Raw genomic sequence first — 115,676 nt, forward strand, 5'->3', positions numbered from 1 at the left:
GGGATTACTTAAGAAAACCTAGAAACACAAGTCTCACTGGCCAGGAGGAGAGAAGACTTCCCGCCCAGGGCGTTACCTCTAGATTCTCTGAAGCCCCCGAGGCTGGGAGAGCCCGAGGTTCACCTGGCTCCCGACGAATGCTCTGCCCCAAAGCTTCCCCCGGCCCCTTCCCTTCCAAGAACCAGGCCTCCCCTACTGCGGCTGATCTTTCCTTCCCACGTCCCCAGAGCCTCCAGACCCATCCCGTATATTTCTTCCTGTGCCCTTTAGTTTTCCTTCCGACTCTCCTCTGATCTTCTCTTGACCTCCCGGGACCGACACCGAGATAAATCTGTCCGCCTCTTGGCGGGGGAGCTGGGTTCCTTTCCAGATCTGGCCTGACACTTCCCCTTAGCTCAGCAGGGCCGAGGCGGCGGCTTCTGTCTGGCCTGGGACTGGGCAGAGAGGCAGTGAAGGAGCTCTAGTTGCTGGGAGGTCTTGCCATATAGACTTTGGAGAAGGCGAGAAGACCCGATTCTGGTCTCCTCCGTGAGGAGTGGTGTGTGTGTATCCTGTCTCAGTGGTTCTCCAGCCTGGCCGTAAGATAGAAGCACCTTCTGGCGCCTTTTTGTTTTTGTTTTTGTTTTAAAAAGGCCTGGTTTTCCACCCCAGAGAGTCTGATTGTACCGTCATGGGAAGAACCCAGACATCCATCATTTAAAACTGCCCAGGTGACTTTAAGGTGTGACTATCAGTGAAGACAGCTCTCCTAGCGGCATGTTTCAGAGATTCGTAGGCTGAGTGTCAGCTCCGGCAGCCTTTTGGCTGGGCTTGCCTTGGACAAATCATAGCCTGTCTGAGCCTCATGAGTTTTCACCTCTGGCGGGGGGAGTTAGTAAGGACCTACCCTGAAGATGGTGAGGGATCTGCCCAAGCCCGGCATTTGCGATGCTGGGCACATAGTTAGCGCCCAACTGTGAGCACTGACTGCTTCTCTTTCTTATCATTGTACTACCAGTGATGCTTTGCCCTAGCCCTCCTGTTCCTTTTTCATGCCCAGCCACTCTCGCGCGAGTTAGACGATCAGATTTCTAACACTTGTGTCTGAGAGGGGATGTACTAAAGGAGAAAAGTGCAGGGTTAAAATTCTCACAAAATGACTCAGTAGCAAAGTTGTCTCCAGGGCCCCCAGCCCCATGTCCTCTCCCTCTGCCCTCAGGCTTTAGACAGGAGTTGAGGCCGGTGGAGGTCCACGTACCGAATACGAAGCACTTCAGCACCGAAGGACCAAGCATGCCTCTCCAAGGAGCATGGAGAAAGAATTCTTCTGGACACTTTTCCTTTAATAAGTGGCTTCCGTGCCATTATACAGTAAGACTTTCCGTAGCTCTCCTGCCAGAGTCTGTTCCATTGGTCTCTAGATGGTTTAGTCTCTACACCTGTGTGGGCTTTGCCTCTGGGTGGACGCTGAGACCCCTCCCGCTTCCTTACTTTGGCTGTGATTCAGGGGCTCATGCTGGGTAGCGTGGTGGGGGAGGAGTGACTTCCTCCGGGCAAGGTAGCTCTGCAAAGACTCCATCCCCTTCCTCCAGTATCACAAGCGTGTTTCGCTGGGCACAGCAGAAATGTCAGCAGAGGAGAGAAAGGTCGGCGAAAGCTCATCACCATTCCAGGAGAAAAAGCTCACGACATGCTTTTCAATGATGAAAAGAGCGATGTGTCTCTCTCAAAATATTTGAGACGCAGGGATAGGCAGCGGTGCTCCAGAGCAGCTGAAACTGAGGCCCAGAGAGAGGCTCAGAGGGCCAAGTGACAGCTAATGGGAGACACCCCTGCGTCACAGCCGTTGTGATGGAATTCTAGCTTTATTTATTTTTTTTTAAGTTTACATATTTATTTTGAGAGAGAGGGTGGGGGAGAGAGAGAGAGAGCATGAGCGGGAGAGGGGCAGAGATTGAGGAGAGAGAGAATCCCAAGCAGGCTCCCGACTGTCAGCACAGAGCCGGACTCGGGGCTCGATCTCACAGAGCTGTGAGCTCATGACCTGAGCCGAAGTCAAGAGTCAGAGGCTTACCCGACTGAGCCACCCAGGCGCCCCAGCTCTGACAGAATTCTAACCCAGAGGGTATTGGGTTGCCTTTCCATAGAGACCAGGCTCTCCATGAAGGCAGAAAACAATGCTTTCAAATATGAACCCTAAATGGATTAAGCTAAATGGATATGAGCCCTAATGGATTCAGAAACTTTCAGTTTCTGAAAGTTAAGCTATTTTAAGAAGCAGTACATTATCCCGAAGACTTTTTAAATGCTATGACAGCACCTGCATGTCCTATGCATTGAATCACTTCGTAATTCAACAAACACGAGTCGTCTTAGTGAGTATCTGTGTCTTCTGTTTTGCCACAAATACATCGCAGGGGCAGACCTTGCAACGGCAGGCATGGATTTAACTATGTGTCCTGGAGGGGCGCCTGGGTGGCGCAGTCGGTTGAGCGTCCGACTTCAGCCAGGTCACGATCTCGCGGTCCGTGAGTTCGAGCCCCGCGTCGGGCTCTGGGCTGATGGCTCAGAGCCTGGAGCCTGTTTCCGATTCTGTGTCTCCCTCTCTCTCTGCCCCTCCCCCGTTCATGCTCTGTCTCTCTCTCTGTCCCAAAAATAAATAAACGTTGAAAAAAAAAATTAACTATGTGTCCTGGAGAACTGAATGACCAGTTCACCACATAAAAAAGCTCTAATGCAAAATTAAAAACTATCATAGCTTGACATTAATCATTAACAATTATAAAAAATTATTATGACTTCAGAATTAATTTTTATTGTTTCCATTAAAGTTTATTTAACAATGGCTAATTATTTCTGCTGAGCCAACCTGGCAATACAGTTAGTGAAATAAAATATGTCGAGTGCACAGTGTCAGACATTTAAATACGTACACCAGAGGGGCATCTGGCTGGCTCAGTCAGAAGAGCACGCAACTCTTGATCGTGGGGTCATGGGTTCAAGCTCCACATGGGGTATACAGATTACTAAAAAAAAGAGCAAAACGAAAAAAACAACCAATAATAATAAACTTTCAAAAAGTACATGAATAAATATATAGACAAGAAACGATGGTTTTCATTTTATCATGGGAAAATTATTATTTTTCCAAAAGATAGAGAAAGCATTTTGGGAAGACTTAGTTTTTACAAAAGAGGAATAAATATGGTACTAATCTAAGGGCTAGTCTGATAGTCTAGGAATCACAGTATCCATGATTTCAAATCTAGATGTTCACTGGGTTTTGCCATTTCCTTTTTTTTTTAATATTTATATATTTACTTAGAGAGAGAGAGAGAGAGAGCATGATCAGGGGAGGGGCAGAGAGAGAGAGAGAGAGGGAGACAGAGGATCTGAAGCAGGCTCCAGGCTCTGTACTGACAGCAGAGAGCCTGATGCGAGGCTCGAACTCACGAACTACGAGATCATGACCCGGGCTGAAGTCGGATGATTCACCGACTGAGCCACCCAGGCGCCCGACTTTGCCATTTCTTGAATGATCGATCCTATCAGCGGCAGCTACTACAACTATTATTGTAAGTATTATTAGTAGTATGGTCCCATTTGTCGCTGGCATCATTTATTTCTGCTTGCACAGGATCCCAGCCTCAGGCCCTGGATACTGTCTAGATTTTCCTTTGGATAATTACCCCTCCTCATTGGATTTGGTCTCGGATGGGATGTGAAAGTGTCAACCCTCCTTTGGAGGGTGACTCCATGTTAATGGAGCTGATTCATCCTGACAGCAACACCTGGAAGATAGCGTCATTAGTTCCTGGGACTTACCTGGGCGCTCTCCTGACTCCTGCTTCCTGGTTCCTTCCAAAGCTTGACCAGTCAACCTGTCCATTGACTCCCTCTACTGTCTCCAGACCACTCATCACATGTTCTGTTCTTTTTCCCCAGAGGTGATTTGTTTTGCTTGGTGATCAACTCTTACGTAATATGCGGGAAGTATTATTAGTAAAAGCAGCTCTGATCGTCACTGCCTTCGTTCTCAAACTCATAGTAGCAATAACTACCTTTTACTTCCCATGTACTATGTTCTGGACACTCTTCTTTTTTGTTTTTAATGTTTATTTATTTTTGAGAGACACAGAGACAGAATGCGAGTGGGTTAGGGGCAGAGAGAGAGACACAGAAGCAGAAGCAGGCTCCAGGCTCCGAGCTGTCAGCACAGAGCCCGACGCGGGGCTCGAACTCACGAGCTGTGAGATCATGACCTGAGCCCAAGTTGGACGCTCAACCGACTGAGCCACCCAGGCACCCCAGGACACCCTTCTAAGTAGTATTCCATTGTACCCTCATGACAACCCTGGGACGTAGCAGATACACACCATTGTCACCCCCTTTTGCGGACAAGGAAACTGGTTTGAAGAGGTCTAGCAATTTGCCCATAGCCAGCAAATGATGCTAGCAAATGTGGTGTCCCCAGCTGTGGCACAGACACCCTCGATCCCTAGGCTGCTTTGCTCTGAAATGACTCAGACAAGTGCCTGGCAACGTGCGAATCCCTTTATTTATATCAGTCACCTCTTGAATTTTTGCAGAACCAATCATGTCTCAGTATGAGTTCTGTGTGCAGTTCTACAGGTGAGGAAACAGGGGCTCAGGTGGGTTAAATGCTTTGTGCAAGGTCACTCAGCTACTCACATTCCAGAGCAAAGCCATGGAGCAGAAAGGTCTGAGCCTGTCGGCAGAAGGATGAAGGAAAGGGCCAGGTCTGTCCAGACTTAACCTCACTCAATGTGAGCAGAACAAAAGAACCTTTAAAAATGCGGAGAACTGGGCTGCCTTTGCAGAAATCCCCGGAGGTTTCAGCGGAAAGGGAAAACTTCCTCGTACTGAGATAACTTTGAAACCCTCACATCTAGGCCAGTTTTTTTTTTTTTTCTTTCTTTGTTTCTTTGTTTCTTTTTTTTTCTGTCTCCTTTCTTCTTTGAGAATTCCAGACCTGATTAGATCATGCTCTGGACTGAGTCAGCCAAGGGCCATGGTTTCAATCACTGTGATCCTGATGACCTTACAAGAACATCTTAAAAGGATAAATCTATTTGTTTCACACTGAGATAATGGAAAATAAAGCAACCCCCGCTCCTCTCCAGGAGACCTTCCTTGCCAAGTTGGTTTTCATAACATACTCTTACAGTTGATTTATCTCCTCTGAAAAATGAGATTCAAAAACGAAAAAATAAAGAAGCCCTTAGTAGTGCTTGTGCCAAAAACAATGGCAAAAGCCAAGACCGGCTTCACAGAGCCTGTTACCAGAATTGGCAGGTTGATGTGCTTCCAGACATGGGAACAAAGACCCCAAATTCCATGGAGTCTGGGGAAACTTTCAGCGGCTGTATTTCCAGGGGAGTGAGTGAGGTGGAAAGCACTGTGTGGCTGCTGTTTGGCCCCCACCCTCGGCACCAAATCCCAAGGGAATTTTGGCCCTCACCCCAAACTCCTAGGGCAAGTGGGGTTGGCAATTTGAAATTTGTACCCAGGAGGTAGATAGGGTCATCTTGAGAGGATTATCTGGCTGGGGTGATTTTCCAGGGGATGCTGATGGGGGCGGTGTGGGAGGTACTCAGGGTGATGGTGGAAGGACAAGCGATTTCCGTCTGTCCTGCCTTTTGTAGCAGTTATTTCTAGGGGAACACGACTTTTCACAAGCGCGAAAGGATGAGAATGCCATTGACTTACCGTCTCTTTTTGGTAAAATGGGGGTAGTCTGGCACCTAACTCAGCCAAATGGGAGGCTTACATGAGGCGACAATGCATGCATCGTGCCTGGCATAAGGTGAGGGCCCGGGAAACGGTAGGTTCTTACTGTTACCCCCTCCCAGCTGCTTTTGAGCTGAATCACTCTGCGGTCCCACGTATGGCCACTGGTCTGCCTTCAGGCGGCTATGGCCTACTTAGATCACCTCCACATCTCCTCCTGTACTCATACCCTATTGCCCAAGGCCATTCCCCCCACTTTATAGGTGGATAAAGAAACTGATTCCCCCGGAAGGTTGTGCGACTTATTCAAAGTCACACAATTAGTAAATCTAACTCTACTGTTACCAGCTGTCTGTTGCCGCATAACAAATTACCCCAAACGTAGCCTCTTAAAGCAATAAGCATGTAGGATCTGACACGTTGTCTGAGGCTTAGGGATCCGGGAGCAGCTTAGGTGTGTGGTTCTGGCTCAGGGCCTCCCACGGGGTTGCAGTCATGGCATCGACCGGGCCTGCAGTCAACCAAAGGCTTGGTTGGCCTGGGGAATCTGCCTGCAACTCACTTACATGGCTGTTGGCCAGAGGCCTCCTAGTGCCTTGGCACGTGAGGTTCCCCACACGGCGGCTCGTGACTTCCCCCAGAGCAAGTGATCCAAGAGAGAATGCGGACGGAAGCACAGTGGAACCTAATCTCAGAGGTGATGTAACATCACTCCTCCTGTGTGCTGTTGGTCACACGGACCAAGGCAGGTGTGCAGTAAGAGGGGACTCTGTGTGCATGGGTGCAACTTCCAGGGGGTGGAGGCAGTGGACACCATGTTGGAAACGGGCTACCACCTACCCCTGGCTACTACACACGACAAGGACAAAAGTCCTTCACGTGACCCACAGCGATCTGTGTCCCTCCCCAGCCTCACTCATTGCCCCCTGGGTTCCAGTTCACACTGGCCTCATTCCTCACGTATCCCACGTTCCTGCCCAGCCTGCCTTTGTGTGGTGCTCTTTCCACCTAGACCACTGCTGTGTCACTCTGTCGCAGCAGTTCCTCTCTGACCTTTAAAGCTCAGCCCTGCCGGCGTGCCTCCAAGAAGTCCTCCCAGATGCCCCAGCCTAGGTCTGCTCTTCCGGTCGCATGCACTGTGTTGGCAATAATCGAGTCACGAATCGGCTCACTAATTAATTGATAGTACCAGAGCATGTGGTCTGACGGGCAGGGAGCACAGACCATAAAGTCAGGCCTGCGTTCCAGTTTCTTCACTCAGAATCCTGGGTCCATAACCTTGATAACCACCTAAGATTTTTGTTTAATGTTTATTTAATTTTGAGAGACAGAGAGAGAGCGTGAGGGAGGGAGGGGGAGAGAGAGGGGGAGACACAGAATCCAAAGCAGGCTCCAGGCTCTGAGCCGTCAGCGCAGAGCCTGATGTGGGGCTCGCACCCACAGACTGCGAGCTCATGACCTGAGCAGAAGTCGGACGCTTAACTGACTGAGCCACCCGGGCGCCCCTTCATAACCGCCTTTTAACGCCTATTCCTAGCAGGAGAAAAATAGCTATTTTGTACCTTGTCCTTCTACAAGGCTCTTTTCATTAGTTCTAAAACTAGGATCATGCTTATTTTCCAGACTGAGCATCTAGCCTGTAGGTTTGCTTCCAGACCCCCTACGTTAACCACAAGAAAGCACTTTCTTACAGGATGATCTTTTATTTCCTTACTAATTTGATTCGTACTTGTCAGCAAGTACCCAGTTTTAAAAGTCACCAGCGCCATTGTTTGTCACAGGTTTTCTTTGGAGATCAAGTCCTGCTTGTAGAATACATTTGGGGGAGAAGAGAATTCTGTTTTTATTTTTTTATTTAAAACATTTTTTTCTAATGTTTATTTATTTTTGAGACAGAGAGAGACAGAGCACAAATGGGGGAGGGCCAGAGAGAGAGGGAGACACAGAATCTGAAGCAGTCTCCAGGCTCCGAGCTGTCAGCACAGAGCCCGACGTGGGGCTCGAACTCACAGAGCGGGAGATCATGACCTGAGCCGGAGTCGGAAACTCAACCGACTGAACCACCCAGGCGCCCTGAGAATTCTCTGTTTTTAGCCAGTCTTGCAATTTGGCCCACTGGACAGGCCACTTGGAGCAGAGCATTTAGTCCTTTTCTCTTAGGACATGCACACTCAGCACGCACGGTCACACGCACATCTACTTACACTCTCCCTGACCACTCAAACTCACAAACTCACACAGTCTCCCACACACACTCATGTACTCACATACTCACATACGCCCATACCCACATATACACCCACCCACACGTACACACCCCACACCCACACACTCAGTTTTAGTCACACTCGCATGTGCTCACACACCCACGCTCACGCACAGTCTTACCCGCTCACACACACACACACACACACACACACAGACACACACACTCCTTTGATTTATTTGCTGGGATGATACAGTGGAAATTACAGAATCAGCGATATATACTTACGTGTGCATTTGGGGGCAGAGCGGGGATGTCTCGACTGAGCCTAAAATGGGATTCAAACATGCCTGTGGATGTGGTGGGGAGATTACCACGAGCTGATTTGCAGAAAGGCTCTCCCACCCCTCACTGGGAGGAAAAGGGGCTGGATGGGAGGACCCCACGTAGTCAGACGCTATGTCTGGGTCTTGTAGAAGGGAAGCTTGCAAGGAAAAGAACGAGGAACTGTTCGTACAATAGATCCTGTGACCCTTCGGGGCACAAGCAGGGCCTTTTGGAGGTCTAGGTGACCCCATGTAATTCTCAGTGGGGGAGGGGCCGATCACCTCCCTGCAGAGAGGACCAGAACTTGCTGGCACCTGGAGGGGCCCGGCAGCTGTGGAAATAGTGGCAGGTGGCATCCTTGTGCGGACGTTGGCATTGAACTAGCAGCAGCCGCGGCTCAGAGGTGACGCTGTGTGCGCTCAGGGGGCTTGTGATGCAGGCAGTGTACATGAGTGGGGCGGGAGAAGGGAAAGGCCCAGCGGCTGCCACGGGAGGCGTGGTGTCTGTGGTCACCACTTGCCGTGTGAACCCCCGGGAGATACCTCCAGGGGCGCCAGGGTACGAGTGATCTCACGGGCCGATGTCCTTCCTCTGGGGTCCTGTGGAACAAAGAGCCGGGGATGTGGCGGAACAGCTATAATCGGTAGCCTGTTCCCGGGCACAGAGCAGACAGACTTCAGAAACTCAAATCGTGCAGAATAAACCACTGAAGCTGGAGGCCAAAAGAGACCTAGAGGTCATGTAGTCCCACCCAGCCCTCACTAACCGATGAGGAAGCAGAGCCCAGAAGACAGGCACGTGGTCCAGGGGCGGACAGCTACGATGGAGATCTGGGTTCGAGCCTCATGGCGTCTTGTTGCCTGAGGGAGTGTGGGGAGCTTGGTTTATCACTGTTACTTCCTCAAGAGTGTTGACGCTTGGAGGGATGGGCTGATGCCAGAGGGCAAGCAGGCCCCTAGGTTGGGTGGCTCTGTGTCGCGTGACTGGAGGGACAGAAGAAAGCCAGGACACTTGAAACATCTCCCCTGACGGCATGCCCTGGACTCAGGAATGCCCCCTCTCCTCAAGGTCATCCTTTGGTCTAAAGGCTTGTGCTTACTCGAGGAAGCGGGCCCTGGCAGGCAGCTTGGGAGAAGGGTCAGAGAAAGGAGCGGAAGGTCCGCAGCCGCAGCAGAAATGGCAGGTCTGGGAAGGCCAGGGAGGGGAGGTCCACGGGGACACCCAGAAAGGCGACCAGATGCTAAAATGGCAACATTGGGGTGGAAGTGGAAGACAGGGACCAAACGGGCCATTTCCGGTGCCCCTTCAGGCAGGACTCCCTGAGTTTCAAAGGGCCTGATATACATCAACCATGTGCTGACAAATCCCCTTTGCCTGGATAAGTGATGTCCCAGTCCGGCCTCACGCTTAGGTTCCTGAGCCTTGTTCCGCTGCACAGAAAGAGAGAGAGAGAGGAGAGGAGAGGAGGGGGAGGGGAGGGGAGGGGAGGGGAGGGAAGGAGAGGGGGAATCAGAAGGAGAGAAAGGGAGAAGAGAGATGGAGAGTGAGGGAGGAGGAGAGCAGAGGAAGGGGAGATAGACAGAGAGACACAGAGAAAGAGCAGGCATAAGCCATAAAATTGCTTCCAGGGTGTAAGGAACCACAGACACCCACTTTCAAGACCTTTGGGGGCCCCTGTTTCACAGCCTCCAGCTGCCTGGCTGCGGCTGGGGCTCTCACCTGACTCCCATTAGAGCTCCTTGCCTCTGGAAACCGGCATGATTTATGGGTCCCTCTGGGCCCGTGGTCAGACAGCCACCCCTCACCCGTCGCGTCCCGGCTGACCCTGAGTCGCCCTTCTTGTTGCACGTGGTCTAGCAGGTGGATTTGAATTTCTAATGACTGCAGACACCTGTGTTTCCCTGAGGCGCTTGCCCTGGTGATGGAGACCAGACCCCGGCCTTACCCGGGAGGAAGAGCGCAGCGCAGGAAACATGAGCGGCAGACCTGTCGGAGGCATGAAATATCGCGGAAAGCGTGGACCCTGTTCGGGTTCATTAACTGTTTACATTTCCCCGGCTGCATTCCACTGGTCACCTGCCCAGAAACACAATTGGAAACACAAACCTTAAATGAGATCAGATTTTCCAATGAAATATGATAAGAAAAAAACCAAAAAAAGGATCTGGAGCCAAATCACAGGTAAATGGGCCCAGTCCACCAGAGGGCCATTGTCGAGGAGCTCCGTGTAAATGCAGCCCCGGTCCAGTCTGACTTACGGTTATCCTGCGGCTCCCGGAGGCCTGCTCTGAAGGAGAAGGGGTAAAGCAGGTTTGCAGAGCCCAAGGGAGGCACCTATGGACTTGGATTTATTGTGAATCCCCACCGGCTCCCTCCCAACCTCTTAACTTCTTTGGAGAATAGTATGCTGCCCCTGATCACAACTCTGTTGCAGCGGATAGAAACTCAGGATTGAAAGTTTAAGTAAGATCCGTCGTCCGGCCAGCAGTGCAGAGGGAAGAGAAGACCTCGTTACAAGTCCTAAATTCTTCAAGATACGGCAGGATCCATGCTGTGCACCTCCAACCTGCTGAGCAAAGAGCAGCCCCTTTGTTCTGGGAAGCGTGGTTTGAAAACCACCTCTGTCAGGTCCGGCTAAGTCTGTGGTGCCAGCTTTCAAGGGTCAGCAGTGCCCCGATGCTGCTGCTTAAAGGGGAAAAGTGGTCCCTGCTGAATACTTCATGACTCTCCTTTAGAGCCTATTGAGAGAACTTTTTCCTCTATCAGAAGGATAGAGGAAAAAGTCCTCCGTACTCCTCAAACTTACTCCTTACTCCTCAAACTGTAGTACATAGACCGGCATCATTGGGATTATTGGCATGATTTATGTCCTTGTTAGAAATGCAAATTCTCAGGTCCCTGTCCCACTCCTACCGGATCGGAATAGCCCCATATCAGGGGCTTAGGGTAAGGTCCCTCTGGACATCCAGAGGTGGCAGTAGTCAGGTTGGCTTTGGTAAGAAGCAGTCCAGGCTGTTGTGTTGTATAACCTTGGTCCCTGCTACAGTGGTCATTCTGTTGATGTGCCTATCCTGCTAGGCGTGGGTGGCTGATGACAAATACTGGTTAATGTCAACTGGCTGAGTCATTTTTGTCTGCGTGGATATTCCAGGCCTATTCCATGCTGGATTCTTTCTTGTCCGCCATGATGACATTTTCTGGTCGTCTTTGGTGCCTGGCCACCCACATGCGTCTGTTCCAGACCTGCTTGGGTCCAGTCCTTTCCTCTCGGGCTCCTCATCAGCCAGAGAAGCCATTTGCCAGGGTCTGTGAGTCTATAAATGTTCTCACTTCAGGCTCCTTCTCCCATGCAAAGCAGATGACTAGGTGCGCCACTCAGAGCTCCCCGCAAGGGGAAGATTTTCCCTCGGTTCCTTTGTTCAAGTCCACTCTGCAGTGACTCTGCTCTAGCCACCGTTCATTTTCAGCTTGTACTCACATTCCGAGATGTCCCATCTCTAAACTAAGCTTGGAGATTTTCTCCTTTAGCTACGTGAATTGGGAGCCCCCCCCCCCCCCGCCCCTTAACCATCTGGCTCTAGGTCAAATACCTCATATCCCCCTGGCCTCGGCAACACGCTTGGATCTGTTCCTCCAAAAGCAAATGCTGTAGATCAAGTGGCCTTGGTCCAGAACCCCAGGGGCCTATGTTGTGATTCTCCCACTAGGGCTTGAGGTAAGACCTCTGCTGCGTGCGTTTGTTTGTTTTTGTTTTTGTTTTTGTTTTTCCAGCAGTGATACCTCCAACACCAGATGGCCTGCTAGATCATATGCTCCAAATGGCAGAGCTGCTTGTACTGTGGCCCCTTCCTTGCTCCGGGCCCCATGCAAAGCTGGCTACCTTTCAGATTTCCTGGCCCACCGACTGGAGTAGTTTCCTGGATGTGGAATGTGCCCCCTCTAGAGCCCAACCCAAAGAAGGCTGACAGACATCGTACTTCATTCCTGATGGTAGGGGATGAAAAATGCACCAATTTGTCTTGCACGTTGGACAGTATTTCTCAGCATGCCCCTGATCTCTGGACCCCTGAAAATTTTACTTTTGTAGGGCTTCTCTCCCACCATCTGAAGTGAGTTGCTTCACCCAGGCCTCCATTGTGCTAGCCTTCTCTTACTCTCTCTGCTCTGTCATGAATGTGATGGATCAGTGTGATAATTCTGCAGGATGTCCAGAGGGTCCAGACTTCTTCTGCCTATGTTGTGATAGCAAGAAATTAGCATAAACCTAGACGGTCCTAAAATGCATACTATTGTCCATTTCACGTGAATGTAAATTTTTTCTGATTCTCTTTTCTGATCGAGCTGGAAAAGAACTCATTGGCTGCATACCATTTACCCGAGTCTGTGTTCATCTGCTCTAGTAAAGATCCCATGACTGTCAAGACAACCATTGTTGGAACTACTTCTTGGTTGAATGTGTAACAGTCTATAGTCATTCTATAGGCTCCATCTGCTTCTTCAGGGACCTGACTGGTGAATTACTTTGAGATATGAAGATATGAAAAAGGTTGCTGCTACAGCATCATTAAGTTCTTTAGGGCTGTTGCCAATCTCTACCGTCTCTCCCGGAATGTGATACGGTTTTTGATTCACTGTCTTGGGGAGGTGAAGGTAGTTTCAGAGGCTTTTACTCTGCTTTTCTATTATGATGGGCATGATCCCATGTTGGAGTTTCATGGCTGCATATGGCAATCCCAATTATATATTTGGAGACCAGGAAAATGATCACTGGATGGGTCCATGGACCTACTGGACCCACTGTGAGCTAGATTTTGGCCAGGATTCAATTTATTAACTTGTCTCCATATACCCCAGACAGATGGCAATGATGACATTTTGGGTCTCCAGGTATTGAGGTCATCTCAGACTGTGTCCAATAATCCTCAAAACGTATGGGTATTTCCCTTTCCTCAGTTCATAGCCATCTGAGTAAATGATCATATGTCTTATTAGAGAATGGTCAAGAGAATCATTACAGTATCTATTTGCCATGGTGTTACTGGTATACTTTCTTTTAGGGAACCATCTACCTCTGTAGCCAATAGGTTCTTGGGTTTGAAAACTGGCTCAGGGGGTGCCTGGGTGGCTCAGTCAATTGAACATCCAACTTTGGCTCAGGTCATGATCTCGCGGTTTGTGAGTTTGAGCCGTGCGTCGGGCTCTGTGCCGACAGCTGGGAGCCTGGAGCTTGCTTTGAATTCTGTGTCTCACTCTCTCTGCCCCTCCCCTGCTCACACTCTATCTTTCTCTCAAAAATACATGTTTTTTGTTTTTTGTTTTTTTTTTTAAAAAGAACACTGTCTCAGGTCGAGAAATTGAGCAACGTTCATGACTTCCTATTGGGGTGACCCTCAGCTTCCTGCTTATCCAGTCTTGCTTCTTTGATTGTGTATAATAAGTAGCACCCTCCTTATGTGCCTATTTTGTTCCTAGGGATACCGTGTTCTACTAACCATCTCCACAGCTTCTTGTGGGTCAGGCTGCCTTGGGTTCCTTTCTAATTTTATTGGCTGTGATGGTAATTTGAGGGCCCCCTCATTTCTGGCAATTAAACACCACCACCTGGACTCTGTTGCTTTGAGTCCTCCTCATTCTCACTGCTATTAATAAGCCAGGTTCTGTGACATATTTCCAACAGTCAACCCTAACCTGTAGAAGAAAACCACCACTGAATGTCTTAGTGATGCCAAGACCTGTCCCATCAGTACATCCCCGATGGCCTTGGGGAATAGTGTGTTCTCTTAGTCCTTCCACTGAACACAATCTCTGATGGGGCTTTTCTCCTCGTGTAATATATCTGATCCAATATGCCTCCTTTCCTGGGCCATTTAATCCCACTGTCTTCTATGGCATCTCAGGCATTACCACTTTGGTGTGCCCACACCCAAGGGTTCTTGCCAGGGCATTAAATCCCATGGCCTTGAAGAGTACTCCCAAGTAAGTGAACTTGTGCTTCTCTTTTCCTGTGTTCTGTGCTCCTCCATGAGGGACCCTCGCAATCCAATCCAATGGGTACTTCTGTTGCTACAGGCTAACCAATTCTTACAGATCCACTGGGATTTGTCCTTTTGTTTCTTTATCAGACCCATCACTTCCTGAACTGGAATTTAAACCTAGCTATTGACCTGGCAGTGAGGACATGTCTCGGGGCAAAGTCTTGAGGAAGACACCTGTTGTCTTGCAGTGGCCAGGCCTATGCTATATCTTCCCACAGAAGGGAGTTCTAGCCCTTCTAGGGACTACAGATCCATCCATCTCTGTAGGCCTGGAAGATTCAGGGGGAGTCAGTGTAACCTCAGTCTTTGGGAGCATCCATCTAGATGACTCAATCTTATGTTTAGGAGTTCACGTTTTTCCAGCCAGGGCCCTGATTTTAGCATAGTAGATCTGCTTTGATTAACCATCCAGCTCTCTTTGAAGCTTGGTGGCAAAAAATATCAGAACCTGAGTTTGCTCCTCAGCTGTGTCCATTCTCCTGCAGGAGCTACCTAAGAGGACCATTGTCTTTCACGAATAATTTTTAAGTCTGTTAATTGCCCTTAGTTTCTCGTGATCCCTCTGTAGGCATCCATTCAGCTTAGTAATCAGCTGTTTCCATTGTCCTTAAATGTGTTAATCCTCCATGATCAGAGGCCCGAATCATCATGTCAGCCAAGACTTTCCCCTCCCCCAGGATGTTCTTTTAAGTAACCACCTGTGAACTTTTTAGCAATTGGATTGTCATCCAGTTGTCATGCCAGGAAGTATCTCTGCCCCCAACACCATTTGGGATGGAGTCTTCTTTGCCAGCTGTGTGGTGAGTGAGGCGGAACCCACACCCGACCTTACCACCTCTTTTTTTTTTTTCGGTCATTCCTGGTACCAGTTGCGTTGGTGGGTTCTCTAAGAAACAGACACCAAGCAGAATTAGAAGTGCGAGACAAATTGTTGGTGGTGAGGCCTGTGAAAAACAAATGGGAGAGGGGAGCAGAGTAGGCAGGGAGTGCTCTGCCGGTCTGACGCTAAAAGGCGAGGGGAAACAAAGGAAGATTGAGGAAGATACAGCTGATTTGGGGAGGGCCTGGATTAGAGCCTCAGACTGACACAGCTCTCTTTAGCCAGTCCAGTCGGGGCCCTAGTGTGAATATCACCTAAAGAGAACTCCTGCATTGGGTAGAAATGCCAGCTCCCGTACCCTCATGGACCAGAGGCCACCTGGGCATAGCACGGCCTCAATTCAAAGGCTGGAATTAGGGGCGGGTCCACACATACCCCCAAGTTGTAGACAAGAATCAGTATGTGTATATTTTGCTAGGACCTATAGCTTGTCGCTAAATTCTCAAAGGATTTTCGATGCCCAGATGGTAATGTGATATTGTTATCAAGCTTCACTTGGTCATACCAACATTTTCTCCTGGTCTCTTTCATGCCCCCTCTTGTTAAAAGGGTTGGGCGTGTGCTTGTGTACCTGCTACCCTGGCTTTCTCTGTGTTCCGCACACAGGCGAGGCTCATTCCCACCCAGGGCCTTGGCACTAGCTGCCCTCTCTGCCGGGCACGCCCTTGCCTCAGATGCTCCCATGGCACTTTCCTTCGGGCTCGAAGTGTCACCTTCTCAGGAAGGCTTGTCCTGATTCCTTCCGCAGTCACGCCGTGGCGTACTTCTCTGCTTTGTTTCTAGCATGGCAACTCTCACCCTCTGATCTCCTTCGCTGCTTATATGCCTTTGCCCCATTGTGTGGAAGCTCCGTGAAGCAGGAATCATTCTGTCTTGCTCACCAAGCTGTCCCTGGTACCTAGAATGTGCCTGACACATAGGAGAGACTCCAAATGTTTCCCTAGACTGAAGAGTAAGTGCCTGCCTGCTCTGTCAGAAAATATTTTCCTATGTCCCCCTTTTATATCTCCCTATTGCACCTTCTTTATAGCACTATAAAATAGAGATCTACTTATCAACAATTCAAACATATCAAAAATTTTCAGAAAATAACAGGTACCCATGGGTTCTCCTCAAAAGTTAAACCGATATTTACATTTTGCTCCCAATTGCTTCAGATTTGTCTTTCGCTTCCTTTGTATTTTAGCTACAATTGCATGCCCCGTGTTTTGTGACACCCTTCATTTTCAGTGATAACAGCTGTCTTGGAGGTAGCGTATGTCACTTCTGCATACGATTTAACCGTTTAATGATTTGCATTTGTATTCATAAACCGTATATGCTATTTTTACGTGTCCTGGGATTTTTATATAATGGCTCGCGTGCCGTGCAACAGCATTGTTGTTGAGCCACAGAATTAAGTAACACTGAAGCCGCCCTACCTGTGGACTTCTTGCTATACAGGGCCGTAAAATACCCTATTGTCTACGCCACGTGCATTGGGTTTGTTGTTCCGTGCTGCTGACAGCCTCTGCGCTGTGGGGGTCTCATTCCACGGACACTTCTCGCAGTGGCATCCTTAAGCCGGGGCTGGCTAGCAGTTTCCCTTGGGTCACAAGTGTACCAGGGTATAGACGGGTTTAGTTCCTCCTTTAACCCGGATCTCCCAATTCAGAAACCTCTTGTATTGGTACCTGATTGCTGTGTAACAAATTTAGCAACTTAATACTACACGGTCGATGATCTCATCCAGTGTCTGAGAGTCACGAGTCTGGGAGCACTTAGCTGGGTGGATCTGGCTTGGAAGGTTCTCCTGAGGTTGCAGTCAAGTTGCCGGCTGGAGCCGCAGCCATCCGGAGGGCTGGAGGGGCTGCTTCCAAGCTCATTCTCACCGCTGTTGCCAGAAGTTTCGCTTCCTTTCCGTGTGAGACTCTCCAGAGGGCGGCTCTCACACAACATGGCGGCTGGGCACTTCTCCCAGGGCAAGTGGTCTGAGAGTGAGAACGAGGGGGCTTCTCCAGCACAGCCCCCTTGCACACCCCAGCATCCACGTGGTCATCAGCCGGGAGTCATCCTTGACTGCTGTCTCTCCGTTATTCTCCACGTACATCAGAATCACGGGCCCCATCTGGTTGACCTCTGCAGTGCCTCGCACACCTCCCACTGGTGCAGACAGAGTCAGAGGTACAAACCTGATCCAGTCACTGGCCCTCAAACTGGTTCCCATTGCCCTTAGGATAAAGTTCATGGTTTTCCTAGCCGGCCTGCATCTCTAGCCTCCTTATGACATGACCCTCCTCAGACCTTGTCCTCTCCTGTCCCTACCCTCTATTTTTCTTTAGATCTGAAGCTCAAAGGCACTTCCTCAGGGAAGCTTTTCTGACCCTCCGGCAAGATTCCCCTCTGCCTCTGCCAGTTAACATGCTTCTAGAATGTTCCATTCTTACACGTGCTGCTTTTCACATTTGCTCCACGTCTCATTGCTTTCGGGTCTGTAAATCCACAAGGTGAGGGACCACACAGGTTTTGTTCAGAGCCATATTCCAAGGATTTGAAATGATGACTGGCACATAGCAGACAGGCAATAAATTGAACTGAATAAGGGAGCAAATGCTTTTTATCTGGTAAGTATTTGGGCTTTCTCCTTTGCTTCCTTCCATGGAAGAAGTCAACTTGCTTTACATACAAATCCTATTTATCCTAATGAACAATGTAGCAAGATTGAACCAGATAGTCAATGCACAGACCCCCCCCCGCCCCCCACCCAGGCTTTTTTCTGGGTTCTGTGACAAAGACTGTTTCCTTAACCAAACCCTTTTTTTTCCTCTTTTACTAGACCTCACCCGTGGGCCTTGTCCTCAAGAGCAAGAATCCCAGCTTAGTGAAAATCTCCCAACCTTGGTATCTGATCACCCAGGCCTACCTTCAGCAAGAATCCTGTCAAATTGGTTTAGCCAGAATATCCCCCTCTTATCCCTGTGTTTCCCCTTGATAATTTTCCATCCACTGATTTCTACCCTGTTCCTTGGCTATAAATCCCCACTTTTCCTTGTTGTATTCACAGTTAAGCCTGGTCTCTTCCCTCTACTGCAAAGCTCTATCGCAGTGGTCTCTTGAGTAAAGTCTTCCTTACTGTCTTTAACAAGCGTCAGAATACATTTTCCCCTAACGCTTGGATGGGGTCCATTCAGGTTGGGCCTCTCAACTTGTCTTCAAACAAATGCACCCCCTGTCCTGAGACCTCCAGCTGGAAGCAGAAATGTACAAGGCAATATATTTTTCAGACATGAATTTCTTTCAAATTAATATAGGAACATAACTGATGTCACTAGACCTGAGGAAAATGGTAGCTATTTAATTTCAGTTACATTTCTGAAGGGAGGGTTTTTTGAAAACTCTTAAGATCAGATGTCCATACATAGTTATAATAATAGTCACCACTAATTGAGCTACCGTTATGTTAGCCAGCATCATTTGAATCTTCTCACCAAAATTATAAGGTAGCTATAACCTCCTCTTTTGTAGATGAGCAAACCGAGGCTCAGAGAGACCAGTGAACTAGCCCAACTTCAGCTAGCCAGTAGGTGGTAGAACCTTGATCCATACTGGGGTCTGCTGACTACAGTGCCTTTTTGGTGCCAGGGTACCCTGGTGCCTTCCCTTGGAGTTATTCATTCTGCTTTTGTCCCCTTCGCCCTCAAAATAGCTCAACTGCACAGAACTGTGGAGCTAGCCACTTGGACCGTGGTCAGAATTTTTGCCAGTATATTCTGTATAAAGCTTTGCAGTTCAGTTGCATAGCAGACAACATTTTTTTTTTTAAAGTGGTTTATAAATACACACGTCGAAGTCAGGAACAGGTTTCCCCAAGTGATTCTTGAGCCCTTCAACTATGAAGGAGGGAAGCTCCCTGGCTTTCAGCAATTTGCGTGAAGAATGACATAGAGCAGGAAGAATGTGGCCAGAGAAAGCACCACGCACCTACCCCCTAGCCTGGCTCCCAGTGGAAAGGGAGCGGAGCTGTGCCAGACCTGGAGGCAGAACATTATTGCTCATTGTGTAGGTGAACAGCCGGGATTCATTAGGGCTGGAGGCTTCCATGGTGGGCAGGTTCTAGCAGGCTCCGGTGGGAGGGCCCTTTGTCTTTCCCACAGACCTACCCCTCTCCATCTTGGGCCCTGGTTGACTTGAACTTTGCGTTTCGTGCGGCGGAGGAAAACCAAACGTAATTACCCCGTCAGTCTGCGATGTTTCTCTCGGGTTTGCAGACCGCTCTACCCTAGCCGTCTTTCCTCTGGCTTTCCCACCGCGTGGTGGCTGCTGGGTGCTGATCCCAAGGTACAGCTTGGAGACCGGGGAGCTGTTGGCATTCATTCACAAGGCAGCCTTCTCAGGGGTTTCTTCCTGTGTATTCACATGCAACCAGCCTCCCTGGTGGCACTGAAAAAGGTACAGGTTTTGCTAGAGTGCCTCATCCTTTCACGTGAAAATTAGTGGGTATTGTGACTTGTAATTAAATGGGTGGCTTGACTCCTTCTACCACAGCCCATTGTTGATTTCTGAGCGCTGATTATAAGTAGATAATTCTTAATTCCCGGCGTCACTCCCTGCTTCCCAGCATGGCAATTTGCCTTTTTTCACCCACGCCTTTTTGGCGATTTACTTCTGCCGGAAGTGGGTGTCGAAGATAAGGGCAGAAGGGGGAGATAACGTCAATAAAAATAGCTAACATTTTACTGCATGCTTGGTGTATTTTAGGCACTGTGCCGAGCACTTTACTTCAACCTTCTGGGGGCAGATATTATTCGTCCCATTTAACAGATGACGAAACTAAGGCCATCACAGCTGAGAGAACCTGCCCAGGTGTACATGGGATAGTAAGTGCTCCAGCCAGACTCAACGGTAGCCAGTGATCCAAGGCAAGTGCTTTTAAGGCAGAAATCAGGGAAAAGCTAGGGGGGAGGGTGGTCCTTCAAATATCCACCGTGTAGTTTGTAGCCTAGACTCAACAATTGTACACATAAAACCACTCTCCCCAAACCCAACAAATATTTCCTCAACTTTTCAGTGTCAGCTTTTGAATACCAGTGATTCTGAAATGAGTTGGAAGTTTGTAGATCCTCTTGAGGCTTTGAAGAAGGCTATGGCTCCCTCTTACTCCAAACTGCATGCAAAATTTTGCATATAATTTGGGGAGGTTTGAAGGCCCTCCAAAAACCCCCTCCCAAGAGAGCCTATGGGATCCAGGTTAAGAAGCCCTGATTTAGGACAGTACTGAACTCTATTGCTATGAAAAGTTGAGTTGACCATAATGGGAAGAGAGGAAATTAAACTTGTGTAGGAAAATCGAAATTTGTGTAGGGCTGTACAGCCTCAGGCAAACCACTGAGCTTTTCTGTATCATAGTCCTGGCTTCCCTCTCCCTCTATGAGCCCAGGTTTATCATGAAGTTCAACAAGGAAATATTGGATCATGCATGGCTTTGAGTTCCCCACAGAAATGTGTCCTGCTTCTTTCTGAGAATTCCTTTCCAGGCTCTGTAGCCCTAGGAAATCTGCAAACCCAAATAAGACAACAAATTAGCAGGGAGCAATTACTACTGTGGGCATTCCAGAAAGAGCAGTGAGGGCCTGTTTCCAGGTTTCTAAGCCTGGAGGAGCAAAGACCTGGCACTAGGGACTCCTTTAGGTTCATCACCTGGAGTCCTGCCCTGTTGGGGTATAGTTGCTGTAGGGGTGAGGCTGCTGGGTTATCAACCCAGGGAGGTTGAATGTGTGTGTGTGGCAGGGGTGGGGGTGGGGGGGCGGCGGCTGGAGATGCAGGATCATGGAAGAAGGAAGTGCTACTGTCAGCTGGTAGTAAGAACAGACTCTTGAGAGGCTCTAACACCTACCATTATTTGGAAACTAAGTCACCTCCTCCCCAGTCCCATCATCGAAGGACTGGGGCTGGTTGACCAGACATAAAGTGAACCTCCCCTCTTCTCACCTCCGCCTTCCACCCCTTAGATATGCTGCTCTTTGGTATTTCCCACCTTTTTAAGGCTTTTTTTTTTTTTTTTGGTGCTTTTTTTAAAATAATTTTTTAATGTTTATTTATTTTTGAGAGCGAGAGGAAGAGAATGAGTGGGGGAGGGCAGAGAGAGACGGAGACGCAGAATCCGAAGCAGGCTCCAGGCTCTGAGCTGTCAGCACAGAGTCCGGTGCGGGGCCTGAACCCAGGAGCCGCGAGATCATGACCTGAGCTAAAGTCAGACGCTTAACTGACTGAGTCACCCAGGTGCCCCGGCGCTTGTTTTAATCAGATTTCACCCGGACAGGGAAGTTGAGGGTGAGGAAGAAGGTCCATACCATAGGATTTCCTTCGTGTTAGACTTAGGCCCATAATGCAGATAATGATTACTATTTAAAAAAAATTTTTTTTTTAGTCTTTATTTTTGAGAGAGAGGGAGACAGAGTGAGTGCGAGCAGGGGAAGAACAGAGGGAGAGGGAGACACGGAATCCGAAGCAGGCGCCAGGCTCTGAGCTGTCAGCACAAAGCCTGACGGGGGCTCGAACTCATGAACCGTGTGATCATGAGCTAAGCTGAAGTCAGACGCTTAACCAACAGAGCCACCCAGGCGTCCCAATGATTACCATTCATTGAGCATTTAGTATGAGGTAGGCACTGTGCTAAGGGCCTTATATACAGTCTCCCTAAATTCTCCCGTCTGTAAAGTTTGATGATTATTTCCATTCTACAGATGAGAAGACTGAGATTCAAAGAGTCAGTTAGCTTGGTTTAGGTCATTGTATTAGGAAAAAAACCCCCAAACCCCTGCCCTTCCTTCTTCTGGGTGTGTCCTCTCTCTTGGACCACTACCATACTCATTTTGGACACTTCTGATACCAGGTATGTGTGGGTTTTCCCCGCACCACGCAAGTCTGCAACACCAGCTGGGTGTTCTATAAGTTTACTCAATCCTGACACTGCCTGGGGGGAGTGCCACATCCCACAGGTCAAGGGCTCAGTCTCATGAGACTGTCCCCCACTTCAGACATCAACCGCCGGTACTAGGTCCCCAAGTTACCCACAACCCCTGTCCCACTTGGCTGCAAATCTGGAGCGTCCCGTGACTTCCTCCTCGTTGGATTCGATTGCTTGCTTGAGGGGCTCACAGAGCTCAGGGAAGCCCTTACATTTACCAGTTTATTAAAGGGTATGACGAAGGATACAAATGAAGAGATACGTAGGGGAGGTCTGGGAGGGTCCCAAGTCAGGAGCTTGGAGTTGGGGTATATCATCCCCCCATGGAGTTGGGGTATATCATCCCCCCATGGAGTTGGGGTGTATCATCCCCCCATGGAGTTGGGGTATATCATCTTACTGGTACATGGTTGTGTTCCCCAAGCTGGAAGCCCTCCAAACCTCGTACCATTGGGATTTTTCCGGAAGCTTTGTCATTTTAGGCATGACGGGCCATTAAGTCCATTTTCACCCCTTTTCCCTTCTCAAGAGAATAGGGGGTGGGACTGAAAATTCCAAGCTTTCAGTCATGGCTTGATCTTTCTAGTGACCAGCCCTATCCTGGAGCCCACCCAGAGTTGCCTCATTAGGACCAAAGACGTCCGTATCACCCAGAAGACGCAAGGGTGTCAGCGCCCTGTGCCAGGAGCTCGGGGCAGAGACCAGCATGTATTTTGTGTGATCTCACAGACATAGAGTCAGAAAGTGGTGAATCAAGGTTTTGAACACAGGGCTCTGACTGCCGAGTTCCTGTTCACGGTTACTTCCCTGCAGTAGGCCCCAGGAGCAGGGCTGGGATTTAGGAGTTTCTCTCTGAGAGGAGTGCCTGGGCCAGGCCCCTGCCTATCCAGTCTAGCCTGAGCCCTGGGGGCTCTCCCTTCCCTAAGTTTCGCCCATCCTTCTTTCCTTCCACTCCATTGCTTACTGTTTACTCCAAGTCTGTCAACAGTCTCAGATGTGCTCCCAATGCCAGCCTTGGCCTCCTCCTTCCCTCGGTCTGGATGCCAAGGTGGCTTTTCTTCCTAGAAATTTGCTTCGGGCTCAGCACCCCCGCTCCTAAACCGCCAGAGCCCCTCATTCGCTCCAGAATAAAATCCAAACACCCTAACCACTTGCTTCCTCTTTTCCTGCTCTCTGCCCCATCCACGTGACACACATTGTCTATCCTCCTGAGTTGGCTTTTGTTCTGGTACTGATATTGTTTATCCAAACCGTTAAAGATGTATTTTAATGGTACACATTGCCATGGATCCTTTGGGGACAAGAATAAATATAAAGTTGTACTATACACAAGCAAATACTGATTATTTCCCGGTGGCCCTGGTCAAATTTAGTCCTTCCTCCTAGAAAGGCCTCCCCACGCCCCTGCCTGGGTTGACATCCTCCCTGTCTCCCAGGCTCCAGGCGAAGCTTCCCCGGTTCAGGTAAACCTCCTGCTGCCCTGGGCCTGAATGATCACTCACTTCTCCCAACATGGGTTCTTCATGTGAGAGTGCAAACCGGGACCAGGCATGGCCTGAAGCCCCAACACTTCCCTGAGTTAGACCTGGCTGTGAATCCTGCCCTGCTGCTTCCGGCTGAGTGACCTTGAGCACGTCACTTCCTCTCAGAGGCTTGGGTTTCTGCGTGCGTGCTGTGTGGACAGGACCGTCTGTTGCACACGCACACAGTGCCTGCGGCACTTTAGCGCCATATTCACAGCATCCTAGGGAGTGGTAGAGCCCGACGGCTACGACTGCTGCCTTTGGACCTGGGTTCAAACCCTGGCTGTGCCACTTACCCACAGCGTGGCCTTGGATGAGCTGTTGAATGTTCATCCACTCAGTTTGCCTCCCTGTAAAGCAGAGACGATAGGTTAATTACGAGGAATGAATGAGTTGATACGTGTAAGGTACTTAGATCCCTGGCACAGAGAGATTGATGTTAAAAATCAGCTATTGTCGGGGCGCCTGGGTGGCGCAGTCGGTTAAGCGTCCGACTTGAGCCAGGTCACGATGTCGCGGTCCGTGAGTTCGAGCCCCGCGTTGGGCTCTGGGCTGATGGCTCAGAGCCTGGAGCCTGTTTCCGATTCTGTGTCTCCCTCTCTCTCTGCCCCTCCCCCGTTCATGCTCTGTCTCTCTCTGTCCCAAAAAATGAATAAACATTGAAAAAAAATTAAAAAAAAATCAGCTATTGTCTAGGGGCGCCGGGGTGGCTCAGTCGGTTGGGCGTCCGACTTCAGCTCAGGTCATGATCTCATGGTCCGTGAGTTCGAGCCCCGTGTCGGGCTCTGTGCTGACAGCTCGGAGCCTGGAGCCTGCTTCCGATCCTGTGTCTCTCTCTCTCTCTCTCTCTGGCCTTCCCCCATTCATGCTCTGTCTCTCTGTGTCTCAAAAATGAATAAACGTTAAAAAAAATTTAAAAAAAATCAGCTATTGTCTAATAAGCGTTCTTTCTCCTCATTTGAGATGTCATTTGCTATTCCTGTGTCTAGACTGCTGCTCTCACAACGGAGGCGGCAGGGTCCTCTGTGTTCTTTTATCCCTGAGCCTACTTCCTTGCCTGGCACACACTTTATGCTCCTGAACACTCCATGATTGGGCATCAGAGGAAGATGCCTGTGATGCCAAGGATAAGGTTTTCAAATTGTGATCACCTGGAGGAGCTGCAGAGGGGGAAGCAGAACTCGGGGATAGAGGTGGGTGGGGGAGAGGGTTGTCTCCTTTCCTCCCCGGTCAAGGCCACATTCTTAGTCAGACTGAGTCTGTAGTCCTGGCAGAGTTCCTGTGGGATGATGGTGGGGTGGGGGTGGGGTTTCGGGCCTCACCTGAGCTGCCCCACCATCCCGCCTACCTTTACCCCCATCAGGGGTGCCACCAGCTCTCCCCCAGCATCACCCCCCCACCCCTGCCACCGCGGCTCCGACCCGGCTCTGGGCATTCAGCCTGACTCAGGCTGGCCTCCTGCCCCGGGCGTCCCGCGGCGTGACCACACCTCCCGGGCCCCCGCAAGGGTTAAGGCAGCGGAGAGGAGAGGTTTGGGCTGACGTCGTCGTGGCTCTGGCTGAAGGTGGTTCCCCTCGGACGAGGATGGGAGAGCCTGGCGAGCTGAAACCCGAGCTCCCGCTCAGCTGGGGCTTGGGGAGGTCCCTGTAAGAGCCGCCTGCCCCAGCCTCCCTTCGGTCCCTCCCCAGCAGTCAGTCTGGCACCGGCGCGGGAACGATGGAGCTGGGCTGCTGGACGCAGTTGGGGCTCACTTTCCTGCAGCTCCTTCTCATCTCATCCTTGCCTAGAGGTACTGTGAGTAGCGTTCGGGGCCCCCCAGGGGCACTTCCCTCCTGGGTATGGAAGGGACCCCCCCCCGCCCCTCGGGGGGGGGGGGAGCCCCGAGAGGTGGTGGTGCTAGGTGGGGGGCTGGGGGGAGCAGAGGCAGCGCTGGTGTAATTTGGGGGGCTCGGCTGCTGGTGCTGGAGCGTCTGTCCTCCCTGAGAATGGGGCACCGTTTTATCATCCCAACTGGTGGGACTGGACTGCCTCAGGAAAGGGTACCAACCAGCTCCAGTGCATTTTCCTAGTTTTCATTTTATCTTCGTAAAGCACAGAAGTACCTCCGGGAATCTATCCGGTCTGATTCACCCCCTCTGACTAGCAAGAGGGAGAAGTTTCCCCTGGAAAGAGCCCCCCCCCGAGGTGAAGCGGGAAGGAGAAAAACGAACCAAGAGCAAGGCTCGCAGCAAGGGTGTTCCTCCTGGTGGATGTAGCTTGCTGAAATCCCGCAGTCCCAGCCTTCAGAACAGAGCCCCAGCCTGGGAGATTCACCCACTCAGCATATATACACTTCCTTCCCATAAGAATGAGAAAGAAGAGGAAAAAAAAAAAAAAAAAAACAAGCAAAAAACGGCCGGGGTTAAAAGTGCAGAATCGTTTCTGGGGACACACAGTGTTTGTTTGGAAAGAGCTTTGGCTTCTGTGTTTTTCACTATCATTTTCTGAGCCGCAAACCCCATGTCAAATGGGCTCCCGGGACAACTGAGGCTGAAATGTGACCCAGAGCTCCTGTGGGGCCTCTTGACCCCGGGAGGGAATGGCAGGCTTGTCTTGTAACTGCTCGCTGGCAGGCAGAGAAGCAGGGACTTCTGGGTGCATCTGTCCTTACCTGGCTCGAGCGGGGCCAGGAGTCAGCAGGTAGGTGAGACGTGCTGAGGGAAGGGCAGGCTGACGTGTGCAGATGTGACAAAACAGGGCAGCTTGGGGAGGAGCAGGGAGTGTGTGAGCATTTGCTACTCGCCTTCTGTGCTGGTTACCTGTCACCTTGCTGGTTACTTGTCACCTGTGTTCTACTTAAGAGGTGGGCGCCCCGTTGCTGCAGGTAGCTGGCGAGTGTCCGGGAATGAATCAGGGTTCGGTGGGGGTGCTGAGGGCCTAAAGTCAATAGCCTGCTGTATAGATAGGGGACTCGACCATAGGCACGTCCCTTCATGATGAGCAAAAAGCAGGACACATGAGAAACAAACCAACCAACCATTTTGGTCAGAACTTTCCACCTGTAGCCTGCCGGCCCCAGGTGAAATCTTCCTTGGCGCTCTGCTCTCAAGCGGGGGTGTTTCATTGGAGTGTTGCCTCAGTGGCACCTGGGGACAATAAATATTGAAGGAAGAAGGATCCCACGAGGGGCCTGATAGTCCATACACACAAGTGCTCGCCCAGGAGGAAGTCACCAACTTTCATTAGGATTCCTCCCTGTTCGTCTCTGCCTTTTGGTGGCCCTAGCCCAACTCCATCGGGGGGTTCCTTCCCAGAGCACCAGGGCTCCGAGGACTAGTTCCTCGTGGCTACATCAACCCTCCCCTGCTTCCTTTTTTGTAACACAGCAGGTACGATGGCTCAAACCCACGCCAGTTAAAAAACAAAGGTCAGCTGCCCCTCTCTTCTTGCCCGGGATCTGGAAAACAAAACCCATTTACCCGAGAATCTCTTTTACCTTTGGCTACGGAAAAGCTTCGGGAAGGGTGCCTGGCAGTCACGCTGTTGACGGAACCCCGTAGCACCCTCCAGCAGCCTCACGTGCCTAGTGAGGCTATTTTGGTGGTTGAACGTCCACCGTCAGAGGGGAGAGGGAGGAACAGAGTGGAGACGGGAAATAATTCCTCAAAGAGTAAGTGAGTCCACTCCCGGCTGGAATGCTGAATCTGGCCCCGTCTGGAAGAGCCTGGAAGCAGATTTCCTCTAATTGCTTTTCTAAAACGAGCGTTTGATGAACTGTCAGCATCCACTGGATGTTGTGCGCATGGCACAGGAGGTGGTTGTGGCTCATCGACACGGGACACATGCTGCGGGGTGAGAATGCAAACATTAGGCCAAGTGACAACCCAACATAAACAGCATGTGGGGGAGAAACCCGACTCCAGTGACTCCACCAGACAGCAGTGGCTTTGCCAGCAGGATTCTGCCTAAGAGGAAAAACTCATGTAAAATATGTGACTCTTGGGAACGAAACCTTAATATGGATAATTTCGCCAGTGTTGCTTCCAAAAGACATTAGCTTGCGGAGAACGAACGTAGAGGCAACCGGGGATAATTTGAAGCCCAGATATCCAGTGGGCAGGAGCAACCAGCCGAGAAAGGGAATGTGGAAAGAGAGCAAGGGGAAAAGGAGTGGCAAGAAAAATGAGATGTTGGTTTATGATGGGATGTGTTAGCAAACTCCAAGGAGAGAGCTTTGGAAATTGGGCCATCTTGGCTGGGGTGGATTCTCGTGGGGACCACGGAGACAGTGTTCCCCTCATCGATAACTAAGAGCTGTGGCTTCTCCACCGGGAAAATAATTTGATGGTGGGGTCATGGACTTTTGGAGCTGGGAGCGACTTTGGAGATCACTTAGTTTTGAGCACCTTAATTTCCGACGGCAACGTGATGAAACATCTGTGGACCTTTATGTTGTGCCCAGTCTTTGAGCCAAATTCCGTGCATGCATGAATTCTCAGCCCGCCCTAATAAGGTAGGGGCTGTTATTATCCTTATTTTACAAACGGGGTTTAGAGAGGTTCTGTGACCTGTTCAAGGATGCACTGGCCTGGTTTCTCAAAAAAACAAAAACAAAAACAAAAACAAAAAAACCTAAACGTTTGACCCAGCAATTCCATTTCTGGGTGTATACGCAAAAGAAATGAAAGCGGGGACTCGAACAGGTATTTGTATACCAGTGTCCATCGCAGCCTTATTTCCAATAGCCAAAAGGTGGAAACAACCCCAGATGTCCATCCATGGACAAAGTGTGGTATCTATACCCACTGGAATACCATTCAGCCTTGAAAAGGAACGAAGCGCTGACACTGACTATAGCAGGGCTGAATTTTGAAGACATTACATGCTAAGTGGAAGAAGCCAGACACAAAGGAAAAATAAATACTGTGTGGTTTTACTCATAGAAGGTGCACAGAGCAGGGAGATCCAGGAGGGGCTCGGGGGGAGGGGAGGAGAGTTGGGCGAGTTCACGTTTAGTGGGCGTGGAGTTTCACTGTGAGATCATGAAAAAGTTCTGGAGATGAATAGTGGTGTTGTTTGCACGAGCCACTGAACGGAACACTGAAAAGTGACTGAAATGGTAAATTTTGCATTACTTAAAGTTAGCTGCAATCATGATGAAAAAGACAAAGAATGCACAGGCAGATGAGTGGAGCCTCGGGTGAGCTCAGACTGTCTAATTCCTGAGCTCAGACTCGCCTGGTACCTGGGTGACTTAAATTCCCGCATCTAGCGGGTGGATCGATTATGCTGACGTATGTCTCCGCTTGGCACGGCTTGTGTGGTAGGAGAGAGTCCTTGCTAGCCCCAGTTTCGGTGGCACTGGTCGCCTGCGGCAAAGAGGGAGACTCGTAGAGCTGAAGGTCTGGCAGTCTTTGGGTCGAAATGCCTGCAAAAGTATTTAGGTAGGATTTGAAGGTAGGTTGGTCCTCTCTATGGCCAGACACCCCACCTTTTCAACCTACGTGTATGTTCCTGGCTACTTCCTACTGGCAAGTGAGATTTTGACTGCGTTCCTGAGAGGGGCGGGGCGGAAAGGGAGAGCGAAAGCCAGAAGGCAGAGCGCTCGGTGCTGGTTGGGGAGAAACACATGAGAGGATTGAGTAGCTTGACAGGACTCTTTATTTTATTTTATTTTATTTTACTTTATTTTATTTTTAATGTTTTTATGTATTTTTGAGGCAGAGCACGAGCAGTGGGGGGGCGGGGGGGGGAGGGGATGGGAGGGAGGGGAGAGGGAGACACAGAATGCAAAACAGGCTCCAGGCTCTGAACTGTCAGCACAGAGCCCGACGCGGGGCTCAAACTCATGGACCGTGAGATCATGACCTGAGCCGAAGTAGGATGCTCAACCGACTGAGCCACCCAGGTGCCCCTTGACAGGACTTTGAAAAGAAGGAATGTGAATATAAACTTGTGGGTTTTGTAGAACATGTAGAACCTCTGTGACCACCAACACTTCAGTAAAATGTTTTATTCCCTTGAGCTCTCAAGAGTGAGCTTTTGATGGAAACAGAGGATGAAGCTGGGTAGTATGTCTGGGTCAATAAGCTGGGGACAAATCACCTTTGGACATGGGAGCCCAAAGGCAGAAGTGGCTTAAAGCATGTGAGTCTCTCAGAAATACCCAGAAGTCTTAGGGAAGGCTTTGGAATACCACTGGCATGGACTGAGGGTTTGATTTAAACTTACCTACATCTGAGTTACACTGGCTAGACAGAAATGGCTGAGATAATGGTGTCTGGGGGGATCTAGTGACTGGCCTTAGGTCAGAAATTATTTCCACCTGTCCCACTAGGGGCGGCCAATCCCCATGCAAGAGAGACGTCTCTACCTGCCTCCCCTGAGACCAGCTCTAGAAGCTGCGATTGATTTGTTGTATGTGTGGATGGGGGAGGTGCCATTTCAGTGATAAATGAGGGAAGTTGGTGCCCCGTTTCCCCCCAAATGTGGGAGGACCTGTCACCCTCACTCTGGGATATCTGAAAGTCACAAGAGCCCAGCTCCCTCCCCTCTTTTTTTTTTTTTTTTTTTAATTTGAGAGAAAAGGGAAATGCAGTGTTTACATTTTCCAGTTCCTGAATTCCAGGGTAAAGGGGCCAGAGGCCAGCTGGAGCTTTGAAAGCTACCAGATCAGTGGCAAAACGTCTACCAGCTTCCAAGCCTGGTCTGTGTTTAAGGAATTCTGCTTGTCAGCCATCGTAAGGTCTGGGCTGAGGCATTAGGTTGACAGTGAAATGTGTAGGAAAAAACAAACCTTGTACATATAAGCAAAACTACTCAAGGAAGGCAGAGAATTAGAGTTGGTACTGTACTCTTTAGTCAATGGGACCTTCCACTGCTCCCGGCTCAGCTCCACTCCTTTCATTTTTCTGGGGTACAGTTATCTGTGAGACAGACCCAGAACCCGTGTGGTTGACAGCAGAGTGGGTAGGGGTTGTACCTCAAACCCTTCACCCTTGATGATGGAAGCACCAAATAGCCTCCCATCCTCTCATGTATAAGGGACCCGACCGTAAGTTTGGCCACCCAGATAATTAATGGCGTTTGTGGTAAATACCAGGCTCTGTCCTATGTGCCTTACGTTTAATTTATTTAATGACACATGGAGGAACTTAGGTAGGGAGTACTCGCCCTGGCCACATGGCTGGACATCCATGTTGGAGCCCAGACAGTCTGGCTCCGTAACACACACTGAAGCCCTCCATGACACTGACTATGGTAGGTAGATGTGCTGGCTGTATTTTGGCTGACTCATAAAAGAACATGGTGTCAGTAAAGAAGTCTGGTTATCCCTTGGGCACTGAAAGTGCTCAGAATGGCAGAAGTGAGGCCGTATACTCACCACTGCGGAGACAGAGGATGCGGGAGGAGGGAGAGAGGCATCAAAAGCCCCCGTGGGCCCATGTGGGATCTGGGACTGGGGGGGAGCCGTTCCCTGAAGGAAACTGAGGCACTGAGCAGAGACCCAAAACTTTAACCAGTTGCTGGGAGCGCTGTCCACAAGATCATGTGTCTTATTCTGAACCAGCATAGAAAGTGAGACTTTCTTTGTCTCGTGGTCAACTTTTATCATTGGAATCACGTGTCTGTTCGCAACGGGATAGAGTTAAGGATGAGCCGTGTTTCATGTCCGGCCCTGATACTATGTAGCCTATCTCCTTTACGGATTTATTCTGTCAAGATCATCAGTGTGTAAACCCTTAACGCTTTGGAATGGGAGAAGCAGGCCTGGAATAAATAAAGGCAAGCATTTTTCCCCCTTCTTTTTTGGCATAACGCAGTTGATGGATATAGCAGGGGATGGAGACACCATCCCCTTCCAGTAAAATTAAGATGGGCTTTAACCAATTCATTTCAACCATGAATAAGGATCTACTGTCTACCAGACAGTAACGTGGAACAGTTAAGAGAAGTGCCCCCATCGTCTGGGCAGCAAATGAAGACACCTATTTCTGTCACCCTTCTGCCTCTGGAGCTGGGGAAATGCCTTTATTCCTGCGGTGTGGGTGTCTGTGTCACCACCCTCCCTGAGGTTCCGGCCGTTTCAGAGGGCTGCGTTAGCGGTTTGGCAGTGAGTCTCCATGTGAGTAGAAGTCTGGTCAGTGGGTTTGGTGATTGGAAAACCAGGGCTGCCGCCAGAACAGAGTGAGGAACGCATTCAGGCAACGTTAGCTCATGGGGAGACAAGGCAGTTGTCCTCATAAGCTGAATCCACGATTGGTTTAAGAAAAGTTTTTTCGGCCAGTTGAATGGAAAACCACTAAATGGAGGGGATGTTGACCCAGTTTGCTTCAAGTCAAATGAATCACTTGAAGACTGAGGAGCTGAAGGGTCAGTGTTTTTCAGAGCCCCCTCCCCACTTCCTTCATAGGATTCCTTTGCATGTGATCAGTGAATCGCCCTCATGCTGGGATCTTCCCTCCGGATCAGCACTGAAGGTGGAGAGCACCTGAGGTGTCCCAGGACACGTTGCCTGAGTTTAGCTTCTAGCTGGTCACTTCTACTCCCATACTTTGCCACATCCCCTTGGCTCACCTGGTTGTGAACAGAAGCGGGGGTTTGGGTGCCAGGAAAGAATGTTTGTTGCAGGATTTCTTGGTCTGGCTTTCTGCCTCCCAGTGGGTGGTTGGCTGCCTGCTTCTGCGTGGTGCTCAGCCTTCCTTCTGTGCAAGCCCGGCTCCCCTGGCCAACCCACTGGTGGAACAGAACAAGCGAGCATCCCTAGTCTTTGTAGAAATGAGATCCACACTGCAGTTAACAAAAATATTCACAGTAATAGACCCAATGGATTCCTCATACTGCACCATCGAGACTCCCGTGTGACAGCAAGAGCTGTTTCTAACCTCACTCGTTGTCAGAACTAACCTTTCCCTGGGAATCACACGTGCTTCACGTGTCCACATTCAGGTATTTATTCAGCAAACTTGATCACGCACCTACCCCGGGGCCAGGCGCGATCCTAGGTACTTGGGGATGTCATGATGAACAAGACAGGGTTCTTTTCCTTAAGGCACTTGAACAATCTATCGAAAGAGCTGTTGGTCCAGTCTGACATTTTTCCAAAGTGGGTTTCATGGCATTCTAATGCTGGAAGATATTCAGCAAAAATAAACAAACAAAACCGACGGCGTTATGATGAAAAATGTCTGGGGAATGTGGAGATTAACTGTGCACAAAGCATTTATAGACACTGCTAAGCCCTGCAATAGAGAAAGCAGTGATTCGCGTTTTATAAGGTTAAGCACAGAATGTCTTTCCACACAATACCTTATACTACCAGTGGAGTTACTGCTCCTTAGAATATAGTTTGGCAAACCACTCCCTTGCCCGTAAGGAACGCAACGCTGAAGAAAACCTCACCGTTATGGAGGCTAAGGGAAGAAGGGAATTTGAAAGTCTGTAAAACAGGGGCTTCTCATTAGCCTTCTGCTGAGGGCAGGGCAGGAAGTCTGATGTCCTAGTCACTTACCACTCCCTGAGAGAGTGAAAGAGCCATGGATTTGGCCCCGTTCATGTTGAGAAACATCCTTGCCAGCATTGACCTGCATGGTTCATTGAGACAACTCATTTCTCATAGTCAGGTTGCCTACAGTAATGCAGTCGGTCTGGGATCATTGGACAAACTGAATCTGATTAACAGGTGCCCACGGTGACACAGCAGTTCTGGGGAGTGATGGAGCTGTGGCTTGACTCCCCAACTAGACTGTATCCTTGACTGTCACCAAGTCTCCCCTTCACAAGGATGCTACTTGAGCATCCTTCGAATCCCTGGAGGCACTGAGTCCCAGGACTGTTCATCACCAGTTACCCTCTCTTCTCCCCACCCTGCACACCCGGAGGCTTGTCTCCAATCCCTTGTTATTTACCCTGGTGCTTGCCAGCTCGGGAATAGCCCAGTCACTGTGACCGAGATTTACACACCCTGAAGTGGTCTGAGCTGTTTACACTGGGGCTGTATCCCAAAGAGACAGCACGTGAGTTTGAGCTGCTCATCAACCCGCTGTTTGCTGCTTCTGGGAACTTCTTTGTTCCTGCCTTTGCTAAATATTGTTCTTGTTGTCATGCAACACGGCTTCTCTCTTGGCCCTAGCATGGCCTGCCCCTTCTCTCTGCCCTGACTTGTTTCAGATTGGATAACTGCGGTGGCAATGGGTAAGGGAGAAGACCTGTTGTTCCCTTAAGGGGTATCTTGCCAGAGTAGACTCGAGTCATCCATGACCTCAGCAAAGATCCAGCCTTTACTTGCCATAATTCTGGAATTCACCTTTGATGTAGATATCTTGGTATGGATGTGTCCAAGTTTGAATACACCCGTACACAGAAGAGTAGAGATGTGGATGTGTGTTTGTATGAATATGTATATACACGGGGTGTGGAGTATTACGGTTTAAAGGATGGGGCAGGGTTTGAGTCCTGGCTCTGTTGTTCGTGGCTGTTTTTCTCTGGCAAGTGACTTAACCTTTTTCTTGTGGCCTTACCACCTTCCGACCTGTAGACTGAGGATTGTAGTGTATTATGGGTTTATTGCAGGTGTTAAATGAGAATCTACTTAAAGTAGATTAGTGAAACGCCTCGCAAAACAGGAGTGCTCAGGAAGTTGCAGCCGTCTCCTCTCCCTTCTACTGTACTTCCCACCAGCACCCATTTCACAGGGTGTCGAGAGGAAACACTGGCGGTTCTGTGTGTAGTAGGGTGGGAGTTACAAGGTCCCCTTGAGGCCCTCTTTGCCTCAGTCCACAGTCCTGTCCTCTTTCCCTGTGGCTCTGTCAGAAAAACAATCCCCTAAAGATTCACCGTAAGTTTCCCTCTTTGAGCCTTGCTACCTTCCCTTGGTTTTAGCATGCACCCACCTTACAACCTTAGAGGAAATGCCCTTCCGCACAGTGCCTTAGTTTCTCTGTGTTTGCACCCGGGCGAATGGTAGTTTCTTGCAGGGGCTGAGAGGTCAGTGTCTTTCAGCGCAGGTGATTCTGGATCCATAATGTTGGTGTCCCAGACAGGAGATGCTCCTGACCCCCTGTTGCGATCCGAAGGTGGAGCCAGGCAGGAAGCCTCAGGCAAAAAGAAGTTCATTTTCTCTTGTTCTAGCCCGCGGAGCTGGGGGAGGTAGCTATAATGGAGGCTAGCCTGCCTGAAGCTGCTGCCAGCTTAGGGTTCCGTGAACAGGACATACCGTCATAGACGCATCATCCTCACTCAGCTTCCCTCCACATTCGACCAGTGCTGTTGGCCAGGAGGAAAATCTGGCTTCTGCCGGGCATCAGTGACCCTGGATCTGAAGACAGTAACACTAACCCTGGAAGCTATTGGCAAGGAGGGAGACGTGGCCGACCAAGACTCCTGTGTAGCCTTGACGTGCTCCGATTCAGAAAGAAGGGTTTGAAGGTGTGGAAGATTGGGGGCAGGTGGGGTGGTTGGTAGAATTCTTGGATCCAGGGAAATCCAGATTGGATTTTTTAGGGTAGAGCTTAAGTTTTATTGTTTTTAACTTGGCCATTCTGATGTTTCGGTTGATGTAATAATTTGCTGAATTCGATTGCCAGGTGCTGTTAGATGCGTTATTAAATTTTTTTTTTTTTTTTTTGTGGTAGCCAATTCTACTGAGAAAATAAGACCCAGTCAGCTCGCTCGTTTTCCAACAATGGAAGTAACCCAGAAGAGGCTGTCCTTCAAGGATTTCCAGCACCACAGTTGTTGAGGATAATGGCAACTGGGGGCCCTTCCAAATGCCAGAGTTTAGGTTTTGTTCCCTTTGGCTATGGATGTCGAATTTCTATTTCTAGAAGAGAAGCAGCAGGAGGTGAGGTATGTCCTATTTAAACGGGTGTCTGAAGAGGGAGTATTAGGAAAAAGAGACGAAGAAATCTAGAAGCAAGGCGAGGAATTCAGAATGCCATGATTTAAACATGAGCCTACTGCTGAAAAATGCCATGTATGTGTGGGCCTCAGGAGAAGACATTATTACTCACCCCCTTCACTCCCTTCGCCATCTGTGTCTTAGCCGAAGACGTGATGGCTCTTTATCCTGCAGAGAATATTGGTAATGTCTTGACAAATCTGTACTTTTTCTTTCAAAGCCCTTTCTGCTCATCGCCTTCTTCCACCGCAATGACGTCGACAACACCATCGGCCTACGCCTCTGCGCTTGAAGCTTTGGGGGAAGGTGTCTTGTCTGCGATTGTCCAGCAGCATAAAAGAGGGACAGATTTCAGGATTAAAAGTTGGGTGGTCTGTTTCCCAAACGTGTCCATTTCGTCACTGCCGAATTTTTAATCTGCAAAGTCAGGGGAGTGAGCTCTCTAGAATGAAGCTAGTGTGTTGGAAGGAATCTGTTTCTAGGCTCCGGCTCTAGAAAGAGGTGGGTTCTGATCTTCCTTCTTTCACCTGAAAACTGTGCCGCCCGGGGCAGTTTATTTACCCTGTCTGTTCCTCAGTTTCCTCATCTGTCAAGCGAAGAAAATAATACTTACTTTGAGGGGTGGCTCTGAGGATTCAGCGAGCTGGTGTGGGCATGCCCTGCGGGTGTCGGGGCCCAGGGTGCAGAGGAGGGAATGAAGAACCACAGCGGAGAACAGTGTGCTTAATAAAGGGTGAGTAGGGACAGCTCGAGACACACTGACTTTTACCTCCCCGTCCCTCCCCGTTGTGTGCATGCCTAAAAACCAGATTTCTACAGAATCCCTGAGAAGTTTTCTCACTCCTGATACCCAGAGGCGGTGACGAAAACCTTGACTCCACAGCTGTCGTTCTCTCCTTAACAAGAGGAGCTGTAAAAAGGGGCAGCCAGAGGTCACCGAGTTGGGGAACCCAGCCAGGCTGGGACCGAGGGTCTCTGGCTGACAGGTTGGTTCTCAAAGGCTTAGGAGGAGACAAGGAGGCCACGAGGGCCCAGTCAGCATTGCGTAAGCATCGCCTGTCCCCTGACTCACCATCCTGCCTGCCTGGGGTTTGCCTGTCATGGATCCCGATCCCGCAAGCAGGAGGTCTGACCCTGGGGGAGTCAGGAAAGGCGTGGGCTGCCCCGACCTCAGTGTGGGGAATGCAGACCGCGTTTTTTAATGTTTATTTATTTTTTGAAAGAGAGAGAGAGACAGAGCACGAGTGGGGGAGGGGCAGAGAGCGAGGGGAACACAGAATCTGAAGCAGGCTCCAGGTTCTGAGCTGTCAGCACAGAGCCCGACGCGGGGCCTGAACCCACGAGACGTGAGATCATGATCTGAGCCGCAGTCAGACGCTTAACTGGCTGAGCCCCCCAGGCACCCCCGAGTTATGCGTCTTTTTTCCCCCTTCTGGTCTCAGAAGGTTTACGGAATGCAGGACAGTAAAGGCTCAGTAGAAATTTTAGTTACATGTGGTTACACGGGAGGACCTGGAGGTTTCGGGGGACAGAGAGGAGGGCTCTAACATCAAGGAGGAGTGAGCACCTGACAAAAGTGCCTTTCTTTGCCACCTTCTGGGGTGGTCTCCACCAGGGCCTTTCATCTGACAACTGACGTTTCCATCTTGCAAGGAACAGGCTGACCCTTGTTTTCATGGAGAATCCTCTGGGTTTTTTCAGATGGACCTTAACGGCCATCAGTTTCAAGTCATTTCCTTAAAATGTCGTGTTGAGAACACAGTACTTGAAGGCTATGGGGACACAGTCCCCCACCATCCTGTGGAGGTTAGCACCTGCTGTTTGAGGGATTATGGGCTCTCCATCTTGTCAGCAGGAGGGAGAGATCAGAGCTGGACAGCCTTCAAGCAGACTGTCAGGCTGCCGAGGGACCCTGCAAAATAACGACGGTGACGATGACATCAGCCAGCTTTCTTTCATTGATTCATTCATTTGACCTCCATGTATATGAAAGCTGAACTTGGGCCAGCTGGTCAGCATTGTCCTCATTGCCTTGGTATTCCCACTGATAGAGCGGGACTGAGAGCTCGAGTGCCTTCCATTTTCCACAGTGAGTTCTGGAAGAACCAAAGCTGGACCAAAACAATGGCCTCTCTACTCTGGATAGGAGCTGCTAGGATGGCTTATGCCTCGAAACATGGCAGCTGAGAGGACAGAGCTTATGATACCAAAGTACTTTGCAACTCTCTTGCTTTTATTTGCCCTGATTTAAAACAGAGGGGAGCAGGGGCACCTGGGTGGCTCAGTCAGTTGAGCATCCAACTCTTGATTTCAGCTCAGGTCATGATCCCAGGGTCATGGGATTGGGCCTCATGTCAGGCTCCACACAGAGCATGGAGCCTGCTTAAGATTCTGGGGCACCTGGGGGGCTCAGTCGGTTAAGTGTCGGACTCTTGGCTTTGGCTCAGGTCATGATCTCACAGTTTGTGAGTTCGAGCCCCACGTGGGGCTTGCTGCTGTTAGCCTGTCGCCTGCTTTGGATTCCCTGTCCCGCTCTCTCTCTGCCCCTTTAATTAAAAAAAAATTTTTTTTAAATGTTTATTCATTTTTTGAAAGACAAAGAGAGACAGAGCATGAGGGGAGGAGGGGCAGAGAGAGGAAGACACAGAATCCGAAGCAGGCTCCAGGCCCTGAGCTGTCAGCACAGAGCCTGATGTGGGGCTCGAACTCACGAACCGCGAGATCATGACCTGAGCTGAAGTCGGACACTTAACTGACTGAGCCACTCAGGCGCCCCATCTGCCCCTTTAATTTTGATGAAAAAATTTAAAAAGAGGGGAGAGGGCACCTGCACACATGAGATAATTATGCAGCAATTTTAAAACCACTTTTGGAGACTCCTAAGTGTCAAGAGAAGACATCCATGATTGAAGTAAAGAAAAAGGAACAGTGTTTCTAACCGGAAACGTTATGTATGTCACCAGTTTCCAGAAGACTATGTGTGCACACGTATCAGTATCTGTATGTGTATATATACGTCCGTGGGAATAAGACAACTTGAAGCTTGCTGTCTATCCAGACAGCAAAAATATGAAAGATACTGCTCAATATTTTTCCTTCCTTTATGATTTTATTGTTGAAGCTTTCATAAGGAATCTTTGATATTAAAATGTGTAGTGTTTCATGAAAAAAAAAAAAGAGAACCGTAAATATTTTACCCAGTGGAAGAGCTCGGCATGAACAAGTGTGAGTGGCACGCGGAACTCTCGGAGCTCGATTTCGTCATGGACGTGTGTTCTCGGTGCCTTGGTTTATCCCAGGCGAGTTCTTTGTGCTTTATTTGTGCTTCCTTCCTGGGAAGCGCTGACGGGATAAGGCACATTTGCAGCTTATATAAGGTTTTGTTCTTAAAGGTGGACGACAGAGTAAAATTTGCTCACCTTCCGCAGCTGCTCGTGCTGGGGGCGGTCCTGGCCCGTTGCCCTCTGAGCAGTGGGGTTTCCACCCCCTCCCTAGGCCCACACGTCTGTATTGGCCTCCCGTCCTCCCGGAATTAATTGCCCAGAAAAGCTTTGGCATTTCTCTTTACTTCTTCTCCTACCTAGCTCTTCCTCCTTTTCCTCGCTGGTAAAGTGAAGAAGTGAGGCTACATCATTTTAACTTAAAGGAAAAACCTACTTCCCTGGGTCACGCTGAAGATTCAATTGCATGAACAATATAAAAGCACTTTAGGTAAACACATGCTGACATGCTCTAGTATTCACACGTACATCCAGTAACTTCTGCTATTGGAGAGGTTTCTCTCAACCCTACTTTCTGGAACTGGCCTCTAGCCCCATATTGAAATTCCCTGAAATCTATACGGCAAAAGCCAAATGACCAGTATGCCTTTTCTGCAAATGTAATTCTAAGAAATGGAGGGAGGAAAAGTCCAGGAGATTGCTTTTGTCTGCTTACCGCGTTTTAAAATCTCTTCAGCTGGTCAACTTTAATTATTTCTTACAGAATATTTCACTTATCTATTTGTTTCTTACACATATATTTTGAGGGCACCCTCTCGTCTCTCTTAAAGCTGGGGAGAGGGGCGCCTGGGTGGCGCAGTCGGTTAAGCGTCCGACTTCAGCCAGGTCACGATCTCGCGGTCCGGGAGTTCGAGCCCCGCGTCGGGCTCTGGGCTGATGGCTCGGAGCCTGGAGCCTGTTTCCGATTCTGTGTCTCCCTCTCTCTCTGCCCCTTCCCCGTTCATGCTCTGTCTCTCTCTGTCCCAAAAATAAAAAAACGTTAAAAAAAAAAATTAAAAAAAAAAAAAAAAAAAGCTGGGGAGAAAGAAGGGTGATGGATTTGCCAGACCAGAGGGAACAGGTCGAGTCACAAAACCATTAAAACCATTGCCTCCTCTGGCACTTACACAGATTTCTGAGTTTTTGGTTTTGTTTTGTTTTTAAAGATTTATTTACTTATGTATTTATTTATTTATTGAGTAATTGCTTTACCCCAGGTGGGGGCTCGAACTCACAACCCCGAGATCAAGAGTCACCTGTTTCACTGGCTGATCCAGCCAGGTGCCCCTCTACCTGTGGTTGTATTTAACGTCCTCCCGCCCCCCCCCCCCCCCCAGCAACCCTGTGAGTCCCATAGATTTGGTACTAATGTCCCTTCATGACCATCCATTTGTTCTCAGAGCATCCTGAAGTTTCCTTACCACAGTTAGTGATTATGTGTTTGTGAGGTCATTTGCCCTTAGTCTCCTCTTCTACAAAACAGTGACTTCTGTAAGGCTGGAAGGGTGTCTGTTTTTCTCTCCATCATATCCCAGCACCCAGCCTCCTACAGGACACAAGCAGACACTTGGTAAATACTTGTGCAATGAAAGAATGAATTTGTCAGTTCACCCGTATTCTTGGCACTGTGTTCAGTGGGGAAACTGAGGGACGGGGTGGTTAAACCTTTATTTATTTATTTTTTCTGAGAAGACGCAGCAAGTTAGTTCTGTTAGTATGTTACCGCGGTAACAAATTACCACAGACTTACTAGTAACTTAGAACAGCACACCTTTATTTCTTCCAGTTCTGGCGGTCAGGAGGTTGAAATGAGTTTCCTGAGGCTAAAATCGAGGTGTCGGCCGGCCTGCATTCCTTCAGGAGGCTCCAGGGGAGGGTCTGTTCCCGTGCCTTGTCCAGCTTCCAGAAGCTGCCTGTGTCCCTTGGCTCGTCGTCCCTTCCTCCATCTTCAGAGCACGTCAGTCCAGTCTCTGCTTCTGTTGTCACCTCTTTCTGAGCATCCTGCCTCCCTTTTACGAGGGTCCTTGCAATGATGCTGGGCCCACATGGACAATCCAGCATACTCTTCCCATCTCAAGATCCTTAAATTAGTTATATCTACAAAATCCCTTTTGCCTTGTAAGGCAACATTTTCATAGTTTTGGGGGGTTAGGATGTGGACATCTTTGGGAGGGCCATTATTCTGTTTGCCACCCACAGAATCCTCGAAAAGGAGCAAGTTGGTGGACCTGGCAGACAGAATAGCTTCCCGGGATCATTCCCTTTGGTTAAGATGATACGGCGCCTGGGACGTTACCTATGAAGTTAATATGATGGGCTTGGGAGGGCAGAGGTGGACTTGCTCATTGAAGTTAAAAGAAATGTCAATGAAGGCATTTTAGGGAATTAATTTCTGGGTAAAAAGGAGGCCAGAATATTCCATGGCTGGGCCAGAGGTGTTGCCTGCTGCTTAGGGGGAAATGGACGTCACTCTCTGTTGGAGTAGAGCCGACCTCACTTGGCCTTCTTAAGTTTAAAGGCTTGTAAAAGTTGCAAATTACTTTTATCCTGCCATTGCCCTCCTAGGAGTTACTCGTGCTTATAAATTCTTAGAAAAGCCTGAAGGATGTGGGGCTTACCCTAAGGTGAACAGAGGGAGGGCTAAGACACGAGCCACACCCCACAGGCGTATTTGCTGTTCCCGGGGTTCAGATTGTGCACAGCTGGACAAGGTGGGGGCTGGACCCAAGGCAGATAGCCTGGACCCACTGTCCCAGGCTCTTCTCTACAGATGGAAAGTGCCTTAGTTCCAATAGCAAATTATGGGATGAAGCCAGCTCCCCTGGCTTGTAGCTCCAAGCTGGACCTACTGGATGGAAATACTGGACTATTGAAGAGAGGTAGCTCGGGTGTTAAGGCGGATTCATTCAATAAGCATTTATTGAGCGCCTTTTGTGTGCCAGACCCTTCCCTAGCAGCTATGAACAAGTTAGATGTGGCTCCTACCAGCTTATGGTCATGTAAGGGATGCAGACAATAGGCAAGTAAATGGAAATGCAGAAAATGAGTATAAGTTGTGGTAAGGGCTAGACAAGGAAACACTTAGTAGAGATTATCATGGAGGGGGCGGGTGGAGCTATGCACTTCCAGGGGAGAAGTCAGTGAGAACCTCTCTGAGCAGGTGTCATTTATCATAAGGCCTAAAAGGGTGAAACAGAGGCAGTGGGAAAAGCAAACGTGAAGGCCCGGAGGTGGACAAGAGCTTGGTGGTTTTGAGAAACTTCTAGAAGGTGGGAGACCATGGCCAAGAAAACGTTTGCAGGGGTAGGGAGTGGTGGGTTCTCAAAGGCCTGTGGGCCATGACGGAGCATTTGGGCTTTGTTCCAAACGCAGTGGGAGCCAACGTGAACATTTTAAGTAAGGAACTGGTATGCTATATAGTAAAACCTTGGACTGTGAGTGTTGTGCAAAACAAGCAAGCATTTCTAATAAATTTTGACTTGAGAAACGAGCCATGTCTTGCAATATGAGTAGTATGTGATGCCGAATGTCACATGATCGATCACAGCTGAGCCAATGGCTCTTCTGTCTCTTCTCTTGCTGTGGGATGGTGGGTGATCATCTCCCGTGCTTGGATGCTCGATCTCAGGCCGTGGTGTTTGGCAGAAATCAGGGATTTTTCAGAACATTGGAAGGTGCCCACAACTGGCACGGGTGTATTTTTTGTCACTTCGAAGCACCCGTGGACAGTCCTTTGCTTTTCCATACAAGAGTAAGCTCAGGAATGCTTTGCCTCATTCTAGGTCCGGCTGCCTGCAGATAGAGACCCGTTCCTCTGCTCCCTTATTGCCAGTTACATTAAATACGGTGTATATGACAAGAGTTTATTAATACTGTACTGTAGTCAACATCGGTCAGTGATAGTGGAAGTCGTCCCACACAACAACCCTCCTTTCTTGTCTCCCTCACACCAGCCATGAAGGTTTTCAAAGGCAAGTGCAGGTTAATTTGTTTATTTTTCTCCATATCTTGTTCATACTGGGCACCTGCAGGTAGCAGCCGTGCTGCATGCCTTTTCATGGCTGAGTAATATTCCACGGTCTGAGTACCACTGTATCCTGCACCACATTTTATTTACTCACTGATCTCCTGATGGACACTTGGGTTGTTTCCACCTTTTGACTCCGGGGAATAATGCTGCAGTGAACATTGGCCTACACGCATCTGTTTTGAGTCTCTATTTTTGATTTTTTGGGAAGGTAGGTGGGAGTAGAATCGCTGGGGCTCAGTGATATTTCGGTGTTTGCCTTTGAAGGAACCGCCACCCTGGTTTCCACTGCACCCACCTTACCTTCCCACCAGCAGCACACGAGGGTTCCAGTCCCTCGACATCTTTGCCACCTCTTATTTTTTTTTGTAGCCACCCCGGTACTGTGAGCTGGTATCTCTTCATGGTTTTATTTTGCATTTCCTCAGTGATGCCTGTTTGTCTTTCTGAGGTGGAGTCGTAGGAGTTCTTTATGTATTTTTGATACGAAGCCCTTATCAAATCTTTCATTTGCAAATCTTTCCCCCCGTTTTGTAGGCTGTCTTTTTACTTTCTTGACATGTCCTTTGTTGCAGAAAATTTATTAATTGTGATAAAGCCCCATCTATCTGTTTTTTCTCTGTTGTTCATGTTTAAGGGTCGTATTTAAGGACTCGTTGCCAAATACGATGGAGATTTACCTTTGTGTTTTCTCCTGCTCTTTCTCATTTTTAACCATTATGTTCTCATCTGCATTTTATTTTATTTAAGTTATTTTTTTAATGTTTATTTACTTTTGAGAGAGAGCGAGCAAGCAGGGGAGGGGCAGAGAGAGGGGGAGACCCAGAATCCGAAGCAGGCTTCAGGCACCAAGCTGTCAGCACAGAGCCTGAAGTGGGGCTTGAACCCACAAACCGTGAGATCATGACCTGAGCCGAAGTCGGACACTTAACTGACTGAGCCACACAGGCGCCCCTTGTCTACACTTTAGAAGTCATTCACTTCATCCAGCCAACATCAGAAACGTGGGAAGCCGAGTATCTATCCCGGTGTCTGTCCTGGTGGGGCCCGCAAACTAGTGAGGGAAACAAAGCCTCACTAGTGACATTACAGTAATCTCTACCAATCACTCCCAAATGCCATCGTGAGGACCTTTGCTGGCTGGCCAAAGTTTGTGGGGGGAAAATTAGAAAATTTTTCAAAAAGCTAAATTTATTCCATGTCAGGAACCATCTCTTATTATGCAAGTGGTTCCTTGCTATGATGCTAGAATGTTCTTATGACCTGAGGCTGACAGGAGATGGTGATAGTTTCTCTGGATGGTTCTACCTGGCAGGTTAAAGATGATCAACTCAGCGTCAGGCTTCCAAATTTAGGAGGGGAAAACAAAACTAAACTGTGAAACTCGAGAGGTCAGAAGCCACCACAGATCCTAGTGTTGGTTTATGTGGGCCTGCAAAGCATGTTGGGGGATCCTTGCCCAGGGTTTTCAGGGACGACTTCACAGAGAAGCCAGATTCGCTCTCGCCCGCAAATATCTGACCTATTTCTTCTTCTTCAGTCATCGTCTTTGTGCAAAATTTTTAGAAACTGAGAGTGGATGAGAAAAAAGAGCCAATCAAAACTCAGTCTGTTTTTTAGGCTGGGTTCCTCTGGGCAGCTTCCAACCGAGTCCTCTTATAGATTCTACCAGATGGTTTTTCTTTTCCATTTACTTAAGGTATGTTTTAAAAAAGAAAGAAAGACAGAAGTTCTACCCAGAAATACTTCTCTCTCTCTCTCTCTCTCTCTCTCTCTCTCTCTCTCTCATGGGAAAGAACGCTCAGTTGTATTTGGGGACTGAATGAAGTTTTGCCAATGAGTTCACCCTGGTAAAACATTGAAATTCTCCCAGACATACTAATTAAGATACTTTTTGTCTTTTTTGTTGGTGTTAGCTTTGAAGATACGATAAAAATGGCATGCTGCAAAATCGAGGAGCCAAGTTTGGAGGAAATGACATGGTCACTGCTTGGCAATTAGCCTTGAACTTGAATGGCCTCGTCTACAGAGTAGTCTCCAAACTTTTTTGATGGCCCAAATGTCTGGGCTATGCTCTACAGGTGTTCAGTTGAGTGGTTCCTCCTGGAGTTGTGCAGTGTACAACCTATGTAGCTGTAAGAAGTAGCCGGATGCACCCCAGCAAAAATAGAAATGGACATAGACACTCAAGAAATGTATACTAGTTTATATTATTTTTGTGTATTTGCACAGATTATATACTGATGAAACATCAGTTCTTAGCTTTTTTTTTTTTTTTTTAAGAAATAAAAATGAATAATACTTCTAACACAATTTCGTCTGTGCCCCGGTGGATGGTTTTGAACACCCTTCAGGTCAGGCCACCCCACTTTGGAGACACTGGCCTAGGAAGAATCCCCACAGCCTTCTCTATTGTTCAGGCAGGATGATGCATTTATTTTATTTATTTATTTAAAAAAATTTTTGTTAACGTTTATTTATTTTTGAGACAGAGACAGAGCATGAACGGGGGAGGGGCAGAGAGAGAGGGAGACACAGAATCGGAAACAGGCTGCAGGCTCCGAGCCATCAGCCCAGAGCCCGACGCGGGGCTCGAACTACCGGATCGTGAGATCGTGACCTGAGCCGAAGTCGGACGCTCAACCGACTGAGCCACCCAGGCGCCCCAGGATGATGCCTTTATAGGGCAAGGTTGCATCGTCCCAGTAGAGCCCTCATGGGTCTTACCCCTTCCTACCAGAACCCCTGTGCTCAGCTGCCGGTTTCTATTTCAGAGTACACGGTCATTAATGAGGCCTGCCCGGGAGCCGAGTGGAATATCATGTGTCGGGAGTGCTGTGAATACGATCAGATCGAATGCGTCTGCCCTGGAAAGAAGGAGGTAGTGGGCTACACCATCCCTTGCTGCAGGAACGAGGAGAATGAGTGCGACTCCTGCCTCATTCACCCAGGTGAGCGTGGAATGCGAGACCTCAGGCTGCCTTCGGCTTTCCTGAGGTCGTGAATGGGAAGAGGCTTAACATCCTGGCCGACAGGTACCAGGAGGCTGTGATGCCGCGACATGAAAAGTGGCATGATTCTGCCCTGTTCTAACTTCAGGCCAGGGAAGTGGAGGAATTAGAACCCTCTTCACCGCTAACATGGGAAAGCTGTGAATCCATCCACTTTTTCGGTCATTTAATGAAAGACTCAGCAGCTCCTATGGACCATAGCAGATACTGGGAATACAATGATGTTTTTTAAAAAAAAGACATATTCCCTGCATTCCCAGAGCTTGTAGCCTGGCGGGGGCGATGGACGAGTAAACAGGCAGCTACAGTACACAGCGTGGGGAGTGCTGTGATAGAGAAGCACCAGGTACCATGGGAGCGGGGATGGTGACGGAGGGTGGCAGTGGAGCTTACTGGAGGAGGTGATAGGTGTGCCGAAGGTGGAAGCAGCAAACTGAACGGGGTGGAGGGGATGTGGTAGAGAGCTCAAGCCATAGCCGAGAGCATGTGCTAAGTCCCTGTGACAAGAGAAAGCATGGGGTTTGGGAATTGTGTGTTCCTTGCCTGGCCAAAGGAAGCTGTGTGTGTGTGTGTGTGTGTGTGTGTGTGTGTGTGTGTGTGTGTGAGAGAGAGAGAGAGAGAGAGAGAGAGAGAGAGAGAGATGAGAAGCATGAAGAGTGATAAACAGACAAAGAGAAAAGATTCTAAGAGAGCTATCTGAGGGTCCAAGCCCCGATAGGCTTTGCACATTGTGCTTTGACTTTAGGCTATATCCTGAAGAAATTTTAGCAACATTGGAGATCTTTGAGTAAAGACGTGAAACACGATTTTCTCTTTGGCTGAGGTATGGAGAAAGGATTAGAGGAAGGGCAGGCCAGGAGGCGGGGGTGGGGGGGCGGGGGTGGGGAGTAACGGAGACCTTAATGAATGCCGAAGCCTTGCAGATGGAGAGAGGTGGCGGGATTTCAGAGCAATGCAAGGGAGTGGAATTGACAACAGTTTGGGATTGGCTGGATGGGGAAGGGAAGGGAAAAGCAGAAATCAAGGATGATGCTCTGGCTCTGAGCTGGACATTTAGGAGGGGGTCCCAGTAATATAAGAGCATCTGAAGGTGAGATGGGACCTTCCCAGGCCACCGTGTACCATTCTTTGCCTTCTTCCGAGCCACCGTATCCCCACCACTGAGCGGACAGTGATTGTCGTTTTTCACTGCAGTGCCGGTCTGCCCAGAGGCCCGTGAACACCCCGAGCCTCAGACTGAAGATGTTTCCAATGTGATTAGCAAGCCACTGAACAATTTCTAGGCGCTTTCCTGTCTGCTCCCTGGAGCGTCTGGCTTTTCCCAGGGGCGTCTTACCTTTTTCCTCATAGGCCAGATCAAAAGGAAGATGTAGAGAGTTTCCAACACGCTTTCCTCGGGCTGAAGACCGAAACGATGTCAAAAGTGCGTTTGGGGAATTTCTCTTGTTTCTGCTTTTCCCCCCCTCTTTGACAAACACCCAGAATGACGCACGTAACTACCAGGAAGTTTCTTTTGTGGGAAGCTATAGAAGTGGAAAGAAAATGGGGCTCAAGTAAACAAGTGATATTTCTAAACTGTCTTCCTTCTTAGAAGAGAGCAATGCTGAGTTTGGAAATTCGAGTGACCTCGGTATAGCCTTTGTCCATTTGATCTAGAAAAGAAACCAACGGCCCCAATTTTCTGGTGGTTAGTGTGGTTTGGAGGGAAATACTTGAGTAATGCTTCCAGATTTTCTAAGGAAATTTTGAGAACGAAACCAGGGTCTCTCAACCCGGGATCCTTGGTAGTGGCATCAGTCTTTGGATGATTTTCAGTATTTCCAAAAGCCTGGTGGTCACTGTTGGGGTGAGGGCGGGGCTTTGATTTCATGATAAGTAAGAGAACTTCATAAGTGGTGCTTTGTGCTTCCTGCTACATTGTACAGACGGCCGTCAACACCTGTCTCAGCCGTACCAACATCTTCCTGTTACGTCACACACGAGGCACCCGGTGTCGCCCCCTTGAGGAATGCTAGGAATGATCTTTGGACCTAAGCGGTGACCAGCTGGTTGTTCCTGAAAGGGCAGGTTACATAAAGGCTTGTTTTCTTTCTCTCATTTTCAGAATAGTGAGTTGATGCCCTAGCAGTTCCTCCTGGTGATCAAAGAAACGTGTGCATGGTGTGTGTCAGTGTGAAATTATGAACTTAGGTGCTTCTACTTATGTGGTTTAATCCATTTCAGTCACGATCCATTTTCATGCATACATCCCCCTATCTCAGGACACTGGGGGGCCCCCCTCCGTGTCCATCTGTGTTCTTCTGACATGACCACTCTAGTGTTTGAGATCTTACTTGATTTCAGGCCTTTCTTGTGTATTTTCTGCCCCAGATCTGGAATCAGCCATCCCTCCAAGGAATTCTGGGCTTGACGCCATAATCTGGGCTCCAAACATGTTCCTTGTCCCTGAACTGTCCTTGTTGTACTAGGCTATCATTTATTTATTTAAAGTGGACGGGGCTAGGAAATACGTATTTTTAAACAAAGAGAAAAAGGAGTTTATGCCGGTAGTCAAGTGCAAATGTAGTATTCCGAGGTGGTTTAATTAACTTTGCTAATTTTATATTTGCGTGTCTTTTCTGTCATGGTGAAGACACTGTTTCCTAATGGTATTAACCTAATCACTTATTTGCTTTATCTTATAGCATAATATCATTGTACAAAATAGCAATAGCACTATTTTTTTTTTTTTGCGGTAACACCATTAATACTAAGAAGGCCACTGATTATTACGGTTTTTATTGACCTTAGGCTACATCCCCCTAAATATAGTCGTTCTTTCGTCTGTGGTGTTACACCACGTACTTGATATATAGGCAGGTTTTTTTGTTTCCATCTGTGTTCTGTATTTGACAACAGGAGCAAATACACATTTGTGTATACATTTATATATCTTTCCCCTGGCACAAAAGACAGCCTACGATAAACACCGCTAACTACCTTGCTTTTTGTCTTCCTCTTAACACTATATGCTGGAGATCACTCACCGACCGGATGGATAAAGCCATTTTTTTTTCCATTTCTTTTTACGGTTGCATGTAACTGCATTGTGTGGACTCCTATAGTTTATGAGTATTTGGGTTGTTTCCAGCCTTTTGCTATTATAAATAATACTACAGCGAAGAGCCTTAGACATACATCACTTAGTATTTTGCAGTGTTCTTTGGGGTAGGTTCCTGGAAGAGAGGTTGCTGAGTCAAAGAGAGGTGCCTATGTCACGTTGCCGGCCTTTGTATCATCCCCCGTGCACTCGGCATTCTCAGCAGCCGGATATGAGGGTGCTGTTTCCCAAAGCCTTGCGACACAAATCATTGTGGATTTTTGCCAGTCTCAAAGGTGAGATATGGGATCGCAGCACAGTTTTAGAATCTCTGTTCTTTTCCTCATTATGGTAGACAACCATCTCCTCTGGTGGCAGTGGTTACAGGCATCCACACCCAGGTACATGGTGGTGGGGATGTCAGTAGTGATGTCCCACGGTGTCCCGCAGCACTCGGGCCCTCCCTGGATCGAGTGTGCCGTGTATTTTCGTGTGGCTTGAGGCTAGGTAGCTCTGAACTCAGTCCTCTGGCTTTTCTGGCAATGCCGTGAGGTACTTGGTGTCTTTGCGTCATCGCCTTGCTCATCTTGATCACCTGGCCGGTTTTTGTGGCTTGCACCCAAAGGCCTTGAAGTTACTGTGCCCAGAGAGAGAGTTGGCGGGGTAGTTAGGGGCAGACTCGGAGTCCGTTTGCCTCCTCAGTGGCAGAGTGGATAGGGAACCAAAGCGGGGAAAGTGGCACATGGGTGAAGATGGCCTTTGGAAAGCACGGTGACTCCCCTGGGACCCGGCTGTGGGCCACATGACCCACTGGGATTTGATGAATCATATCAGCAGCTCTTCTTCTCTGGTGGGAGGAAGCACTAGGACAGGGAAGCCGCATCAGGGTGGTGTGCAAAGAGAGGACTACAAGTGCACACTACGGGCGGATGAAAACCCAGTTTCAGCCCAGATCACAGAGGTGTGCTATCAATAGCTCAAGGAAACGCTGGTCGTCTCCAATGGTTGAGAAACCTGGATTAGCAGTTCATCTCTCCATCCACCCACCCGTCCCTCCGTCCCTCCGTCCATCCCGTCCATTTATTCATTCATTCAAATAGTACTTCTTGAACGCTTGCTATGTTCCAGATATCACATTAAGTGCTGGGAATATATTGTTGAACAAGACCTCAGTCCGTCATAGGCAAACAGACAGGCAGTTAAACATTGAGCAGGTTATGTGCAATGGTAGGATAAGCCACGTGCAGGTATGGGAGTGCGGAGTAAGAATTATAGTTCATATTTGGGGGGTATGTACTATGTGCCGAGTCCTTTATATGTATGTGTTCATTTAATTTTTAAAATAACCCTTAGGGGCAGGTACAGTTTTTACCCCTGTTTGACAGATGATAACATGAGGGCACAGAGAGCTTCAGCAGTTCGCTCAGGGAAACACAGCCGGAGAACTTAGCCCTCCATTTTGATAAGTGGGATCGAATTATCTCTATCTTTCATCACTGCCCCCCTCCCCTCAAGAGACTGTGTTTTAAAAATGACCCTTAACTGGGAGCTGCTCAACCTTCTGGTGTGGCCTGCTGGTGGGGGCAGGGCAACACGTTCTGGGGTGAGCCCCTTATTAGGCGTTGAGGTTGTTTCCCCGGCATACTTGGGTTATGGAAGTATGTGGTATAGAAGACTATTTAACAGAACAGGAAGATACTATCTATTATTAACTGAAAAAGTAAGTTACAAAAACAGAATGTACAGTCTATGACTCAAGCTTAATTTTAAGAAAATGTGTTTTTGTATATACACGGAGAGGGTGTGTTACCAATCGTTGCTCCTGGGTGATGGACCGTTAGGTGTTTTTAATTTAATTCTCTTTGCCTGTCTGAATTTTCTAAGTATTCCACAATATGGACATAATACTTTTAGAAAGAGAAATAAATATGCTACGTTGATAGACAGATTCTAGCTTTTACTAGAAGTAGTTTCATGTTACTTCAAAACGTCAGCCACTAACTTGGAAGATGGTTCAGACCACCCCCCCCCCCCCCTGGACTCCTCGCTGTGGATTCTGGTGACTTTGGCATTTTCCTAGGAATGAGTATCTTTTCCCAAGGGCTCAGGCACCTTTCTAGGCCCAGAGGCCTTCATCTGAGATGGGCCCTGAGAAGTTACGGTGTCTCTCTCCTGCTGTCCATTAGAGCCCGTAAGTGCTTTTTTTTTTTTAAATTTTTTAAACATTTATTCATTTTTGAGAGAGAGAGAGGGAGACAGAGTGCAAGCGGGGGAGGGGCAGAGAGAGAGAGGGAGGCACAGAATCTGAAGCGGACTCCAGGCTCCGAGCCGTCGGCGCAGAGCCCGACGCGGGGCTCGAACTCACGAACTGTGAGATCGTGACCTGAGCTGAAGCCGGACGCTCAACCGACTGAGCCACCCAGGCGCCCCAGAACCCAGAAGTGCCTAATCTAACATCCTTCTGCTGGGGAATTTTCCAGGCTGTACCATCTTTGAAAACTGCAAGGCCTGCCGGAACGGCTCGTGGGGGGGCACGCTGGACGACTTCTACGTGAAGGGCATCTACTGCGCAGAGTGCCGGGCGGGCTGGTACGGAGGAGACTGCATGCGTGAGTAGACCCCGACGCGGCCCCCTCCCTGTGCATGCTGTGTTCACGTGGCAGCTTGCAACACACTAAGGTTTGTCTGTTGGAATCTGAGTTCTGGAAAGCTGCGGCCAGAGGGCTTTCTAGGTAAGACTATAAAAAAAACAAAAACAAAACAAAAACAAAGGCGTGTTTCCATCTGCTGGGTGTGGATGGTGGACATCTGTTTTAGAATTGGCGCCCAGGGGTTTATATCTGCTCTTAAATCTTCTCCTTTCTCCTAAATGAAGCCAAGACATTCTGCACCCAGCACGCCTCGTGTCTGTTAACACAGAAGCAGTTGTGTGTTAGCCGTGGTCGGCAACCGGTGAATGAGGCTTCAACTATGCTGAGTTCTGTAGTGCATTTTAAATATTAAGTTCTATTGGTGAATTTCTTGAATCCTGAGTTAAATTCCTGGCACTCACATCAAATTGTCGGCATGCCGCCTCTCCCAGGGAAGGGATTCTTTCTGGGTTTGACTTCGTCTCTAAGAATTACTTAATCTTTATCAGGGTTCCCCTCTGAGTTTCAATAAGCCCTTGAAAACGGAGTGGAAATCTAACCTCTCAGTTTAAAACTCCCCTCCTCAGTGCCCTGACAGTGACTGTCCCTCTGAGAGTCTGGAGCCACAGACTGTTATCTTGTGAAGCCCCTGTTACATGCTCCCTATTTGTGTTTTGTTTTTAGATGTTTATTTTTGAGAGAGAGGGAGCCAGAGCGTGAGTGGGGGAGGGGCAGAGAGAGAGGGAGACACAGAGTCTGAAGCAGGCTCCAGGCTCCGAGCGGTCAGCACAGAGCCCGACGCGGGGCTCGAACTCACAAACTGCGAGATCATGACCCGAACCGACTGAGCCACCCGGGCGCCCCGACATGCTCCCTATTTGAGTCAGAAACAGGATGAGTTGACAGTCCCAGCGAATTTACTCTTATGAATGATAGTCCCAGTTTGCAGAGATGAGTATAGAGTATTGTTGCTTTTTTTGCCTGACCCCACCTGCAGCAAAATGCCATGAGCTTCGAGAGTCTAAGGCAAAGGATTCGCTGTGTGGTCTGCAGCTGAGGGACTCCGCTCTACCTGGAGGAGAATTGGTGTATTAGGATTTTCGGATGAACCTGGATGTTAAATTATCCAGAATACAGATAAATTTATTTTATGTATTTATTTTTAAATGTTTTTTTTATTTTGAGAGAGAGAGAGAGAGAGATAGCACGAGCAGGGGAGGGGCAGAGAGAGAGGGAGACAGAGAATCTGAAGCAGGTTCTGCACTATCACTGCAAAGCCCAACGTGGGTGGGGCTCGAACTCACGAACCCTGAGATCAGGACCTTAACCAAAGTCAGAGGCTCAACCAACTGAGCTACTGGGGCACCCCCAGAATACAGATACTTTTAAAAGTGCTGGGTTTTGGTTGCAGATTTAAAAACTTCAATGTCATTTTAGGTGGGTTCTAGGTGGATTAGCTGTGGGATTTAACCCTGGTCTGCCTTTGGCCCCTGTTCTCTGAGGATGGTGTAGCATAAAGGTCAAGACTACAAGCTCTGGAATGACGCAGACCTGTAATTTTGCCAGTCACTAGCACCGTGGCCTTTGCCAAGTCGCTTAACCTTGCTAAGCTCAGTTTCCTTTTCTTTACAGTGGGAGTAATGCTACCTCCTAGGGTTAGTTCAAGAATTCATAATGCATATGAAGCACTTAATGCTCTGTCTGGTACATAGTAAAAGCTCAACAAATACATCAATACATCATTATTGTTCTGTATGCTCCTTAATTGCCAAGCTGGTAGGTGGCCCAGAAATAAAAACTACTTTCAATAAAAGGGTTTTTTAAAAAAAATTTTAATGTTTATTTATTTCTGAGACAGAGAGAGACAGAGCATGAGTGAGGGAGGGGCAGAGAGAGAGGGAGACACAGAATCCGAATCAGTTTCCAGGCTTTGAGCTGTCAGGACAGACCCCGATGCGGGGCTCGAACTCACAAACCGTGAGATCATGACCTAAGCCGAAGTTGGACACTCAACCGACTGAGCCACCCAGGCTCCCTCAATAAAAGTTTAAGAAAGAAGAGATATGGGGCGCCTGGGTGGCTTGGTCGGTTAAGCGTCCGACTTCGGCTCAGGTCATGATCTCACGGTCCGTGAGTTCGAGCCCCGCGTCGGGCTCGGTGCTGACAGCTCAGAGCATGGAGCCTGTTTCGGATTCTGTGACTCTCTCTCTGCCCCTCCCCTGTTCATGCTCTGTCTCTCTCTGTCTCAAAAATAAATAAACGTTTAAAAAAAAAAAGAAAAAAAAAAGAAAGAAGAGATATAATGTACATGGTTAGATTTCACATTGACCTTTGGGGTAATGAGATAACTTTGGGGTTTTCTCCCCTTTGGATGTGGGAAGTTGCTCTTTTTCTTTGTGAGTGAACAGAGAAGTGGTATGAGATGGGGTGGAGCCATCTGCTGGAGTCGGCTCACATATGACCTTAGAGGCAGGGAAAGTAGGTAAAGAGTTTAGATGTTTTTATATTTTATTTCATTTTATTTTATTTTATTTTATTATTTAATTTTAATTTTATTTTTAATTTTATTTCATTTTATTTATTTTATTAAAAAATTTTTTTAATGTGTATTTATTTGTGAGAGAGGGAGAGACAGGATGCAAGTGGGTTAGGGGCAGAGAGAGAGGGAGACACAGAATCTGAAGCAGGCTCCAGGCTCCGAGCCGTCAGCACAGAGCCTGACGCAGGGCTCGAGCTCACGAGCTGTGAGATCATGACCTGAGCTGAAGTGGGTCGCTCAACTGACTGAGCCACCCAGGCACCCCTTTAACTTGATTTTATTTTAGACAGTACACCCAAGTGGGGGAAAGGAGCAGAGGGAGAGAGAGAGAATCTTAAGCAGGCTCCACACTCAGTGTGGAGCTTGCCCTGGTACTTAATCCCACCATCCTGGAATCAAGAGTTGGATGCTCAACTGACTGAGTCACCCAGGTGCCCCAAGAGTTTAGATGTTATTCTAAGAGCAATGGGAAGCCAAGAAAAATCTGTGAACTAGGTATGGCTAAGTGCTCTGAGAACATAGATAAAAGGACAATTAATCCCAGGGAGTCAGGGACAGGGGAGGTAATGGTTGAGCTATGCCTTTGTTCACCTGTGGGTAAAACAGGAAGGTGCCTAGGTCTGTGTGATTCTAGACCCCTTGTTCTTTTTTTTATTTTAATTTTTTTAATGTTTATTTATTTTTGAGAGAGAGAAAGAGACAGAGCGTGAGTAGGAGAGGGGCAGAGGGAGGGAGACACAGGATCTGAAGCAGGCTCCAGGCTCTGAGCTGTCAGCACAGAGCCCGTTGTGGGGCTTGAACCCTTGAACTAAGAGATCATGACCTGACCCGAAGTCGGATGCTTAACTGACTGAGACACGCAGGTGCCCCTAGGCCCCTTTTTCTTTTCTTTTTTTTTTTTAAGTTTATTTATTTTAGAGAGAGAAAGAGAGAGAGAGAGAGATTGAGCACGAGTGGGGGAGGGACAGAGAGAGAGACAGAGACAGAGAGAGAGATAATCCCAAGCAGGCTCTGCACTGTCAGCATACAGCCTGATGCCGGGCTCGATCTCTCAAACCGTGAGATCATGACCTGAGCTGAAATCAAGAGTTGGACGCTTAACCTACTGAGCCCCCCAAGTGCCCCTAGACCCCTCATCCTTAAGCACAGTGCCATCCTACCTCCGCTGGCCAGGCCCCATCGGACAGCTCTGTTTTCCGCTGAGAAGTGGGAAGTGAAATCCTGCCGACAGCAGAGTGCACGTGCGTCTGCGACTGGGCAGTTACCGAAGGTTTGGGACAGCCGCAGGAGGACTAAGGAAAGGCACCAGCTCGTGGCAAAGTAAAGCTTGTCCAATCAGACTAAGGACCCCGCTGTAGCTGGATCCCCTGTGTAGGTGGTACAGTCCACACGGTTGGGCAGTGCTCGGGCAGCAGGGCAGCAGAGGGGAATAAAACCAGTCATCTGGCGGGTCCACGCATTGGCTAAGACATGATGGTCCAGATTGGGGACCACATGAAACCGGAAAGAGGCTGGAGAAAGGGCAGTGACCAGAGGTGTCAGCGAGGTGGAAAAGCAGGTGCAGTGGCAATAGAGTAGCGGAACATGTAGGAGGGAGGGGTACTGTGATCATAGAGCAGAATTTCCAAGTGGAAGCTTCCAGGAGTAGTGGTGATAAGGTGTTCATCTATATTAGTCATTTGTGTGTGTGTGTGTGTGTGTGTGTGTGTGTGTGTGTGTGTGTAACAAACCATCTCAAAAGGACAAATGTTTATTTTCCTTTGTCATGCGTCTGTGGGTTGGCTGAGGTTCAACTGATTTCAGCGGGGTTGGCCTGGGTTGTGCTCCGGCTTCAGGGCTCAGCCCCAAAGGAGCAGCAGCTACTTGGGACGTCCTCTGCTCAGGGTGGGTTGCAAAAACACTAGAGGCCGCGCCAAACACACAGGCACATTTAAGGCCTCTGCTCCCATCACATCCACTAACTTCCCCCAAAAAGTCACACGGCCAAGCCCCCGATCAGTCAAGTAGGGAAGTGTATACCATCCCAAGGAGGAGGGGTACAATTATTTCCTAAATGGTTCTCCAGTCCCTCTGTATAAATAAGTGAGCTTGTTTAGGGACAGGACAGGGAAAGAGAAGAATATTTGGATACAGGAGAGTGCTAAAGCAAGTAGTAACAAGACAGAAGGAGAGCAGTTGCCCAAAGAAATCCTGTGCGTGAGCCTTTCCAAATAACACCTATTGGTTGAGTCTTGGCTTTAGCCTCAGTATAAAAGCGGCTGTATATGGAATCTGACTGGTTGGATAGTGAGAGTGCCCATGTGTAGGATCAAGGGTTTCTTGAGGATAGCAGATAACAGGGCAACTGGTCATGAACCCTAGGAAAGAGAGCGGAGAGCATCATTCGTTAATCTACCCATCCATTCAAAAAAGATTTCTTTTTAATGTTTATTTATTTTTGAGAGAGAGAGAGAGAGAGAGAGAGCGTGAGCAGAGCAGAGCAGAGAAGGGACAGAGAGAGAGGGAGACATGGAATCAGAAGCAGGCTCCAGTCTCTGAGCTGTCAGCCCAGAGCCCAACGTGGGGCTTGAACTCACAAAACCCGAGATCATAAGCTGAGTCCAAGTTGGACACTCAACCGACTGAGCCACCCAGGCACCCCCCAAAATATTTCTTAAAAAAATTTTTTTTTATTACATTTATTTATTTTTGAAAGAGTGAGACAGAGTGTGAGCAGGGGAGGGGCAGAGAGAGAAGGAGACACAGAATCCGAAGCAGGCCCCAGGCTCTGAGCAAGCATTCAGCACAGAGCCTGACGCAGGGCTCAGACCCACGAACCATGAGATCATGACCTGAGCTGAAGTCAGACACTCAACCGACTGAGCCACCCAGGCGCCCCCTAAAAATATTTCTTAAATAGATGCTCCTAGGTCCTGGACATACAATGTCAAGACAGATATGGTCCCTGTAATTTTGGATCTTGCAATATAGAGAGGAGAGACCAAAAAAAAAAAAAAAAAAATTGGAATGTGGTCAGCGCTATGAAACAAACAGAATAATGGCCAGATTCCTATCTCATTCTGTGTTGGTTCAGTTATGCTTGTTCAGTTTCATTATGCTTGTTCTGAAAGCCTCTTTTCGCACATTGTATGTTGTTTGATCACAGTCATAAGCATTTATGAAGCATTTCTTATGGGTCGGTCACCAGGGAGAACAATGAGCCCTCAATGAGTTTACAATCCAACTTATGGAAACAGGGCTTGACTGTGAGAAGACTAGGTTCTTATCACCTGCACCTCATACTGGCATAAAATAAATGTGAAGGGAATTCAAAGGAGGAAGTAATTCATTTCGCTCTTTGCTGAGCGCTTGCCTACCGCTGGGCACTATGCTGCCTGCCTGCATAAAGAAGGAACGGAACACTTGGTGCCCTGTTCCTGGCTGGAGCAATGCAAGCATTTACCCAGTAGATGGCACCCAAGTGATCCTTTCAGGTTGTTTAATTCAGAAGGAGGGCTTCCTGCTGAGTAAGATCTGTGGAGCCCTGGCATTTTTTCCTGAGTGCCATATAGAACCTTGGAAAGAGAAGAGACAGGCAAATGCCACAAAGGATCAGAATATTTTATATTTGCTCTATTCAGTATTGAGCAGATGCTATAGCACCTTTATTTGCTCACTGTCCTTGACAATATTCTTAATAATTGGTATGACAGTCTTAAAACCCGTTTGGTGATTGATTCAGTCATAACAATTGACAGATTATATTAACCAAGTTCATAGGAGAAGGGCCTGAGGTCAGTGAGCCCAGGAGAGGACTTTCTTCACATCCTCTTGCCTGCGGAAGATTGGTTTAGTAAGCTCAGAGTATTCCAGGCTTCAGAAAGGAGCTGATTCTCTCTTCCTTCCTCCAACTTTTTATTTTGAAAAATTTTATATTCACGGAGAGCTGAAAGAATAGTACGTTCATATGCCCTTCACCTGGATCCACCAATGATCATTTTCTCACATCTGACTTTCTCTTTTACAGCACTATGAACGCATGAATTTAAATTTGTTCCATATTTTGCAATGTTATCATCATTTTTCTTTCTGATGCTCAAATTGTCCCAGAATTGACCTCTCAAGCCAACTCTATAGCATTATTCTCTAGGCACTTCCTTGCTTTCCTTCTGCCCGCCCCTCAACCAGATGTTTCAAGTTCACCTTGATTGTTTATGTCCAAGTCCTGGCGCCAGCCATTTCTCCATGAATCCTGGTTCCTTTTGTAGGGAGTGGTTATTATGAACTGTGAGCTGGACGGTGGCTAAAAAGGCACTGATATCTCAAGTCAACATTAAGGCTTCCTCCCAAGGCTTCATAAACTGGAAAGTTGACTTCTTGAGTGGAACCACTTCATTGTACTTCAGAGTGGAATTTGTTTGCTTGTTTAATTTACTTACTTTTATTTTGTTTTAATTTTTTTAATATTTATTTTTGAGAGAGAGAGTCAGAGTGTGAGTGGGGAGGGACAGAGAGGGAGAATCAGAAGCACGGAACCCTACACGGGGCTCGCACTCCTGAACTACGAGATCATGACCTGAGCCAAAGTCAGATGCTTAACTGACTGAGCCACCCAGGTGCCCCAGAGTGGAGCTTATTTAACTTGGCCCTCAGGCTGCGTGCTTTAGCCACCGAATGAGATGAGCAATGAGAGGGCAGAAGAGCCACCCAGGATGCCATACCTTCAGCTCACATTGCAGTGACCCAGACTTTCAGGCTATGGAGAATCTAGGGGATGGAAGGTTAGGAAGTCAACCCAGATGAGAGAGGATTTATGAGGAGAGATTATGGACCCTTAATACATTTTATCTTCTTAGCCATATTTTGGATAGAACAGAGGAACTGGCCACGAGCCATGCCTAAAAACATGGGCTAGAATATGAGACAGGAGGACGACTTGTGTAGCCTTGTTCTTGAGCCATAATGTGGAATGATCAAGAGCAAATTTTGAGAGAGAGAGCGCGAGCAAGAAGGCTCACAAATCTATGTGCTACTGATACATGGAGCTGTCTTCCTAGGGAACCATAGAATCACCAGGGAGGAATCCCTGAAAACTGCCTCATCTTGATCTGGACTTATGTGTCCTGAAACTTCCAGGAAAGGAAAGATGCCCATGTGGATCCAAACTGGGAACTGTATTCTGTGGTGGTTACCAACTGGGCTTGGAACTAGTAGGACCTGGATTTGAATCTCTCCTCCCTCTGTGACTTGGGGCAAAGTGACCCAATCTTTGTAAATCTGTTTCCTCATTTACAAAATGGGATGATAATAGTGGGCCCTTTGCAGATTTTTGTGAGGGAGGGTTAAATGAAGCACTATCTGTAAGTCCCTTAATATGGAGCTTGATTCATAGTAAATGCTCAATAAATGGTGGTTGCCATTCTTATCATTTCTAAGCAAGAGACAGCAAGAGAGCTCTTGTTTTTCTTTTTTTTTTTCTTTTGTTTGGGAAAGAAATGAATGTAGAGCCAGAGAGCAAAAATAGTAAAGTAGAATTCCCTAAGGAACAAGAAAATATATACCAGGCATGAGGAGGTAATCTTCCCAGAACAAGTATTATATGGTAAGTAGTATTTTACATCTCATATAAAATTATATGAAAATTATATATAAATTATATATATACTATATATATTATATATATATACTGTATATATTTATATATAACATATTTTATATTGCTAAAGCTGTGACTGCAGGGAATTCATGTCTGAACCTTTGAAGAGGATTTTATTTTATTTTATTTAAAAAAAATTTTTTTAAGGTTTATTTATTTTTGAGACAGAGAGAGGCAGAGCATGAACGGGGGAGGGTCAGAGAGAGGGAGACACAGAATCTGAAATAGGCTCCAGGCTCTGAGCTGTCAGCACAGAGCCCGACGCGGAGCTCGAACTCACGGACCGTGAGATCATGACCTGAGCCGAAGTCGGCCACTTAACCGACTGAGCCACCCAGGCGCCCCTGAAGAGGATTTTATATTGTCAAAGAACTCATCAATCATTGCTCAGTTTCTGGCGAAGGTGTAGGAGGACATGAAAAAGGCCTTCCTTCCTGCTCAAATAGCAAGAAATCACTTGATAAACCAAAGAAAATCCACAGTTTTCTTTAAAGCTGTCAAGTATCCGTGAACACAAAATCTAAAAGAATCTAAACTCCAGAGGAATAAGTTCTTCCTGGGTAGGCGGGTCATCCAGGATACCTTAGACCAGGGCTAGCTATGAGGCTGAGGGCAGGGCAGGTGAAAGAGGTGGGGGGGGCGGGGGGGTGGCTAGCCAGACTTGTGATGAACCTGTGGGCCAGCCTGCTGAACTTGTATCTAAAGGAGACCCCAAAGTAAAGGCAATTCAAGTATTTTCTTAAATGAAATTGCGCCGAGCAAGCAGAGTCTCGGGCAAGACTGCAAAGCAGAAGATCTCAGGATGCTGGAGTTCTGCAACTTCAAAAACTTGGTGATTTCAAAGTCTCAAAAGCTCACAGTTTCCCAGTCTTACAATTATGGAGGTGGAGGAAGCTGAGGGGGGGAGGTTCAGGGGGAGTGTTGAAAATCAAAGACAGACTTTTTTAGGTTTCTGGTGCTTCAGTTTCAAGATCCCTCTAGAAGAATCATATATTCCATCCTGCTTCATACTAGTTTAATTTCTGATTGGTTCCAAATGATCAGCCCCTCATCTTCCCTGCCTAATAGAGGAAAGGATATTACCAGTCAAAAGAAAAATATGTATTTTCTATTGTGAAGAAGCAAGAGAATATAGCCTTCAGTGTAGAGAAAAAATCAGTCAAAAGAAACAGACCATGCATGATCAAATACTGGAATTTTCAGTTAAGGAATAAAAAAAACCAGTTTTTATTAGGGGCACCCAGCAGGCTTAGTTGGTAGTAAAGCATGCAACTCTTGATCTCAGGGTCATGAGTTTAAGCCCCATGTTGGGCGTAGAGCTTACATAAAAATAAATAAATAAATGAAATAAAATAACTTTAAATATACTAAAGGTTCCACAGGAAAGAAGAGATGAGAAATTTCAGGATATATTTGGAAAGTGTTAAAAAGAAATTTCATAACCGAAAACCAGTCTACACACACACACACACACACACACACACACACACACTACTGTATTCATTGGAGGGGATTAACAGTTGATTGGTCACAATGAAGAAAGGATTGGGGAACTTAAACACATATTTAATAGAAATCAGCCAAACTAAAGTGCAGAGAAATCCTTTTTTTTTTTTTTTTTTTTATTCAGCAGTTCAAGTTCTCTGTGCTACCCAAGCCCAGATCCTCTCTTTTGAGTTGGATTGGCAGAGTTCAATCTCTACTATTTTTGCAAAGATCCTGATGACTTTGGGGAGGACAGACTTTCTACAGCAAAGTGGCAGGCACTGTTCTTTCTGGCCAGTTGTTTCAACTAAGTGGACAGACTGCTTGGTACAAAGATGAGGGGCTTTCAGAATGGTTTGATTGGGCGGGGAGATGTTTGAGTTTATCTGGTATAGGCATTCATTCAGTTAACAATTATTTGGACACCTACTCCATGCGTATAAAGGTGTGAACAAGACAGACAAGGCCCCTGCTCTCACAGAACTGTGTCATGGCGGGGGGAGGGGGGGGAGGCAAACAATTAAATAAACCATCACTCTAATGTATCAAATTAGTTGAGATTATAGGCCAAATCATAAGGTGAGCCATGGAGTTATTCCTAGACATCTGACAGTTCCTGATTAAGATCCGAGCCCCTGATAAAAGCCATCTTTTAGCACTTATTATGAACCAGGCATTGTTCTAAGTGCCTTCATGTCCTAAGCCATCATTCCTCATCAAAGCTGTTTTATAGGTGAGGACACTGAGGCACAGGGAGGTTAAGTAACTTCCCTATTGTCATGTAGCTTGTAAGTAGCAGAGGGAAGATGCCAATTCAGAAGCCAGGCCCCAGAGCCCAGTCTCTCACCCTCTATCCTAAATCGTTTCTTGTTGTGGGAGGCACTTGAGGTCCCCACTCCGAGTTCCTGGGCAGGGGCCTAGCAGGTCATGGTAGGATGCTACAAGTCACGTGAAAGGTGTGAGCTCCCCCCCAGCTCCTGGCCTGGAACGTGGGTCATCCCCATGTCATCATCCAGGCATTTCTTCTGCCATCAGTGTCTGGGTTCCTGGGTCTAAATGGGTTTAGGGATGTAGCCAATGCTGTAAGGAGGCCCTTAGGAGCCTTGGAGCAGGCTGGGGCATCCCCAGCGAGTCTTGCGCCAAAATAGCGTCTCAGATCCAGACAAGACTCGAGAAATAACACGATTGGTTGCCGTTTATTGAGCATTTTACCTATCGGGTACTATGCTAAATGCTTTACAAAATGATCTATCTTGTTTAATCCTTACAACAAATAAGAAAACAACAACATGGTGGAAGGAACATTCTCATTTCCAAATGAGGAAGTCTTGGCCTTGAGAATCTGGAGAACTTGTCTGGAGTCACACAGCTAGTAAAAGGCTGAGCGGAAGCGGACCCAGCCTGACTTCACAACTGCCCCTTAATCATTTTGAGTCTTGCCCTGGAGTCCTCTCAGAAGGAGGGAAGAAAATGCAAATGTCTCTGTCTGAATGCTTGCTTTCTTTACTCCTTTCTGCACTCCCCCCCCCCCACCACTCCCAAGAGGAAAGATTTAAGAAACAAAACAAACACAACAAAACCCCAACCATGTCTCAGAAGCTTGTTGTGTCTGTCTCTTGCTCCTTCTTCCCCACCCTCCATGCTGGAGATAGCAAGACTTTTGTCTGAGTGCTGCGGTGTTCATTTTTGTTGGGAAACTTTCAGCTCTCTTGCCAGTTTAGAAATGAATGGAGATTTCCCTTCAGCTCTGCAGCAGTAGGGTCTCTCCAGCTAACTCTCCTATTTTGGCTCATAGCAACAGAGAAGGGTCGGGGGGGGGCAGGGTTGGAGAGGAGTCCAGGATTTGAGAGCCCAGGGGACAGTGTGGCTTCGCTGGCAAACACCCCTACACGCACACACACACGCCCCACTTCCCCCTGCAACAAGACATCGTCGGGGAATCTGAGCACGTTTCCGGGCCCACTGCCTGCTCTGGTCTTTCAGACTCAGGACCACCTGCTTGGTTGGCCAGCAGTGCCTCCTTGGCGGGAACACTCAGCTGTGTTCACTGTTCTGCTCTAGACAGAGAGGTGCACTGAGTCCGCCCTGCACCCAGGCCCGCCAGCTCCTGGGGGGGAGGCAAGAGTGCAAAGGGAGCTGAAGGAGCCCCTTGGGGTGGGCAGGGGGCAGGGCTCCTTCCTCCTCTCCCCTGTGCCCAACACCCCTCCCCTGAGCACATTTCTGAGAAGTGGCCTCTTTGTGTCTGCTTGGTTGGAACTTGTCCGCCGTCTTGGGGTCAACTCCTCCCTTCCCCCCAGAGGGAGAAGGAAAACATCAGGAGGAACCGAGGCATGGCATGTGCTTTGGAGTCCTGGCTACTTCTGAAGGACAGCCCTGGGCCTGCAGGACCAAGTGGTCTTGCATTTCACATGGCCAGGGGCCAGCACCCGGGTGGGAATGGAGGCCCCAGCCTCTCCAGAGGCTGCATGAGATCCTGGGTCTGGCTAAAGCCTGAATGGTCCTGCCAAGGAGACCTGACTGGGATGGGTACCAGCACCCCCGGCCATGAGGAGAGGCCCGGTTTCCCTGCTGCCTGAGTCCAGCCTCCATATGCAGGGAAGCAGGCAGGCAGCATTTGCTGCTGGTTCTCACTCAGGGTCCCTGCAGGAGGTTTGCTGTGGGAGCTGGGATTTAACACCTTGCAGGCTGGGAAGCTGCCAGTCCCCAAAGGGTGGAGGCTGTGCAGGCAGGTTTCTTTTTTTGTCTCTCACACCCAACGTATCACTTCCGTAGCCGGGCAGCAGATGGGCGGACGGGGGCGATGGCGTGTGAGGTGTGCAGGAAGGAGGAACGTGCACTTCAGAAAACCCGGCTGAGGGTGGGGGCGGGGGGAGATTCAATGTCTCTTTTTCAGGGCAGTGGAAAAATCCTACTGCTTCGAAATGTGAGTGGGACAGAGCTACACTAGAAAGCCCCCAAGACAGTTGAACATACCAGCCAAGACCCAGCACTGGTACTAGACAGATCCAAGTTCAAATCCCGGTTCTGCCACCAACCAGCAGCAGCTAACATTTACTGATGTCTCTGCTTAGGGCTTTCCGCCCATAACCTGATTCAAGTCTCACAAAATCACATGGCGTAGGTGCCAGTTTTATTCCCATTTGGTTCCGGTTTCCTGAGGTTCTGAGAGAGGAGGTAACTTGCCCAAAGCCACACAGCCAATGAAGATAAAGCTGAGTCTCAAACCGAGGGCAGTGGGGGCTCTGAAGTCTCCATTCTTAACCAGTGCTGTAGAGTTAAAACACGCGCTTGCAGACTTTGACCTCTTGGCCTTCTGGCCTTGAGGAAGTCACCTAACTTCTATCCTCAGTGTTCGGCATCTGGGAAATGGAGAGATGAATGGTGTCCTCCTAGGTTTCTCAAGAGCATTAAATGAGAGGGTGTTTATAAATGTTTCAGCCAGTGCCTGGCCTGTGATAGTATCATTCATTCATTCATTCATTCATTCAACCTATTACACACCTGGCTCCATTCCAGGTGTACAAGCTAGAAAAGGTCCCAGCTCTACTAAAGTGAGTGAGCAGATAAGCTAGATAATTCCAAATAGTGATGTGTGTTACGAGGAAAACAAAAGCAGAATAAAGGCAGTTCCTGTAGAGACATGGGGTCTCTTTGAAGCAATGGCATTTGAACTTAATTCGCAAAGAACAGAGATGTGGAAGAAGACAAACCTGCCAGGCTAAGAGCAGCAAGGGCAAGGCCCAGAGTTGGGGACAGAAATGAGGCTGGTGTCGCTGGGGCAGTGTGAGGAGACAGATGAGCGGGAGTGGGGACCGGGCAGAGGGTGGGCTTGGGCACTCAGTGAGGCCGGGCCATGAACATCTGTGGGAAGGTATTTGCATAGCGGGAAGCCTTTGGAGGGTCAAGAAAGCCTTTGGAGGAATCAAGAAAGCAATGTGATCTAATTTATCTCTTTAAGAGGTGGCTTTGGCTGCTGTGTGGAGACTCAAATATTGGTGAAACGGATTGCAGAGAGGGATGGCGGAGGCTGGGCGGGACGAGGACCCCCAGTGGAAAGTGGTGGACCATGCTTCTCCCTGGCAGACCAGGACAGCAGCAAAAGTGAAAGTCCGAGCAAAGACATGACTTGTGCAACCAGCCTGGCAGTAGGTGTCACAAAAGCCGAAGCCTCACACCTCACAGCTCATCGGAAGCAGAATCTGAGCTCTTTCCCTGACATTGTAGAAATGTCACCACCACCATCTTGCCATGGAGCAGTATCCACTGACATTAATATTTTTCTTCTAAGCGATGAGAATTTATACTTTGGGGGGAGGAGCTATTGAGTGTAACTGCATACCTAGAGTTTATGAGGTCAAACTGGATTTCTGTATAGAGCAGGGTTAGATAAACTTTATCTGTGAAGGAGCAGCTAGTAAATATTTTCATTTTTGTCGACCCTGCTGTCTGTTTCTTGTCAGAACTGCTCAACTCTGGCATTATAATTTGAAAGCAACCGTAGACCATGAATAAAAAATGGGTGTGGCTCTGTTCCAATAAAACTTTATGTGCAAAAACAGGCAGTGAGCCACATTTGGCCCATGGATTGTAGTTTGACAACTCTGGTAGAAAATAGTGTTTACTTACATGACCCAGATAATTTTATTCCTATAAACCAATTCAAGACATTTTCCCCAAACTCTTTTGTGAAACTAGGGTGCATCTTGCACACCTGTGCTTATCTTAACACTAGAGAATATGACGTAATTTAATGAAGACTTAGTCCAGTGGTTTTCAAATCTTAGTGATTCCTGGGAGGTAACTCAAGGAACCAGGGCGATAGTGAGGGTGGAGGGCTTTTGACCCCCAGTTTCAAGCAGAAGAACCTCTTGGATCCATGTTTTTCTAATTGGTGGTTTTCATGAAAGTTTGTCTGGAAAAAAGGGGCTGGGGGCTAGGAAAAAAATAGAAAACCAGTAATGCAGCCCAGCTGGTGGAGAGCATGTCCCCCTTCTGGGGTCATGTGTTAAAGAGGCATTTATTACATAATTGCACGTAGAACAAAAATTGACACATAAATGTTCTAAGTGGATAGAAAGAGGTCAGGAAAGAGTTGCTTTGGGGTTATATTTGCAGAGTAGAGCATGTTCAGGGAACACAGACCAAGGGTCTTATGCAGATTTAGGCTTCAGACAAAGGCCCCTGTGTCTACTTTCAAAGCCTTTTAGGGTGGGGGATCCTGGGTGGCTCAGTTGGTTAAGCATAAGTCTTCAGCTCAGGTCTTGATCTCACAGTCGGTGGGTTCAAGTCCCAAGTTGGGCTCTATGCTGATGGTGCAAAGCCTGCTTAGGATTCTCTCTCTCCCTCTCTGTCTCTCTGTCTCTCTCTCCCTCCCTCCCTCCTCCTCTTGCCCTCTCTCTACCCCTGCCCCACTCATGCTGTCTCTCTCTCTCTCTAAATAGTTAAAAATAAAGCCTTTCAGGGTGGAGTCAGCAGGTTGGCATATGGAAGTCTTGGGGAGGCAGAATGATAGAGTGGCTTGGACTTTATATTCAGATACAGTTAGGTTTGAACCTCTGCTCTGTCACTTAGTGGCTCGACAAGCTATTTCTTTTTTTTTTTTAATTTCTTTATGTTTATTTTTGAGAGAGCAAGAAGAGCACACATGGGGAAGGGGCAGAGAGAGAGGGAGACACAGAATCTGAAACAGGCTCCAGGCTCTGAGCTGTCAGCACAGAGCCCGATTCGAGGCTCGAACCCACGAACCGTGAGATCATGACCTGAGCCAAAGTCAGGTGCTTAACTGATTGAGCCACCCAGGAGCTCCTCAACAAGCTATTTCTTTAACTCTCTTGTTATACATTTTCCCAGATGGAAAACTGGAATGATATTACTTCCCTTTTCAAGCTGTTGAGTAGATTAAGTGAATTAACCTATGCAAACTTCCTAGCACATTGCCAGGTGCTTGAGAAAGTAATTTCCTTCTCCATTCTGTTCTCAGGGGTGTGGGATGAGCACAAAGGCTCTTTGAGACCTTCTGCCATCTCTTTCCTGTTTATTCCAATTTCCATGCCCCAATCTTCTCTTCCCAGGATGTGGCCAGGTTCTGCGAGCCTCAAAGGGTCAGATTTTGTTGGAGAGCTACCCTCTAAATGCTCACTGTGAATGGACCATTCATGCCAAACCTGGGTTCATCATCCAGCTAAGGTAAGGGAAGGGGCTGGGATCAGAATTAGGGAGTTTGAGGTTATACGGAAACACAGTAAGAGGACTGAGTGCCCTGGATCCTAGTGACCAAAGGCTAACCATCAGAAAATTCAGAAAATGTACCTTATTCAGAAAATGTACAATGGAGCCTTTTGTTTGTTTGTTTGTTTGTTTGTTTTTAAACGTCTTGGCAACTCCATGGAATAAACCTGGTCAAAACTATGACCAATGAAATGTTTGTCATTCACTGCCCTAGAACAGGGGTTGCTTAGGTAATTTTGAACCAAGGATAACACCAACAAAACAGAATACTGATAGCAGTCTACCCATCCACAAATCTTTACCAAGTCTTCCTGTTCACCCAGTACTGGGCTGGGTTCTATGGGAGGAAAGTGAAAAAATTAAAAGGCACGGATCCAACCTTCAAGGAATTTATACTCATCAGCTCCTTTCGCTGATGTCCTCAGAAAACAACCACCACATCTGTAACAAATAAACCAATTTTTTTCACTTGCATGGAAGATAAGTCATCTCTTCTTATGAAGCTTTGGGGTCCTCACAAATATGCAATTTATGCCATAGTACAAAGTGTAGATCCAGTCTTGTTGTAACTGTAGATAAATAACACAAGAGAGAACTGTTCACTGCTGCATCCTAGTGCTGGGAACAGTACGCAGTACACATCATAGGTGCTTGATAGATACTTGTTGCATGAATGAACGTTGAAAGAACTTCTCCCTGCCTCCAGTGTATCTCCTTTTTCCTGGCAAACACCTCTCCTTTAACTCTCTAGGGAATCAGAGTGACCCACTCACCCCTAGGATTTCTAGGGATATTGTCCACTTAGCTCTTCCTTTTCTAACCGGGGGGGAGGTTGGCAGTAATGGAAATTTCTAATCTTCTAGGGCATGGGTTTTCAATAAGTATTTTCTGTATGGATCAGTGGAAGTTTCCACATTCCAGCTGGCTCCTCAAATGACTTTCTATCCTCTAGGAGGGACCGCATGGTACCCTGCCCGGGAAGGATCCAGCAAAACAGGTCCCCTTCTCAGTTCTCCTCATCAAGGCTGGCCCTCAGTGGCTGGTCTCCCCATTCCTGTAGGATCTGGGGTTGGGAGTGAGTCTCATCAATTGGACTTTTCTAGAGGAAGGTTAGCACAAGGAACATCTGAAGGCCCACACCCTTCTGCTTAAGGTGCTTCAGGTGGGGTCTGCCAGAGATGGTGAGGGGAGGTGTTAAATGCTGCATATTATTTCAGCACCTCAGGGACCAGGCCAGATGGTCCCCTTAAAGGGTCCCCTTAAAGGAGGAGCTTCTCCAAGATCCAGGATATAAAGGAAATCTGTCCCCAAGCAAAAACCCAAAATGGTGGAGGGATTGGAGAAGCACATCACCTGCCTGGGAACGCCCCTAGGGAGGCCTGCAAATAGGTAGATTTCTTTCCTTCTGGTCAAATCTGGACCTGCTGCCCAGTGATAATAATAATAATAGGAAACACTGATGCATATGTACAGTGTTCAGACCAAAAGCCAAGCGGTCATCCCTGATGCCCCTCTTTCTATCACCTACCACAGCCAGACCACCACAAAATCTATTTTATTACCTGTAAAATAATCTCAAATCCATCCGCATCTGACTCAAGTGCCGCTATTCCACGTTATGCCACCACAATCTCACCTCAGTTCTCTCATGGCTTCCTAACTGGCTCATGTTTCCACTCTTGTCAGCTCTGCTCCTTTCTCTCCTCAGTGACAAGAGTGACCCTTTAAAATCCTAAGTCCAGTTCTGTTGTCGAAACCGGTTTTTTCCTATGAGGCTTGGAATCAAATCTGGATTCAGGATGCTGGATCTGGATCCTGCTCTCCTCCTTAGTTCATTCCAGTCTCCTCTTTACACTCCATCACGCAGCATCCCTGACCTTCTTTCAGTTCCTCAAATGCACCAAACTCATTACTGCTTCAGGGCCTTTGCACTTGCAGAGCCCCCTGCCTGGGCCTCTCTTCCCCATGACCTTCACATGACTGGCTCTGTTTCATCATGTAAGTATCTGCCCAGATAGCAAGTTCAGAGAGGTCTTCCTTGACCACATTGCATACAAAGCTTACCCTCCCCAGTCACTCTTCATGCTCTTACCCAGTTTATTTTATTCACAGTGTTTAATACTCTAGGAGATTACCTTGTATTCTGGTTTCCTTGCTTATTATTTGTTCACCAAATCAGAACTACTCTCCATTAGGGCAGGCACTAGTTGGGTATATTTAGTTGGGTCACTGCTGTGCTTTCAGCACCTAGAACAGCGCCAGCCACAGAGCAGGCCTGCCACAGATAGATGTTAAGTACATGAATGAACGAGGGTATGAACATAAATACAACTTGGACTGTCTCATATTTTGGTCTCAGAAAAAGCTGTGGTCTCTTTTGGATGGTGGCCTTGTCCCTCCTCCTTCCCTTTTCAGACAGAGTTACTAAAGTCTGGAGAAAGAACTCATCTGTCAAGGCCCACTGTGACCTAGCAGTGGCATCTGGATGAGAAGTCAGGTCCTTAGATATTAGACCACGTTTCACAAAGCATGATTAATGGCCCTTACAGTCCTTTACAAAAAGTTTTGTGATAAAAACTTTGTAAAACAAACACTAGCCATACGTAGTTAGAGGGCTTCTTTTCCGTAAGATCCTTAGGTGCATTTAAAATATACTGATTCACTATGTTCTAGTGTTCTCTAATCCTGACTATTGAGCATTTCACCCCAAGTGGTAGAAATAGACCCTTGTCCCAGCTTTTCAGGTGGCAGTTGTGCACTCTTCTGTCTTTTCCTGCTTCTTCTCCAAAACTCGAAGGAGAAGATAAAGATGTATATTCTGTGAACTCAGTACCCAGGCATTCCCTTGGGAATATTTTGAAAAATGGCTTTTCCTCTCTTGCTCTGGGATGTGGCTGCCTCCTGTCTTGTCTGTTGGTAGTGGAAGCTTGCGTTCATCTTCTGCTTTTTTGATCTGATGTATTCCAGTATTTCCAAACCTGAGACCCTTTTAGGCAAACACACGTTTATCAGATCTCCCCCATTTCTGAAATTCAGATATAGTGCTACCTTTTCTACTCTTTGGGGTAAGAATTATTGCTACCCAGAGGATAATTACCTTCATATCCTTCCATTAAAATAGAAGAATGTGCAGAGATTTTGTTCTTTTATTGAGTTTTGCAAGGCAATGTATACTTTTTCCATTCTTCAGTTGTAAAATTATACTATAGTATCTATTCAACCATATCTTCATCAATATTTGCTTGGCATCTCTATATGCCAGGCACTGTGTTAGGCACAATCAAAACATTGATGGAATAAGACAGATGTTCTCTCCTACACTAAGAAATTTGCAGTCTAGTGGAGAAGATAGGGATTCATGCATGTGAATGCGCGCGCGCGCACACACACACACACACACACACACTCACAAAATCAAGAAGATAAATTTGAGGAGTTAAAATTAGTATCCTCACTATGAAGAGAACAGAGGATCTCCTTTAGAAAGAGTTGTCAGGGAAGCATCTTCGAGGAGAGAATATTTAAGGTGAGGCCTGAGGATAGGAAGGAACCAGCCAGGCAGAATGGGTGGAAAAGTACCCCTGTAAGAGAGGCCAGCTATGTGCAGAGATTCTCTGAATGGAATAGGTACTCCCTCTGTCTGGGCATGCACATACACATGGGGACAGCAGACGTATACATGCCCCTCTGTTAAAAGAAATTCATCTCATCTCACATTGTCCAGGACCCTTTTTCTATCAGATCAGGCCAGTGGTACCACCCTTCTGAGATCTGTTCATCATCTGGTCTGGAACTTGCTCAGGGGTCTCAGGAGTCTCAGGATGGTCAGGGTCCACCTGTTTTGTGCTGTCACTCTCTCCACCCACAGGTTCATCATGTTGAGTCTGGAGTTCGACTACATGTGCCAGTATGACTATGTTGAGGTCCGTGACGGGGACAGCAGCAATGGCCGGATCATCAAACGCTTCTGTGGCAATGAGCGGCCAGCTCCTATCCGGAGCACAGACTCTTCGCTCCACATCCTCTTCCATTCAGATGGCTCCAAGAATTTTGATGGCTTCCATGCTGTATTTGAGGAGATCACAGGTAAAGGCCGTGGAGACAAGTGTAGCATCTTGTGGCTGTGCCCCAGACGAACATCTCCTTTCTGTGCACGTCTCCTTCTCCCTGCTCAGCCTTATTAAAACCCAGTGGGCTGAGTTCTCAGAAGCAGCCTACACATCGAGAAGGAAGAAAGAAATGGTGAGGTATATTTCACAGATGTTCACCAGAAGCATAGCTAGGAATTATGGACGCCCTCGTATGCTGGAGCAGGGAGAGGGTAGGTAATTTGTCCAAGGTCACAAAGCGGTTGGCTCTATGGATCACACTGGGGGGAATCTCATGGTTAAGAGCATTAGCTTTGGAGCTCTGGCAGATTAAGCCGTGTGACCTGGGGTAAATTCTACTTCTCTGGGCCTCAGTTTCCTAATCAGCACATAAGGGAATATGCCTAGATCCTGCTCCATTAAGGAGGCTCTGGGAGATGGAGTGGACGAAGAATGTAGCCCAGTGTCTGGTACATAGGATGCACTCAATAGCTGCCCAACCCTAGGCCTGCCCTGAGCCTCCCTCTATTATCTGCAAGATAGGCATCAAAAGTGTTTAACTCAGTGGTGAGGGCCACTTACTTTGTGAGCAACTCTGAGCTTGACTTTAACTCCTGCCCTATTCATATCAGGAAGTAGGATTTGACCAAAATGAGCAAAACGCTCCATTCTAAGGAAACCCCCTCAGCTCTCACTGTTCTGAGATTGAATTGCATCAGGTTTTACAAACTAAGGCCAGGCTTAAAGTTCTGGGGTTTTTTAAGTACCCAATTAGGCATTGTTGTGGCATTTTGATCGCTGTGGCTTCCTACGGAAGGTATGATACGAAAGACTCAGGAAGAGTGATGGTGGCAGTGGGATCATCCTTCTGCAGCCTTGTCCTTTTGGTGAGACTGGGAGACCACCCCCCCCCGCCCACCTGCCCATCCCTTGGAATGTCTCCACGTGAGCTCTCAGCAGCTGCGGCTCCCCTGTGTGCCCACTGCCTTCACAGAGGATGTCCCCTGTAGAGCTGTGCGGGCCTGGGGGTTCTGGAAGTGTGCTTCTGTGGTGTGGTGTGGTCAGCCTCCGGCTGATCCACCCCCTTGGTAATACGTGGCTGGCCGAGGCTGGGCAGGGGGTGGAGGGGTCATACTTGAGATACTTGTGTGGGTACTCGTGACAGACAGCAGGGCTGGCTGTCGGGGAAGCCAGGTAGAAGCAGTGGCAGCTTGCCAGCTTGTGACCCTGTGACTAAGGGCAGGGCCAGGAGGGTCTTGGCGGGCCCCCCCCCCCCCCGAAGTGGACTCCTCAGCCCCCTCTGGAGAATTTGGGGAATGCTGGTCTGCGTCGTCAAGTGGAGAGTAGCACTTGTGGCTTCTCACACACCCTGTTTGCACGTGTGTACTTGAATTTTCTCCTCAGGCTAATGTCACCTCCTCCACACCTGTGCATCAAATCCCAGCCTTCAGGGTTTGTCTCCCATTCATCCTCCTCTGCTGAACCTTCTCTCTTGGTCCAACGGGTTGTGACTTTGCCCTATTTTGAACGTCTTACAACACTCTCTCCCCTTTCCCAACGCTAAGTGAATTACGCTTCAGGTGATAGTCGTGTATTTTTTGTCAAAAAGCCCTGATTTGGTAAACACGTGTCCTGTTCATCTTTCTGTCTCTCCAGTTGCCTCACACAGAGCAAGCACTCAGTTTGGGCTTGTGGAACTGGACCCAGCGATCTATTTCCATGTCAGGGTAAATGAATGGAGGGTTAGTGGTTAGGACACAGACCTCTGTTTCCCAAAGTATTCTCTGCAGAAGAATAGTTCCCTGTAAAATGTAGGTTCTGAGGCCAGATAAGCTTGGGAAAGGCCAGACATGATGTGCCTTCTTAGATATCTGCAGTGCACATTAGGACATGGAACATTCTGAGAAGTTCTGCAGTAAAGAAATCTGGTTCGTTGCCATTTAATACCAGTAGCACTTGCCCACCATATTTGAGCTTAGAACCCTTTCTTAGTTGAACGTATCAACATCTCAAGAGACTAATGTTTACAGAATGTATGTTAGGAAATTCTCAAGTACGCTTTTGACAGTGTCATGGAGATCTTCCAGTTCCTTCCCCTAGTACCCAGGACCCTGAGCTTTCTTAAAAAAAAAAAAAAAAAAAAAGGATCTAAAGCTGCCTGAGGACGCCTGTCTCCCCCTGGAGTCTTTATGGGAGGGGTAAAGGCATGCTTCCACTTTAATCCTGTGGTGTGCCTGTTTATGTTGGCTTTGGGCTTTTCAGACCATAGAAGCATACTTCTGGGGCCTTTGAAAATATCAAATAACATCAGATAAGCACCGATTTTAGGCATTCTCAAGTGACGGTAATGTGGATCCAGTAAAAGAAGTAAAAATATTGCAAGAAGACTGCAAAAGGCAAGTGAAAGACCCTGGTCGAGGCTCCAGGCTTGAGGAAATTGACTCACCGCAGTGACGCTGAGGGAAATTGCCTTTTCTCTTACAGCATGTTCCTCTTCTCCCTGTTTCCATGATGGCACTTGCCTCCTTGACAAAACCGGATCTTACAAATGTGCCTGCCTGGCAGGCTACACCGGGCAGCACTGTGAAAATCGTGAGTATGCTTCTGGAGTGAGGGTTGAGGAGTCACATGGGGCTGGCATGAAGAAGGCTCTGGGAGCTTATGAAGTATGTTGTTTCTTGGTGTTTAGGACGGTGTGTCCAGGGTGGCACATAATGTGGACATTCCCGTCGAGTGGTTCTCGGGGCTGGGCTGCCTCTGAGTCAGGATATTTGGAACCACTTAGGTCTTCCCGTTGACATTTCCACATCTCCCCCGCTGCATATAGTTCTCAAAAAGATATGCCTTCAAGGGCTTGAATAATATTCAGAGCTCAAAAACACGGAAGAAGTGCCAACAGGAGAAAGCCACCATCATAAAATCTCCTGTGGCTCTCAGTCTGAACTCCCTGTCCTTTGCAAGATCTGAATTTTGGAGTTGTGCCCCAGGGAAGCATTTATAGATTCCAGTATGTTGTTGCATGGTCTGAAGCCATCAGCAGAGAGGAACTCAACATCATGGCCAGCAATCATTTATCAAGGGTCACTGGTCACCAAGCCTTGTGTATGACATGTGTCGCAACCAAAGTTTGAGACCTGAAACAGGTGTCATGGACTGCAACTATCAGCATAGAATGAGATGCGCACAAGAATAAGAAGAATCAAAATTTGGGGAGGGGGGCAGGGGGAGGAAGCAAAGGAGGGCAGATAATGGCATAGGCAGGGGTTCCCCCCGGCAGATCCTGTGTGGTGAGTATGAGTCAGGAGATGTATTAGGATGTGCTCCCAGAGAAGCTGGCAAGGGAGCGGGGAAGCTGGACTGGGAAGGGAGGGAAGCCAAGCAAAGGTGTGATTTTAGGCAAAATCTAGCCTCAGTGGAATCTGGAATGTAATTTATACCTCTGCACGTATCCTGGCTTTATAGCAAGGAGCTGGGCTTCCGTATCCCCCTTGCAATCAGCCATTGACCCAGGGCTGCCCTGGATGAGCGGGAGAACATGACTGACATTCTGTGTATGTGGGGATGAGTGGTTCCAGTAGCCCTTGAATAGTCAAGGAGATCTCAGGTGCAGGCCAATGGAAGCAAAACCATATAGACTAGCATGCACGGGTACTTTGGGGTTGTCCTATAAGGTGCCTGGTCTGATGGCATTCTATAAAGTTCAGACATTTTCCAGTCAATTTGATCAGTCGTCCTTATCAACAAGGCAGACGGAAGCCGTGGCGTCAATAGCGTACCCTTGAGTGTGTCATTGCATGGTGCTGAAACCATCCCTTGATTTGGCTTGGCACGGCTGACCTGAGCATGGTTATGCTGGGGGCTTAGAAAAAGATGTTCTGCTTCATGGCTCCTGCCTCGTTGGAACCTGCTGTGTTGTGTGCAGGGCAGGGAAGAGAAATGCGCTTTCTCTTTGTTTTGAAATTGCGTGTAGAGAGTGAATCTGGAATCTTGACAGTGGCAGATCCTGAGCTTTAAAGGGTTCTATTCAGAGCGAGAAACAAGAAAAGGGGGGAAGGCTTAATTTCTTGATGAACTAATTACACAATACTAGAGCTTTGAAAAACAAGGTAAAATTGGAGAGAAGTGAAGTATTATCGAAGAAGCCAAAATGCATTAAGAAGCTGGGTCAAATCAGGGCACAGTGAGGATTTGGGGGCGGGGGGAGGGAAGGGTAGAAATTGATCAAAAGTTGTGACTAAAATATTTATGAGTTGCTTATGAGTCAAACATTGACTTTTCAGCCTTTCCATTTTGTCCAGAACACAAAGCAAAACAAAACAAATACATACAATGAGAAAGAATGGAAACTATGTCATTACACACTGATTCATATCTTGAGTCACAAACTGGCTCAAATCACATCTGATCTCAAAACACCAGCATAGATGCACAAGAGAATTCTTCCTAGCTACTTTTTAAAATGTCCTTAAAAAACCATAGTTCCCTTCGTACCTTGTAGTTGTAACTGGGTGAAGGTACTGGGTATTGGTGGTGGGTATCTGATACATCATTTGCTGGCATTCATGTGGGGGACCAAATGTTTTATTATTTTTTTTAAATAAGATTTAGGTTTGTTTTTCCTTCTAGGAAATTCAGCAGGAGTCCCCACTAACTCAATGAGGGGAACGTCACAAAAATTAGCTGTGACAGTTTACCTTGTAATTTCTGAACAAACCATAGCAGATTTCTAGAATAGCCTATTAGTTAGAAAAACCAAGAAGGAAAAAAAAAAAAAAAGATTTACATTATTGTTTTCCTCCTGAGTATACCACTGAACTGGAATAATCTCCCTGGAGGAAATTCCTTCAAAATGAACAAGAAACTCAAGCATTCTGGGATTCTTTGTACATTTTGAAATGCCTAAATTGGAGTAGACATTTGTTTTACAAAAGAGCTTTAAAAGCACCGAGTCAAATATTAATGAGAATTCCATCTTTTATTTATGTAGTACCAAATCTGATGAAGGGCAACCACATCATAGATGCTGCTTTAATGGTCTGCCCTCCTGAAGGCTTTGTGAAAAGGTGGATGCCCCTTTTAACAGATGAAGGATTTGAAGCAGAGAGCGCGAGGCACTGAAATTCAAAACGAGACGCTAGAATGCCACATTTCCCATGTTGGTCACGGTCTCCCAGACATGGTTCTCGCCATGTGGCTCAGTGGAACTGTGGGTGAACAATTGATAAGCTGTGGTCATGGCCTCATGGTCCATTATGTATTCCTCTCAAAGGACTTACCTTCCCAGGTAAGCTCTGCCTGTCACTCTTTTCTAAAGAGCATCCTGACTCCCTGTCTCTCGATAGAAGCTATTCTCATTCTTTTCTTTGTGTATAGTTAAGAATGTGAGTGGGACTGGAATAGAAATAGATTTTATACTGACTTACAGAAGAAATATGTGCCTATAAAAATAATCAAATAGTCCAGAGGTGTTTAAAATAAAGAGAACATGACTTTCCCTAACCGACCCTAGTAGACTGTTACTACGGTCCTTCTGGACTTTTTGCTATAATGTACAAACCTAAGTTGTTGAGAAACCAGTATTTTAAACCAGTGATTCTCAGTTGGGGATGAGTTTGCCCCCAACTTCCACCCTCAGGGGCGTTTGGCAACCTCTAGAAACATTGTTGGTTGTCATCATGGGTGGGGGTGGGACGTGGGGGGATGTCACGGGCTTCTAGTGGGTGGAGGCCAAGGATGCCACTAAATATCCTACAACGCATGGACCCAGACCACAGAGTTATCTGGCCCAAATGTCAGTCATGCCAAGGTTAAGAAGGCCTGTTTCAAACAAAAGTTTGTTTTCAGTGTGCTGTTTTCAGTGCCTGTATCATGGATATTTTTTTCCAGGCCACTCCATGTTGGTCTACCTCATTAAAAAAAAGGGGGGGGGTGATTTTCTGTGTATTCCATCATAGGGATATATATATATATAATTGTATTCATCTAATCCCTTAAGATGGACTTGATGCCGTATTTAATGTATTATTATAAAGAGAGCTTCAGTGAATATCCTAACATCTACCTGGTTGGTTCATATGGAGAGGCATTTTTGTAAGATAAATTCCTAGATTGTCGAGCTGTTAGTTCAAAGGGCACACATATTTAAACTTGGGAGAGCTGTTGCTGAAACTGTCACTAAGAGGTTTCACCAGTTTACGAGATGAGCTGTTATAAACACCAGTCCTCAGATTAAGAATTAGAACTCGCATTTGAGAGACAAGGGTCTGCTCTTGTCAAGTTGAAAATGGATTTCTTCTCCAAGGGAGATAAGTGGGTCTGAGGGAAGATCTCATGGCCGGACTTCCTGGGGCTGTGAAGACAGAGGAGGAAGCAAGCACCCGCGCAGGTGGGCGCCTTCAGTTGTGGAGAGGCTGTGAGAGCCCCCAGTGCAGTTGGACCATAGGTGCTGCCCCCTCGCCCCCAGGTGTCTCCTCAGACTGTTTCCCAAGGAGGAGCGACTTTCCCCTGCTCTCGGGTGACCTCCTCTGAGAGCAAAAAACGGGAGTGGCCCGCTCCTCAGCATTGGGGCCAAGCTAGCCTCCTGCCAACACCCTCAGTGACCCCAACCTCCCTGGGCCACCGCGTAAGAAACTGCCCCCCCACCTCTTTTCCCTCTGAAGTTTCCTGTTTCTTTGTATGGGGCACAAGGACAAACTAAGTTCTTGAGTAAATGGTGGGAATCTTGTTCTGTAAAAGTGGAGAGCGAGGGCTTCATTGCCCCGTTCCAGTTTCCATGTTGCCTTTGTTCCTCTGGCCCAGTTGCCGATGCCCGGGCTCTCCCCTGCATCCTAATGAAGGACGATGAAATGGGCTAAATCTTGGGGCACAATGCTCACACTGCGGGCTCTGACGCGCTTTGAACAAAACAAACCGGCTTCCACCAATTAAAGAAAACGGGGGAATCTGGATTCGTTTGGGGTTTGGAGCATCAGAAGGTTTCCCGCTAGCCTGTCCCAAGGACTGGGAAGAAAGAGCCCCAGATGAGAGGCACACTTTATACTTTAGCTTCAAAGGGGCAACCGCATTTCTCATCAGAATAAGTGATTGGGAACTTGGGGGTTTTCATGGAAACGGTAATGCTGATGCAGTGAGAATGTGCCGAGGCCAACAGTGGGTCATGATCACCTCTCCGATCAGAGACGTAAGATGCGGAGCTTTGGTGGGATTCGTGCAGATTGTCCCAAGATCACTCAGGGGCGACACTGTTAAAATGGAATAGTTGCCTGGAGTTTTCACCGTTCCAAGGGCCTGTCTTGTCCTTAATTTATGGAAGACAGGTGCACCTTTGTCTGTAGTCTGGAGATGGTACATCCCGGGGTGGAGAGCTTGGGCTCTGTGGCCAGAAAGACCTTGGTTTGACTCTTAGCCTGCAATTTGCCAGCCAGAGGACCTTGAGCAGGTCATTTAACTCCAGCCTCATTCTCCCTGTTTACAAAGTTCAGAAAAATAATGCCAAATATTTCTCAGAGCGTTTGTGAGGATGCAATGAAGCAATCCATGTAAGGTGCTGAGTTGAGTAATAGGAGCCATTATGTTTTTTAAATTTTTTTTAATTGGAGTGTAGCTGATGCATGATGTTATATTAGTTTCAGGTGTATGACATAGTGATTCAGTTTCTTTATGTGTCACGCTATGCTCACCACAACTGTGGCCACCATCTGCCACCCTACGCTGCTATTACGGTATCATTGACTGTCTTCCCTATGCTGAGCCTTTGTCCCTGTGGCTTATTTATTCCATAACCGGAAGCCTGTATCTCCCACTCCCCTTCGCCCATTTTGCCCATCCCCTACTTCCTTCCTTCTAGCAACCACAAGCTCGTTCTCTGTAGTTATAGGTCTGTTTCTACTTTCCATTTGTTTATTCGTTTGTTATGGCCATTTAAAAGTTTGGCAGAAAGCAGGGGACTCTCCAGATAAGGGGTAAGGGGAACAGCACCAGTTTCTACAAACTAGATGATTATGACACACCTTTCTCGGGGCTCCAGGGCTTAGGAACATTCTCCCTTCGACTTTCTAAGTTTCCTCTGTGAACTGCTGTTTGTAAATCATTGCCAGATACTAAGAACTGCTCCCTCTGCGTTTGCATACAGGCAAGAAGGATCTGGTTTTATCAGGGCAAGTAGACACTTCCAGTGTCGTTGTCATGGAGGAATCCTAGATCCCAGGAGAAGACACCCACACTGGGCATGAGGGATAAGGAGCCTTTGTAACCAGGGCAGCTCAGAGTGGGGGCTTTGAGAAATGATGGATGGAGTAATGCCCTGGGAGGAACTGGATTTGGAAACTCCAGGGCAGTTGCCCAAGCATCAGTGTTATCTGGTCAACCTCCCTTTTTCTTATGCGGATTTTCAGAAGTCACTCACTTCACATGTGGCGGGCCCTATGTCAGTCCCCTGGTGGTCATATAGGAGACTGCTGCCCCAGGGCATCCCTTAAATGTTTCATTATATGTTTCGAGCAGTCTGGCTTGAGATGGTGTCAGACGCAGAAGGATAATTTCATGAAGAGTCCTGGGGAAATCCATAGTTGTTACCCACAAGCACTTGATGGCCCAGAGCCTTCAGAGATTTCAGGGGCCCCAAGAAGACCATCAGCTAGTGGACTGCTAACTCCTCATACACTTCCTTACACCTGTGCCTCCCGTCCACTTCTGTCCCTAACATGGAGATGAATCTCTGACATCCTTCTTGGTGTGTTTAGAGGGATGCCATCCCGTTTAGATTAAGATCTGAAAAGCAAAAGCTATAACTGAACACAATAGAAACTGCCTTTATGTAGTTATCAAGGTATTTGTTTGTTTAATAATTCAGGAGAAAGTTTCCTTTTCGTTTGGATCATTCCTTGTTGGGCGAACCTGAGTCTACATAGACGACATGACGCTTTAGCATCAACTCTGATGAGCTCTGCGGGCCTCCAGCCTCTTAGCCAGAGTGTTGCCATATCCCATTCGGGGTAAGATGCTTTGTGGTCGGCATACAGGGGATATATTTTGCGAGTCAGCAATCCCTCTCCTTATGGACAGCATTCTAGCAAGTAACAAGAGGACAAGTGAGGCCACATGGTCAACTTTCCAGTCTGACTGTCTCTAAGAGCTTGGGACGGAGCACCCATCAGTGTGGAGAGGGCCAGACCCGCCACTGGTTTACCAAGAATTTGCTTCCATTCGCCTGCCCCTGACGGGGCCCTCTTGGCTTTTGCTTCGGCAGATGAGGTCACTGACGCAGGACTTATCGCGGGAGGCCGATTTGATTTTGGGTCTGAAGAGGTGAAGAGGCAATCCATTAGAGCGGGGACGGGCTGTGTGCCACTGAGGGAAGGCACTGGAGGAGGCAAAGAGTAGAAGAGCATGAGAGCAAAGCAGAATGAGCTTCTGGTGGGAACAAATATCCCTGCCTTCCTGGACCCTGAGACTGACCCCAGCCCCCTGACAGAGGCTAGAGGGGGGCCCCACTTTTCTCTACAGGCTCCTGCCTTGTGGGATATCAGCACTTGTCCCTCACCCTGCTTCGGAAGATGAAAGCTTCCTCTCTGCAAAATATAAGACCTTGTCACTGGCCTCCAAATACGAAAAACGACAACAGTAGTTGCTCTTATTTGTGTCCTCGGCACAGGCCAGACTCTGTGCTTTATGTGACATTGTCTCATTCCATTGTCTCAACATCTCCACGGGGTGGGCACTATTATCCATGCCACTTTATATATTCATGTAGCCGAACATTTTTGAGCGTCTGTTACGCTCTAGGCACTCAGGAGCTTGGACAGGGCTATACCGTATGTGTTTTCCCTTCTATTTGGCAGAACTAATCTTAGCCTTTCTCAAGTGCAGAGGAGAACATCCCACGCCACACAGTTCCCAGTCACAGCTTCCTCTAGTAAGGCTTTTGGTGATGGTGATGGTGGCGATGAGAATTACTAAGTGGGCAGAGTCTCTTAGGACTCTTCTGCAAGGTCATTCTCTTCATCCCCAAGGCTAAACAGAACCGAATTGCCTAGTCTGGGCCATTTTCATGGTGAGTGTTTCTTATATGTTGAAAAGTTGGCAATCAATACTGCTGGGAGACATTTTCCCTGGGGGTTTAGCATTAGGACCCACCTTCTACCACAAACCCAGCAGCTGACTCAGAAGCCTGAGATTTGGGGAGGCCCCTAGAAGACTATCACCAAGCAGGTCCACTAGGTAGAGGGCAGCTAAGTTTCTACCAGTGACGTAGGTTACTCAATTACTCTACCAAATGAGTGTGTGTCAGGTTGATTTTGAACAAAAGTAAAATGACTAGTACTTTCTGAACATCTTTCAAAGCCGACCTGTCTCTTAGACACAGGCAGTGTCAGCTAAGTAAATAGGCCATCCAAACACCGGAAAAATGGTATCCGAAAGACACAGTGTACCAGGGGCCAAGGACAATACTGATTAAGATCAAATAGCTAATTGTAAGCCTCAGCCTCCAAATTGCTGCCGGATGAATAAACAGCAGTGTGTGCAATCCAAGCATAATTTCACACGGATACTGTCTCATTCACACCCGCAGAGGGCTGGAAAGCATCAGGGGGACAGACTACCATTGGCTGGAAAGAGATAAAAAAGGGTTTGTAGTGGGAATTACATCGCCGGTGGGTGTCATTATGCCTGTTTGGGGAAGACTTTTGTGGAGGTGAAAGATGATTGGTTCGGTCCAAAGGCACTAAAGTCAAATATAAGCTGAACAGGAAGAGAGGAGACCAGAGTCCAGCCGGTGGTTATCTCTGGGTGTTGGTCTTACGTTCATTCAGGTTTCCAGGATGAACAAAGCCCCAGTGGGCAAGTTAATGCCTTTTCCAAACAGAATGTAAATTCTGTCACAAACCATTTCCTTGATTTTGGTGACACGTGAGAATGGGCGGGTACCAAGGGTATGCTAAGAATTGAGACCAACAGCCTCCACCACCCAGCCCCCAACATCAGCCAGGCGCTGGGGTCACGAATTGTGTTGACTTTGGATCTGTTTTCTTTGCTGAAATTCTCCGATAATCTCCCAGCTCTGAAACTCAGCTCCTATTTAAAGAGACAAAATAGTACCCCGGTTTAGTTTTTTCCTCGCGCGGCTATCTGGCTACCATAACTAGTTCATTCATATACGATTCGACCAAAGAAATGTATGCTTCTTGATGGGCAGTTTTGTAAATGACATCAAACCGTTGCTGAAAGCCAGGAGGATGTAAATAATAGTAATTAGAAGGAATCCAAGTGATTTAGAAGCAGGGCACGAACAAGTGAAAGAGAACACTAGATCAGATGAGAGAGTTAAATGCAGCTTCCACGTTTGCATTAGGTGAAATGCAGCTACAGATGTCTCTGATTCTGAGTGTTCTGGTAGCAAAGGCAAAAAGGGAAATGCCTTAGATGGTATGGCTCTAATTGTATATCAAGTGAAAGTGGACGCAAGTTCATTGGGAGATGCAAATATCACCCATCCTGTTACAACCCCTACTCCCTTTTGCTCCTTATCTAAAGATGGGTGCTGGGGAAATGTTTTCCACTTCAGTTTTGTAAACAACAGAAATCTAATCTTTTTTTTTTTTACACCAAATATTTCTAAAAGCTAAATCCATCCACGTCTCCTGAAAAAAGAGGTAGCTGGATTTTATTATGTTTACACCATCACTGTGTATATTGACCCACTGGCTTCCAATCCCAGGCTCCTGCAACTGTGCCTCAGGGTTTTCTTGGGCTTCCAAAGCCCACTGACTCATATATATGGGAAGACTGGAGGTGAGGAGGAATTAATGTTTATCTCATCATCCTTCAACAAATGATTGATTGCGTTTGGTAGGTAATTACTCATACCTCTTACTCCTTCTGTAGAATAATTCTGAGGTAGGTTCCGCACGGTCTCTCAGAATTTGCCAATGGCATTGAGTCTCAGTTGTCCCCAGTAGTAGCTTTCTTGGTAACGTGAACTTCCCTGTCTCACTTCCCCTACACTACCATTGGTCCTTCCCGGGATCACCACCTAAATAAACTACCTGCATTCAAATCTCTTCCTCGCAGTCTGCTTCTGGAGGGACCCAACTGAAAGTACCTCATGAAAATATTTATTTGAGAAGCTAACTTAATAGAGGGCTGGAGCTCAGGTCAGCTAGATTAGCATTTGATTGTTTCTTTAAAATATTAGGTAAGCCATGTTTCCGATTCTGTGTCTCCCTCTCTCTCTGCCCCTCCCCTGTTCATGCTCTGTCTCTCTCTGTCCCAAAAATAATAAACGTTAAAAAAAAATTAAAAAAAAAAAAGAAATATTAGGTAAGCCTTCCATCAGTGCTGAATAATGTGTATTTCAGGATTGCACTGTCTGAAGGATGCTCAGAATATGATTGTATGGTTGATTTTAAAAGGTCCAGTGTTAGACCCAAGAATTGATCTCTCTCTCTCTCTCTCTCTCTCTCTCTCTTTGTCTCACGTTTGTGTGTGTGCATGCACACACATTCTCTGTGCATAAGAGCCAGCCCCGTCCTTTATTCGGTGGGGTGGTGAAAGTGAGTGGAGACTCCAGTGGTGATAGCTTATAGTACCTCCCAAAGGACTTGAAATCTTCTGAAGGATTTGAGCAAACTTTGCCACCTAGCATTTCCAGACAGGGGCTAGAAAGTGAGTGGTCCCACCCTCAGGAAACATCATTGGGCCTTCACTAATGGTCTTGTCTTTGGTTATTGTGCCCTTGATTGACTGGTCATACTGCACTAACTTCAACGTGTGCCCTGGCTAAATGGTGATCTCTATGTCAACAGCTCTGCCTAGTAACCCAAGGGGAGCACAAATGTGCTAAGACATTCCAACAAGTCCCCAGTGCTTATTCTTAGCAGAAGCATTTGAATTAGAACCCGGTTCCACCTCCCCCGGGTTCTCTGTCTGGATTTACAAGTTTTCTTTCAGGTGACACAGCAGGCTAAGGGCTATCAACCCAGTTCAATCAACGGTGCCTGATGAAATCTTTGTTGCAACTCAGACTATAGTCAACTGCTGGGGTCGGTTAGTGTTTGCTGAGACCCCACAACGCATTCAAATTCATTTAAGGCCCCTGTGATTACCTTTGTTTTATTCCTTGGTCAGGGCCCTACATTCTTTTGTAATTTTAGAAGCAAAGTTAGGAAAAGCACTAGTCACTTAGGATGAATTGGTGCTAATAAAAAAAAAATTATGACAATACTATACATTATATATATATATATATATATATATATATATATATATATATATTCCTCTGAATATTTTGTTTGGTAAAAATCTGACCTGGGGAATAGGTAGTTGGAAGGAAGTCCCCAAACCATTTCTAACAAGTACTAAGTGAGGCCAGGGAGAACCTTCAGGTACCTCAAGTACTTTAGTACAATAAGCCTTAACTGACATCACTTCTATTTCTGGGTTTAAATAAAAACGTTTCCATATTAAAGATGTAGGAAAACATCTTCCAGTGCCTTAATTTCCTGGGCACAGAGGAAGCACTCATTCAATATGTGGTGCAAGAAAATTAGTCCATGAAATCAATAGAGCTCAGCACTCCCCCAGGTCTTTCTCTACAGAGAGGCGTGCTGGACTTCTAAAAGGCAAAGCAGTGATTGGATTCTCTGGCTCCTAGGGGTTTTTTGATAGATCTCATCTTCAAATTTGAACTTGTAACTTCAAGAACAAAGCAAAAGGAAAAGACAAATATTCGTGGGTGTTTGGTATATCGTATTGAAATTCTGGCCTTATTCATGAAAAGATTATTTTTGTGGGCAAGGATATACTGGTGGATACTGATACAATGGAAGAAGAGGTCTGGGTTTTTGTTTGTTTGTTTGTTTGTCACAGCTGGGAACTGCCCCCACTCCCGAGTTTTGTGATTATCAGGGGGATGGGGGGGGTGGTTCCACTTCCTAAATTAGGGATGAAGAGTGTGGACTTTGTCGTATTCAATATAATTGACTGAGCAGAGAACACAAAAAAATTGGTGTTTCTTGTGTGTACTGAAGAGCCCCCATTCCTAAAAATGTCTCCACGTTATCTTGACATGCTCTCTGATACCTCCATCATCATGTCCATTTCCTGTAGAGCTTCTGGACCTGGTCACCTCAGCTACCTTCTGTCGAGTATGAATCTTAGTGTATCAATCAGGGGAGAGAAAGCCGTAACTTTATTTGCTTTAGGTCAACCTAAAGCCAAGTCTAAGACTCATCATTCAGACTTGTGAGAAATTCAGTCTGGCATTGTTGGGGCCTTGTCTGTACCTTTGGGGGGTAAACAAGTGCTGGCTTTACAAGGACAGCACCAAATCATCAGGGAGAAGCTTCACGTGGATTCTGGGTCCACGCTGTTTAGAGCGCGAGGAAGTCTCTTGTCTCAGAACACCTGATCCCTTCAGGTCAAACACCTCTGCTGACGTGGGGATGGCCAGCCGCTAGAGGATCTGTGGAGGCTGCAGGCCCCTCTGATGAGAGCTGGCCTCTCTAGATGCCAATCATCCTCCCCAAGATCTCCCAGGAGTGCTGAAAGGCATGCAGAGCTTCATGCCCAGGGCTGAGATGACCGCCGCTCTGGGGTCTTGTCACCTCCCGGGAGTGCCACCGTGGGGAGGCATGAGGGGCCCTAAAGCCCAGAGCTAAGAAAATAGCAGACCTGTCCTTGGTAACTTTTTCCCAAGCCAGTCATTGAGCTAAGCATTTGCGTCCAAATGATTTATTAAAGGAGGTAAGGGATCAACCAGTTGATACCAGGATCGACCAGTAAGGGAGTTGGGGAAGCGAGATGGGAAAGAGGAGGAAACCAAGCAAGAGTGATTTCACCTGAACTCCCAGACTCAGTCCGATCCTGTGGGGGTGCTGGGGAGTATAAATGATGCCTTGAGGAATAGGAGTTGAGCTTTTGTGTTTATACACCTAGCAGTCATTGTCTATAGGCAACCCTGGGGTGGGCATGAGGGGACAAAAGTCTAGGCATTTTTCAGCTTTTCATATGGGCAAGATGGTGCCCGTGCCTGTGCCCAGGGCAGTCCTCTGAAGGTGGCAGGTGGCAGCTCTCAGCAGTAAAGCGCACTTGTGGAAGCTGAGCTGGTAAAAGGGGATGAGGGGACCTGGGTGGGGCACTGATAGACTTCATTACAAGAGCCATCTCAAAACCATCATGTGTCCTTCATAAAGTGGCATCACAGCGAACCACCTTGTACTGTTGCGCTGAGAAAACAAGAAAACAAGGTTAGAGAGTCTTTCTTTAAATGTTTGTCTGAAACAGCAATGCACCTCGAGGTACTGTTTTTTGTTCATGAAATGGCAGGTAAGGTCATGCTAAACTTAACGTGTTTAGCATCCCCAGACTGAGCCCCAAAAGTAACAGGGAGATGTGCTATTTATTATTAATCGTGGAGTGTATTACTTAGCAAAGCAGAAGCTTGGTGCTTCTTCAGGCCAGGGATTCAGATGTTTTACATTCTCATTTGGCTTTGTGTGGAAACATCCATCCCACTGAGGAGAAAGGAAGCACAAAGCCCTTGAAAAATCAAATAGAAAAGAATCATGGATCTGGTCAACGGGGAGATACAAAGGATTCTAAAAAGAGAACCCACAGGTGAAGTGAAGAGATAGTTTTTGAAATGTAACCCTGGGGAGGTGCTCTAATGAGATGCAGATGGTCTATAGACCCAACACGTAGATGTCTAAACTGGGAGAGAAAAGGATGGGTGGAGGAAGTCCTAGAATTCTCTTCAAAAGCATCCTAGGAGAGTGTACAGCTTTGGATAGTATAGGAAATAAATGAGAGGGAAAAGGAAATGATGCCCACTGGATGTTTGAGACAAGAATACAATTCTGAGGCTTCATGTTGCTTGATTAAAAGAGATGAGACAGAGACCATGGCTGATACCCAGAAGTCTGAGTCAACATCCTGGACCCAGGTCTCCAGCGCATCATGCATAGACATTACCAAGAAGCTAGACAATAGAGTGGCATATTGTTTTATATTCAAATAGACCCAATAATAGGTCTTTAGATTTCCTCGTGGGTTTTCTTTAAAGTGTCTGAATTTGGGGAATTGAGTTTTAGAAGTTGCGTACTTTGTAAATAAAGGCAAACAGGAGAAAAGGAAAGTACGTGTTACAGAAATTATTCCTCAAAACAAGCCCAGCCAGATAAGTGCTATTATCCCATTTTTCAGGCCAAAAAAAGCAAGGTTTGGAAAATTATGTCATTTTCCCACACCCTAGTTCATTAGATGGAAGAATGAATACATTTTACCCTTTATCCCCTCCACCTACTAACAAATATTAATTGAGGACCTCTGGTGTACTTATTCTGGACACTGGGGACCCAAATAATTATTTCAACCTATATCTGTCTGATTCTGGAGGCCCTTCTTTTCCCCCCAGATTCTAGTGACAAAGCTCATTTAAATCTGAGCCCACAGTAGGTTGGATTATTCTGTGATTAGGCAAGATGGTAATGAGATTTACAGGGAGGGGAGAGAGTATGGGAACATAAGACAATGCATGGCCCAGTTCATGCCAGGTTTATAGGCTGAGCAGGGAGGACCCAAACCATTCTGCCTGCTATTTTAAAAAATAAAAATAACGAATGACCACAAAAATAATAAACACCAAACACTTATGGCTACAGTTTCTGATTGTCAAACATGGGGAAAAAATGATAGAGGCAAAACTCCTTTTTGATGTTACAAGCCAGAGAATGACTATAATTATTTTAAAGTATGTTTTTCCCATCCGTTTTTTTTTGTTTGTTTTTTTTTTTTTTTTGTTTTTTTTTTTTTTTACCCCTTTGGCTGCTTAAAATTTTTTCTTTGCTTTTGATTTTTAACAGTTTTGTGTAATAGGTCTGTGCCTGGTTTTCTTCCTATGTATCCATGTTGGGACTTTGTGAATCTGTAGGTTGATGTCTCTTATCCGTCTTTTTCAGCCATTATCTCTATATACTGAGATGCTAGGTACATGTATTTGTTAACTTTCTCTGTATTCTTACATGTTCCTGTACATTTTCACTTTTTTTTGTCTCTTGGGCTTCATCCTGAATTTTTTCTTGCGAGTTATATTTCAGTTTATTAATACACATAAGCTGTATCTGACTTGCTATTAAACTCACTTAATTTAAATTAAGCTTTACATTTCTGTCACTGTAACTTTTCTGTTCTACCTTTCTCCTTTGGTTAGTTTCTCAGGTTTCCAGTCTTCTACTGAGGTTCTCAATTTTCTGTTTTATTTCCTTGAGCACATTGAGCATATTTATTTTCAAGTGGTGTCCTAAAACTACACATCTGAATCCTTCCTGAATCTGTTGCTATTGCCTGTATTTCTCTTGAATTTTAGCCATAGAGTTTTTTTTCCTAAGATTGAATTTTTAAGTAATCGCTACACCCAACTTGGGGCTCGAACTTATAACCCTGAGATCAAGAGTCACATGCTCCATTGACTGAGCCAGCCGGGTGCCCCAGCCATATAGGGTTCATTGGACCTAACTCGGAAGCATCATTCAGCACTAGGAAGCTCCATCCTGCCGACCATTCATGAGCAATAACTTAAAATCAAATAATAGTTCTCTGTTATAAGATCTCATCAAGTTTAAGGTGCATTGTTGATTTAATTATAGCTTCTTGGAGAATTGGAAGTAAAGACATACTACATGAAATGTATACGTGTGACCTGATTCAGGCATGTCACTTAAAAAAGAGTAGCATCTAAGAATTCTAGAAACATGGCAGAACTCCTCAGCCTTGGGCAGACCTGTTTGTATATCCTGACTCAGTTTCTCTTGGAGTCTCCCTTTAAATCCTCCTCAGGGAGAAAGGCAGATAACCTAAATTGTCCCAAGGCTCTGTTACCTCCAAAGGCTTGAGAACTTTCCAGTGCATTCCTGCTGGTTAAACCCACATTAAATGGGGAATTGAAAATATGATCCACAAGAATGCTGCCATTAGGAAATCACAGGGCAGGAGCCTGGTGGACCACAGAAGTCCTTACTTCTAAAAGCGGAGAAACCCAACTATCAGGCTCACGGTAGAAGGGATTTCTTATCTGCTGTTGAAACTGCTGTGATTCAACTATAGTTCATTTTCTTTCAGTATTCCAGGACTGGTCTTAAGTATCACCAGAATTTTTCTTGGCTGTGAGCTATAGGAAGCAAAACTCAAAATGGAGGAGAAACTGCCCTGGTGTTGCACAAATCATGCCCTTTGCACAAAGCATGGCCCTTTGATAGGCTAACTAACCACAGAGTGGAGCCCCTGCCAGGTCCAGGCAATGGGGGCTGTGACCAAAATGAAGAATGCAGCCCCCATTAAGCAGAAGCCACTTCTCAACGCCAGTTGATTGTGGCCATGTGGGAACACAGGCCCAGGGTTTCCGGATCTGAATTTTGCTCAGAAATCAGTAATATGGATTTCTCTGAGCAATCTCCTGATTTTTATGTTGGCAGTGAATTCCATTTTCTAACACTTGCAGGTATGACGCACCATACCTTTTTGAGATGATTGCAGACTGTAGGCTCAGGTTCAGGCTACACGTTCTGGGCGTTAAGTGATCTCCGCTCTAAGAAGGGAGTCCCATCACTGGAGCAATATGGAATGCTTTCTCTGCCTCTCCCTCCTACATCATAGAGGCATTCCTGGGAATATAAGCACTGGGGATTTCTAAGGCCGCCTGAAGTTTCAAAAAGTACATTGCTCTCCATATGCCATGTTGTGAAAGCTCTCTCAGGTTCATTTCTTAAGTTAAGGTGGGGTTTTGGAGTTCCCCATTGTGGAAACTGCTCCTAGTATGTAGCCCAAAAGCATACAGAAGATCCTTGAAATCATCTGCCACATGGTCTATGGGCAGTCTTAAAGCAGACAAACCAGAAATTTGGTTAATATTAGCAACCCTGCCAAATTGGCACAAAGGGAAATTTACTCATTTTTACTTCTCGAGTATTTTAGAAGTGCTATATGAATGGAATGGAGATTCTTTTCTTGCCTGGAGGCAGGCAGGCAGGTTGCTTGAAAGGTAATTGGGACGGTTAAGGGAAGAAAAGCATGTCAGATGCATGATCACATTGCGTGGGGACTGTTTCATAGGGATGAGACTGTGTCTGAGAAGAAATGATTAAAAAGAGACCACGGAGGCTGACGGAGCGATTGGTGCCCAAGTGCAGTAATTAAAGGTCGAATTCCTCAGGGGACTCCCTCTGCGTCCTTACGCAAGCAGGATTCACCCTTGTGCCATAATCCATTTGAGAAAAATATGTTACCTGATAGAATCTTTCCAGGAATTGTCTGATACCCTGTTCAGTGCTCGGACACTGGTGTTATAGCTGGTGTTGACATTTCTGCTCTCCATTGCTGTCCAATGTGAGTTAGAGAATAGAAATGCCTTTGGAGTGGACATTAAGTGTTTATTTAGTTAGAAAGTATATAGTTGGAGATCGGGGGAACTTTGTTTTATCTCTGAATCTATATAGTTTCTAGTATTTTTTCACCATAACTTTCAGCACACTTGGGTTCCTGAAGATGAAACATAGCATCTAAATTCATTTCACACATAGGGCTTTGTTTCTAGTAAGTTCTACATTCTGGGTATAATACAAATAGGAAACTGAATGGTCTTGTTGAATTGCGCAAGCTTTAGGGAATGGAAGAGACAGCACGACACTGAAAAGCAATAACCCCTGGGTACTGGTCATAAAATCTAGGTGCAATGTTTATTTTGCCCAGGCCTGCCCAGCTCCCACAGTTTGAGAAAGAAATGAACAAGATCACAGGAGAGCCAGTGGCGATGTCAAATTTATTTATATACGGGATGAAATACTTCTCAAGGGAAGACATGTCTAACGCATGCATTTTCTATTACGAGTTTTCTCTTGGTGATTCCTCTGGGTACCGTCCATAGCAGGCTCCACCTCACTGCATTTTTAATTCAGTGAAACATGAAAAGATTTGGTTCTAAAATGGAATACTTCACACTTTTAACAGCTCCTCCCCCCACCCCCTTTTATTTCTTCTTTTAGTCCTTGAAGAAAGAAACTGCTCGGACCCTGGGGGCCCAGTCAATGGGTACAAGAAGATAGCAGGTGGCCCTGGGCTTATCAACGGGCACTATGCGAAAATCGGCACTGTCGTGTCCTTCTTTTGTAATAACTCCTACGTTCTTAGTGGCAACGAGAAGAGAACTTGCCAGCAGAATGGAGAGTGGTCGGGGAAACAGCCAATCTGCATAAAAGGTAACCTACAAGTATTTGCGAGAGCCACAGAAGCAGACGGAGCTGCGGACTTTTTGGTAGTTCCCATACATGGGTGTTTGTGAGCCCCTGAAAAAAGAAAATGCCTTTCCCTCTTAGGTTCTCCCTGGAACCATCCATAACTCCCAGGTGGGAAGCCATCTCTGAAAACATTTGCTCCTTTTCTGGACCTCCAGAGGACCTGCTTATCCTAATCACAGCTTCTTGCTGTGATCAAGATAGTTATCAGAGCAGTTTAGGAAAGATGACAGGACTGATTTAGATATGCAGACCCAAGAACAAAATTGAGGCAACCAGTGTGCTTCAATATAGCTGTGTTTATCTACTGTCTATGAAATACAAAGTTAACACAGGAAACAAAACAAAATAGACACACCGTCTTGCCGGCCTATGTGGCAGTAAGTTTAAGATGTTAACATAGTGGGGACACCTGGGTGGCTCAGTCAGTTAAGCATCCAGCTCTTGATTTCGGCTCAAGTCATGATCTCATGGTTTGTGAGTCCGAGCCCCTCATTGGGCTCTGTGCTGGCAGCGCGGATCCTGCTTGGGATTCTGTCTTTCTCTCCCTCTCTCTGCCCCTCCCCTGCTGGCGCTGTCTCTGTCTCTCTTTAAATAAATAAACATTAAAAAAAGATGTTAACATGGTGAAAGACATCTTAACAAGATGTCAAGTCCTTGAGCATTCAAGGCAGAGTTAGAGGAAACAGATGAGCAATGTATGTTCAGAGAAGGGAACGATCAATATTGCTTGAAATGGGGATAGTTGCACACCACAAGTCAGAGGAGAGCCAATCTGGGGGAGCTGGGAAGGGTTGGCAGAGATAAAGAGCAATCGGGACGATATTGCCATCATGAGACAACGGAAAACAAGGAAGTATAGGCAGGAGGGAATGGATCATGCTAAACTCAAAGTGGGGCCGACTGGGAATCTGGGAGGAAGACGGAAAAGGTTGGTTTGGGACCAGAAAAAAATGGAACCTTGTACAGAGAAGCCTGAAACTTCCCCCTTGGCACTGGGGGTGGGTAGTTTCTTACTGAACCAGGTCAACAGCCCCTGTATTTCAGGGGCAGGTCACAATCATCTGGCTGTTTCCTAGGAAGAAAAGCATGTCCTTGGCCTAGATTATGCAGATAATTGCCTTAATCCTCCACTTTCCCTTCTGGGTGTTTGTCAACAACCCAACTCCTGGGAAAAGAAATAAAAGAGAATTGGTTTGTGAAAGGAATAAATCACTTTAGACTTTAGCCAGAAGCGACCTTCGTCCCCACCAGCACAGACTCTGATTCTTGATTTCATTAAGTATGGACACGGTGTTACATATGTCCTTGGAGATTTTTGTCAACTTTTCTCTTACGAATTAATAACAACCAAAGTTCTCTAGTTTGCTAATTAGACGAATGTTGGCTGCCTGATTGGGAAAGTGGAGCGAGAAGGATTGCTTTTCACTTGTGAAGAAAGAGACACTTCAGCAAAATTACGCTGGGCTTTGAGGTGTCCTTAAATGGTCATCAGGAGCCTCAATTTCAGAGAAAGGACATGAGGGAATCAGCTACCAAAGACTTCCCCATGGTGGACACTGACATCTGGTCCTAAAGGAGAACCTTGTAGTTCCCTGCGTGGGGCTTTAAGTTAGAACCTTCATTTTGACCTTGACTCCATTTTCCATCAAGGTCACTAATGCTGTCGTGTGAACAGAGAGTGCCAGTGTGTTGACTGCCAGGGTTCCACATCACCTAGGTAGAGCGGCTTTTCAGAGGTGCGTGCTCTACGTGGCTTCTTCGGAGGGGCTTGTCAATTTAGATGGAAGGCGGCAAGCTCTTTCGCTAGGGAGCTGTCCAAGCTTGGCCGGCATGCCTCCCCTCAGAGACCCCTGGGGGTGTCCAGAAAGGGCGGTCAGGGATGAATCTGAACGGAATGATGGGAGCAGGTAATATGGGAAGAGATTATGCAGTGTTGTCTCCTTCGTTCCAGCCTGCCGAGAACCAAAGATCTCAGACCTGGTGAGACGCAAAGTTCTTCCAATGCAGGTTCAGTCAAGGTGAGGTGGAGACACCCGAGCTCTGCTTTAAAGGCAAATGCATGCTTTCCCCTCCCGCCCCTTTTCTCGACTTGCCTTTGGCCAAAGACACTCTGGGGTTTCTTTGGGACACTCAGAGCTAACTGCTCATGAAAGAACAGGGCCTATTAGAGGGAGGCTGATAAGCCAGCTGCCTTTGGCCAAGAGGTAGCAACAGCTGGAACGTGTACACGGTTCACTGGACCGTGGGAAAGCAGGTGGTTGATGGGAAGTAAGGCTTGAAGATGATCCGTGAGGGACTGGATTTTAATACTCGAGTCTTCGTGAAATTGCTCTGTGTTTACTAGGGTACCTTCTACAGGGATGGCCCTCCTGCCAGACTCAGGAAGATGTTTTCTGTAGTAATCAACCAGAGGAGGCACGCCGGTGGCACCCAGGAACTAGAGACAAATGATCAGTCCCGATGAGGGACGCGGGCCCTCAGATGTGCCCGCCCAGCCTTCCTCCAGGGAAGACAGATGTGGAGGCCACCGGTGGGGATGGAATAGGCCCATTTCTACTACTTCTCACCTCATTTTGCAGGAAACACCGTTTCATCTCATCTCCTGCCATTCTTCTCCTCAACCTCCGCTCCGGCCACACGGGCTGCCTGGCTTGTTCTCTCTACCCCTCCATGCACGATGCCGCTTCAGAGCCTCACAGCTCTGTCTGGACCCTGCTTCCACTGGATTTCAGTGAGGCTTCATGCCTCCCTTCCTTCAGCTCTCGCTCAGCTTTTTAACCTGGCAGAGAGACCTTGCCTGGCTGTGCTTTTGAAAATAGCAACCCCCCCAAAATGACAACTATGTTGTGGTACCATTTAATGTTTTCTCTTTTTACACCTTATATAAAATTAAGCCACAGTCAACCGGATAAATAAGTAAATAAGCAAATAAAATAAAGGTAGTAATGTCACTACCACCCAGACCGCAGAGCCGACTTCTCTACTCTCTGGCATTTGCTGTGATTCCGTCTTCGGCTTGGCTTCTATCCCCACCTGTCGTCTCGCATCCATTTTTTTTATTTGTTCAAATTCTATCTCCACCACCCCCCCCCACCCCAGCCCACGAAAATAAGTAAATACAGGTTACAAGCGCAGGAACATTTTGTGTCTTGTTCATGCTCGAGTTCTCCTGCCAAGAACAATGCTTGCCACACAGGGGGCACGCAAGAAAACATAACCACCCCGAACATGGACTGAATGAATGGGACTGACAAACAATGGCTCGAGACCGGCTTCTGTCTCTCTTTAGGACTGTATTTAGTATTCTTGGGCAAGCTCTTACGCTTGCTGAGCCTTTAGTTGCCTCTTTTGAAAAATGAGGACGATCATAATAACATGTGTCTCTGGGGATTGCTGAACAGATTAGACGCAGCCCCGATAGGCAGCATTTATCGAATGCTATGTGCCCAGTTACTCTTCTGAGCGCTTCCCATGCATTAGCTCATTTACTCTTTGTTACGACCTCTGAGGTAGGGATTATCATTATTACCATTTTGTTATAGGTTTTATTACCAATTTTTTTACGGATGGGTAAACCGAGGCTCAGAGAAATTAATTAACTTTCTCCAAGTCACATTGCAAAATGCGGATCCAGGATGCAAATCCAGGATCTTCACAGTCTTCAGGGTCTTCAGGGCTTGCTCCCTTATGCACTAAGCTCTAACTAAGTCCTACGTAAAGGCTTTAGCAGAACACTTGCCCGGATGAACACCTGTCACTGGTAGCTATTGCTTTTAGGATTGGTAACAGTGCATCCCAGTCACCAGAACTGGCCACAGCCAAGTGACCTGAAATATTCACAAAGCAGGATATTCCTCAGTCTCTCACCCTTCCTCTGGATATCTCCTATTTCTGTCTTTCCCTTTTCAGGCAAGGCATTCCCTTGGGAACAGTGGCTGTAGAAGACAAATTCCGCTCCCTTTCCTGATCTTTATGACCTACCTGGAGCTGGACTCTCTGCTAAGTGGGATAAACCTGTTCTTTCCAAGGAGACGTCTTGTAGAGCAGCCCCTGAGCTATTGAAAAAGACTATGGGGCTTTGCATTTTTAAAGCGATTATAACGGGAGGTTAGGTGACAGGTGCCCGGTAGCTCATGTAGATGAAAAAGCAAGCCTAAAACTTGGTTTTAAGGATCTTTCTGGAAGATAGGCTGCTGGAAAGTGGATATACATATCTCCAGCAGCCTAGTCACCCAAGAACCCCCAAAGGCAGTGTAGTCTTTCAACAGATGGACCAAAAGATGAGCTTGTTGGCCAATTCAGAAGCTCCTTGAACTGCAGACCTTGTTCTAAACTGGGCTCAAGATATGTTGAATGAAATCAGTGTGGGTGGAATATTTGCTCTGAGTGAAGTGCCGTGCAGACACATGACACAGATTTCTTCAGATGACATCAAATGGCCCAGTGGAGACACCAGGTTGGGAACCATAACTGCTCAGTGCTGCCTTGGGTACCAACTTAGCTTCCCGTGTACCCTTCTGTGTACTCTCGCTCCCCTCTCTGGGCTTCCTCTCCCCATTCATTCAACAGAGATGAAAACATTGTTTCCTAAAAGAATTCTAACTTTGCAGTGATCGTTAGCACTGATGCACTGATGTAGAACGCAAGCTCTCCAATGTGTGCGCGTCTCCCCCAAGAACCCCTGAGTGGTCTCTGGGGGCTTTAGCTCCAAGTGCTCATTTGAAAGGCCTTTTCGCATTTACACACAGTACGCTGTGTTTCTGCCAATCATTGTGCCCTGAGAAAGCTCTATTCTCTGAGGTGTCCTAATTATATACGCTGATTGCTAAATCAAACTACTGTATCAACACAGTTTAGTTCAAGTCAATTCCTAATGTTACCCCATTATGATAATGTTTGGAGGACAAAAGACGCCTGGATTTCTCTCATTCAAATGAACTTCCTTTCCTGTTTAATTTCACAGTTAATTTTTCTCTGTGTGCACGTATAACGTACCCTTGGATCGCAGCTATTACACCAGACACTATCCTTTGGTTAAAATCCTAGGCAGCCGGAGGCATGCCAGAAATGGAAATGGATGAACAGAATGAAGGTTGAGGTGTGCAAGAGAATTTGCTCAGTGGCAGAAGGGAAGTGTGTGTGTGTGTGTGTGTGTGTGTGTGTGTGTGTGTGTGTGTGTAAGTGAGAGAGAGAGAGAGAGAGAGAGAGAAAAGAGAGGGTGGGGGAAGTGAGCGGGAGGGATAGAGAGAATGAGATAGACTTTTCGTTTTCTGCTCTAACCAAATATCTACGTGGGGGGCTGGCATGGATACCATAGGGGCCGCCATGACCGTCTCTCACCCTGTTTTCTCTGGGCCCGTGGGCCCCAATGCAGGGAGACGCCGTTACACCAGCTCTACTCAGCGTCCTTCAGCAAGCAGAAACTGCAGGGCGCCCCCACCAAGAAGCCAGCCCTTCCCTTTGGAGATCTGCCCCCCGGGTTCCAACACCTGCACACCCAGCTCCAGTACGAGTGTGTCTCACCCTTCTACCGTCGCCTGGGCAGCAGCCGCCGGACATGCCTCAGGACCGGAAAGTGGAGTGGACGTGCCCCGTCCTGCATCCCTAGTGAGTCAAGGCTTGTCCTGGGGCTGGAGCCCCTTACATCTTCCATGGTTACTTGTGAAAAGCCCTCAACCCTCTTGAAGACTTTTTGGGAAAGGTTTCTCGTCCAATGGTCTTAGGTGAATTTTTTAGGAGGGGGCATACTTCCTTCTGAATAATTCTCTTATGTTTCCTTGGATAAAAGGGAGAGAACCGTCATTACACACAGGTGGGGAAAGGAGTTAACAATTCCAGAAGGCTTCTAATTATGTCATCTTGGATATCCCGTCTAAGCCCGTTTTCGTGCTCATCATCCAGTGGTATTGAGTAAGTAATTGTTACTAATTAGGTGATGAGCTTTTAATTACCCATAAGGCTAAGATGATGATTACTGAAGTAGTATGTGGAAGTTTCTGGAATAGGGTCTTGCACATAGTAAACTACCTTCCCCACCCTCTTTGTCAAAGGAGAACAGTATGGCTTAATTCTTTGTGGTCAAGTTTATAATGATAGTCATTGATATTTTGAGTCTAACTGTTTACATACATGATCATCCAGCCTCCTGAAGAATTGGGTGAGACACGTGTGATTCCTGTATCCATTTTGTAGGCAAGAAGACTGAGGCTTTAAGAGATTAGGCAATTTGCCCAAGTCCTATTGATAGTAAGTGCCTGGGATCCAAAGCCTTCAATCTTCACCCTAGACTTTATAGCCAGCCATGACAAGGTGGTTGGTAACTCTTTAGTGGGAAAGGAAAAACAGCTTAGATGCTTAGTGGTCATCACGTGCACGGTGCTTACCTTTCCAGGTTTGTGTTTTCTTGACTAACACATTCCCCTTTGGATGGGATAGTCTGAGTTTATCTCACTGAGCCAATGCTTTCTCCATAGTCTGTGGGAAAACTGAGAACATCGCCGCTCCAAAGACCCAGGGGATGCGCTGGCCGTGGCAGGCGGCCATCTACAGGAGGGCCAGCGGGGTGCACGGTGGCAGCCTGCACAAGGACGCGTGGTTCCTGGTCTGCAGCGGCGCCCTGGTGAATGAGCGCACCGTGGTGGTGGCTGCCCACTGCGTAACTGACCTGGGGAGGGTCACCATGATCAAGACAGCAGACCTCAGAGTCGTCCTGGGGAAGTTCTACCGGGATGATGACCGAGAGGAGAAGACCATCCAGAGCTTGCGGGTGAGAGAGGGCTGTCCCCTGGAGACTAGGCCTCGGCCCAGCAAACTCCACACCAGGAGAGCAGCAGGTGTGCCTGTGCCGACACCTTGGCACTGTAGCACCCAGCCAGAGGCTGGCATGCAGCAGGTGCCCAATATTTCATGTAGACAGATACTAGAAAGGGATACCTAGAGAGACTAGGGAGTCTTTTCTCCCTTTGTTTTCAAAATAAGATTGCAACAACTATCATCTATCATGGAGATCATCAAAAGTTAATCACCCATTATGTTTAGGTCACTGTACTAGGTAGGCTTTGAGGACATAGAAAGATTTTACCAAGGTACTCCTGATCAATTCATAATATACATCTGTCTTTATTTGCCTCTTTTCCCTCCCTTCCTCTCTTCCATCCACCTACCCACCTCCCTCTCTATCTATCTATCCATCCATCCATCCATTTATCCATCTTATCCATCTATCCATTCGTTGTTGATCTCCCATAGTACGCCATTCACAGGGAATAGATACAGAACTGATACATAAGAATAGATACGTGAGGCATGGTTTTTGCCCTGAGGAGTCCACAGGCTACTGGAAGTGACGGACCAGTATGTTATAATTAGTTTGACACAAGAGAAGCCCCGCGGAAATGTGCCCAAAGGTAGTTGCAGTACTAGAACACGAACATAAAAATGTTAGAGCATATCACAGACGTAGGCTCCTAGAAGCTCCCATCAAAGTGAATGATCAGCAAGGATTGGGACAATCAGCAAAGACTGTGGAAAAGTCTTGTAGAGCATTCTGGGTGGAGCTCTGTCTTCTTACTGCCTTACAGATGAACGTGTATGGTGGGCCAGAGGTTGCAAACTGGTCGCCTTGAGGGGTTCGTGTTTGGATGGCGCTAACATACATTTTTTTTTAAGCCAGTTCTGTGCCAGCATTTAAAAATCAGGAGGTTCAGATGAAGGTCTGGAGTCGGTTCTCTGGCCAGGTTAGAATGCTGCCCCCTTTCGGCCGGGCAGTGGTCAGCCGGAGCAAAGTGGCCGCTACCCGCTTTAGATGGGTTGTGCCACACTGTTGTCGGCAGCCCCGTCTGCCGCCCCCACTTAGTTAACCCCACCTAACCAGGCAGCAGTGGGCTTTTCACTTTGCAGCCCCCGAAAGCGAGCTGATGTTTCCCAGGACCCCTTAAGCAAAGCGTCTCCAAATAATTACGTGTGTCCCTAAGACGTTTGCTCCGAGTTTTATTTGGCCCCAGGGCTTGCCTGTTCTTGTTCACTGTGCAGCTCGTGGCTCACCACTACTGTCCATTTCTTGCGTTTGTAGATTTCTGCAGTCATCCTGCATCCCAACTACGACCCCATCCTGCTGGACACGGACATCGCCATCCTGAAGCTCCTGGACAAGGCTCGTGTCAGCACCCGCGTCCAGCCCATCTGCCTCGCCGCCCCGCGGGACCTCAGCACCTCCTTCCAGGAGTCCCGCATCACCGTGGCCGGCTGGAACGTCCTGTCCGATGCCAGAAGCCTGGGCTTCAAGAACGACACGCTGCGCTCAGGGGTGGTCAGGGTGGTGGACTCGCTGCTGTGTGAGGAGCAGCACGAGGACCACGGCATCCCCGTGAGCATCACGGACAACATGTTCTGTGCCAGCCGGGACCCCGCTGCCCCTTCTGATATCTGCACGGCGGAGACGGGAGGCATCGCGGCTGTGTCCTTTCCGGGGCGGGCGTCCCCCGAGCCACGCTGGCATCTGGTGGGGCTGGTCAGCTGGAGCTATGACAAAACATGCAGCCACGGCCTCTACACGGCCTTCAGCAAGGTACTGCCTTTTAAAGACTGGATCGAGAGAAACATGAAATGAGCCTCGGCGCCACTGAGGTGCTTTTCGTGGGTCCATCTCTACGTGGGTTGCCTGAGGCAGTGTGGACCTGAAGTTTGATCCTGCCTGTGAATTCGGCTGGGCCAGGGCTTCTGACTTCAAGATCGAAACTCAGTGGAGAGTGAGTAGAGCTCACTTTTTGGTAGACCGCTGCCTTCCTGCCTGCTGAGACCATTTGGGAGACACCACGGCTGCTTTGCAAGGACGGAGTCTCCTCCAAAACGACTATGGGAATAGCAGAGAAGTGGTCCCCGTTCCACCAGCCCAGTGGCTTTGCCCACCTGCCCTATGGTGGTGTGAATGTCATGGCCAGCTCTGGCGGAGACAGCATTGGCCAAGAAGTCTGGGTTTCATGAGGTCTCTTCCAAGACTCTAGCCAGACCACGTTCCAAAGAGCCGCCCGTGGGACAGCCCGGGGACAGCGGAGCTTGGATGTGGCTCTGGCTTTTGTGTACATTGCCACCGTAAAGTGTGGTCCTTCTCTTTCTCAATCCCCTGTCCATATTTTAATAAAACGAGGGTTGGCTTCTGACCTACAGAACCGCTGTGCTATGGCTCTCATTGCTGCGTGCTGCTTCTGATGGCTTGAAGCCCCTTAAAATAGATCCTCAAGTCATAATTTCAAAACAATGCGTGCGGCAAAGCCGAAGCCATCTTTTCAATACCAGCCCCTGAAATTGCTGGGTTATGGGCTGGAGGAGGAACAACACGGGGGCCGTCAGAAAAGGCACAACCAGAGGAAAATACCAGGGACTAGATGATTTCTAGTGTCCCCTCTGGTTCTCATGCTCCAGATCTAACCCAAAACTCTGCTTTGAACGTCTGTCCATCTTGATGACGTATTCTCATAGCATCTGAACTGGAATCACCTATTTACTCACACTAGATTGAGATGTGCCAAGACAGTGAAGCTCCACTGTTTTCCAGAAGTGATGTGATTTTCTTTTCAAACGCTACCTGGCTCTCACCGGATAGCGGCGGGAAAAAAATATGAATTCAGTCCCTGAAGTGATCTTTTCAGTAACTTTCACTTTTGTGTGTGTTTGGGGGGGGGGCTCACTCTTTTATCCTTTCTTCCCTTCTCTCCTGGCCAGTCTCCTCTCCTCCAAGAGGGTGCCGTGGAGGCTACCCTTCAAGTACTGGGGCACAATGAGACTCCGGAGTCCCTGCTGGCTCTTGGGTGTGTGTGGTGGGTCCTTCCCATCCCTGGCCGTCCTGCCGACATTGACCTCGAGTGCCACAGCGGTAACCACTGAAACTTGTGCCGTGTTCTCTCTGCTACCGTGGGGCCCAGCAGCCCTCCCTCATGACATGGTACTCCTGAGTCGTGGGGGTGACTCCCTTTTGACCCTGGTTTGGATCACTCGGCCTCATTGCCACAGCGACAACCTTCTCTGGTATCCTGCCAGACTCTCAGTGACCTCCCCTTCTACCCTTGGGGCCTTTGAGAGAATATCTCGGTCTTTTCTACACTTCATGAGGGCTGAGAGCCCAGGGTTGGTACAGGGACCTCCAGAAGATACTCATCTCCTATAGACCCAAATAGGAACATTACTCTTTCTCAACCTACTGGAGAGAACTTCGACCTTCAGCTCTTGGGCCCCAACACAGGAGATTAGGATACGCTTGTCCCCCAACCTGTCTACTATTTCTGTGTCTTTACGTAATTCCCTGAGCCAGGAGACAGTTTCTGGTACTTTATCACCTTGTCGGACTTTCCTGGGGCTTTCCAGAATCCACACCCACCTCCTTTCTCCTGGCTTAGTCGAAGAGCAATGTATTAGTTATCAACTTATGAGTAACAAGCATCTAATATTTAGTGGTTAAAACAAGCAATACTTATTCTCTCCTAGCCTCAGTGGGTCAGGAACTGGGGAGCTGAGCCTGGCATGATGCCATAATCATCTGAGACCTTAACTAGGGCTGCGGCATCGGGTTCGACAGATATTGTTACCAAATTGCTGCAAGGTCTTTTCGTTTTCTTTTTTCTTTTTTTTTCTAAGCCTAGAAAACTTGGATTTTGAGAGGTATAATGGGAGTCTGAGCAAAGAAATCTAGATTCAACTTCCTGCCTCTCAACTTCTTTTCTAAGTGACCTGCGGTAAGTCACCTAACATAGCTGCCTCAGTTTCCCAACTGTTAGGTTGACATAATAAAATCCATCTTTTGTGGGGACTGTGATGATTAAGTCAGATACCATGTAAAGTGCTGAGCATAGTACATGGCTTATAGCTCGGTGCCTGTAATACGAGGCGGGGGCTAGGCTGTCCAGCTGGGCACAGCTCCATAGAGCCTGCATCTGTGCCTCTGTGGGCATATCCGACATGGGTGCCCATGTGCATAACCTGTTCTCTCTGTCCTGACCCCCCCCCCCCGCCCCACACCACTCCCCAGACCATCAGTTCCCTACTTTCTTGACATCCTTTCCGTCCTTGCCCCGTCATTCAGACTTGGTTCACATTTATGTCATCTCAGCTATGACTTTGATCCCCTCAGAAGTTGAAACGGGCCTGAAATCCTGGCAGCCCTGCCTTGGCATACTTGGTTAATGGGTCCCATGCCCATTTCTCCACCACCCCAAGATCTTCCCGTCCCACCATTGCCCTCGTGGGCTGCAAGCACTCTGCCATGCTGACCGAAATCTCTAGGTCTGGACAAGAGAGTCAGACACCAGCCTGTCCCTTGGCCACATCTGGCACCATAGGAATGCCATCCATATCTTCATAACATGGCCTTCACATCCTAGCATGGGGCTGTGAGGATGAGAGATCTCTTTCTCAGCTGGGGATCTGGAGTGGCCCATCAGTCAGGGGTTTTGATCAGAGAATCAGAACTTCTAAGAGTCTCATAGAATAGGGGATAGTAATGAAAACATACAGTTGTGGGCACTGGCAGGGAAGTCTGTGGGAAGCTCTTGCCTTGGCATCTGGTGTTGAACCTGGAATCAACAGGGCCGGCAGTCTGGAAGGAAAGCCAGCTGGGAAGTTGGCCGAGCAAGGACAAGCTGAGACCCCCAAGGATGAAGGGAAGCCCATGTTTTCCCTTGCCGTCCCCAGCCGTCCTGACACCCTTAGCATGTAGCTGTACGCACACCTGCTCCAGGACACTCAGAGAAGCTTGAAGAGCATTTCCAGCAGGTGGGCCTGGGTGCTGTCCCCCTCACCCCCCCAGCAAGGTGAGCCGGTGGATCAGTGACCTTGAGTGTGAACTATCACAGTGACTGGTGTGCTACCAGCTTTCAGAGCAGGGAGGTACTGCTCCACTCCCCTCTTCAGATCCCATGGAAGTTCCTCTTGTGCCCACTCTCACCCGCAATCACATAAGGAAGGGAATTTTGCATAGTTCCAGCTTCCCTTAGGTTGACCTGGAACAAAAGCCATTGCAAATTATGGGATACGAATGCTGGACAAATGTTTGTCCATTCAGGATGCATTCGGGGGGAGCCCGAGAAGACTCCTGCTTCACCCAAAACAGTTTGGTTCTGATTCGTTTTGAAGTAGTTCTTTTTGTCTTTTATGCACAGGCAGCCCCCACTGTGGAACGTTCTGTTGGCGAGGCCTTGAGGAGCTGGCCTGGCACTCGCAGCTAGGCTATGGTGTTCTCTTGTTGAAGGTCAGTGATTTCACAGGATGCCAGTAGCAGTCAAGATCATTCTGTGACTGTGATGGAGCAAAACACCAAGACCCCATTATCTTGTCAATGAACAGACAAAAGCAGGGTCACCGTACAAACCACAAAAACACCAATTACTCCCTCTCCAGCTCATGTGTGTGACTGGCTGCTTCTACCAATTGCTGTTTTAGCTTTGGCTAGTTTTCCTTTTAGGTAAGATTTATTGAGATCGCTATTACAGAATGACCTCCACTTACTGATAGTACCTGAGCTAGAATAAAGTCCCACTTCCTTGCAACCTCTCCCAGATAACCTAATAGAAGCCCAAATCCAGTAAGTTCTTTCTAATACTATCTAGGTGAGATACCCTACAGTTCCCCAGGATATACACTCTCTTTTATATCAAAGAGCAGTTAAATCCAACTTGCTTAGCTATTGGTGTATTTCTGGTGGTCCTTGGCTGGAGGTCACTGAAAAAAAAATGTATATGCCCACATATGCTTCCATGTGTATAGTAAGAGTTTTGCCTAAATCATATAGAACTTACTTAGATTTTGTATATCATATGATAAAATGTATATGATATATAAAATGTAAGTAAAGTCTATATGATTTAGGCAAGCCTCTTGCCTTCCTTAAGAGTGGCCAGGCTTACACATCAAGAGGACTTTTCAAGAGTAACTGAGTAGTTGACTCACACTGTATTCTCTCATATCCACTCCAACAGGAATTGAGATGACGGGGCAATCCAAGCAGGCTAGCATTTCCAGTTAACTTGACATTCACAGGGTAGTTAGCACTTCAACTGAGTCTTTGGAGTGGTGGATGGGAAGGAAGTAGTATATAAGAACTTGGCAAGTGCATAGGTTTAAGCATGGAAAGGGATGGCCTGGAGAAGGACCAATTATTGCCCATGAGCGCTTTATTGCAGTGACAGGTCAGGTTGGCCAGCCAAGGCAAGGCCAGTCCAGGTGAAGCCAGTTGGTGGTGGGTTTCAAATGCTGGGGTGAATAATTTGGCTTCTTATCACCCATCGGCAAGTTTCAAACTCCTGTCGATGTCTCCAGGAGTGAAAGGATTGAAGTGGAATTCTAGACAGGCCTCTCAGGCTGACTGTGCAGACAGAGGCAATGGTTAGAAGACCCAGCCTAAGCTCAAATTCCATCTCTGTCAATTTGCACGCTGTGACCTTGAGTGTGACATTCGATCTGTATTCTGCAGTGGCCTCTTCTGTAAATGGGACTGGTGTGATGCGTATGTGAGCTCGGCATGGAAGATGCTGTCTGACCCATTGCACTTGGTCAATAATGGCCACTGTTATGGCTGTTGTTTAGCTGTTCTTGAGGAGGAGGAGATTGGACGTCTGGGAACCAGTTATGGGAAACCTTACAAGGGGTGGAGAGGAGAAGAGAAGTCTTTCAATGTGGCTGAGGTCCCAGCATGTAGAAATAAGTTCAAAAATCTGCAGAGTGGGGTTGACAACAGGCAAGGGTGGGCAGAAATAAATAGGGGCCTGGGTTAGAAAAACCAAAAAGTCTGAGAGCAAGGAGCAATGGGATTGTGTAAGTGGAAGGTGTCTGGTTAAATTTCTGAGACAAAGTGCTAGGCTTGCAGTGATTTTCTTATATGTTTCCCATCTGCATGTGTGTGCATGCGTGTGTGTATGTGTGTGTGTTGGGATGGAGTGGGGTAGGGGGGCTATATATATTGAAAGGGACCAGGCTGAGCTGGCCAGTAGAAAATATAGAGCTATTTCACCCCCTCCTTTCCAGCATAACACACATTGTCCTCTGAAGTTATGCGTGTGGGGGCTGAATATGAATCTTTACAGTTCTTTGGGATTTCAGATTTTTTCTGCGGCCAGATTTGTCACCTACTCAAAACTTAATGGGCCTTCCACATACACCTCCTATATCAGAACATCAGTCAATAAAATCTCTTCTATCCCTAATTCAATCAAGAGTTGTGAGTTCATGGATTTTCTACCTGCCTTTCATTCATCAACAAAAATGAATAGAGTGCTTACTACGTGCAAAGGACCGAAACAGTACAGGGGGGCGAGACAGGCTTGGTGCTTGCTCTTGGTCATATAATCCGAGAAATAAGACATCATGGTAAGTACTAGGAAGAAAGACACAGGGTGCTGTGAGACCCTCTAGCAAGGGTGGCTGATTTAATCTGGAGGGTGGGGTAAAAGCTTGCCTCCCCCCAGTTGGCTAGCAAATGGAGCCCGGGCCGTGGGGAAGAGCGTTCCAGATAGGGAGAAAAGTATGTGCCAAGGTGTTGAGAAGCAGGGCTCCCGGCCTGTTTGAGACACTTCTAGAAACCAGTAAGTCTGCGGTGGGAAGCGTGAGGAGAACAGTGGTGTGGTGTGTGGCTAGGGATGGAGTCCCATGGGCCATGACCACCTGGGGAGGTTGGAGGATGAGGTGAGTGGGCATGGCCGGGACCACCCAGCACGTATCAAACCCTATGAATCCTACCTGTGCCCTCGGAATTAGTGAGACCATCAACCCAATCAAGTGTAGCCCTTGGCTTTGACGTGGGGTTTTTCCGTGGCACTTCTAACCTGGACAGGAAGACCTTGAGTGTCATTGCTCTGACACCATCCCATATTGTTTGGACAGCAAATGATCGTAGATGAAGAGGAGCTAAAAGAAGGCTGACGGCCAATGCAAGATGCAAAGAACTGAGACCCTTAGATCTCAGCTCTGGCCTGCCTTCTATTTTTCTCCTTCTTTAGGATCCTGTGAAAATGTTGAGTGAAACTGTTCGGATCCCCAGGGCTTGGGGGAAGTTTATCTTTTCAGGGCTGCTGGAAAGACGAGAACATTCTGGGGTGGTTTGGTGGCCACTTGTGGTTTCTCTCTGCTTTTTCTGGCAGTAGGACCTGCCTTCCCTGGCAGGGTTCTGCCCGGATGTGCCGTTGAGGCCCAGCATTTTAAGAAGAGCGTCTCAATGGCTGAGTTTTTCAGGGCTCGCTTCGCATTTGTATTTCAATTCACCGAGTGTTTCTACAGAGGCTTGTAGTCTAGGTTTGATGGAGAGTTTTGTCAACAAAGGAAAAAAAAAAAGTAGGTAAAATTAGCGAATAGCTTTCTCAGGTGAAGAATAATATTAGCGATTGAATTCTCAGAGAAGAAAAACAACAGTGCTCCGTTCCTGAATTTATGGTCTCTAGGAAAAGGTAATTCCAGACCAAAGAGAAAGAAAGGACGTTATTAATCCCTGTTTGCAAAGGGGAACAGGGTGTTGCAAATACAACATGCACGTGCTAATAAATGAAACCTTCAAGTGGACTGGAATGGTTCTACTTCACCTGTTATGCAAAGGCATAATTCAGCCTTCGATTTGAAGAAGAAAAGATCTCTGAATCTATAGTCTTCGGTTAGAAGAACCAAATTACCTGGTTGCTCTCTCTTAGTCTCTTAATAAGGAAAATAACTTTATAAGAAAAAACACTTTTGGGATTTGATACAAAGCCTCCCTCGGAATAATCACGTAATTTCATTAGGAGGTGAATACAGGAAATAGAACAAATCACGTCGCTGGATTTTCTGAGGTCACGAGAGCCTGACTTGGGCTCCTAATTCACTCCTTTAGCCAAATCATTTAGCATTTAACCACCACGAGCCGGTGTCAAGCAGAGAAATCATCTCAAATATAAACAGTGTTCACCCTTTGCCCATCAGAAGGATGTCACTAGGGAATATTGTAATGTGCCGGCAGAACAAAGGGAAACACGCATAACAGGCATTCTTTGCCAGGATTAGGAAAAATGGGGTAGAAATGAAAACACCAGCAATCGCTCTCCAAAAAATATTTCCGCTTTACACAGGATCAAGCTACTAAAAAAGAGACAGACACTCTAATTCAGATTTTTATGGTTTTTACGGCGGGCGTAAAAGAATTTGTGCCAACCCTGACATTTAGCCTCAAGCCATCTTGTAGTAGAAGATGCTGACATACAGGAATGATATACCAAGAACTCAGTTCATTTTGTCCCCATTGTCTCCTTTCCTCTTTCATCTCTACTGAGTAAATGGGACGAAGTGACACTCTTCCCATTAGAATTCATCAGGAAATAAGTGTAGCTAGCAAACGTTTTAGTCTCCCTGAGCTCTCTACTTAATGAGACGCTTTCTGCCTCAAGAATGGATTATATTTAGACCAAATTCTCAGTCTGAATTGAGATTTCTATGAAGTAACATCTCTTTCCCATCAGCGTAGAGAGTGAGTAAAAATAGAACCCTCTTCTCTCCTGCTAATGTGTGTTAACAAGGAGAGAGTGAACGAACTCAACGTGTATCTTACCGCTCCAAACACAGGGGAGATGATGATTTCCTTTATTCTCTATCCAGTGACCACGCTGGGACAAACGGAACCACAGGCAGGCTCATCTCTAGCTGTCCTGTGTTGTTGGCTCCAAAGTGTCACCACTGTTACCACTTTCGAGTAGAGCAGCCGCAGCCAGGAGACTGACATAATACAGATGATGATAGCTGTCACCTCATGCCAAGAATTGAGCTAAGTGCTTTATATGATGTTGCCTCACTGCGTTCTCATCCAAGCCCAGTAGATGGGGTCATTACCACCCCACTGATGTCCAGAGGGTTAAGTGACTTACTCAAGGTCATTCAAAATGGCGAGAGAGATGATGAACTCAACTGGAAACTCACTGGTCCAAAACCAGATGGGGTGGTTCCCAGGTTAGTCTAACTCTGAAGCCCATGTTCTAGCTTTTGCTGTGACCATCTCAGCATTCTTAATACACTGAACTGGGGCTGCTGCTGTGAAAATTCTCCCCCTACCAGTTATCTCTCTAAGCACCCCCTCTGTTTCCAAAACCTTTTCATTTTCTTTTTTTAAATTTTTAATGTTTTATTTATTTATTTATTTATTTATTTATTTATGAGAGAGAGAGAGAGAGAGAGAGAGCATGAATGGGAGAGGAGTGGGGGGAGACACAGAATCCGAAGGAGGCTCCATGCTCTGAGCTGTCACTACAGAGCCTGACGTGGGGCTCGAACTGAAGAACCTCGAGATCATGACCTGAGCCGAAGTCAGACGCTTAACTGACCGAGCCACCCAGGGGCCTTAAAACCTTTCATTTTCAATTTCATTTCAGACTTCTCCATTTTCTCTTGCTGATGCTCTTGGCTTCAGGGACAATGCTGTTGAGAATACTATCTTTCCCCTAAAATCGGAAGGAACGTTATACAATAATTTTCACTCGTCCTAAAAGTAGCTCACATGTTTGAAAAATAAGCACATGCACATTAATTGTCAGGGTGAAAGGGCCCCGATATCTTCCTCTGTTTTATTGCTTTTTAACAAACCTAAAGATGTCTAGTCTCATAGTCTTTATCAGGCCAAACTTTTAAAAGACAGATCAGACATGCAGCTTCCGTTTCCTCCGCTACTTAGGAAGGTTGGGGGCAGACATCCAGTGTATGATCCCCGCTTTCTAGGTATCACTTTCACAGCGACAAGAATGGCTTCCATTTTATAGAGGAGGGAGTTCAGTGTTCGAGGGATTAGGGGGCCCACTCGATGTCCTGGGGGAAGGAGCTGGGCTTTGAACACAGGCCTGCTCGACTCCAAGACCCATACAAGTTTTATCAGAACAACTACACGGAACCTGAAAAGACAGATTTGTTCACTGGGTGGTTCTGACTTGGCAAAGAACCGTTAAGAGTGAATGTCCCACCGAATGAACCAAGGGTGGGTGGTTTTCTCATTCCTAAATTCTGGACAACATCAATAATCTTTAAGAGCAAGTGTGATGAAATGGTTATTGCATTCAGGGGGAATCAAATTTAGATTTCTCAGACATTACTAAATGACAGTCCCTTTTGAAGAGGGCACCCCTTCGGTCACTTGGCAGCTAGTTCTCGCTCTAGGTCACTTTCTTCTGATAAACTTTGAACATTGAAACATCTCTCCTCTGTTGTCATCATGGGAGGGAATGGACTTCTTTAACAGCCTTTTATGGGAAATTGGTGTAGGACTTTTTTTTTTTCCTTTTCTATATTAGGAGCCTCCCCCACCCCTCACCCTCCATTGAGATGCAGTAACTAATCTCAAGCAATGTGAAAGAGAACCAAGACAGGAAATGAATCCTTTACAAGAACATAACAGGAGGAGGGAGAGTCTTTACCTCTCCTTTGGTCCAACTAAGCTCCAATAAGGAGGCTAATGATCGGAAAAGAATGTTAAACACTGTGGAAGTTAGGACTGGAGACTTGGGGCCATTTCGTGATTTTTTTTCTAGAAAAGGGTCTAGTTGAATCTTCTCTTCTGGAAGATGCTCCAGGTGGAGAGGTCCCCGCATGTCAGGGGGACAGCCTGTTCCAGTAACAATGGCATCATTATTACCATAGGTTGCACAGCAGAGGGGTTAAAAGCCAAGTTCTACAGGAAGATTGCCTACACTCAAATCTCAGCTCCACCCCCGCTTTATCCAATGGCCCTGGAGCTCCATCGTCCACCCTTCTCCAGCCTGCTGTGCTCCCCAGGGAGGCTGGGCTGCAAGGACAGCCCGGGAATTGCAACAATGCAGCTCCCTGCTTTGGCCAGTAGGGAGCCCCAAAGGGGAGAGAAGAACCGGAGGGAAGTGGGATCAAATTATTTATTCCCAGCACCCATCCAGCAGGTTGCTGTGGCAACAAAGCTCTCTGGTCCTGTTCTGCGTGGGGCACTCCCCTCTAGATTCCAGTAGCCTCCCTTCAAAAGTAGGGTAGGTAAGGGGTGCTTTACAACTACCAGCCCAGGGGGGCTGCACTATCCCTTGGAATTTTCCTACACCCTTCTCATATAGTCCCTTTATCAAACTGTGCACAACTTACTTAATTTGAACATGCCATCGCTTTCTAGCTAGCACCTGGACTGATACGGCCACTCACTATCTGTGTAACGTTGGGCAAGTTCTTTAGTCTCTGTTGGCCTCAGTTTTCTCCTCTGTAAAATGGAGGTAATAATAATAATACTATCTTCTGTAGAAGGCCATCTAGAGGATCAAATGAGGTTAGACATATTATGATACTTTGAACACACAGTAAGGATTCAGTAAGTGTTAGGGGAATACCACAAATACCCTGCAGTCCCCAGTCACTACCTGAATTCAACCATGGTAAGTCACTTCTCATAGCGTGGGTTAGACCTGGAGTAAACAATCAGTGGGCAAAAGAAAAAAGATCCTTTTCGGTAAAAATTAACTTTGAAAGCCTCTTAAGTCACCTATCAGAGCAGGGTACAGAAAAACGTTGGCATTCAGTGCTACAGAGTGGTTCTTCAAGCGAACTTTGAGAACGCTCGCGCTAGATCTGAGAAAGAAAAATCTATGTGCAAACCTCAGAGCATCCCATCCCTTCTGCTTTGGCCATAACCATGGCATCCCTGGAGGAGACAGATACTGGGCAATTCACAAGTGTTCCTGCTAGCTTGTTGGGTTGACCTGGTTCTGTTCTATCAAGTCTCTATCAACTTCATGCTGCTGGCTAGGAGACTTACAGTTTGTTGTGAGGATAGAGGAGTTTATGGGATCATACTTGAGGTGACTTTAGCAGAGGCGAGGCTTGCAAGCGAGCTCCGTGGTAAATGGTCTGTGTCTAGGGTGACCCTTTATTGAGCACTCAAGAGGTGCCAGGCTTAGAGCTAAGCATTTCCCACATAGAATCCCATTGAATCTCACAATGATCCTGAGTTGGGTGTCATTACGTTCTCCAGTGTTTAGATGGGAAAGCCGAGAACCTAAAGTGCCCAGTCTAAGGCAACACAAGAGTCTAATACAGGTTCAGGGAAGTATTTAATGCAGGTCTGCCTGACCCAGAGCTGAGTTCTTATCTAGCACTGAGCTGGTGGGTACAGTGACTCACTCCCAATATTCCCTGTGTGCACAACCTAAGAAGAGAGCTCTGCGTTTGCCAGGAGAGAGTTTTTAGAATTTATTTATTTATATTTTGAGAGAGAGAGAGAGAGGGAGAGAGAGAGATGTGGGGCTCGAACTCACAAATGGAGAGATCATGACCTGAGTGGAAACCAAGAGTCAGATGCTTAACCCACTGAGCTGCCCAAGTGCCCCTGCCAAGAAAGATTTTGTTGATGCCCTGTGTTTGAAGAGAGGAGGGTCAGCCTTGTATCGTGTCCTTCTTAGTTTTGTCTTTCCAAAGGCTAAACACACCAATTAATTCCGTCTATTTCTGGGCGCCATTTTGTTGAACCGTCTCTAGTCTATCTCTGATGCTGCCTGTACAGAATTGATCACCGGGGGAGAGGGATGTTTTAAAAAATACTGTAGGGGCGCCTGGGTGGCGCAGTCGGTTAAGCGTCCGACTTCAGCCAGGTCACGATCTCACGGTCCGTGAGTTCGAGCCCCACGTCAGGCCCTGGGCTGATGGCTCAGAGCCTGGAGCCTGTTTCCGATTCTGTGTCTCCCTCTCTCTCTGCCCCTCCCCCGTTCATGTTCTGTCTCTCTCTGTCCCAAAAATTAAAAAAAAAAAAAAAAAAAAAAGTTGGAAAAAAAAGAAAAAGAAAAAAATACTGTAAGTTAAGGCCCCCACTGTAGGCTGATGGACCCAACATTTCTGGCAGGTAGCCTGAGCAGTTTTTTTTTAATTAAAAATGTTTTTGTAATGTTTATTTTTATTTTGTATGTTTATTTTGAGAGAGAGAGACCCAGCTGCTCTGGGTGAGAGACCCATCCCACAAACCCACAGGCAATTATTTTTAAATGAAATATAATTGGCCTGCAACACGGTGTAAGTTTAAGATGTACACCGTGTTAATTTGATACACTTATATATGGCAAAATGATTACCACCATCGGTGAGCTAATACCTCTATCATGTCACATAATTATCATTTCTTTTTTTGTGTGGTGGAAACAACTTATACTTAGTCTCTTAGCAACTCAGAATTTTTAATACAGTATTGCTGTCTATAATAACTTGGCTGTGCATTAGATCTCCAGGTTATTTACCTACTGGTTGCGGGTTTGTACCCTTTAATAACATCTTCCTGATTCCTTCACCCCCGAACCCCTGGTAACCACCATTCTCCTCTGTGTTTATGAGTTCTGCTTTTTTATTTTCAACGTTTTTATGTTTTTTTATTTTTTATTTTTGGGACAGAGAGAGACAGAGCATGAACGGGGGAGGGGCAGAGAGAGAGGGAGACACAGAATCGGAAACAGGCCCCAGGCTCTGAGCCATCAGCCCAGAGCCCGACGCGGGGCTCGAACTCACGGACCGCGAGATCGTGACCTGGCTGAAGTCGGACGCTTAACCGACTGCGCCACCCAGGCGCTCCGAGTTCTGCTTTTTTAGATTCCACCTGCAAACTATAATCATACAGTATTTGTCTTTCTATGTCTGACTTGTCTCACTCTGCATAATGCCCAAAGAGTATTTTTTAACTGGATGGTTTAAAAAGTGAAAACAATCCCAGCCCCCTTTCTCTTTCCTTTTAGTTGCTCTGCGTTTATATACCACCTGGTGCCCTGCTCTCTGGGCAGTGCGTGCTAACGAATGATGCCACTCAGCCCTCCTCGCCTGTGTGCAGGCACTGAGGGGTTATAATGGTGGAGTTCATTCACACTCATCTTCAGAGGGGTGTTGCAGTGTGGCTGGGATCGTTAATACCTCAGCCTGGGATAGATTTCCAGCTGCCGCCTCAGCAGGAAAGTGAACGCCCTAAAATTGTAAAGAGAAAATGAGACTGTAAAGATTCTAAGCCCCACCGCTTCCCATACAAAACCACACATCTACCCCCGGTAGGGCTAAAGTGTCAAATATAACACCAAGGTGTAAGAAGGTAGTTTTCCACCTACGAATTATTTTTAAATGCACGTGCCAGATTGCATTAATTTAAATACAGATTAATAACATGAGTAACTACAATTTAGAAATGCAAGATTAGAAAGGCTGTTAAGTAAAGGCTGATGGGCTGATTAACATATAGATCTGGTTGATGTAAGGCAGACGGGAAGAGAGGAGGGTTGAGGGAAAGCAAGATACAGAGCAAGGTATGGACGGAGGAAGATGTTTGGGCTCAGATTTGGGGAAGGGGGGGTGAAGGGAGGAGGTGAGCAGAGATTTTTTTTTTTTAACTTCTATTTAGTTCTTTTCTCTTTTTCGTCTTATTTCTCTCATCTGCCTTCATCCTTGGATATTGAGCCCAAGAAACTATCCTCTGGGGACCCTTAGGTTTAACTGAGCAATTTTTGAGGTTTTTACCGGGTGCCAGACTTTAAAGCGCTTTGCATATCTTTTACATTTTATTTAGTTCCGGGGGGGGGGGGGGGGGTGGGGGCGCAAAAAACGGGTTGTGCCTGGGGGGTGAAGACACATTGTGGAATTTGCGCCCCCCCCCCCCCCCCATACTCCACCGGCAGGTGGTGACGGGCTCAGGCTCTGGCATAACCACTAAGCCATCCTTGTGGGACTCCGCTCCCCTGGCACGGTCCCCGGGATGAACTCCTGGAGATTCCAGGTGGCCAGCGGTACTCCGGCGTCGGACAAGGGTCAGCACAGCCGCGGCACTGAAGGGCACCTCCCTAGGGCAGAAAACTGGGGAGGCAGTGAGGAGCGGACACTATTAGAGCGCTGGGGTTCCGTGACCCCGCTCGGAGGAGCCTGGCACGTTCCTAGCGACAAGCCAAGCACCGCTGACATCTCCCGGGGCGCGTTTACACTTTGCAAATCTCTCCGTCTAGAGAGCCTGTTTAATTCTCACCGCGGCCCTGCAAAGGGGGTTATTTTTGGTCCCATTTTCCAGACGCAGAAAGTGAGGCTTCCGCTCCCAGGCAGCCACAGCGTCCGGCAGGTGGTGGAGCTGTAGGTGTCTGCTGTGTCCCAAAGATAATAAAGTCGGCACGGATTTCGTCATTATTATGCAAAGCCGGCGGGGAGGCTCCGACCCTCCCCTGCAGGAGCCCATCTGTCTCCGTGCGCCGCCCCCGGGGCTCAGAAGCCGAAGGCGAGCGGGAGCGGGTGGAGACGCGTCCCCAGCCGCTAGCCTGGGCCACCTCCCAGCGCCCTGCGGGCCAGCGCCCCCGAAGCCGACCTCCCAAGGCTTAAAAAAACCACAGCCTCCCCAGCACCCCGCCCGCCGGCCGCCCCCTGGGAGCTGCATTAATATTAATCCCGATGAATAATTGAAGGCCAGAGATTTATTCGGGCCGCGGCGGGGGAGGGCGCGCAGCTGGGTTCGGCTGGGCCCGGCACCCGGCACACCCGGCACCCGGGACGCGGGAGGCTGGGGTGGGTGTGTCGCCGGTGAGGGTGAGCTTGCTGGTGTGCGTAGAGCCCGAGCTAGTGTGCCAAGGAGCGAGGCGGAGCGCCGGGGGGCTGCTCGAGGGCGGCGGGGACGGAGGGGCATCCCAGGTCTCCGCGCCCCGGCCTGCGCTTCGCCCCGCGCGGGGTGACCCGGGGCCACGCGGGCTTGAGGGGGAACAATAGCGACTCCTTAGATCCTGGGCTCCTGCCACGGGCTGCCCAGGCCTTCCCGGCGACCAGCGGGGCCTCCTTTCTTATTTCGCTAATTTATGGCGAGAGGCCGGGGGGTGTGGGGGGGGGGGGTTGGCGGGCCGGGGGGGGGAGCGCGCCTGGGGCCGGGGGGCGAGGGGGCGGCAGTTAAAGGAGTCTC

The 115,676-nt window shown here is 47.6% G+C and overlaps 1 protein-coding gene across 1 annotated transcript; it reads left to right on the forward strand.

The window, feature by feature from the left end:
* Positions 1-25,203: 25,203 nt before the first annotated feature.
* Positions 25,204-101,023, forward strand: PAMR1 (peptidase domain containing associated with muscle regeneration 1). Its single transcript, XM_040495443.1, has 11 exons — positions 25,204-25,436; positions 45,587-45,763; positions 51,383-51,511; positions 67,263-67,377; positions 71,288-71,505; positions 73,992-74,099; positions 91,541-91,753; positions 93,744-93,810; positions 97,167-97,399; positions 98,266-98,558; positions 99,864-101,023. The coding sequence occupies exons 1-11, from the start codon at positions 25,364-25,366 to the stop codon at positions 100,398-100,400; spliced, it is 2,163 nt and encodes a 720-aa protein (XP_040351377.1). The 5' UTR covers positions 25,204-25,363; the 3' UTR covers positions 100,401-101,023.
* Positions 101,024-115,676: the final 14,653 nt, after the last annotated feature.

Source organism: Herpailurus yagouaroundi, unplaced genomic scaffold (genome assembly GCF_014898765.1).
Source record: "Herpailurus yagouaroundi ecotype Mexico unplaced genomic scaffold, PumYag 187, whole genome shotgun sequence".
Lineage (NCBI taxonomy): Eukaryota > Metazoa > Chordata > Mammalia > Carnivora > Felidae > Herpailurus > Herpailurus yagouaroundi.

Bases quoted from the DNA above. Each gene is read 5' to 3' on its own strand.
- PAMR1 (XM_040495443.1), top strand. From the start codon at position 25,364: ATGGAGCTGGGCTGCTGGACGCAGTTGGGGCTCACTTTCCTGCAGCTC. The intron at 25,437-45,586 runs GTACTGTGAGTA...TTTCTATTTCAG, and splicing joins CATCTCATCCTTGCCTAGAG to AGTACACGGTCATTAATGAG. The intron at 71,506-73,991 runs GTAAAGGCCGTG...TTTCTCTTACAG, and splicing joins TGTATTTGAGGAGATCACAG to CATGTTCCTCTTCTCCCTGT.